The 115337-nt window shown below is 40.5% G+C and overlaps 1 protein-coding gene across 11 annotated transcripts; it reads left to right on the forward strand.

Annotated features, from left to right (window-relative positions):
• The first annotated feature begins 397 nt into the window (after positions 1 to 397).
• Scel (sciellin) lies at positions 398 to 96886 on the forward strand. 11 transcript variants are annotated; one of them, XM_087912294.1, is made up of 30 exons: positions 399 to 624; positions 15732 to 15793; positions 16473 to 16587; positions 19822 to 19881; positions 23226 to 23294; positions 27111 to 27149; positions 28713 to 28790; positions 30114 to 30179; positions 44883 to 44963; positions 47061 to 47126; positions 48851 to 48910; positions 52908 to 52952; positions 54408 to 54467; positions 54770 to 54829; positions 56505 to 56561; positions 59625 to 59681; positions 60051 to 60104; positions 61644 to 61703; positions 65611 to 65670; positions 66913 to 66972; positions 69433 to 69495; positions 73563 to 73622; positions 73759 to 73812; positions 73948 to 74004; positions 85620 to 85712; positions 86672 to 86743; positions 89600 to 89671; positions 92242 to 92350; positions 94441 to 94543; positions 95963 to 96886. In XM_087912294.1, the coding sequence occupies exons 2-30, from the start codon at positions 15751 to 15753 to the stop codon at positions 95977 to 95979; spliced, it is 1890 nt and encodes a 629-aa protein (XP_087768420.1). In that variant the 5' UTR covers positions 399 to 624; positions 15732 to 15750; the 3' UTR covers positions 95980 to 96886. The 11 variants fall into 11 exon arrangements, with proteins under 11 accessions (XP_087768424.1, XP_087768420.1, XP_087768427.1 ...); XM_087912291.1 differs by having other exon boundaries at positions 403 to 624; positions 89597 to 89671; XM_087912293.1 differs by lacking the exon at positions 399 to 624 and adding an exon at positions 3684 to 3705 and having other exon boundaries at positions 89597 to 89671.
• The last annotated feature ends 18451 nt before the right edge of the window (positions 96887 to 115337 follow it).

Genomic DNA, 115337 nt, shown 5'->3' on the forward strand with positions numbered 1-115337 from the left:
ACACATTGTGAAACAATATAAGGATGAGGAGTCTTATGTTCGGGGTGCGATAGTCCTCTGACGTCTCTATGAAATGTTCCGCATGTGGGATTTCTATAATGGATTCCTTCTGATCTGGTCCTAGAATTCGTGCAGATGTTCCCTTCCCAGTTGAGCAGTACAGATGTCTATGGCCCCACGTCCCAAATAGTATGGGGAGGGGTGGAGGGAGAGATTCCTTCTACCCGAGGTTTTATTTTGCTTCTAAAAGCACATTCGTAAGTGGCTGGCTGGGATCCCAGCTTGCCAGTGTCATGTGTTGTGGGTATTAGTTAAAAGAGGGCATCTGGGGCACAGCACCGAAGTTATATGAAGAACTCACCAACAGAGACAGTAGGCCTGTGAATGAGACTGTTTTTGTTGAGCTGGTATTTGTACAAGGCGACACCCTCTTTCACACCGCCTACCTCCTCCCTGCGTGACTCAGTGCTGAGAGAGAAGCCTGTAAGCTGTTCATTAACAGAGTCAAGAGGAGGTGGGAACGGCTCCTAGGAAGCTCCAGGTGCCCATTTGTTTCAGCCAGATCCTCTTGGGGAATCACTGCGGGCCAGTGAGCCAAGAGTCCTCGGTTTCTGCGCAAGAAAGGTAAGCTATGTTCTACTTGCAAAGATAAATACAGCTGCTTTACTTTTCGCGCGGAACTTTCTCTGCTTTCCCTCCAAACGATTCAGATCAGGGCTGTCTGCATTATCTTTGACTTGTTTCCAGTTAAAATTTGATGGCCTCTGAAGAGCATTCTGTGTGCCAGTAGCTCCGCACTTGCAGGTCCTGTGGCTTTTAACTTGGCCGTGGTACATACACATCACGGCATCCCAGAAACGGAGAGCCTGTGAGTTTCCCGTGGGAGCTGGCAGTTTGGGAATTCGGCTTCACATAAAGATAATGAAGCTCCCACTCAGCACTCACTGGTCTGTCTTCTCCAGTGACTATAAAATTGTTTTATAAAAGGATCTTCCCATTTTCATAGCTGATGTTTCTAGTGAAATTTTAAACTTTATTGATGTAAAAATAGCGTCATCTTTTTTTTTTTTCTCAACTGTGACAAACACTGCAAACCCATTCAATCTTATTTTCTTCAAATAAAAAAATGGGACGGACCCAGGAGCGGAGTCAGGATGGGATGGCGTGGAGATATGTGGTTCTTCACGGGTGTCTGTGAGGACTTCGCTGTTACAGTCTGAAGTTCTGAATTAGCCTGAGAATAAAGTATGCATAGGCAATTTTCAACCTCTCTGCCCATCTTACTCCTGGAAAAGCAGCTGGCTTGTCTGACTCATTTTTTTTTCCTTTTACCACTTCTGTTTATGATACAGAGTAGTGGGAATGAACTCCAGCATGTAGTAGCAGCCCTTTCTCCTGCAAACCCGGCTCTGTTTAAGAGCTAGAGCTTTCATTGCTTTCTTAAGTCTCGGGAGCTGGACGAGCCAGTGCTCAGTTCCCAGAGGTTTACTGACGAGTTTGATGGCTTGGTTTGTCTACATGTTTAGGACAGAAAGCCCCAGGATAGCATATGCGGCGTGCAGTTTTGTTTTTCATGAAGTTGAAAACTGTCTCCCTCTTCTGTACAGGATGACACAGATAAGCCTTCCTGATATTGCCTATGTTCTAGTACCTAAAATTTTGGGAAAGCTAACCATTTAAGAGTTTACCAAGACATTTGGATTCTAAATGTCAAGATATGCAGATAATGCATGGGAACAGGTCATAAGTTTACAGAAATTTAGGTATATGTAAATCTTAGCATCTTATTGGTATAAATTTTCAACTGGAAGGAAACTATGAATCTAGTCCAGTTTTTGCATTTTCTTTTAAGAACTTCCTTATTACCATTATTATTGTTAGTGTGTGTGCGTGTTTCTGTACGTTTGTGATACGTGTGTGAGTATGGGCGTGTGCATGCCACAGCACGTATGTGGAGATCAGAGGACAACTTTCGGGAGCCATTGCTCTCTCTCCACCTGATTATGGCAACATCTCTCTTCTGTTTCTGCTGTGCGGTATATGACAGTCTAGCTGGCCCCCGAGCTTGAGGGCAGTCCCCCTGCCTCTGCCTCTCAGTTCACTGCAGGGGAGCTTAGACTGCAGACATATGCTACCACACTGAGTGCTTTTAATTTGGTTTTCAGGGATCAAATCAGGTCTTTAGGCACTGAGCCACCTTTGAATTTTCAAGATGAAGAAAACAAAGACTAACTATTAGGCAACATCCCAGGCCTGGAGTAGCAGAACCAGAACGTGAAGTCAGATCTCTGTCAATCGTCTTATTAGATCGTCTCAATGACTTCTCAGATTTCTTTCACATAAAAGGTAGTAACGAAACGAACTATACACTATAGAAGGACCACAAGTGATCTGTAAATAAGAGTGTCCTTGCCCAGCAATATATGCCAAAGCTCTTATCATGTATGTGGTGTGATTTTGACACAGAAATACATTTTTATTTTGTGGCATTTGAACTTGGCCTGTTTATTTTCTAATATTTATAGGGTTAAACATTAAGTGCCAACAGCCCCTTGGCATGAAGCTGTCTGGTAGATACGTGCAGGTTATGATTTGACCCCCTCAGTCAGCATCATCTACACCCAAGCTGCCATTCCTTAGGCTCTGTTTCTTGACTGTCAGACTTCTGATTGCTCTTCTTGAGAGACTCCCATTCCTGGGAACTTCATAAATGCTTTGCATGATTGAGTACATACGGCGGAATGAACTACGTAGAGTCTCCCAGGCAGTCAGCTCAAGATAACGTGATTTCAGATAGCATCTGGTGTAGTGGATCCTTCAACCCCAAACATTCTTTAAAAGCAAGGAGGTGAGATTCTTCGCCCAGGAGTCTTAGGGAGAAATTGGCGTTGTTTCCTCCCAGCTTCCCTTCTGGCAGTAGCCTGCTTCTCAGCCACTTGTGGATATTTTTCTGTTTTCTCCTCTCAAGAACTTTGGAATGAATAAAGGTGGCAGATATTAGTTCCTATACACCCATCTGCAGCTGCCCGGTGTGCCCCGTTTGCTGTGGTGCAAATCTGTTATGGTTTCCAGATTTGGGCGTGGCTCTTCCTCAGGTGCGTGCTTTGCAGATGACAGCTTCATTGATGATGCTTGTGTTTTATGTCAGTTGTCAGATTCTTTAAAGAGTTGGATTGCCTTTTCATTGTGATCATTACTCAGGAGAGTGAATGCTGTAGCTGTGTGTTAAAGGCCAGTAGGTTTGTATCCAGACAAGAAAACCAATAGTCCTGACTAGTCTTTGTCACTGCACACTCAAGAACGCTAAGAATCAAAATAACTTATCCTTGTTCTCTTAACCCAATGTTCTTGGCTCTAAAATATTAGCAAATCTCTTCTGTGTGGATGTTACCCTAGAAGACAGTGAACTAGTTACCAAGTTCAATGCAGTGCACACATCCCAGGAGACTGCAGCAGGCTCCTCGACGGGACATAAGAATTACATGATAAGCTGGTATGAATACATAAAAAAACTAACTTCACTGAAGAGGTCTATGGAAAACTACCCGCATAAGCCTGTTTCCTTTCTGCTCATCATTAGGGATGCTGTGTGCAAAAGCTTAGAAGACATCTGTGTGCAAAAAGTTCAAAGGGGCTGTCCCCCAGTTGGCTTGGCCTTGAATCAACTGGAACTAGAAATGGTCCATGATAGGACTCAGATGAGAGGTAATTTTTGTATGATTGAACACTGTTAATGGGTATTAAACCAGGGTCTCTGTCGGATGAAATGGACAATTGTCCCAGTAATCAAGATATCACTTAGATGAAACATGAAGCTACCCAGCAACAAGGATCAGGAAAGTTTCATGTATTGGTTCAAGAACCATCAGAAAGTAAATTTTATGTGAGAGGGTTATAGAGATACAGAACATTGGAGGCATTCAGAGATCTAGATAGCAAAAGATTTTATTTGTGCAAAAATTTGAGTTCCTTTCATCACCAATAGGCAGATTCCCATTGTAAGCTTGGGCTCTCAGCCCGAGAGAAAACAAATGACCCATTCCTAACCCTCCTAGCAGGCAAGGTTGAGACCAGCTGAGAAGTTCACTGGGTGAGACTCAACAGAGATGTTTATTGTCGCAAACCCATTTTCAAATTAACCTATATCAAAATAGAAATAAATTGCTAAGACACCTATAAATATCTATTTGCCTTTCCCTTCCCTAAGATTTTGTGGTTTGGGGGGTGATAATAGCTCTTTAAGGATAGTTCTTCTCTTTACAAGTCTGTAATTATTGGCTCCCTCTTATTCTTCTTTTAAAAATAGTTTTACAGACGTCATTCTCTTCCTGTTTGTGGGATACTGCCTGTCACAGTAATTTCCAAAGAACAAAATACCCAGGGCTTCTTTCTAAACCAAGGAGCATACCACTCAGGCCAATGCCTTTACACCGGTTTCTAAAACACATCCGCCGCACTTTTTTCTACTTCCCATTCTACAGATATTTGTCCTAGGCAAGTGTTCGCTTTTCAAAATGTCAGCCATTCCCATAAATGCATGAGGAGTTCCCTAAATTAGAAAAGGATTCTGGAGTCGCTAACCTATCCAATTGCTCCTCTCTGCTGATCTCCTAATACTTTGGTGCCATTGGGCATGAACATCTGCTTTGCCTCATGCAGCTGTTGTCTCTTCCCAAGAGTTCGCTGCAAAGAGGCTGTTATTCTATTCGCCGTACCCAGTAACTGGTCACTCACTGCCCCCTTTAGTTTGCCATTTCTAAAACAGGAGCTTGGGTATTAGGTTGGTCTGAGTTTGAACCCCCACTGTGTAATTCACCAGCTGTGTAACCCCAGGCGAACCATTCATCCTGAGATAATGGTCTCTTAAAGCCTGTCCTAGCTTTCTGTAAAATGACTCTGATGTTACTTTAATCACAGCAATCACATTAACTGCTCTTTGTTGGCCGTGATAGGACACCATAGCCAAGTAACTTTAAAAAGATAGAGTTTATATTGGTTTAGAGTTCTGGGCGATAAGAGTTCCTGATGGCATAGTGGAGGCATGGCGCTGGGGTAGGAAGCAGAGAACTCACAACTTCGAAAATAACCATGAAGGAAAGAGAGCAAAGTGGAAGTGGGTCAGACTTTTTCAACTCAACGTCCACCCCAGGGATGTACCTCCTCCTGAAGACGGAACCAACCCAAGCATTTCTAAATAGCCCCATATCTAGGGACCAAGTCCTCAAGTACACGAGCTTGTGGGGAGCCTTTTCACTCAGACGATCACATTCTACTCCCCAGTTCTCAGTGTCATGGCATTTCATGTAGTTATGGAATCAGGATAATCACTGTGAACTACCGACCTAAAAATGTGTGAGTCTTAAATGAGATGATGTGCCCACCACAGAAACTGTTACCCGAGGACACAGGGTTATTTGCCTTGCCTTTTCCATTTCCTTCCTTTATCCTCTGTTGCGTTAATCTACTTTCAGCTTCACGTTTTTTCCTCTTCCGCTTCACCTTTCATTTGTTCCCTCTCTGTAACCCTTCATCCATCCAGTCTAAGTTTTTATTTTCACAATGCTAAGAGAAAGCTAGCAGAAAGAGAAAAAGATATTATTCCCCCAGTCAAGAGGCGTTGTATCTTTGGGTAAGATTTTTAAAGTCTGTTTTAGTGAGAAGGCCCAAAGATGAAAAAAGAAATGGTTGCTGAACTGGGAGGAGGCCTAGGGAATTCCAGACACCGAGGGAGTTCAAGATAGACAAGGGAAGCAGTTAACTGATGGACATTTAAGTTGTCCTGGGAAATGTCACTAGTAAAGACATAAAATTCCAGGTATGTAGCTCAGGGCTGCAATGCTTGCCTAGCATGCGTGAAGCCTTGGACTGAATTCCCACACAAATAACTGGAACAAAAAGAACGTGGACAGAGTGCAGATTTAAGGAGCAGGGAGATAGGGTGTCTAAAGCATCAAGAACTGAGAAGTTTGGATGGTTTCTTAATTCACAGATTAAGAGTGATTTCTTCTAAACCCCAAGGACAGATGTCTTTGGGCAGAGCGCACAAACAGTGGATGTGAAGGACCGCCTTCTGGTGTTGAGCCACAGAGAGGAAATAAAAGATTGGCTGGTGGCTGGCAGTTTTATATACTTGCTTTACTTTGACTTTGTTTTGTTCTGTTTATGTTATTGTCCTTGAGAATTTTGGCTTCATGGTTAGAATTCAAAACTTAGGCTTTGGAAGTTAAAGAAGATTTAACCTTGAATGTTAAACACTACATCTATGGCTCTCTAAACTATAAGTGACTATGGGTACGTGGGCACTGTGGCAAGAACACTAGATTTAAAATGAGAATTTCTAGTTCAGAACTCTGGTTGGCTATGAGATCCTGGATCCCGTCTCTGAGTTTTTGTCTCCTCAGTTGCAAACTGTAGTTCACAATACTGACAAACCACAATGTTCTTGCAAGGACTTTGGAAATTTCCACATTTAAATATAGTTGCTTTCCTGAGGTCCCAAAACCTGGGAACTGGAGGCAACTTCTGGGGTCCAGCGTGGGCTTCATGGTAAGACCTTGTCTCACAGAAACGGAAGTAAGACCCCGTCTCACAGAAACGGAAGTAAGACCCCGTCTCACAGAAACGGAAGTAAGACCCCGTCTCACAGAAATGGAAGCGGAGTCGCACAGCTGCTGACGGTGCCACTGCCCCACACAGACTCGGGCAGCAGCTATTTGAGGAGATTCATTATTCTCCCAGGAGACTATACACCTTGCTGCAATGAGACTGGAAGATGGCACTTAAGAAAAAGCCCACTTAGATGAACCAAGGCTACTAAAGTGGTCTGAGCTGGTTGGATGTCGAGTGACTTAATTTAACCTAGGCAATTCCAATCCTTAAAAAGTAATTCCATTAAAGAATTCCTTAAAAATACGATTTTGCTGCAGTTAATTTTTTTATTTCTATTTTATTTTTTAAACCTCTTTTTAACTTTACATACCAATCTCAGTTTCTCTTCCGCCTCTCCTTCCACCTTCTCCTCACTCTGCCGCCATTCACTCCTCAGAGAGGATAAGGTCTCCCATGGGGAATCAACCAAGTCTGCCACATCATGTTGAGGCAGGACCAAGACCCTACCCTCTGTATCTAGGCTGAGCAAGGTATCTCTCCATAGACAATGGGCTCCAAAAAGCCAGTTCATGTGCTAGGGATGAATCCTGGTCTCACGCTGCAGTTATTTTTTAACATTCAATTTGAGAGTCTTGTGATTTACAGAACATTCCCCAAACATCATTTTTTAACAAGCATATTCTTCACAATGTATGTTGTTGGAAAAACTGCTTAAGAACTATCTGTCCATTAAAAAGATGTCGCTTTCTATCCTGGGCAGAATAGAAGAGTTCCATTGCAGTCGAGTGCCTGAGGAGGTGGAACTGGAGGAGAGGGTCTTGCGTTACAGAGGCATTAGAAGCATCTAGAAATGGCTCTGGACCAGCAAATGGACTGATCAAAGAAGGAGGCAGGTTGATGAGGGCTAGCTGAGGAAAGTTATGTGGGACAGACAGCAAGACAGACAGAGAAAAGTCCACAGAGCAGACCTCTGCTCACTTTCAACCACTGAGCAGGCAACCATTATTTTAGTAACACTGAAACCAAAAAGGAAAACAATCATTTCTGCAGTATCATGTTGAATGAGCGATGGGCCGCTTCCCGCTGCCCGCCCTGCTAGCTTTACCCGAAATAATTACATGGAAACTGTATTCTTTTAAACACTGCTTGGCCCATTATATCTAGTCTCTTATTGGCTACTATTACATATTGATTCAACCCTTTTCTAATAATTAGTATGTCACCACGAGGTCATGGCTTACTGGCATAAGTCTAGCCAGCATTCATCTGGGGAAGGGGAATCATGGTGTCTGCCTCACTGCCTTCTACCTCCCAGCATTCTGTTCTGTCTACTCCACCCACCTATGTTCTGACCTATCAGGCCAAGCAGTTTCTTTATTAATTAACCAATGAAAGCAACACATAGAAACAAGGCCCACCTACATCAGTATCATTCATTTTTTCATTTCAGAGGAAAAACAGAATTCTTAATGAACTATTATGACCTGAACATAGCATGCAATGCATCCTCCTTTGTGATCTAGGTTGTATCCATGGCAGCATTAGTTTTGGAAATGCAAAGGAAGCATTGCTCAGCAGTCTGGCAGCAGGATGGCCCAAGGGGAGCAGCGTTATCATGACATCTTTGGCTTTATTGTGGTAGGTGCTGAGGCACTCCTGGCTGAGCTGTCTGAAGATGCTGGAGTTGCCTTTATTATTGTTGTTACCCCCAACCACCCTTCCACTGCTGCTCATCTTTCGCTGTACCAGAGTAGTTCCCTGCATGCATTATATTGGCCTTATCAGATAGCACTTTCGAGTTTATATAGAATCACTCACTGTGTTATCGTCATACACACTTAATTACAGCTCCGTTTCTCCACTCACTGTGATCTGTGCAGGTTACAACCTGGACTCCTATAATTAGAGATAATAGTACCCATCTGAGAAAACTAAATAAGATCGTGCACTTGATCGCAGGAACTGCCACATGGCACCAACTCACCAAGTGGCCCTTTTTGCTAAAAGCCTAGATCACAGATCTATATGCTGTTCACCAAGACAAGAATCATGACTCTCTACCGACCTCTGTCAGATGTTAAACCTATTGTGTTCCATACATCTTAGGAACATGGAAGGAGAGCACCAGGCTTGAGTAATAAACACAATTTAATTTCTAATAACAGGAGCTTTGCTGTTCTAGAAGGAAAAGTTTAAAGACAGGTAATCCGTGATACTCGTGGTAGCTTTATGACACTGTCAAGTCCAAGATGGGCACTCCTACCTTCAGAGCATCTGGGAGTGAAAAGGGACTTTCTTTCTACTTTGATAGCCTGAGCTATAAGTGTGTCCACCTGTAGCTTCAATAGAGGCTGAGAAGTGTGGTTTTGCCTGTAAGTAAGGGGGTTGAGGAAAATGGGTACTAGAGAGACCACCATTATGTGTCATGAGTCTCTGACAACATCCTGATTACCTGTGTCTGGGCTTTTCCTTTTCAACCCTCCCCATGTGCCCAGGGCTTCTCTGATGGCCCCTGAAATGCCAGAAGAATTGCACAGTTAAAAACATGTGAGCAGGGAGGGGGGAGGAGCTTGAACTACCCACAGGGCGGGAGACCCTGACTGCTCTTGGGAATGGAGAGGGAGTGGGGGGAGTGGGAAGGGGTTGGGAGGAGGGGCGGAAATGGAGACTTTTGTATTTTAATAAACTTTGAGAAAAAAAAAAAAACATGTGAGCAGTATTTTTAATTAAAAAAGAAGCAGCCATGGTATCCCGAGAGTGTTTCTTTTTCTTTTTCTTTCTGTGCAAGGACTCTACCACTGAACAGGGTCTGCAGTCTTCTTTTAATGTTTTGTTTCTTTAAAATTTGAGACACTCACTTCCAGGCTGGTTTTGTATACGCTCGACGGTCCAAGCAGGGTCTTGTTTTTTGACCATAAAAATTCATTTTAAAAATAAAGAAACATGATATGGTCTGACGTATGAGACCCATATACCGAGTGACTTACCAGCTGACAAAAGACATGATGGATATAGTACTTGACACGCGCCTAATAAAAGTGCGGACACTGAGCAGAGGCACATTTGTCAGCATCCTTTTTACAGGAGCTCGGGGCTTCCATCTTCCACAGCGCTGCATCCCCAGTTCATCAGGTTTGCAGCCAGGGTCGGGTACTATGCAGGGCTGGGTAAGATCCTGACCGAGCCACATCGTCAACTTTTTACAGAGTATTACATACACGACAAAACAAAAGACCAGGAATTGCCTCTTCCTTTCACATTTAGGACTAACTCCAACAAGACAAACCCAACATCCTCCTAGAAGGTGTGGCGTTCTCATACTTTCGTAGTGAGGTCTTCTTCAGAAGGCTGGAATAAAGGAGACAGGCGTCTGGTCCAGTTTTCAGTCCTTCATCTCTTCCTCTCTGTTAATGACTGAACTTGGATGTCATGTAAACATTCAAGGGCTCTACCGTAGAACCTCTGGAGTTGTCTAGGAGTAAGCAGTTAAGGGGGAGTCTTGCTCTCTTTTTCTGGATAGGTGGTTTCAGTCTGGTTGCACCTCCCATGGTGTGCAGCTCTCTGGCTCCAAATCCACATAAGCATTTTCTTTCGATTGTCCTTGGTCTCTCGCCTGTGCCCCGCTCAGTCTTCTTCTCAGCCCAGGCATCTGTAGCCTTTATGGCCTCTGGTGAGGAAAGGGGAGAGTTCAGACAATAAGAACAACTTAGATGATTTATAGTAATTTATAATTTATAGAGCACTTTCTTTGTTTTCACAATAACCCTCTAAGCCCAATCTAAGCCCCACTTTGCAGAGACAAAGTAATGACTTGGTCCACGTGGCTAATGAGTGCCCCAGCTGGGACTCAGTCTGAGTGTAAATCACAGCTTAATACTCTCCTCTGAGCCACCACTCAGACTTCATGTGATCCTTGCCCAGTCATCATTTACTATGCCAACTAGGAGTCAGAAAGATTGAAAGACATTGAGAGACAAGTAGGTTATGAGAGTTTGAGAAAAATAGAAAGCTCTGGGGGGGCCTAACAAGAAGCCCAAGATGGGATCCAATTGGGAGAAGAGACAATGACATAGAAATGGGAGGGAAGTATAAAGTACACAAAATTCAATATAAAGATATGTATGTATAAAGATCCAGTAGGCGTTATTAACATTCTAGCAGATGGTAAGACAAATTACAAGACGCAGAAGATTATTGTTCCGAAAGCTAGCATAAGTGGTATGGATAACATGGCACACATAATATGAGATTTATGTGTTTTAAATGAGCACAAGTATGTCCTCTATACATTGAATTTTAAGTTCAATGATATAGGAGTAGATATTTGCATTGTTTAATTGTTTTTAAATAAACTATACCTAGTAAATACTTACCATAATGCACTAAATATTCTACTTATCCAATTTTTACTATAAAAAGGATATATATGATATGTTGTTGTATAGCACACTAACTGAAATATCAGAAAACATAGTACCCAATAGTTACAAGTTTGTTCCCCATGGTAGAATGTTACATTTTCTCACTGTCACACAATCTGCTGAAGCACTTTGTTAATCCACACTTGAGTGGGAGTGGCATTTTTCTCTTGAGTCCCATTCATGTTTTCCTGTAAAATGGGTGACTCTGTTTCCAAACCAAAAGTAGACGTTGGGGTCTGGTCAGGAACCAGGAATCTTAAAGCAAGGATGTTTCTCAGTGGTTGGATGGATATAAGTCCTGATCGACCTGATGTAATTCGGTGAAATACAATCTTACTTCATTTTATGCTGGCGAAGCATGGGGGCAAAATCAGGCTTTCCCTTCATCTCTTATGTGTCTTGTGCCTGCTGACAGGTTTTAGTTTGGGGTTTTTCAGTTGAAAGTTTACTTATATAGCATAACATTTATCCAGTTGAAAGTATAATATTAATTACTTTCATTTACCACTTTGTAATCTAACACCACTGTCTAATTCTGGAAGACCTTTGCCCCAAACTTCCATTAGCAGCATCTTAATTTTCCTAGCTTCTAAAAAGCACAAGTTATTTTTTTTTTACCGAGAGCCTGTCTATTGCTCACATTTCATAGACTATTGCTCGCATTTTATAGACTACTATTCACACTTCATAGACTATTGCTCACACTTCATAGACTATTGTTCACACTTCAGACTATTGTTCACACTTCATAGACTATTGTTTACATTTCATAGACTATTGTTCACACTTCATAGACTATTGCTCACATTTCATAGACTATTGTTCACACTCACAGACTATTGTTCATACTTCATAGACTATTGCTTGCATTTTATAGACATTGTTCACACTTCATAGACTATTGCTCACACTTCATAGACTATTGTTCACACTTCAGACTATTGTTCACACTTCATAGACTATTGTTTACATTTCATAGACTATTGTTCACACTTCATAGACTATTGCTCACATTTCATAGACTACTGTTCACACTCACAGAACACTTCATAGACTATTGTTTACATTTCATAGACTATTGTTCATACTTCATAGACTATTGCTTATATTTCTTTAGTATCTGGTCAGGTTTTTGTGTTGACAGATGTATTATAACCCAGATATTGTTCAAGAAAACCCAGGAAAGGCTCTTCTGTGAAGGTTCGTCTGCAGCAATGATTCCTTGAAAGATTGCCTTGGTTATCCTGATGCATTGTGGGTAGAACTTGCTGGATGCATGAGATGTCACAGTCAGGCAGACCTCCAGCTAGCACTATGTCTCTTCTCTGTCACTCTATCTCCAGGGTACCCATCTAGTCTTTCAGTGACTCATGACCAGCATGATTGCTGGGTGCTCAGGTAAGAGTTGACTTTGCTTGAGAAGTCTGCCTCTGCTGCTGAGCACCTTGGACAAGTTATCCTGTCCCTGAACGTCACACACTTTATCTGAGTGTCGGCAATAATAACAGCTACCTCACAGAGTTCATCTGATGGTGAGAGATAACGCCCATGAGGTACATCCTGCTCTCAAAGCCAGGACTCAGCTAACATATGTTTATGGTATTAGTAATTGCTCTGTGCAGTATGACAGTTGAATACACTCAGGGCACAAATTAGGGGCAGTGTGGCACCGAGATCTTTAACAGACTTCGCTACTTTGGAAAAGCTTCACCATTCCTTTCACAGTCTCTGGGTTGGTTTTCTAGGGATGCCATAGCGAAACACCACACAGAGACGTGGTGAGCTTGACCGCAGAAACGTATTGTCTGGCAATTCTGGAGGCTGGGTGTCCAAAATCAAGGTGTCGGTGTGCTCAGGTTCGCTTGAGTCCTTTCTCCTTGGCTTGCAGGTGAATGGTCCTTGCTACCCCAAAGGCCTTATTTTAATTCCCCCCTCTTGAATGTCACTATCTCCAAATATCACCATAGTCTGATGCAAGGTTAGAGCTCAACACGTGGATTTGGGAGCAGGACTCAGTGTAGGAAATAGCTGGGCAGTGTCCGTGTTATCCTACAGTGGGAACAAAAGAGAAAGCCTGAGCCTTGCTTACTTCAGCCCAGCTTCTTAGAAGAGACAGCCCAGTAAAAAGATAATATATGTCTTTTCTCCACTTGCCCTGTTCCTGGCCTCACAATTGAACTTGTGATCTTCACACAAGTGTTATCAAATATGCATTAAATATGTTAACCATCACAGAATCTTAGTTCAGTCAGATGAGATGTTTCATGTCTTTGTCAGCTAAGAAGAAAAACTTACGAATTCTATTTGGAAACAGGAAATGTGTAAGCCAGGAATCCCAAGAAGTAGGACTAAAGTTGAGGTAAAATTAGTGAATAATTGAGATATGTGTGGTCTTATTTATTTGTGTGTGTGTGTGTATGTGTGTGCGTGTGCACAGGTGCCTGCCACACTTGTCACTGCATGCATGTGGAAGTCAGAGGACATTCCCTGGCAGTCAGGTCTCTCCTTCCACCATGTAGATCCTGAGGATTGAACTCAGATCATCAGGCATAGCGGCAAGCACCTTTGTCTTCTGAGCCATTTCAATAACCCTATGCTTGTTTTTAGGTTTCTCTCTACTCCATTTTCCTAACATAGTTTGTCAAGCTCCAATAGAGCCAGCCAGGGACTGTCCCACGCCCACTGAAGACGGATTTGCTCATGTTCAGACCTGTCCTACCCCTTCCTAACTCTCCATCCCTTTCCTGTTTTCGCTCTGTTTTCCAAAGCAAAACAATAAAGGCATAAAGAGTTATTAAGTACCAATAGAGTCTGGCAATGATTTAACACTGTACATGTGTCCTCATTTGGGTCTCACAACAGCTTGACTTTGCCTAATTTGTAGATGAGGAACCTGAGGTGTGAGGTCCCAAGGTGACTCCAAGCTTAGGAAGGCAGTGGCTGTGGTTGTTGCTGTAAGCCTGGTATATGGTTCCTTGGAAATAGTGTATGAGAGGAAAGTGGGTGTCTGTGACTTGTAGCAGGTGTAGCCTCAGGAGCAGGAAGTGAGGGATGGAGAGGCAGACAGAAGAAGCTGAACAAGGATATGGTTTGTGCCAACCGAGCTTCGGTGAGACCCCCTAGTAAACCCGCGCATGTTATCCTCACGGAATTGCCTCTGCCTTGAAGAGTGGGACTGACATTTTAGCCTGAGTCAGCTATTTCCAGGTTACACGGATGTGCCCTTATGGCTATGACAATACCAACGGATGCAGGTTTGACACCAAAAGATGGAGGCAGAGAACTTAAGAACCTCCAAGCTAATCTTTAACAGATAATAGTGCACTAAACAGCACTTAGAGTGTAACAAGGTATTTTTTCGGTGAACATTATTCATTTAATCATCATCACAATAACCTTATGAAGAAGGTGACAAATTTCCTTATCCCTGTTTGGTAGGGAAAGTTAAGGGTTCTGACTGTAGAATATGATACCATGGACCTTAAATTTACTTCTTGGTTAAGACTGGATGGTCCTCCGAGTTCAGTATGTTACCTGGTGGGATGAAAGTCACAAAGGAGACCCATCTAGTGTGACCAGTTGCCCACATTTGCCGAGGACTTTTGTGGATCTAGAGCTCTAAACCCCACTTTCAAGGTAACCTAGGACTACTAGGCCCAGCGCCTGAAGTCTGCAATGCTCAAAGATTCAAGGAAGGCTTCTCATTTTAACTTCTTTTAAGAACAGGAGAAAAATGCAACTGTAATAATGATGACCATAAACACTGCAGCTGCTCCTAACTGTGGTCAGGCTGACATAGTCACTAAGGACCTGTTTTCATTTATTTATTTCTTATGTGTGTCTGTGTACGCTTGTGCACATGCGTGGAGGCCAGAAGACAACTTTGGGAGTCAGTTCTCTCCTTCCGCCCATTTGACTGCAGATTATGGGGCTTGAATCCAGGTCATCTGGCTTGATGGCACTTGCTTTTACCTGCTGCGCAATTATGTTGACTCCCAGCAAAAATATTTTTTAATACATGTGTAAATATAAGAAGGAGCTTCTAGGGGACAGCTTCAGACATGGAAGAACTGAGATTGGGGTCATATTAAGCCCTTTACACAATAATGGTGGCTGGTCACGGCTAAGGAACTTGGAGATCTCCCCAGGGATGGTTGTTGAAAACCGCCAGTGTTTCCTAGATCTGGAACTTCTGTGCATCTTCCTGCTTCCCCTCTCATCAGTTGCCTGGGTTATTTTGATTTTGGAAGGAATTGGTAAGCCCGTCTGAAGGCCTTCCCCTGTGCCATGTGACTAGTCCAATGTCTCCTGTTCGTTCACCATGACCAGACCCTTGTCTGTCTCATTGCGCTTCCTCTGCTCCTAGCTCAGGGCCAGGCACAATGCAGATCCTCAGTGGGCATGCATGGACTGAGTAAATGAATCAATTAAAAACTGAATTTAATTATTTGCTTATTTTATAGCCCTGGGGATGTGAAACACTCTAAGCCTCATTTTTTCCATGTATAAAATATTAATAAAAAAAATCCTTGGAACAGATATACCCTCAAATTCTTGGAACGTACTTTATGTAACATTTGTTATACTTGTAGGCTTTGCCACTGTCATTGAAAAATGTATCTTAGCAATTAAATTGTTCCTTAAGGTTCTTAATATCATTACTTTTTTTCTTTCATCCCCATTTTTTTTTTTTAATTTTAGATCTTCACTGGAATCCAGCATGTCGAATTTTTCCTCGAGAAAAAAGTCTCCTACTGGAAACGGTAATACAGATAATGTTTACTAAAATATTATAAAACCCTTTAAATATAAGAAAAACAACTCATAGATCATAAGTTTTACTATAGATATCTGTTGTTTACAATGGCCTTACTATATTAGCTTTGCTTAAGTTAGGTATCCTTTTTTTTTTTAAGTAAGAATGAGGGATGGGGAGAGGAATGTGATGTAGATCTAGTACTCATATGTGAAATTCTTTAAAATATTGAAATACATTTTTAAAAATGTTGTAGTTTCCACTTATGCCATTATAATTTAAAAAGTTTTAAAGATGACCATAAACACCCTTTGGAGGGCGGTCTGTGCCCTGGTGTCTGTGAGATTCATGAACTAAGTCCTGTGTAATCAATTTACAGTGTGTTTCTAAGGCACATTAGTATTGAGCAGATTATGAGGCTGGGTTTGTCTCAGCATGGTGATCCTGCATTCTCTGGGCTCCAGATGGGGCCTCCTGAGGTGCATTGGCAGTTTCGGTTGGCACCCAAGCAGTTTTATTTGTTATCTTTGGTGCTGGGGTGTGGGATTTGTTCTTTCTTGCTGAGGCACCCTGCTGCTAGACTTGCCAGCCCAGATGAGGCCAATGAGATGCTCTCTCAAGACCTTCTGGTTAACGCCCCACACTCAGCTTCCCTCTACAGCAACTGTTCCTGTTTCTCTTGGTAGATGCGAAGAGCACCCAGGGGGCTGCACTGAGACAGCAGGGCTTTCATGATGTGAACAAAAGAAGGGCTTTCTTGCAGGATAACAGCTGGATAAAGAAACGTCCTGAGGAGGAAAAGTAAGTGTGCTGAGGGAAGGATGGATGGATGGATGAATAGCTGGGTGGATGGGTGGAAGATGGATGGACGGATGGTGGATGATGGATGGATGAATGGATGAATGTGTGGATGGATGATGGATGGATGGATAGATGATGGATGGATGATGATGGATGGATGGATAGATGATGGATGGATGATGATGGATGGATGGATAGATGATGGATGGATGATGATGGATGGATGATGATGGATGGATGGATAGATATATGTATGTGTGTATGTATGGATGGATGGATGGATGGATGGATGAGCGGTATCTCTGCTTGAAAGATATGATCATGTAAAAAGCAAACCTTTCCCACTAAAGTGCTTGACTACATAGTCTAATTTTTATAAGATTTAGTAAGCATAAATCAGTTGTACCACATTCTTAAGAAAATCTGCACTCTTAAAAACAAGCATTTACATACAAAAGAATGTGAGCTATTACAGAGGAGAGCATGATTGTCACCTAAAATAGGTGTAAACTGAAAGGAAGCAAAACGTCCCTGTTTCCCAAAAGGCAGCAGTTAATCTCCTCTATGTTGCATTGATCATGTCAGTAACTTATTTAATTTGCAAATATAAAATAATAATTCAAACTTCTACATGCATAAGTAAAATCAGCAAGCTCACTTCAGACCCATCTGACCATCTACCTCTAGGTGGCCGGGAGAGTGGACCTTATTTAAGGGCAAGCACTAGCAGAGTTTCAATGTCTTTGAGCATTGCTTCTGCAAGCTGTGTATTTAATATTTAAATCTTGTCATCATAGCTTTATGTAGCTTGTCTTTCTCTGTCCCACTAGCCAGCCCCCAAATCACTACATGGAGACTTCTTAACTAATTGCAAAAGCTCGGCAAATAGCTTATGGCTTATTTCTAACTGGCTCTTATAGCTTAAACTAAACCATTTTTATTTATTTACATTCTTCCATGTGACTCATGGCTTGCTACCGCACCTCCCACCTGTCATGCTTCCTCCACATCTCCTCATGACTCCATCCTTCTTCTTCCCAGCATTCTCTCTGCCCTGAAAATCCTACCTAGGATTTTATTGGTCATTCAGCTTTTTGTTAAACCAATCAGAATAACACATATTCATGGTGGACAAAACAATAATTACATAGCAGATTTACAATAGATATCCATATAACCCAGATCCATCTTTATCATTAATTAGTTATGAATTACAAATTATGCATATCTACAGATACATTTTCTGATTTTGTTACGTGTTAAACTTTGTGTTAGGTGTCTGGTACATGAAGTATCACTAAGCCTTATAAATGTATGAGATATGTTTTATAATCTCATTTTATAGGAGAGAAAGCTAGCTCTCAGAAGCTGTGTAATTTGGTCAAATGACACACAGCTGTTAAGTAGCACAACTGACATTTTAACAAGATCCATTGTCTTTCCATTATACCAGTGTCTTTTAAACAGAGGCAATTTTACCTCAGGCAATTTGGGAGATATTTTTGGTCATGGAATTGGGGAATATACCTGACACTTAGTAAGTAGAGGTTCAAAGTATTGACAAACATCCTGAAGTGTGCAGAATAGGCTCCGTAGCAAAGACTTTCAAACATACCATGTTAGCAGCCCTAAGTTGAGAAACTGCATTTTGGGGTACTTATTCTGACTTTTACACACTATCCAGACCTTATTGGAGGAACATACTTGTGACTGGCAATAAGTAGTAAAAGTGTCTGTTGCCTTCTGCTCTTGTATCTTATTCATTTAAGGACTCCAGTGGTGTGTAGAGATGTAACCACCCTTAGACTGAGCACAGTTGGACAACAAGCACTCCCTCCCACGGATATGCCCTTAGCTCTTCCGTGAGAGAACTTCTCTTTTTCTGTAGTGGCTGTGTGCTAACAAATGTCCATAATAAAATTTGGCTTCCAAATATTTGTGTAGATGGATGACGGTAGAGATGTCTCCGGTAAGTCACAGTTGATAGGAATGTTGATCCTATGCCAAGCAAGCCTCCCTAATCAGGCCCAGGGAAGTCAGGTTGGACAGCACGGTAGATGCTGAGTGATGGGAATATTGTGGCTCCCGTGCTTTGCAGGCTCCCGCTGGCTCAGTTCTGGGCTGTGCATTATGCTTTGTTCTCGGGGAAGAACGTGTCCGGTGCCTGCTGTGCTTTTTGAAGTTTCTCAGAAGGATGCCAGGGAAGAAGGGAACTTTCTCTTGGTAGCCTTCTGAGGGTGTATGCTTTGCTAGGTTTTTCAGTTTCTCTGCTCACCTTTCTTTTTAATTATCTGCTGTAGCTTCTTTTACAGCTTTATTTAGCATAGCTCCAGAATGTTGAGCAATATTGATGGAGCCCGACCAGAGAAAATGTGGTGTTTCAGGTTTGGGGGGTTGGCAGGAAGAAACTCAGGTACTTGTCCTCTGCTGGTGTCAAGGCCATTGCTAGGAAATGATGCCTGCTAGGTCATACCTACTCTGCGAAGTGAGAAGGGCATAGCTTTGGCAACTCGTGTGTAAAAGTCTATCACGGTGCTGACTGTAAAGAGAACAGAGGACAGGAAATTAAGACCAGGGTCCTTTGTCCCTTGATAATCATGTGATTTTAGAAAAGCCACAAAATCTCTGTTGAATGCCCTCATATGCTGACTAGCATAAACTCTCTTCCCCTCCTAATTTAATAGGTATCTTAGGTCACATAAAGCATTCTCACGGTTCAAAGATGGGCTTCCTCTCCTACAAACGATCAGTCTCCCTCACTTGAAGCTTTAGTTCTTGTTTCCCCACATTTTTCAAAGGCCAATGAATGATCAAATCTATGAAATGTGCCGGCATAATAGACTTAATTAAACCTGAAGGATGTTTACAGGAAACCTTTGTCTTCTCTCCTTGTGGGAAAGAACTGATAGACACAAAACCAATGGTCTTATGCTCCCATACTCAGGTTAAAAAGAAAACAAAACCAATCACAACAAGCAAGGCACTGACTCATTGTTGGGCCATGTGGAGATCTCATGGGACAAGGGGCCTTTGTGCTGTCAAACTTTCTGCATTCCACTCTCCTCCTGCAATCTGTGGCTGGCTAATTTAGATTTATGGCTCTGCTTTTAGGCACGGAGTAACACAAATTAACCTTGCCTGAAGTTGGAAACTCGCTCCCCGCCTCTCTCATGTAGTGCTTAGCAAACATTATGGTCATGTTTGATGTAACTTAATTTGGGTCTTTCTCTGCAGAGATGAGAATTATGGCAGGGTGGTGCTCAACCGGCATAACTCCCACGACGCCTTGGACAGGTGAGTGCTTCCAACAGTTACATCAGTTAACACAAAGTTGGAGGTGTAGAGAGAAAACTTGTTCAAGTCAGGTGAACAGTTGTAGCTACCCTTGGGCTTCCGTCAACACACACACAAGGAAAGGAGAATCTGGAGTACCGTCAGGGCCTTCTTCCAGAAAACTGTCCTGTGTCAGCTCTCAGAACTGTGGCTGGGAGAAGACTCACAAACTTTCTCATCCCACTCCACCGACAGGGAGAGAAAGGGCTCTCATACATCATGAGAAGACATCATGATACTTAGAGAAAAGAAGGCTAAAAGTAGCTTCCAAGTGCATGTGCTATGTGGGACATTGCTTTTATAAAAGCCATGGGCTTGTGGAAAAACCTTGACTTATCTGTGTTATTGAGTGGACTAACAAGTTCAAGTCAACAGGGGAATTCAGATAAAACGAGGAATCTCAATGTGAACATTCTCAGATCCATCGGACAGATAATACTCTCATTGGCACAGTCTTGTGCTCACAGGCTTAGGGACAGCCACACCTTAGAAGAACCTAAATATTTATCACTGTCAAGTTTCATCTGGTGCAGTGGTTTGTATCTGTGTACCAGTTAGAAGCTTTTGGTAAAGGAGTGTGAATTAAAAATAAAATAATCAAGTGTATACCATGAAACATATCTACTTTTGAATCTTGTACTTGTGAATTTATCTTAACCATTTTAAACCTTTACATAAATTTGACATGTTCTAAAGGTGTCTAACTTACCATTTTGTGTTCCTAATGGCAGCTTTTAGCTCTACAGAGTAACCATTGGTTTTAATTCTTTTTAAAGTTCGTACAGAAATAATGGGCTTCCAGGTGGCAGTTCATACATATGTGCCACATTCTTTGTTCTAGTTTGTCCCATGCCCCCTTCTGATTCACTGTCTTTGAAAGCACTTTAAAACAATTCTATTTTATAAAATAAAATATTGGCCCATTGATATGATAACCAATTTTTCAATGGAGATTTTTTTTTTTTCTGAAGAAATTTCAATTCGCTGTCCTGGGGTCTAGGGATTCACTGTTTGCCACTTCACCTTACTCTTCATTGTTTTGGAGAGTGGCTCCCGGTTTACAGTGGGCCTGAATTTCACAAAACAAAGGAACACTGACTGAGTCCAGCAACCAATGAAAATTGTTCTGTACCAACAACCAATGAAAATTGCTCTGTGCATTTAAATAGACTTCCTCCAGAACACTGGAGAACACTACTCCCGGTTTAAACTGTGGTAGTGAGAACTAAGCTTCATCTTCTCAGCTTACCCACAGTGCACCTTAGCATAACAGGATCTTGGTACCATCTATGCTGGCCTTACATTTAAAACCATATTGGTTTCCTGAACTCTCCCTCTTGGTGGACAGCATTTTGGCTAAAGTAGTACACCAAGCTTTTATCATCAGTATCAGAGCTCTCTGAATCTGGAGATGACCAATAATTAATATCACAGAATGAGTCTCCTCAAGGGGTATGGCAGATTCTCCTGGTACTGACTCAAATGATGCTACTCAACCCAGCCTCAAGTGCTTCCTGTGGTGGTCACACAGCCACCTTGGAGCATCTGCTGGATTCTGGGAGCACAGAGAAGCACAAGCAACCTCAGAGAATATGAAGCTCTTACATTCATGGAAAAGACCATGAGCCATAATACTGTGGTTTACCGTTAAGTAGAAGCTATGGAACGGATGTGTGACAGTGTTGTGGAAACAGAGAAAAAGGAGATATTGGTATGGCTTGTATAATTCCAAATCCCACCATGGAAGTGATCTTTGTTGGACGCCACTGCCTGAAGAATGAGGAGGAGCGTTGAAGAGAGGCTTCTTCAAGTTGGTACCAGATATAGGGGAGGGTTTCCAGAAGAGGTAACAATGTGTGAAGAGAGCTGGCAGGGCAGAGACTGAGCTAACACATCCCTCTATCTTAGATAACAGCATCATATTATCTGAATCTAGAAAATCTTACTGTGCAGTTCTTTGGACAGATCATTTAATGTCAATCCAGTTAATATCATCTATAGAATATTCTTGGAGCCAGACTCTGAACTTAGAACTAGATGTAAGACAGCCCCAGAGTCCACTGATTATGCATCCCAGTTGAAGGTGGGGAAGAGGAGAAAATGAAAATAAATAATAACAAATAATGCTATAATTCCCCACAGAGTTTGTTCTCCATGGGCCATGGGACTTACGAAAGCATTACTTTTGTGTTAAGAGCTAGGGAGAAAAAAGTCAACCAAAATCTAAAGTGATGGTGTTTGTGGATGGGCTGATTCTTGTTGCTGTTGTTGTGAAATTATTTATGCTTTTGCTCTGTGAATTTGTATATTTATTTCGAGACGTTGAGAGTAGAATCCAGAACTTTTCACCCAGTAGACAGCACTCTGCCATTTTGCTACAAACAACTCAAAGAGGGCCTTTTTATGGCTTCATGACTTCACTTAGAAGTTGCCTTCAAACCTTGGGAAATGTAGCAGAATTTTCTTTCCTTCGTTTTTTCCTTCACTGTGCTGTTCCATCAGCGGTCTGTAAATGTTCTTGTCTCTTTGTCTTCCTGCACTTTATCAGGAAGTTTTTACGTTTAAAATAAGTTTCCTCAGCATATAACTTCCTTGAATTTTCCTGAACTTCTTTCATCACACAAATCACCTTTTGCCTTTGGATATACAAAGTTAAGCTGCCTCTCTTTTTTTCTCTTCTCTTCCTCCATTTTTCTTGTTTTTCTTTCTTCTTGTTCCTCTCCCAATTACTGCTATCATTACTCTTCCCTTTTCACATCTATTGTTTCGTCGTTCACTCTTGCCTTTCCACTTCTCTGTGAATTTTCTGTTCTTCCTCTGCTTTCTCTGTCACAAGCCTTTTGCTTTTGTGCCTGTCCATGGTGCTGAATGTTAAATAAAGCATTTTAGGAGCAGGCCCTCTGAGAGGGCTCACAGCCTCTGATAAAATAAGCTTACATGACGGTAAGATATTCCTATTCTGTAGACACCCGCAACACTGAAAGAGCATACACTAGTTATTAACCATTATTAGCACAAGTGTCATACATCCTTAACCTCAGTGTGAGTGTGTTACATTACAGTGTTTTATGAAAATGTGTAAAAACCATCAGAACCAGTGAAGTATCATTTATTAGCAGTAGGAATTGAGTTTGCCTTAATTTATCTTATCCAAGTCAACATTTGGAAGATGTGCATGCCAACTTTGTCTTTCCTTGTTAATATGTACCTCTCCTAGCTAAACAGGTCAACACTTTGTCAAATTTATTATAGGTTTTATGAGATAATTTTGTAATTTTGTCTCTTGATAACTGTGTTTGCTATAGGAAAATGGCTGAGAGAGATGAGCCAAAAGCCACAATTAGCCGGTACAGATCTGATGACGCTCTGGACAGGTGAGGTGCTTATGAACCATGCCAGTGCATCAGATCCACTATGTGTAACCTCAAGTCCCATTCTTGTCATGCAGGGAGGGGCTGGAGCATTTACTGAGGCATTTTTTGCACTGGTGCCATTTTCTTTCAAGAAGAAGCCTCTGAAGTCCAAATTGTCTCCTCACCTCACAGAGTCTTAGCTAGATATATGATTTCCCCAGAGGAAGCAGTAGATTAATTGAGAAGATGGTGATTTGAGTATGAGTATTGAGTATGAGTACAAGACACCCTGCCTGGAATCTGTTGGCTAAATTTAAATGGAGGGACATCAGTCTTTATTCTGCAGCTTTGGGTTCTTCAACTGCGATGGTGGAGAGACAGCAGCTTCTGAAAAATCACTTGTAATTATACACATTGTTGTTAGAAACGTGAACTGTGCTGAGGAAGTTTAAATAATGTGCGGCATGAAAAATAAAGACCCTGAAGTTAGTTTGGAGAATCATTTTAATAGGCTAGGTCAGGGCGCTCCTAGTGTTCTATCGTGAAAATAAATCTTTTCCTTGGATCTTATTTTTTAAAAAATGTTTCTTTGAGGCCAGGCAGTGGTGGTGCATGCCTTTAACCCCAGTACTTGGAGAGACAGAGGCAGGCGAATCTCTGTGAGTTTGAGCCAGCCTGATCTACAAAGAAAGTTGCCGTACAGGCCCCAAAGCTATACAGAGAAAGCCTGTCTTGAAAAGAAAGTGTTTCTTTGAAATAAATACTAGATACAGCCTGTTTTGATGATTTTCTCCCCCACTCCACACCCAGATCCACCCCATCCCACACCCACTGTCTTAGTTACTTTTTTTTTTTTGGCTTTGATGAAACTTTGTGACCATGGCAACTTACAAAAGAAAGCATTTAATTAGTTTCTGGTTTCAGAGGTTTAGAGTCCACGATGGCAGGTGAAGGAACACCCGAGAGCTCACATTTTGGTCACCACCATGAGGCAGAAGAACATAGAGCACATTGGGAGTGGTGTTCATGCTTTGAAATCTCAAATCCTACCCCTGGTGACATGCCTCCTTTAACAAGGCCACACCTCCTAATCCTTCCCAAACAGGTCCACCAACTGGGGACCAATTATTCAAACATATGAACCAATGGAGATAGTGCTCAATCAAACCACCACAACCACTCAACTTTATGTCCCTTTTTTCTTCACCAAGACTAATTTGTGATGATATGGGGTCTTCCGCCAGAGTATGGTCAACTTATCAGGGGATATGGTTTTATAGAAAACTCTGTCTTCATGAAGCCAACAATTGCGAATTGCTCCATGGCTAGGTGTGAGGCTTCCTGCCCAATTCTCTTCTTCAGAAGCTGGGATTTGGTCTGGCATGTGCTTGCACAATTTCTGTGTACACTATCACAACTGTTGTCAGTGTATATGTGCACCTGCCCTGCTGGGTCCAGACACTGTTCGTTTGTAGCCATCAACTGCTTCTGTATCTTACACTCTTTCTGCTCCTTCTGCAATGAGATCCCTGAGCCTTGGAAGGAGGGACTATGGTGTGTGCGTGTGTGCACACACATACACACACACATACACACACAACATTACATTACATTTGGGGTTGGATATTTTCCAGTGACTTATTCTCTGCACGTCGGCCAGTTGTGGGTCTCTATGTTAATCATCATCTACTACAGTCGTGAGTCACTGTGTCAGTAACCATCTTCTGAAAATAGAAGCTTCTCAGTTGCATTAATGTATAGATATAATGAAAAGGAGTTAATCTAATAATAAGTTTTTGTAACTAAATAATGACAGTAGGCTCTCTTCTAGGGCCTAACCCAAGTAGATTCATTTGTCAATTGTCAAGATAGGGTGTTTTTAGTCCATCTTTCCTTCTACCAAAATCTAAACGGGTTAACACATCGATCATTGCTTGACTCATGACAGCCTAGTATCCAGGGAGTGACTCAGGCAGCTGAGTTCTTCCCCTGTTTTAATGCTGCCATCTTCAACCAGGGGCACCAAAGTTGTAGTGGAAGAGGAAGAAAGAGCATAAAAGGTATGCAGGAAGTTTTACAGTGGGGCCGGACGTGGTAACAATGTTTCTATCCACAATCTTTAAAACTCAATCAAGTGCGTCCCAACCTAATGACACATTGTTTCTGTCCACAGTCTGTAAAACTCAGTCAAGTGGGTCCCAACCTAATGACACAATGTTCCTGTCCACAGTCTTTAAAACTCAGTCAAGTGGGTCCCAACCTAAGGACATTTAAGTTGATAAACGTGACTTCTGTATGCTCCAAAGGAAAAGAAATGAGTGTGGCAAAGACAAAGCATTATCTATGCCGCAGAACTTCAAAAGAGTCTTGTGTTTTATCGATGCCTTTTGCCAGCATAGGAAGTTTTACCATTGACACACAGCAGCTGAGTTAAGATCTCGGTGAGTCAGGAGGTGAGCAGTACGTGTTGCCGTACACCCAGAATTCAGGTGCTGTCGAGATAGCCCATCAGCCCTCTTTCCCTTTCAGGTATTGTAAAATGTAACACGAGAAGTTCTTTTTACAAAAAAAAACCAAAGGATTAAATATAAAAATGTTGAGGCATGTAAGAGACCAGGAAGAAGTTTGACAAGCTAAATGCTGGTACAAACTTCTGTGTTGTGTGTGAGGGTCAGGCAGAAGAGGGGATGCTGGAACCGTTAAGGCCCAGAGCTCGGATAACCAGCTAACCAACAGGGGACAGCACTCACTACCTTGGGAAATAGAATTCAGATAGAATCCTTTGAAAGTGTTACTTATTTTTACCTAACAACTTACAACCATCCTTAATGCCTTTTTGCAAAATTTTACCCTCTGTCTATTAAAAAAATATATAATTAATTCTTTGAAAATTTCTTTCACAGAGTCATACAATCTATTTTGATCTTATTCACCACCATGTAGGCCTCTAACTCCTCCTAGATCCACCTCTGACCCCCAATGTCTTTTTTTTTAAGTTTATTTATTTTATAATCGTGGTTGTTTGGCCTGCATGTTTATCTGTAAACCAGGTGCAGGCCTTAGGGCTGGAGGAGGCCAGAAGAGGGTTTGAGTTGCCGTGTGGATCCTGGGAATTGAATCTAGCTCCTTTGGAAGAACAACCAGCGCTTTTAACTGCTGAACCATCTCTCTAGCCATCCCACTCCTCACCTCTTTATTGTTTTTATGTATAGTCCAAGTCAAATTTGTGCTACCCACGTGCTTATGGGTGTGGCGCCATCTGCTGGAGCATTGTCAACCCAGCAGGAGCAGCACTCTTAAAGAAAACTGATTTAGTAGAAGCTGTTAAATGTTAATACCTCTTCAGTTAGGGGTGGGTGCTTGGATCTCCTATTTGCTGCATTCTAGAGTGTTAAATGGTTGATACCCTCTGTATTTTTAGAACTACCTTTCTCAAGTAAAACCCTTGGATTTTGCTCACAGGAGAATAAGATGTTGCCTGGCTTACAAACCCAGAGGCTCCACTGTTGTGGATCCTTAGCTTCCACCCATTTTGTCTCCATTAAGGTGTTCTGGTGGTAAAATTATAAATTTTACATTTGAAATTATCAAATCTAGCATCTTAAGGCTTAGCTAACAATGACTTTTCAGAAGAAAAAGAGCATCTTGGGATTTAGCACAGGATTTTAAACACCGTACCTCACCAAATTCATTCAGGCAGTGATGCTTTTTCTCTCTTTTCAGTAGCCTCTAGTTTTTCCTCATAACTTTAAATTCTTGGACAAGCACAGATAAAGGAAGAATTAACTAGGTTTTCACTGTTGCTGAAACTATGCCATTGTTTCTTTCTTCTTCCAGAACACTCTCCACACTTAGGACACCAGAAACAACTAAGATGTAAGTATTCTCCTAACTGACATGTGCCTCCTTGTATGCATTTAAAAACAATCAAGGCTTACAACCCTCAGGCCAAAGTGTCACTGGACTACAACACGGCCCTGTGGTGCTGGCAGAGTTAGTCTCAGAGAAGACGCAAAACAGGCTTCACAGCATCTGTCTGTCTGAATGAGACCTGAAAAAGCTTACCTCCCACCACTCTCAAAGAATCACAAGTTTAGATCGATGCCTTTTGTCTTATAAAATGAACTCAGGGCTGGAGGGCTGGCCCAATGGTTAAGAGCCCTGGTTGTTCTTTCAGAGGATCCAGTTTTGGTTCCTAGCACACACATGGCAGCTCACAACCCTCTGTACCTCCAGTTCTAGGGGGTCAAATGTCATCTGGCCTCCTCTTGCACCACACAGGCAAGTGGCACACAGAAATGCATGTAGGCCAAACACCTGATGCATGATTAATAAAATCTCAGAGCGAGAGATTGGGGTTCAAGCTGAAGGTCCAAAAAACCAAAACAGCCAGCCACTGGCTCTTACCTAAGTCTCAAAATGCTGATCCTGCCTCAGAATGAGACTGTGACTGAGAGCTGTCTCCTCCCATTTTATAATCCTCTCTAGTTCTGGGATTAAGGGCATGCACCACTACCGCCTGGTTTCCATGGCAAGCTAGTGTGTCTACTGGGATTAAAGGTGTGTGTCATTTCTGCCTGGTCTATATGTCTGGCCAGTGTGGCTGTTTTACCTTTCTGATCCTCAGGTAAATTTTATTTATTAAAATACAAGTGAAATGTCACTACACACCCACACACATAATAACCAAACAAAGTAAGACAGAGAACTCTGTTTCTCCCCATTTCTTAGACAACCAACTCCTTCTCATTCAGCACCTCACCTTCTTCCCTGACGCCCCTCACATCGATGCTTCATCCCTCAGAGCAAACTCAGTGAATCACGAAGCCATGAAAGACATTTTCCCTGGCACACACTAATACTACTCAGAAGCAACACAAATTGGATGAACTTTAACATAATTACCTTTAAAAACTGCATTTATGGATAGAGTATTTTTCATGTTGGATCCCAATCTTTGTGTGTAAAATAGACCCTGGGTCGTTGTCATTTTTTGAGGAGCCGAATATGTGCCAAAATGGAGACTAAATGGCAAATGTAGATTACTAATGTGTGTTTCTCAATTTTTTCTTAAGATCCTATTTCTAATGCAAAAAATTATGGCATAATTCCGTCAATCACAACAAAATAAGATTAAGAGAGCGCAGATCAGTAGCATGTCACAACTGGTTAGCTTGAACTTCACACAATTAATACCAGTATTAATGACTTTCTCAGCCTTCATCGCTCAACCAGCTCTGTAAGAGCCTGCCAGTGTACAGGACAGGTAAACTAATGAGGAGGATTGTTTCCTTCCCGCTTTTCGATCCTTAAGTGAGATGTTCTATTATAGATAGACAGTAGGCTGACATATGAGTAGGTTATAAGATGTTTCAAAGGTGGTGGGGGGAGGGGAGAGGAAGCTGGAGGAAGGTAATGATTGTTCTGCTCATTGAACAGGCCAGCTGGTAGCTCCTTTCAGGCAAACCCCACCACCACGGCTTCCACACCTGCGACCACCCCTGTGAAGAAAAAGAGGTAAGCTGGGCACCCTGTGTCTGTCTCTCACTGAGCTCTGCTCCAAGGGCCTCTAGATGATGCTGGTGGTGAGCTTAGGTGTGAAGACCTTTGCTACTTCAAGTAACCTTCCGCAGAGCTGCACTCTAGGACGCAGCTTGGCTTGAGATGGTGATTGGTGAGTAACCACACATCACCACGTCCCCATAGTGTCCTCCTTTGCTCTGGACTGAAGACTAATTCTACTTTAAAGCAGAGTGAAGGCTCTTTTCAGGGACTGTTTTCTTTGTTCTTTGAGACAATTTCATTTCTATTTTTATAACATATGTGTGTGTGTGTATGTGTGTGTGTGTGTGTGTTTAAGTCACTCAAAACTTAAAAATAAATCTATGTGAATAAACAGAGGGTAGTAGGGTGCAGGGAGAAGTCTTCTCAATGGACAATATGTAGCTGTGTGAAAATACTTAGAAATTAGTTTGTTAAAGCTGAAGTAAACACAATCAAATACCCCAGTGTTTACTCCAGCACTGCTCGCGAGAACTGAACTGTGGAAACCAATCTAGGTATCCAACAATGGAGGGATGGAAGAAGAAAATGTAGTGTGTCACACAATGGGATTTTTTTTTTAGCATAAAGTTATGCCTAGGTTGAAGCTATGTCAACTGGAGATTCTTGTCTTAAGCAAATCAAGCGATTTTATTTCAGGATGTTGGCCAGGGCTCCAGGCCTCCTTAGCCTCACCAGACCTTCCCCAGCCCATGTTACTTTTTCCATTCCTCTCATTTTGCTGTTCTTAGCTTAGCCTTCTCGGCAGAGATCTTGGCTACAGCTCTAGCTATATGAAATCGTAGCCTTGCCCTGTAAGGTGTTCTTTCTAACAGTTGCTGAGGCTGAGGGTAGGATTGCTGTGGAGCTCATTGCTGTCTGAGCATCCTGGTCAGAGTGTTCTATCTCACAGTTTAGACATTATATTTTAGTTAGAGAATAAAGTTGTTATTTCCATTATGGGCTTAATTGGGAAGGTAAAGCAAGAGAAAGACTAACATGAACACACAGAAACCCACCATCTAGATTTGATGGTTGCTGTTCTTTCCTGTTTTTTTTTTTTTCCCCACATTGTTTAGTGGTTTAGTGTCAAAGAAAATGAAAAACGTGGTTCACTTGGCAGGGGTCAGGATTAGAGCTTGAAGTATAGGATCCTTTCTTATTACTCCCTCTATGAAATAGTGTTCATTTTATTTCCAAGGCTTCCTGTAAAAATTATCCCATTGCCTTTTTAGCTATCAACTGCCCTCCCACCCCCATTCAAATGCTATGATTATGACTGGTGTCATTTCTTAACAGACAGTCCTGGTTCCCACCACCCCCTCCTGGTCACAGCGCCTCTCCAAGCCCAGGAGCGATCGGAAGGTAAGGGAAGGTGTCAGGCGTAATTGCTATGCTGTGATGGAAGGATACATTAGCCCTTGACAGCATATAATTGGGGATGTTTCCCAATAAGCTAATGACAATTTTGTGAACTCTGAAGAAGACAGTGCCCAGTGGGAGCAGGGTTAGGCTTTTCAGTGTTCTTGGTGAGCCAACTGACAGGCCGTGAGAACGGAGGAGTCGCCCATATTGATTTTCAATGTTTTCCATGACAAAGTGCTGCAATTGTAGTGGAATACACAGTGGGAATTTATTGCCTCTCTGGGAAAGAGCACGGTATAAGCAGGATATTTTTCTTTGATAAGGCCACACATGGTAATTTTATTCGAAGAATTTGCTAGGCATTTCCAAACTTATTTTTTTAAAATTTTGATTCATTCTTCTTGCTTCTGGTATTAATATAAATTATTATTACAATGAACAAGTGATTCTTTAACTTTGTGAAACTGTGCAAGGGTTGGTCGTGAGTCAAGGTCTCACACATGCAAAGCCTGTTGAGATTGTGGGTATGCTTTGTTTTGAGATGGCAGTCCTGGCTATCAGCCTGAGCAATTCAGCAACTTGCTGGTTGTGTTTTACATGGAAGATGAATAATAATGCTCTGTAGGTAAAAAAAAAAAAAAAATCTAGCTCAGATCCACAACCCTAGAAGGAAGGAAATGAGGAGGTTGTTAGGTTTTGTTAATCAATGCCTCTCTCATGGGTTGTTTACACACTGCCTAACCTGAAGGGCTTCTCTCTGAACTTTCAGGGAGGGAGGTGTGAATGGCAGAGTAGCGAAGACTTGAGTCCAAAGAGCTTTTACATGGAGTAGGACTGGAGTGTCTGCTTCTCATCTTTATGTACCTGTCCCAGCGTTGATAGGCAGACTTTGTAATAAATACTGAAAAAATAGAAGTGATTATTAATGACAAAAAAGACAGAATGCTACAAAAACAGATCTCTGATGTCAGAAGATCCAAAGCAAATGAAAACAGGTCCTAGACAGATAAAACTGGGGGACTATGGTCTTTAACACCTTTTGAGCCTAATGCCGAATTTATTTCTCTTTATCTCTGGCTGGTGCACGGGGATCCTCTCCCCTTTCTCCTCCCTCCCCTCTTCTCCTGCCCCCTTACTGCCCTGCCACTGTTTTCTGTTCAGTGCCCAGGTTTGCTTCCACTGTACAGTCTGTCCTTGAAATGCTCTTTTATCTCCGACCCCCATCCAATGCATAAACAGATCTCCAGACAACACCACCATTCCAAGAGACAACCCCTCTCCAACCTGTTTTCCTAGACCTCTCTGCCGATCATTCCCTTCCTGGTAACGTGCTAGCAAAGAAGTCAAAACCAGTTGTGTTTGAATTGAAGATTTGCGTTAATGCAGCACAATCTGGAACAAAGGGTCTCAGTTTGTTTGATTAACGAAAGCCATGATTTCATATTTTTATATGTCTATCTTTACACATGGAAGCTTATGCCTGTGACTGTAACTCTGTGTGTGTAAATCTAACTGTACTAACCCTTATAGCTACATCTCAAACTATATACATATTTAAGTAAGCAAGACTGGCAAGGTCAACTATATTTTAAACCATTGTGTACCAGTCTGCAAGGACATTTAAAATAAAGTTTGTTTTGTCTCAAATCACATTTAGCCCAGGTGAATGTCTTTGAGCCCAGCACTTGGGAGGCAGAGGAAGGTGAAGCCCTACGAGTTTAAGGCCAGCCTGGTCTATGTGGAGAGTTCTAGGCTAGCCAGGGCTACATAATGAGATCCCATCTCAAACAAAACAAACTAACCCTCCCTGCCAAAATCACGTTAATAGCTAAATAAAAAGCTTACATATCTCAAAAAAGTAAAACAAAACAACAAACAAACAATAAAAACAGAACAAACCCCCTCGTATGTTCGGAGTATTTCACGGCCCTGTAACTTAAATGTTCCCCATAGCTAAATCTGAACTCCTTTTCTGAACATATGCAAACCCCTGAGAACCAATTATACTTAACAAAATTATGCGCAATAAAGCAAATTTTTTTTGAGGAAGAAAATGTGAATGACACAGAGACCAATTTTAATTTTTGAAACCTTAAGGAAATTTTAAGGCTCAAGAATAGACTTGGGTAAAAGATTTAATTTTGTATGGTTTTACTTTTATTAAGGAAAAGAAATCAACAATTCTCACATTTGAAAAGAAATTGTGATAAATTAGATATTTGAATAATGTAGATGTTGCTCATGACTTTGCTTTAGTTTCGATAATTTCCAAACTAAAATTTCCAAGACTATATGAAATACAATAAAATATTCTAAAAATAATAATTTTTTGTTTCATATACATTGGTCTTGAAATGAAGGGTTCAGACATGAATGGCCAAACAAAGTAGAGGGCAAAATTGACAAATCTGAAGGTTTTTCACTCTGTTTGGGTTGAATATTAAACAGACAAATTTAATACCTGACAGCAGGATTCAGCACCTAAAGTTTGCCCAAACAAACCCATTTCCATCTTCCCACTGATTTCCGAGGTTGCTCTTATGATCTGTGTAATACTTACTGGCTTGTACATGTTTTAAAATATAAATAACCAACACAATGTTTTGGATTATCAAAACATGTCAGCAGGTTTATAGTCTCTGAAGTTTTATCTGATGCTATCAGCTCAGATAATTTCCTTTCATTTTTATGAAGACTTGAATACAAATTGTAACTTTACTTTTTCCTTAGTACAACTCTCCTGTCTGTTCTCCTGCCGCAGGATCAAGCCCTTGCTATACTCTTTTCCCTTTATTCAAATCTTTCATCCTAAAAATATCATCTTTGACATTTTCTGGGCAGATCCTTCAAATCCCTTCAAGCTAGCATTCTCTCTCTTTCTCACCCTGCCAATGATTTCCATCTGCATTTTGCTGGTTTCTGTTCTGTTCTTCACCTCCTGGGAACAGCTCTCCCTAAGGTCCCTGATGGCCTTGGGTACAATTCCCTGATGACCCAGCAGGTCCTGCGAAGACTTACCCTTCACACCACACAACTTCCTGGTCATACCACGCCTCCCAACACCCTTTCCTAGATTTTCTTCTAAGCGATTCTCCTTGAGTCTTCTTCTTCACAATCCTTTACCGAATCGTTACATTCTGATGTTCCCAAACCTCAAAGCCATCTTCTCTCTCCTGATGGCGTGTTCTGACCTTAATTAGCGGTGTCAGTGTGAGGATACCTAAAGCCACTTGTTGCTCCAGACTTCTCTTCTGGTTATCAGGTTGTATAGTCACTTGCTTCCTTGACACTTAAATCTCTCAAAATAATTGGCAACTCCGGCATGTTCATGATATTTGCCGTTTACCAAAGCCTGATCTTTTACCTTAGTCAACACCACCAAACTTTCCAGCCTTCTGACACCTTGAAATACGTTCCAGTTTCTTTCCATTGCCATGATCAAATGCCCTGCGAAAAATCAACTTAGGGGAAGGGAGATTTATTTCATCTCCAGCTCCAGGTTATATTTCATCATGGTGGAGAAGCCAGTGCAGGAACTTCGGCTAGTTCTATCACGTCTACAGTACCAAGCAGAGAGAAGTGGATGTAGACGTGCTTACTAGCTTGCTTGAGCTCTTGATTTCTCCACTTTTATACAGTTCAGGATCCCTTACCTAGAGAATGGTGCCGCCCACACTGGGCTGGGTCTTCTTTCATTGATTAACTTAAGACAGTTTCCCACAGATACACTATCATATCAATTCAGTGTAGGAGATCCCTCATTGAGATTTCTTCTCCAGTGTTTGTAGCTTGTGTTAACAGTTAAAGTTGACCATCACAAAAGTCGAGGGTATTTTTCCACCTTTTCCTACTTAACCACAGGTGTTTACTGCATAAGCAGGGCTGACATCCTGCCTTCTAAATGCGTTTTGAATCTACATGTCTTCTTGTATTCCTATCCCCTTGAATCATTTCTCTCCTGTATTATGACAATGGATGTCTCCTTACCCTCACTCTTATATCTACTCTTCACTCCTCTATATGGGTGACAAAGTTATATTTATTTTAATAAAGTAGGAATCAGATCATCTGATCTTCCCAAGTAACAGATAAAATGGTTTTGCATTATCTTAGGAAAGTGAGCTAGGTCCTTAGCAGGGCTCCTGGCCCTTGTTTGTCTTCCATTCATGATGAATCCCCCTTGTTGTTTGGGTTCAGTTACTTAATCTGTTTTATCTTGCTAAATCTAGTCTCCACATTCTAGCGACCCTCAGAATCTCCAGCCTTTCTGTCTTGAACTCTATCTTCTCCCATATCTGAGGCACGGGAGTACTCAGGCTGTCTTTGGATCTGATTTCCCTTCACAGTTGTTATTTCTGATTTACACCATTCTGTTCTCTTAGTTCCCCATTAGGTAAGAAAGTTTTCTTAGATTATTAAAATGCTTCCCATGTAAGGTTTGAGTAGAGATGTGAAGTTGTGGACTGGTGGTACTCCAGGGAAGAAGCTCAGGTCAAATCACATATCAAGAATCAGAAATCTCTGTGACTTCTTTGGTCACACCCTTGCCAGACATTTCTCATTGACTGGCATTTCCTACAGGTCCTCCCCAGAAGAGGTCATCCTCACATTCAGTTGAGGATCTGTAGTGGCATTTGAATTGTATTTTAATAAATAAAACTTGCCCGAGGAAAAGAAAAGTAAAACAGCCACACTGGCCAGGCTTTACTGACCAGGAAGCAATAACATACAACTTTAACCCCAGTGGTCATACTGGTTGTCATAGAAACCAGGTGATGCCTGCCTTTAATCCCAGTGGTGCAGGCATTTAATCCCAGCTTCAGAGAGAGGTGTAAAATGGGAGGAGACAGCTCTCAGACACAGTATCATTCTGAGATTCCTGGAGGCAGGATCGCCATTTTCAGACTCAGGTGGAGCTATTTTGTTTTTCGGACCTTCAGGTTGAACCCCCCCAATTTCTCTGTGAGTTTTTATTAATTGCGCTTCAAGGATCCATTGACCCTTGGAGGGGCGTTCTGTTTTCACTCTTGGAGGAGGGCTCAATGCTACCTTTTACAACAAAACTATTCTTTCAAGTCATAATCACACAAACGTTTAGTGCGACCCACAGGACAACTTGTTTCATTGACCTGCATGCCTTACTCTCTTATCCCATCCCACTGCGCCAGATTAGTGCTGACCAAGGAAAAATCGTCACTAGGTGGCAGTAGCACACTGAACTTCTTGTGGCCGGTACTTTAACAGGTACGCCTGTTCAGAGCAGTCTCCAAAGGAGGCTCTCCATGGAGCATATCCACAGGGGGAAAGTGGGAGGAGCTCCTAGGAGGCGAAGAATCATAAAGGGGAGCTTATGTGTCCAGGTGATGTCATTTGGGAGTGCGGGCGGGGGGGGGGGGGAGGATTCATGTGACAGAACTCCGAGGGGCCACAGCAACTTTATGCTGTGTTCTTCATGGTAGCTACAGAAATAAATAACCAGTCTAGTAGCAACATAAGATCCAGTATGGGGGTCAAACAAAGAGTATCAGCGTCTTATGGGGAATCTGTGGACCTGAGCAATGGATCCTGGGAGAAAAGGAGAGAGATTACATAAGAAGGGCTTTCAGACCTGAAGTGATTTTAATCACGGTGCTGTAAGGTCAGCTGAAATGATGGCCCAGGGCTGGCACAGTGGGACGGAAGATGCCGCCATTACGCTTTGCTTTGTGCAGTAGATTCTGGGACGCTGGAGGGATGTTTCTGTGGAGGTGATGCTTGGTAGTGGGGTGGGGTCGGGGAAGCACCCAGGTAAGAGGCTAAGGGGTCCTAACTTAGGGACGGCGCATTTTAAGTTACATGTGGAGAAAATATCAAATAAAGGAATGAGTGCGGAATGCTGACCAAGGGATTTTTAAAAAAAAATCTGGACTCAGAAAAATTATTGATAATAATTTTATCAATAAAATTATTGATAATTATTGATTATAATCACTTGACAACTAATAGTGCATTACCTTAAACAACCACTGCAGTATATTCACCAAACAACTGGGGTCATCTTGTAATCCTTTGCAGCACTAAGTAAATGCAGCCATAGTAATTTATCAATAACCATATATTCATCTACTGATTCTAATTCCCGATGTGTAGGAAACAATGCATTTCTCACAGCGTGTTACCCCGTCTGTGTCTTTGTCATTAGCTGGGCCTTGTCCCGTGTGTTTGTTTTGGTGACTGACTAAATACTTCTCTACTGCTCTCCGTTTCTTCCACTCCCTCCATCTTTGCAAATGTAAGTGGTGATCTCTGCCTATGTGTAAGAAAGCGCCTGGAGAGGCACCAGAGGTGCAGAGAAGAGTTAGACCCAACCTTACTTCAGGAGGCTCAAAAGCTTCCACGGGGTTGCTAAACATGGTGGCCAACACAAGCGGTCCTTGGGAATCTGACGAGCACAAAGTTGGAGACACATAAAAGCAGGCAATAGAGGATACGAAAGGCAATAGAGGACTCGAAAGGCGTAGTGTCAGAGGTGTCAGCCAAATAATGAGTAAGGGTAGGGAGTGGCAAGGTGGGCGGGGAGATAAAGGAGGAAGAATCAGACTCTGATGGCAGAATGTGGAGTGTGTGTAAATCCGCACACATGTGAGTGTTACGGCTGCTTCGGTGTGCATGGAGCATTCAGTGGGGAGTTCTGGGTAGCCCTCCTTTGTCAGGTACCTTCACTGAACCTGGCATCTTGTGGGGAAAGGGCTGCTGGCACAGGGTGTTAGACATTCAGATCTTGTGGTAAGTTCCCGCACCTTTTCAGAGTTGCAGCTTTCTGTTTAAGAATCAGCACTGCGCCTTTACGTCATCTCAACCCTGATATGTGCTCGTGTGAAGCACATGTGGGAGAAGTGCACCCATCAATACCAGAAACCACCGGAAGGTCAGAGGCGCTGGCCGGTTCTCCATCACGGCTTTTGTTTAAAACAGAACTACTTGTTGGCAATCACTAATTCATATCGTTATATTTTTATTCAATACTTAATTCCCCTTTTGGTCAAGTGTGCTCCCTTTGAAAGAATGTTTTCCAGGCTAGAGTCCATGACAGAACAGACAAGAGGTGCCATGCAGACGGTGTAGAACATGGATGTAACAGGGACGGAGCGCGGCCTTCTGTTTTCTGAGCCAAACCCTATATCTTAATGAATTCAAATGCTTCCATGCATTTCGAGGATTTCGAGGTTTAGTGGTTAGATGTCGTATAAGATTCATTTAAGAACCTTGCTAGCCAGGTACGATGGTACAATCTCAACATGGAAGTGGATGCAGGAGACTCTTGAGTTCAAGGCCAGTCCGCGGCACACAGTGAGGCTGTGTCTGAAAGCAAAGCAAGCAATTGGTTAAGCCATACTAAAGTACTTGCCTACCAGACAGTGTAAATATTCATAAATGCTATCTAGAACGCCGAGTGAGGAAGAACAATGAAGCCATTGTCTCTATTCCCAGGACTGATAAAGCCAGTATGTTTTCTTCTGGAATCATTTTTAAACGCAGGAAGAAAATAAACACTGAATTAAAAAAAAGACAGTGGACACGTACCCGGTGAAATGAGAATATAACTATTTCCTACACACCACCATTACATCTCCTTCTTACTTTATAACAGCCTCTTCTTTCATGGTTTTGACTTACAGTTAACGGGCTGGTAGAATTAGAGGAGAAAAAAAAATCCTGATTGCGAAGCAAGTTGCCATAGCAACCTTGCACTGTAGTTATATTTTTCTGTCTGTAACTATAAATGGCAAAATGTAACCTTTCTAATTATTCTGCTGCATTTTTAACTCTATTGGTGCCAATTCCTCTACAGAGTTTGATGATATCTCTCTCTCTCTCTCTCTCTCTCTCTCTCTCCCTCTCTCTCCCTCACACACACACGCACACACACGCACGCATGCGTGTGCACACATGCATGCACACACCAGATTTTGTTTTCATCTCAATAAAATCTTTACATCAACTAGAATCTTTTATAAGTATTAATATTGCCTGACACTCAGTAACATGCCTTAAAAAATCATGTCCATGTGCCCAGATTACATATTCCAAATATCTAAAATAAAACATTAACCTGGGTAAAGGTTTGTCATTTCTTTGAGGTGGCGTTTGTGGCCGATGAGAAAGTAGAGGCCTTGACCTTGAACAAAGACTTGTTTTCTCTTCAGTTGTACAGGGACAACTCGGGCAGCCCTGGGCCTCTCCACATCAGCTTTAAGAAAATCTTACACTCAGACAACAAATGAAAACCAATACTTTGCCCAATCCAGTTTCCCATGGCTCCCTCCTCCCTTTTGTTCCTCTGTCTGCCAAAGACCAGTCGAGGATTCTGAAGCAAAGATGTTCCAGGTCCAAAGCAGAAATGAGGAAAATTCTGGGAGAGTCGGGATATGTGGATTTGTCATTTACCAAAGCATCACCTAGCTCCAACCCCAATGGCCAGACAAGCTGAACAGGAATAAAATGGCTTCAGTATTCAGTACCATTGCCTGAATCTCTATCAGAGACTATATAGTTCACCTTAAAGTAAAAACACCCTGGCCCATCTAAATGGCTGTCTCTGGTCATTTAGTGAGAATTACTTAAATCAGGCTTCTTCCCTCCTGATCATGGCAGAGGCAGAGCTCAGTGAGGCAAGGGAGGTTTACCTTGTGTAGTAAGCAGGGAACGGGGGTTTTGGAGGAAGAGTTGTGGGCAGCGAGCCCTGAGTGGGGTGTCCTGTGGTTGATGGGGGGAAATTCATCACAGTGCCTGACAAGGATATCAGGACTAGGAGAAGTATGTAAAGACTCGTTTTTTTTTTTTTTTTTTTTAAAGAATGCCTTTTACTTGGGAAATGGGGAAATATACTCTTTTGTCTTCCCATTGCTCAGCTGTTAAAAAAATCCCACAATGATTCAGATGGTGTACAGTCTTTTGAATGTGTACGATGCATGCACAATGCATCCATGTTCTTGTGTGCATCAGTGGCTTCTCTCTTTTTTTATCACTAGTAGTGTTCTAATGTAGAGATGAACTTTATTTCCCTCATCACTGAAACAAAGTTATCACACGGTTTGCATGAACACACATAACTGATTCTCTCAAGCAAACGCCAAAGAGCAGGGCTGCTAGGTAACGCGATAAGCACATGATTAACTTTGTAAACATCTCACAGGTTTTGTCATAGTGTCTGTCCTTTTCCATGCGCACCAGCAAAGGATGAGAGCTCTACTTGCTCTGTTCCCTTAATGAGGTTTCATATTTCCAGTGAAAAAGTCCTTTAGCCATTCTAAGATGCAGTTGTCTCAATGTGGTTTGGATTCCTGCTTTTCTAGGGACCAGTGGCATCACGTGTCCTTTGCTCTGTTTGCCGAAGGAACAAACAAATCATGAAGTATACGAAACCTCTTGTGACATATACATTCGAACGTTTTTCCTTTGTGTGTTTTGTTTGCTTACTGTTGAGTTTTGAGAGTTTTAAAAACAGCATCTTTCTACCACATAGGTGGTTTATAATTTTCTCCAAGGTGTCGCCGATATTTTCAATCTTTTGACCATGTGTTTGTTAAAACAAAAACATGTTGAAATCTGATATGTCAGGTATTGTTAATGAATTCTGTCTTTGCTATCATGTTTAGCAACTCTTTGTCTAATTAATGGTCACAGAGGGTTTCTTCTAAATATCTTTTAGTTTCGTGTTTTATGTAGCTGTCTACAATCCATCCATTTTGAGTAGGTATCTCTTTAGTGCTGATGTGTTTCTCTGCCTCAGCTGATAATGGTTGGGCTATTATTACTACCTCTTTGCAAAAGCTAAGGCCTAAAAACTAGTATGGCCAAACCACTATTTTGAAAATTGTGTCTATTGATTGAACAGGTTCCTGTTGTGCTGATAATGGCTGCTTCTATGGCTTTGAACTCCAGATCCTTCCGGGTTAGCCTCCCAAGGGCTGGGAGTATGGGGATATACCACCATGCCTGACTTAGTGGCCTTTGAAAACTCAATGTGCATTTGAAATACTGGGTTAGATGTAGTCTGGTAAAGAGAAAAGAAGCATGTGACATCAAACGGACTGCACCCAAACCTCGGCTGAGATATTACCAGCAACGGGGTATAAGGAGAATTCCACAGTTAGCCCTCAGTGAGAAGAAACGTCTGCATGTTATGCTTATAAAATGAATAAAATTATGTATGTGAGAGCCTGACAAATTATTTTTCTAGAATTGTATTTCAGTTTTGAACTTTCAGGCATGTAGACATTAGCAATTTTGAGATTTGAAGGCTGCAGTATTTGGAATTGTGTTTGAGGGGGACCGGCCCCTCAGCCACTGTTAAAATTTATGAACGGATAAAGTGACTGTATTAACAACCTTCCTTTTGCTATGATGAAACACCGTGACCCAGGCAACTATGGAAGTAAGAGCTTATGGTTTCAGAGAAATCAGAGTCCTGCCTGGCAGGGAAGCAATAGTAGCAGGCAGCCTTCATGTTGGCGGGAACAGCTGAGAGATTACCTCTTGGTCGACGCATGCTCCTTTGCTGTTGCTGGCATGGAAATTCTGTTTGTGTGACAGAAGTAGAAACACAATGAGATATGAGAGAGAAGTTCAAAATTAAACATAAGAGTCGGTTGTCGTTAGTGGAAACCAGGCTTGTGCTGCAGTAGGAGAAATGACCACAAACTCTGGAATTCTGGGTCCTGAGCCAAGCGTGCTGCCCCACTGCAACACTAATAACCCTGGAACCAAGTACATTACCCCACAGCAACACGGGGACCAGACGCGGTCTGCCGGGGCTTGTGAAAAACAGCCCACATGAACAGCCCTCTTTACGGGAGGATTTTATTTGTTTAGCTCTGGTCTTTGTGCTACCATCTGAAAGTTTTCATGTGTTTCTCTTGAAAAACGCCTTTTTATTCCGTGAAGCAACCCTTTACAAATGCATCCACTAACGTGGCAGTGGAGATCCCGTGAAAGCTCGTAGGAAGCTCGTAGGGTGCCAGGAAGGACCCAGGAGAGAGCGGGGGTTTCTAAGCTCAGACATCATGTCTCAAAGAAGAAGGATTCAATTAAGATCACTCCAATAAATGTCCTTTGTTTCTTTCTCCTCGCGACACTCCAGGCCACAGCTTCCTGCCTGCCTTTCATTTTCAATCCCCCTGCTTGGATCACATAATGTTCCTGGCACAGTGTGAATGACTTTTCTCATCCTCGCCTCACACCAGGCTTGGGTTCTGTCATCTGCGGCTGTCAATGCGAAGATGCAAATGGAAGCTCCTCGGAGGGAGGTGAAGTGAAGCCTGCAGGGCATTGCCCTGCTGCTGCCCCAGCAGGGTGTGAGCCTGCCATCCAGGGAACTCGCATGTCTCACTGTCCTTGGCTTTCTTGAACTCATACCCACCTTCCGCCCTGTGCCCCCCGCACCTCGAACTACCCCAATCACCAACCACCTCAGATCTATTTTTTTCCCCACTGCCAATATCTCCCTCCCAGACTTGCTCAACAGCTATTCACTCACCTCTTCGAAAGTCTTAGCCATGCTAAAACAGAAGAACTCTCATGTTCCATTGATGTGGATCTGGTATAAGCAAAGCCAGACACAGACCCACTGCCTGTTTATAACTCTCCTTTCCATGTGGTTACTACCCTCCTGCCTGTCTGCCTGTCCAGTGCCCTGTCCAGTCCTAGTATTATCTGGATTGATTATTCTCCGTCTTCCCTCTGCTGCTGGAAGGAAAGCATTTGATCAGCAAACAGAATTTGATATCTGTGTATCACATAGATACATTACTGGCTATCAGTTTGTGTATGGGCCCATCGCAGGCCGAGATAGGGAGAGTATTTCCATACAAATTGTTCTAGTGTCCCCTGCCTACTGGTTTTGAAGCAAGAGCCAGGAAACCCTGTGCCCTGTGTCCCCCACGAGTCTCAGAACAAAATCAAACATGTCCTCTCGGCAGGTGTCCATTGACACCATAAGAAATCCAGTCATTTCCAGCCACTTGAATCATCAGTGCATAGTCTTAGATCCCTGGTATCAGCACCATTGGTATCCTGCATCAAATCCTTCCGCCCTGGCTAGCATCTATTATCATCAAACTCCACAGCTCCTCAGCCTTGCTTAGTCATTGCTCATCCTGCGAGTGTGCTGTCTCCACGGTTCCTTCAGCAAGGGCCTTCCCCATGCCTGCACACCACAGGGCTGGAGGAAAGGAAAGGGTTCTTGTTTGGTCCTGCTTCTACTCCCCTTTGCTTTTAACTCCTCCCACCTTAAAGTCTCCCTCTCCTTGGAAGTCGCTTTTCTTCTTCACTGGCTTCCTCTGAAGGCGCCACTCAGCTTCAATCTTCAAAGACTTCAACTTCAGACCCTTTGTTTCTCATAAACACCTCCAACCCGTTATAATATCTGATGAGTTTCTCGTTGATGTTGAGGACACCACCTCTGGGATTTTACATTCTTGGCCTCCTTTCCAAAGATCTTCCTCACTCTCTCTTAACTGATCACAGGCCAGGCCCTTGTGAATGGTCACAAAATATCACCTTCTAAGCTTTATTTTTACTGCTGTGTCGTCTCTTTGGAGCTCTCTCCCCCAGTCCTGAGTCCGGTGATTCCTCAGCCTCACCTTAAACACCACCCCAGCTCATGGATTCTGCCTTCTTTTCCACAGGGTCACAGTCTCCAAACCCCATTTCTGTTCCAGTTCCATCATAGACTCTGCAACGACTTGTGGAATCCCCGGCTTTCACACCCATCCCTGTCCTGGATCACCACGTTATGCTGTGCTCTTGGCTGGATTTATTTATCACTTTGAAAACTATTTACCTCTAAGCCTCTGCTCATTCTGTTTCCAAATAGCTGAATATGGCAAGAGAAAACTATGTTAAAGAGCTGTCTTTAGCTCTCTAAGTGGTAACATACTCAGGTTGCATACGCAGGTGTGAGGATCGCTTGCCAGGCAGTGGAACACGAAGGATGTGGCACCAAACCTCCTGGCTCAGCTTCCCTATTCTGCTACTTACAAGCTGTATATTTATGAAATATTTATTCTCACTGTTCCTGGCTCAGTCTTTTCATCTGTAAAATGGGAAGAAAAAATAATATTTAGCTCTGGAATTATAGTGATCTTGGACCCTACTGTAAAACAACTACTTCATTTCTTCTTTCTTCTTTCATTTTTTCTCCTAAATCGACTCCCGAAGTGTGTCCAGCTCCACCCCCAAATACACATTGGTCTCTCGGAAGGGCTTCTATCAGGGTTATCGGTGACCTGACCATTCTGCTGAAGTCGTGCTAATTTCACCGTCCTCGTCTTCCTGGGTCAGACCAGGCAGGGCTGTGCTCAGCTGGAAGCTATTCCCTGCTCGCTTTCTCTTCTTTTCTCTTGACCACTGTACCTTGGATTCCTTTGTGATAACGTCTCATTTTTCAATCACCAAATAACATGGGATGTGAGGCAGGAGTCCTTGGCTACCAGTTTGTCTCTCTTTCCATGGATTCCTTTCATTATCTCCTACAGTTTCAAGTGTCAAATGCCATCTCTACGCTGATGTTGCAACTGTCCTCAGGGAATTTGTCACTTTCTGCAAGTGTCAGCTTTAATTTTTGCTCTGTACAAGGTTTCCCAAGGCTATGCTAATAAAATAAGAATCCCTACCCCATGGCTCTATGTCTTTCCACGACTCTTATTACTCTATGTCTTTCCTCTGATTTTTTTTTTACAATAGCACTTATTTGTAGATTAAAAGTCTTGTGAAAATAGGAATGTATTGCACACAGAAAGCTGCCTAGCGCTGCTCACTGACTGAAACCATGATCTCATTCAGCCTCAGAAATCCTCCAACAATCCTGTTAGAGAGCTTATTACAGATGAAGAAGCAGACTAAGGTTAACCCGTTGCCTCAGAGCTGGCAATGCAGGTAGCTTAGTATTCGAGTTCACATCACTCAACAGCCATAAAGGACCAGGGGATCAGACCATGTGGCACTTTTCCCTAGGTACAGAGCCTAGCGTTGGGGCAACAGAGAAGCCCTGAGGTGACCACGATGGGAGGTGGGAAGCTGAGAGTGGCCTGGCTTTGGAGCTGACTTCGTCCAAAGTTAAACAGACCTTCCCATTTCCAGTTCCCTTGTCACTCAACCCTGTGAACTTTTTGGGTCTACTTTGGTGTCTCATTGAAAGTTGACTAATGGCATATCTCAAGTTTCTTTTGCTATCATTTGAAGTATCATGACAAAAGTTGAGTCAAGAATTAGTTCAATTCTCCAAACCAAGTTTTCTTTGAGATCCACAACATAAGAAGCCTTCTTGCTGTTTCCATAGCAGCCTGTGAGTCGACATAATCCCTAAAGAAGCTTATACACTAATACTAGAGAACATTTTACTGGGCTCATGTGATGGCTCGAAACACCATGGCTTGCTAAGTATGCTAGCAAAATGCTGAGCTAACTGCAGGGCATGGTATAGTTCCAGATGTAGTTACAGAAGCTTTCTAAAAGCCCAGTTGAATGGACCATTAAAATGACCATATTTAAAATAATTGACTTTAGATTATGCACTCTGTGAATTCTGACCTTTCGGTTTCTCCATACATGGGGTCATGAGTTTAAGAGACATTTCCCTGCACATGGCAGATGTTGTGAGTTGATAGATAAAAATGGATACTATTTCCATGGTGTAATGGACTGCTGTTTTCTGTTTCAAAGGGATCCAGCCGTTCACCCTCCAATACCTCCAAAACCCCGCTCTCCCATTGCATCTCCTAAACAACTGAGACAGAATAATAGGTAAGAACCGCCCTTCTGAGCGTCTTGCCAGGATGTTGACGGGAAATGATAGTTAAGGAATTGTGAATGGCTTTGTGTAAATCATGGTCATGCTCTCTGTGGGCATTCACTAATGCAAGACTCACAGAACTTCTATCAGTCGACATGTGTAATTACTTTTGCTTTGGAATAGTGCAGGCTATTGTCTGTTTTAGGGAACTATTTCCTTGAAATAGCCATGGACCAGTAGACATGAAGTGTTTGGATGAAAGTTTCTTACATATTAGTACTTGATAAAAGTGAATATATATATTGGGCATATATCTCATGCCTATTAAATGTAAACCACATTAAATGTCATATGTGAATCTATTTCATTTCTATTTTCCTGCAATTAAGATTCTCATTAAGAGCTATATATTGTGATGTGGGAAATTCTTACAGGTTTCGGTTACTACCCAAGTCCTCAATTATGCTTGAGATACCTTTAGTCTGTTGCATGATTTCTTTAAACAAAAGCAGTTTTGATTTATTTCAGAACTATCATAAGTATTGAAGAATATTCCAAATAATTTATCTCCAAGTCAGGAAAACCACACTTTCTTTTCTACTTTGAACACTTGTCACTCTATAATTAATATTTAGAAGCAAATTCATAGGCTTGACAGTCTTCCCATGTGTCCCTGCCACATGGTTTATAATCTTGAACCATTTTTCAAGAGGAATGTTCCTTCCTTTCATTAGTACTGTCAGGTTAGATCTCAGCGTCTCAGTGGGGATTGAGCGTGTTGGAAACCTCCCTGAATGCCCGTTTTTATTTCTCTTGTAATTTTGGCTTCTTGAGGGGGAGTTTTGATGCCATGTAAGACACAGTTATAGAACCATTCTTCATTAGTCACATTTATAGAGGCATTTTTTAAATAAGAGCATGACCTGCTAGAAAGTGTTGACCAAAGAATAGGGGTGTGTGGTACCATGTGCTCATCCGTAGGGGGTACCACTCCAGAGCTGAACTTCTACCCATAAAATCCCTCCGGAGGGCGGAGAAATTTCCTCCTTAGGTTATTGCTTTAATGAGTCAAGAGAGTAGTTTTTCACTGAACTAATTAATAATATGGATTAGTTTTATAACTTTTCATTTCTGCAATGATTATAATTATCTCATAAGAGCAATGTCTCAAGCTTCCTGTCTTACATGATTGGTCCTCTTAGTCTTATAGTATTAAGCAATTAAGTCATAATTAGAATAGATTTTTTTCGAGGAACTGAAATAAGATGTCCCTGAACCACCTAAATTCTAATCTTAAACCATTGACACTAGAGGGCTGCACATGTTTATATTTGGAAAAGGCTTAATTCCATAGGAATTGGTCAAATCCATTTTACTACGCTCATTTCTTCCAGTAATGATCCCCCCCAAAATAAAATTAGGACAACATGCATGTTTAAAAAACCCTTATTACTTTAATCACAGCATGGTGACTTTAACGAACGAATATGAAAGGGAAGTAATTAACACAGGTCCTCAGGAGAGCAAAAAAATAGTTGAATATAGCTTCTCAAGAATAAGCAAGAATGTATAAGTAGGTCAGCCACAGTCTAAGGAAAAGAAAGAAGTCTTATAAATTCTGACAACCTAGCATTGTACAATCTACTGCTGTCGGTTCAGGGTGGACCTTCTTGGTGGGGTAGACATTTTTGAAATATAGACTTATTTCTTTCTTGAGCAAATACATTTCTTGGTAGTAGTTACATGGGATAAGTCTTTAAGGAAAAGTATGATTTGAGTGTCTAACAACAAAAGGGATTCTTAATATTTAAGATGTTATATAATTATCTAGTGGAGATAAAGACAAAACACTTTGATGAATGGACACGAGTGAAGGTACCTAGTGCTCTAAGGCAAATGAAGAGACATTGATGTTGTAAAGTTAGCACCTTGTACTTTTTAGGCTTTCCAAAAGGGGATGATTGAATTCTAGCCAATACAAAGAACTAAGGTAAAAATTTTTGTTAATCATATAATATTTATATTTCTGAACAGAGATGTATTCTTATGCGTATAATTTAACATGGAAGAGTTTTCTTACCTAACAGGCATTATTTTTAAAAATCTAGGCAGATACATGCAGCTACATCAGGTGCATATGGAGAAGTCAATAAACATCTTGAAAGAAATATCAGGTATAAAACTCTCTGCTGTCTCTATGTGTGTAATTGTACCAGTGGTAAAGCATGCTTTGTTGGAGTACTTAAAAAAAAATAAGTTAAACAAAATCAGTTTTCTTGTCAGCTTTAGCTATAATGAGTAAACTCTTTTTGAGAAGGGTTGTACTACATAGCCTTTGCTGCCCTGGACTTTGCTATGAACACAAGGTCAGCCTCAATTTTACAGAGGTCCATCTGCTCCTGCATCTACTGTGCTGGTTTTAAAGTGTGGCACCATGCCTGGCTAGGTAACACATGCTTTTATAGGTTCTTGTTCTTAAATTTGTCTGAAGATTTACATTGCAAATTCCGAATTGTCTGAGCATAAGGACAGGATGGGATGAAAGTGCTTGAGGGAAGGGGGCTTGCTCGTCTCGTAGTTCCTGACTTGCTTCAAGATATAGGACTCTGTTGCTGGGTAGGTGTGAATGAACAATGGGAAATAGTTTTGCTCAGTTTAACTTGTACTGCCAAAGCTTTCCCTTGGTCTTGGCTGTAGCAGTTGTTCTCAGCCTGTCCTGCAGCATTGGGACAGGCTCACCCTTCATGTGGATTAATTTGGTAAGGAAGCATTTCCCCACCACAGTCCAGATTTACACCTGTTTTACACATCCTAGGTTAGCATTCATTCTGGATATGTTTTGTTTGTATTTCTTCTTCTTTATTATTTAGGAAAAATAATAGCTTTGATAACTTTGGAAAATCCTTCTTCTTCTTCTTCTTCTTCTTCTTCTTCTTCTTCTTCTTCTTCTTCTTCTTCCTCCTCCTCCTCCTCCTCCTCCTTCTCCTCCTCCTCCTCCTTCTCCTCCTCCTTCTTCTTTTGTAAGCCAGGCACGGTGGCACATGAGGCAGGAGCAAGAGGATTCTTGAAGTTTGAGACCATTATGGTAAAGACAGTGAGTTTTAGGACAATCAGGCTGCATATGGAAGGCTGAATATGGGAGAGATGGTCTTCCTTAGGGAAGTACACACAATACCGAACAGTCAGTCAGCTTTAGAATTGTGTTGCACACAAATTCATACACAGGCTGAGTAGTTTGTACTTACATACCATTAGTGAAAAAAAGAGCCTTTGAATCTGAAAAATAACCAAGGGGTATATGGAATAGTTTGGAGGGAGAAAAGGGAGGGGGAAATAATGTCATTACATTATAATCTCCAAAAAGGAACTTTGGGGGTTGGTGAGCCTTGTCTTTAACAGATGAGCCATCTCTCCAGCCAAGAAATTTTTTCAGCTAAAAAAAAAAACAAACTGGAAGATAATAACCTTGCTATTTTATAGCTTCATAGTTCCATCAGTATAATAACGCAAAAAAAATGGCTAAGATACTTTCCAAAGTAAAACGTCTTTTGCATTATCCCTTTGGCTCTCAGAAGAGCCCCAGTTTGAAGTACAGACGACACAGATACCTTAGACTCGGGAAGAATCTGACCTCCCTGCCCTGAGAAGTTTTTGTGAAACTCTCATCACCTCCCACATTGCACTGTGTATGTCGTGTGATGCCGGCGCATCTTCTGTGGGGGTTTAATGGTCCCCTGACTCAGGGGAGTCAGTGTCTGTGTGCGCCGTGAGTGGAGAAGATGGAGCTCGGCACTCCTGACTGTGGCCTACCCTTCCCTTCCGCAGACAGTCTAGGGAGTGTAGTTCCAACAGTCTAGCTCCTTCCCTGCTGACCTGCTGCTCTTTCGGTTCTTTGAAGGACTGAGGATCTCGATGACATCATCAGGGTGGCTCCTTCGCTCCAGAAAACTGACAAGGGGTGAGGTCCCAAAGCTCTCAAACTTGTGTTCCCCCTCGTGTTTGCGATCTAAAAGCTAACCACTGCCCCTGTAATCCCTAACTATGAACCAATCCCCATGCTGCTTGTTGTATATAATTAAGAAGAAAAATACCTCCCATTGTCTCTCTGTAAGTATCTGTGCATGGTGGGCATGCTGACATTTATAAATGCTCATCTTGATCATTCATTTTTGTCTTCTCTTCCTAGAGACCTCAGGTCTCAGTCAGATCTCCAGTCCCATATTTGTGTTGCTAGCCCAGGTATCCACTTACTTTTGCCCTTAGTGCCTCCATTCCAAATATCCTTGGACCATGATCAACTTTCTTGACAGATACACTGTTTTCTCTTTGTATACTTCCATCCCCGCAGGCTTGACTTTCCACAGTCATTCTCAGTTCGTCCATCCCTTCACACTCTGTGAAGTATAGGTTTGTATAACCTAAACGTCTACACTGTCTCTTGTACATACATGGATACAGCTCAGGCCTTCACTGTGTCCAGGATAAGAGGCTAGCATGGCTATTCAAATTCTTTTAAACTCCTCTAGCTTCTCTTCCTTCTGCCCCATTACTGGCCCTGAATGCCAGATATTTCTCTGTACATATCTGCCATGACTCTCCACTGCCCATTGAGTCATGGCATATAGCTACGTTTGCTAAACTGGATTGAGAAGAATTTAGTTTCAGAATCACTTTTGACTTCACCCACGTATTTAGCCCAATTTGATACCAGCTTAGACCCCTGACTTTCTAGTTCCCGGACACACTTGTTTCTGCCATCCCCTCCCCGTGGTCACCTCTATCAGTCTCAATGCCACCATGTCTATCTAGTTAAAGCCTACCATTTTTCAGGGTTCAGGTCGCAAATTAGCTGCCCTGTGAAGTCTTCCTTGTGTGACCCAGTGGAGCATGACTCTTGTCTGTCTCAGGGATTATAGAACTGGTATTTCTGGTGCACAGAGCCTGTTTGCTTTGGACCTTTGCTATCTGCACAAGTGTGTAGTCTTCTCTTAATCTGTCACCCCTCTCGCCTTCGTCTTCAGGGACATTACTTTGTCACCAAAGATCATTTCCATGATAACACGCAGCCTTGTCCAGAGGTGGACTAAATGAAAACCCCAGATGCAAATATCTCATTGCTTTAATCCTTAATGCAAAAATATGAAAACCCTGGATGCAAATATCTCATTGCTTTAGTCCCTAATGCAAGAAGTTTTTCCCCATTTAATGTAATTAAGCAATGACAAGGATTTACTGGAGTGTATCTCACTAAAAATCAAACCTGTCAACCACCCCCACCCATCGCAAAGGCTGGATGTGCTGGCACACACCTGGGCAGCCTGGGCTACAAAGTGAGACCCTCTGGCAACAGCCACCGTTACCTGACCAGAGGGGACAGTGACTCTTGGTTCTCTGTGCAGCTGATAGGACCTCTGTGTTAGATCTTGGTTCTCTGTGCAGCTGATAGGACCTCTGTGTTAGATCTTGGTTCTCTGTGCAGCTGATAGGACCTCTGTATTAGATGGAGACTATACAAAGTGTCATGTTTGATGTTCAAGTCTCATCCTTCTCTCATTTAAGCGCCTACATTTCTAATATTATTAATTCACTTCAAAGTAAACTCTTCAGGACTGGGGCCTTAAACATGGCAGGAAAGTAATCTGTCTCAGATTGTCTCAGATTGCCTCAGCTTTTTTTCCATTTTTTTAAAATTTGAAATCAAGATCTCTTTAGGTTTCCCAGCTGCGCCTTGTGCTCTCTCTGTGGCCCAAGCAAGTCTTGAACTTGTGATCCTTTTGCCTCACCTTTCTGAGTATCTAGGGTTACAGGTCTGACCAAGCCACACCCAGGTTAATATTTTGTTCTTGTTAACAATGGGACAAGTTTTCAGCTGGAGACTGAGGGCAGGACAGGTGAGTGACCCTGAGGAGCAGTGCCAGTGTGGCCTAAGTCACGTCACACAGTGGGAGCAGCAGTCACTGGGCTCCCCTGTCCCTGACCCCAGCCACAGGCACAAATCTCGCAGAGACATACATTAACCACAGAGAGAGAGCGCAGACTTCACAGGGTCCAGGGAAATCTCTCTAAAGGGAGCAGAAAGAGCGCCATTTTCCCAGCTGCTCTTTGTGGACCAGAGAGCTTTGCTATCTGATGAAGGGCATTTAATTTGTGGCAAAGACAATGGCGAAACTTAATATCTAAAGCTTTTTATCAATTTACCGTCATTTTGAAAGCTTCGGTTCTTCATCCAGAATGCTGTCTCCACGGTGTTTAATTTACCACCGAGTGTCTTCTCATGATTTATGCTAATTTGTTTGTGATACACACCAGAGACCTTGAATCCTGAAAAATCTTATCATTGTGGCTCACGCCAGCCACAAGGGTCTGGGGCTAAAATGTACAGGATTCTGTTGCTCTTTCCCTTGGGATGGAAACAAATTTTCAGCTAGTCTTTGCTTATCAGGTAGCATTTCAAGAAAGACACAATAACAGAACACCGTGTTTGGGCGCTAGGCAGTTTGTTTCCCATGAGGGTAAAATATTACTCCTTTCTGTCAGGGCCAATAGCTGTTTTCCAAACCTTTCAGTATCTGTTCTCAGCTTTCAGTCTTATCATTAAATGGGCAAAGTCACTTTCAGTGAATCACCTACATATTGGTGATGGATTGAGCATGGCGAAGAAGGGCTTGCAGAGGACTGTCCTGGACAGTTCTGGCAATAGTGAGTTACTTAACATTACACAGAACAGGCCCATCCACTCTTGTCTTGCTGAAGCTGAGACAGTATCTTCCTGTCTACAAATTTAATTGAAATATAATTGTAAATATAACGAGCATGAAAAATAATGACAAAGTCCTATTTATTATAATGGCTAAGATTAGGTGAGAATCTTTTTAAAGATGAACATGATTAGTATTATTACTTTTCCTATGGGGAAATTGTCTCAACATGAGCTGAAGCAATTCATCAGGGTCACCGATGAAGCATGATATCCTTTAGATGGCAGTGTAGCTGTCTCTGGCACAGAAGCTTGAAGGGATAAATCCTGGTCTCCTGGTCTACACCAGAGAGGACTCAAGCAGAAAAAAGGATCTTGAGAAAGCTGGGGACATGTGTGACTTTATAGCAGCCAGAAGAGAGAACAAAAATGCGGGCATAAACACATTAAATGAGGAAGGCAAGAGGAGTGGGGATGAGTGTCGATGGAAGAAGGAAAGAAAATGAGTGGAGAACGCACACAGGAGGAAGGGATAACGAACACTCCTGGGAAGCCTTGTAGACCAGCTCCCTGCTGGGGGAGGAGCGCTGAGCCCATGGTTTAAGGGAACTTCTTCAATGCAGAACCTTAGCTTGAAGAGTTTACCCTGGGAAAAGACTGCCAGAAAGGGACTTTTCAGTTCTCAAAGATGGAAACATTCTTGCGAGTTTAGTTGGCCTAGAATGAACTTGTAGTAGAGTTCAGGAAGTAAGGCAGTGTCTTTTGAGCAGCGACTTTCTGCGCAGCTACATTGTGTGAGAACAGAATCTATAGTTGGAAACAAGTATTAAACATCTACCTAAAGGTAATTATTAAAGACTGAAGGATGCATTGTAAAATGCAGTCCTGAATTCTAAGCGGTGCACCTGGGAAGGGACGTTAACATGCAACAAAAGCAGAATTGCTATTGCTAGAATACATAATGCCATGAAGTCCCCTAAAGTAGATACAAAACCCCTACATGCTGTAAGAATTCCACACATAGAGGAGACTCTAGCTAGTGAGCCAGGAAAGGCCTCTTTGGCAGCTTGGCATTTGGGGGACACCTTGAAGGATAAATAGAGCTTTACAGATAATTAACATGGGGGCTCGTGTTCCGTTTCTGAGTACTCAGAGTTAGTTTAAGGCTAATCTGCCCTTTGACTCTAAGAGGGGTTTGTTGTTGTTGTTGTTGTTTTGTTTTTAAACTAATATTAGATTATATTTTCTCTTCCCAAAGTGAAGAATTGGACAATCTCATCAGAATGAACAAAAGCTTGAACAGGTGAGATTTAAAAAGGTGCATTTTCATGTTATTGTTGAACTGAACATTGTGATTTCTTTGATCATCCTTCCAAAATTAAAAACAATGCTCTGTTTTAGAGTAGGATCAACATATCTGAGTAGTCAGTAATGCCTCACAAATCTTGGATTAAGAGTTTGGAGAAATAATCAAACAGTTATTAAATCACTAATATTTATGTATCTTTGATTGTCATGTTCCATGAAATTTAAAATAACTGTATGTTTATACATATACCAAAGTTTCTGATATTTTTAACACATTTATATGCATACAGTTTCACTTGATTGCTGAATATTTTGAGTTGAACCACTAATATCTCTGTTACAATTATCCCCAAGTTTTGATTCACTTGTAATCGTAAAATAAAATTTTCTCAGAGAGACAAATTAATGATGGAGGCAGAAAGGATTAGCAGATACCGAAAGGAAGAAAGCAATAAAAAAATGTCCACTGATTTCATTGATTTAAAGCTATGAAATATGGTTTTCACAAGCTGTTTTGAAAATAGTGATCTGTGGGCTGAATGCCAACAAGTCACCTAGCTTTGCTGCTCTTTGGTTTTCTCATCTTCCCAGACAGGAGATGTTAGATCAGGAGCTGTAAATGCAGGTGTGAATGAGTGGGTGTGACTGACCTCATGAGGTACAGGCAGTGGAGGAACCAGGGCAAGAGGAAGAGAAAATAGCATCTCGGCACCAATTGTGGAAGCTGCATGGGAACTGGGTGCTGCAGGGCTGAAAGGGATACTCTGAAACGTCATGTCTTACATCATGGATAGCTCTATAAATACTGGTTTATGTTAAAATGAAATATGTACATCAGTAATTAAAGAAAAAGATGCCAGAGGCCATGAATCTGAGAAAGCAGTGTACATTGGAGGGGTGGCAGAAAGGAAAGGGAGAATAATGTAATTATATTTTAATTTCAAAAATAAAAAGAAAGACAACAGGGGATGGAGAATGGCTCAGAGGTTAAGAGTACTTGATGTTCTTTCAAAGGACCTGGGTTTGGTTCCCAGCACCCACACAGTGGCTCACAGCTCTCTGCTCTAGTTCCGGGGGATCTGATGCCCTCTTCTGACCTCTGCAGAAACCAAGGATAGAACATCATGCACAGACAGGCTGGAAGAGCATCCACACACATACTTTTTTTTTCAGAAAAGAATAAAAGATAAATAAAAAGGAAACATTTCATGGACATGAACAACATTTCTATAGGTTTATCATGGTCTGCATAACCCTAATTTATCTCTTTGGTTTCACTGTCATTTAAATTGGGAGTTTGGGAAAACACCTGTGTAGAATAAAGCAATTTCCAGGACCATAGCTCATCTTTCCCTGCCAGCTTCTATTTTACATGTCAACTGGTATAAGCTTTTTATAGCTAAGCATCTGCCATTATTACTGATGAGATTTTTAATCAATATATTTAAAGAAATCAAGGTCTTGACGGCCTCTTCCGAGCAAACCTGAAGGCACAGCAGATAGACAAAAGGTAAGTGTGTCTCGCTGCTCTACAAGTCCCGGGTCTCAGACTGTTTGCCTTGCTCCTTCAGATGGTGGAGGTGGTGGGAAGGGAGCTGCATCCTCTGGCAGACAAACACACCAGCAGATGGGCTAGCTCTCCCGGCATTGTACGTTTAGTTCAGACATAATTGCCCGGAAGGGTCTCTGCTCCTCCATTCAATGAGAGTAAAGGAGCAATTCATAGAAAATGTTTATTATATCTGACCTTTCAAGATACCACACAATTTCAGTTCAACATGCAGCTTTTATTGCAATTCTTTTTGTTTCCAGAGCTCAGAGTCTTGAAAGTCTCATCTATATGAACACCCAGACGGAGAGAGATGCCAAAGGGTAAGAGTCTGTCAAGGCAGCCACTTTAGGTGACCCTTTGATTGCCTTGTGTTCTCCTGCCAGGGTCAGGCGGTCTGCTGGCACAGACTCTGGGTAAGGGTCAGCGAAAGCTGGGTGCCACAATAGAGGCTCTGCCATCATTGTGAATCTTAGTGACCTTGTCAGGTCTCTTAATTTCCTCATCTCATAAGGAGAAGAGTGTGGCCTAAGTGATCGCCACACGCCCTTTCATATTAAAAATTAAGGAAACCCAACTGGTTACTATAAGCAGCTTATGGACTGAATATATTGACCACATGCACTTTGGTTCTGGGAATGGAGCTACTCAAAACTGAAGTCCTTAAAATGTAGAAGGCACTTCTTAGATGGAATCTTAGTCACACTTCTTATGTTTAGTTTTTTTCGTAAGTATTTGTAAATATCTTGATGTTGAAAGACAATGAAAAATTTTGAAGCAGGTTAATTGGTGATTAAAAACTGGACTAGTAGTTTTTGAGAGGTGCATTTGCAATTTTAAACTGACAGTGACAAACTAGAAATTTGGCTTTTCATTACTGATATCGTTTTTCACATTGAAAGAAATACAGTTTCTGACAGTCTAATTAAGTAACATTTTCTGAGCTGTCAGGAATGGCAAAGGTTAAGGATTTCTGAGATTTCTCGCGCTCCTTGCCAGAATGGCCATTTAGTGTTTGGTTAGACATTAAATTTGCTTTTATAAGATGACAGTGATTTCTGTTGTCACATTTATTGTTCAAAGCTATTGACCTGTGTCAGCGTGAGCATGGAATGATACCCTAGTCTTCCAAGTCAGTCCTCTCAAATGCCCTCTCAGCTTTCTGACCCGGAGCACACAGCAAAGTGTCTGTGACGGGCGGCGCTCTTAACAACAGTCACAGTGGCGTGCTGGTGTACTATAGGTGACCTCATGTGCCCATAATTTCGTCACAATGAAGTCAGCCAGAGATGAAAATGTTGAATGTCAATGTGCGGCGCTTGGTTGTGTAGTGCTAGGTGATTGCTTAGCCTTCAGTTCTTTCTTGTTCTAGGAGAAGGTCTTGTCATGGAGCCTCAGTCAGCCTCAAACACACAATCCTCCTGCCTCAGCATTCCAGGTGCTTGGATTATAGTAATGGACAACCAGTAGCCTGTTATAATTATTAGATTTTTGTATACGAAAGTTCATTCTATGTGATAAGTTTGCCTAAGGTACTAAAGTCAGTGATGTTGACCCATCAGGACACCCTGGAAACTTTTATGGGGAATAATTTCTTTAAATCCTCAAAATATTTACATTTAAAATGTTGATCAATTATTGATTTTTACCTAGCAGGAATGAATTTTTGTGCTTAAAGAGGATAAAACTCTCCAAGCATATATTAAACTTAACCTCCCTCTAATCTATGCCTAATCTAAAGAAAAGACTGCGGTTGGGAAATAAGGTTAACTTTTAAACTGATTAAGTTGTACTGAGTATTGGTTGATATCTTGATATTGAGGTGTCTCTCGGACATTTTATACTGCTTGAATTATGCATTTCTAAGACTCTCCAGAGCATTAGGCCCTGTTGCATCTCATTCCTGCTGTGAGGAATCTTCAGCTGTCCTAAGAGACGCTGAACATGCCACTGAGTTTTTCTCACATACTTTCTTTCCCCAACTCCAAAACTCTAAAGGAATCAAGCTTTTGGAAGTCTTAAGAAAATCCATCAAAGGACGGACAAAGAGAAGGGGTATGTAAAACACATCCATTGGCAGGGGTATTTCCTTCAGTTAGCCTTTTAAATCTTGTCAGCCTGGGCGTGTTACACTATATTGTCTGCTACAGAAGAACTCTTTAGATTTATCAGAAATAGTGGGTTAAAGGAGTACAACTCCTGCCATGTCTAAAAGGCGGCCATTCAAATTCTCTACCGAATCTCTCACTCTGTATTTTCTTAAATGATAAAAACACTTATCAATTTTTAATGTGAATCAAGAAATGTAAAGGAAAAAATTGCAAAATGAGAAACATGATGAAGGTTGGTTTAACTCAAGTACCACTGTAAAAATCAATTAAGATAGGAAGCTAGAAAATGGGGTAGGGAAATAGATGGCTCAGTTGGTAAAATACCTGCCATGCAAACACATGGACATAAGTTCAGATCCCCAACACTGGTAAGTGGGGGGCATCAGAAGCCCTAGGACTTAAGGAATAGGAGACAGGGGGATGCCTGGACCTTGCTGAGTAACCACTATAACTGAATCTGTGACCTCCAGGTTCAACAAGAGATGTAAGGTAGAAAGTAATAGAGTAGGAAATTTAATGCTGACCTCTGGGATTCACAAGCACATAATCATACTCTTGTACACATATGTTCACATGCACACATGGCATGTACATGAATTCATACACACATGCACACACCACATAGATGAACCCTCAAAGGTAAGCCAAGGGTAATTAAAGCAAAGGCCTTTCTGGTCAGTTGTTTCTAGAAACATCAGACACCACATTCAGGCACATTCTCATTTACACAGTTAGGGTTATTATTGATGAGATGAAACAGCATGGCCCAAGCAATTTGGGGAGAAGAGGGTTCATTTAGCTGACATTTCCACAGGACCACTCATCATTGAAAGAAGTCAAAACAGGAACTCAAGCAGGGCAGGAACCTTGAAGCAGGAACTGATGCAGAGTCCATGGGGGGTGCTGCTTGCCGGCTTGCTCCCCATGATTTGCTCAGCCTGCTTTCTTACAGAAAGTAGGACCTCCAACCCAGGGATGGCACCACCCACCATGGATAGGACCCTCCCCCATCAATCACTAAGAAAATTCTCATTAGGCCTGTATACAATCCCATCTTATAGAGGCATTTTTCCCATTGAGGTTCCCTCCTCTCAGGTGACTTTAGATTGTGTCAAGTTGACACAAAACTAGCCAGCACAATGGTTTTCAGAGAATATTGCAAATATTGCAGGCAATTTGACGTAAGTTGTTTTAATTGAAAATTCATATAATATATTCTGATCACGGTTTCCTCTCCCCCACTTTCTCCAGATTCTCTCCACCTCCTTAATAAATTCAACAGCTTTTTCCTTCCTTCCTTCCTTCCTTCCTTTTTTCTTTAGAAAAACAGAACAAAACATACAAATAAAAAACAATGAATCAGAAAAAACCCAACAATGAAAAAGCACAGGAAACCACAAACACACACACATACACATGCACACACACACCTATAAAAATCACAAAATCAAAAATCATAACATACAAAAGACTAGTAAGATAAAAACTTTTAGAGAGTTTTAAAAGTTCTTGCCTTTAAAACTCCCTTTCAGAGTTCAATTAATGTTATCAACATGATGAATAGCTAAAGGGGAGCTAGAAATCTGAGGGTAAAGACCCGAGGAGTAAGAAATCTACTCACAACAGGAATCACCTGTCTATGTTTATTCTTCTCTCCCCGGTCCGTCATTTCTCATTCTTCTTTCTTGTTCTCCCTCGTTCTACACTGGTCTTAGTTCTACATTGTCCTTCCTTATCCTACCCATTACAAATGTTTTCAGTCAAATATACCCTTAAAACCCAGCAATTCCCCAGCCCTAGCAGGTTCCAGGATCAGATTTCTTTGGCCCCATAGAAAATCAGATAAAAGTTTTCACATACACACACAGATTCATGGGAGTGGCCAGTACACATCCAGTGAACTCCTTGATGGAGAAAGTTAGTTAAGAAGGGAAGAATCCTCAGGGGATTCTTTGTGTGGAGGTTAGTGCACTACATTAGTAGGTGATTAGTAAAGGACTAAAAGGTTTATTTTCAGTAAAATTATGAATAGGGCATAGATTGTTTAAATCAGCACGCCACTACTTTTTCCTAGCAAGCATAGAGGTTACCAGGTAACCAGGCAACCTACGTAAACAGTTAGGGGGAAGCTGATGGCTCTTGATCAGATAGCACATACACCAGACACTGCAGTTCCTATGTGCCTAGGTCTGGAGTTCTGCTTTAAGTGAAGAAGAGACCCAGGCTTCTAAATTGTCAGTTTCAGGCTATGCTGTTATCAACTGTTCTGATCGTGGGTGATGTGGGGTAGAACCAGAGCAGCCGCTTTGGGCAGGTAGTGATTCTACATCCTTGGAGATCTGTGAATATTTTAGATATGTTCTATGTCTGGACCCTAAGTATTGACTAATACCTGCTGACAGAGATAATTGCAGGAAAGCAGATCTCTGCTCTTACCTAGGAGAGAGAAACACGACCTGGCAGTGGGAAACTGTTTTCACTGAACAGTTCTAAACTGTGAGAATTCATCCCCAAATATGTAACAGAAAGGGAGGTAGCTATAGTGAAAAATCTACAGGAAAGGACAGCCACTTATTCACAAAGAGAGCCTTGCTTTTTTGTTTAGCCTTTACCAGATCCCTTCGGCTGAGTAATTGCTGTATAATATTGCAGCTTGTAGCAAAAAAATAATGTCAAATATAAAACAAACAAATTCTAAAACACCATTGAGTTCATTTTGCATTGGCCATCTACTGCTAGGCAAGGAACCTTCTTAAGTGAGGTTTATATACTCGATTGGAGAGAACCTTTCCTTTGCAATCGGTTGTCAACTAAGGAAAGTTTCTTGGATAGAGATGGGAGAGAGATGACCACTTCTGGGCTCCCATCTGGCTTGACCCTGTGCAGGCTCTGTGCACTCGATCCTAGTCTGCACTCGGCCATAGTCTGTGTGTCAGTGCTCCTGTGTGGAAGACACTGTTTCCTTGGTGTTGACGTAAGTTCTGATGACTTTTTCTCCCCAATAAAGCCAAGGCCTCGGACCAGTTCCCAGAATGAGTGTCACAGCAGACAAAGGCAGCAGACGGTGAGAACTGCCTGGTGTCTCTGTGTCTCAGGCTCTGCTCGGCTTACCTGGCGACCTTCTCAGTGGTGCGCAGGGAATCTCAGCTTTGAATATGTCTCCTCTCTTTTGTGTCCTCCTTCTGCAGCCCTGTTATCCACTTTAAAGAATGTATTGTTATTACATCGAAATTTACATTTACACTTAGCATGATGAAATCTTGGAGATTTATTTAGCTCTATTATTTGATAAATTTTATACTAAAATACATTTGATATCAGGATAATAATTTTCTCCAAAAGCTTGAATTCATCACTAAAGATATAGAAAGGGTGATTTATTTCTAATTCTATGGAAATGCCACAAAACTAATCCAAACATTCTTTTCATAAGAGGTAGAGAGCTTGATAATGTTATGAAGCCCAAAGGACATGAAAGCACCTCTGGGTAAGTCTCACTAATGTCTCCAATTCTGATTTCTACCTGATAATCCGAAGGCAAATGATTTGACATTTTAGCTTCATGACCATAATTTAAAGTATGGAATTAGTCAAGAAGGATAGGAGAGGTGGTCATTCATCTTTGTCTTCTGTGAATATATTTATTTTAAAATAATTGTCTCAATATTTAATACTGAGTTACTTTTCTCTTTGATTTGGGGCATTGATTTCTTTTTAAGGGTTGATGAGAGAGTAGAATTCTTTATCTAAAGAATGCAGTCTTCATATAGTTTCCAAAGTACATTTCCAGAAAGACACAGACAGCCAAGCCTGTTGTATGAGGCTGCTTGTTTATTCCAGGCTGCTCAGCCCCGAAATAACCACACAGAAACTGTATTAATTAAATCAAACTGCTTGACCCATTAGCTCTAGCTTCTTATTGGCTTCCTCTTACATCTTAATTTAACCCATTTCTATTAATCTGTGTATCATCACATGACTGTGGTTTTCTGGCAAGGTTCTGTCCTGGTGGGGCTATGTGACTTCTCCCTGACTCCACCTTCTTTTCCCCAGCTTTCAGTTTAGTTACCTCCCCCCTACCAGGCTAGCTCTACTCTACCCTATCACAGGCCAAGGCAGCTTCTTTATTCATTAACTAATAAAAGCAACATATATACAGAAGGGCTCCCCACACCACAAGCCAGCTTGACTAAGATTCCTACAGTCACCTCTTCTGGTGGTTTCAGCTGCAGCCCAGGGCGAGGCTGGGCTGGTACCTTAATGGGAGGAAGGACTCACTGCTGCATCACCTGGCCAGAATTATGATGCCTTTGGTATCCACTCCCCATTTCTACCACCCCCCATTGTCCACTTCTTGAGAGTTTATACTTCTCTTGATTTTTGATGGGCCAGCATGTAGATCCAGTAAGAAGTGGGTCATTATGTTTCCTACTATGTAATGATATTTTATATTTCTAAATCTGGCTCTCTGTTTCCTAAAATAACTTAACTTTGAAGCAAAAGATATTTAAAAGGTTTCAACATGGGCATTATATGGGTTTATATGAGGGCATGTTTTCTTAGTATTTTCAATTTTGTTAAATCACTATGTTGCTATCATTATTTTATTATTATTAAAGAAACAAACAAGAAAGATTGTATCAATTAGTAATTTGTCTTCAGTCTGATTCCAGTAACTAACTTCATCCAACTTACCTTGCTTAACCATAGCCTGTTAGACACGATCTAACTAGACGGATCTGCAGACAATGCTGACTTTGTTCAGGCCCAAGTGGTGCGTGTCCCTGTGTTCTGAGAACCGAACCGAACAGACAGTACATGTGTATGCACATTGTTAGCAAATGCACACCTTGAAATGGCCTTCATCGTGAGGTGTGAGACAATTGCCGTTTTCATTTAGAACTTTAAATGTCCACACTGGTGCAGAGAACCTTACATTTATCACTTCTTAATATCTGAGCTACTGTTCATTTGATTACTGTTTTATTTTAATGACATTCATTGGAACTCATTTCTTTTTCCAAAGGAAACAAGACCTTGATGGACTGATTAAAGTGAATCCTGAAACACATACAAATATTAAGAGGTAATGTGTCTAGAGCATCTCTCGGTCAGGCATTATATGCATTAGAAGGCCAGTGTTCATGTTTGGGACAGTGAATAGAACTTCCAGCCCAAACACCTTTCTTATTTTCTCCAACACAGAAGCTTGAAAGAAGAAATGCACAGGCTCGTTTGCATTGCTTTGCTCGTTGTGCTTTGGTGGCATTTATTACCTGGTGGTTTTGAGAAATTACAAGACAGTTTTGAATAAGCTTCTCAGCTATGACATCTCACTTTGCATGAGTGTATAGGTGCATGGATAAATGGTGTGTGAAGTGTTTGTGTGAGAATTATATCTATAAAAGTGTGTGAGTCTATTAGTAGAGGTCTACATAAGAGCATATGCGTATGTAAGAGTAGAGTATATATACATGCTTCTGTATGTATATGTGTATGTGTGTATACAGGACTGTGTGCATGTGTGTATGTACATTTGAACTGTACTTTGCAACTGAACCTGTTGCCGTGTAGCTGAAAATGGTATATCAAATAATGCCGTAAACTCTTTTCCACTTTGTTAACTCAGTGTATATTATTTGTTCATTCTGAAATGTGTCACCACCGCCCCAGAGGCAAAGGCTCATCTAGCTAATAGCTTTTGCACACAGTGCCAAGCTGCCCAGCTTTTGCCTATGTGGTACGATCAGAGGCACAACTACCCATTGAATTTGGCAAAACAACTAAGTCTTGCATCCTTGCTGAGTAACAAAACAAAACATTGGTGTCTTTGACTCCTTAAGTGGTTCAGGATGATAACTGAGATGTTGATGCAAACAGGGACTCTGAAAGCCCTGGTTCAAGGTCAGCTTCTGACTGTCACTGGCCCTGTTTACTCAATGCCTTAAGTTACTTTTACACCGCCATGCTAAAGACCACGGTCAAGAGCAACTTGGGGAGGAAGGGGTTTATTTTACCTCACAGTTTATATCAGAGCCAATCTCTAGAGGAAGTCTGGGCAGGAGAACGCAGGGCAGGAACCCCGAGGCAGGAACTGGTGCAGAGGCCACAAGGAAGTGATGCTTACTGACTTGCTCCTCACGGCGTGCTCACTATGGCTATTTATACCATCCTGGACCACGCTACCCAGGGGTGGCATCACTTGCCTATGTGGTAGGGGCACCCACATCAAATATCAATAAAATGCACTAAAGTTTTGATCAAAGGCAAATCTTGTAGGGGCATTTTCTCAGTTGAGGTTCCCTCTTCCAAAATGACTCTAGCATGTGAGAAGTTGACATAAAACCAGCCGTCGTACTCACCTACTAAAGAGGAATCATGCTACTCTTGTGTTCAACACATACTAGTTATAAAAAATGAATCAGAAGTTAGTGTTAAAAATATCTAGATTAATTATATTTTATAATGGTTACACAGTCTATATACATTTAGTTCATCTTGACATCTAAAATTATTTTCCTACTTAATATTCATTAAAAAAACTTTGAACTGTGGGCTATCATTCTTTATATTAAAATGGGTATGTGCTAACGTGCATATCTTTCAAATACTTGCTTGCATGTGTGCATTCCTATATAAGCTCATATGTATGCTTACAAGTGGAGATGTGTGCCTGTGTATGTGTGCATGTGACATGTACACGAATGTGTGCGTTACATTTTGTACAAGTGAATTATTGTATATATAAAAATAGTGTTTGAGTGTTCTTTTGTGTACATATATGTGAGTATATGTCTATATCTGTGTACATATGTGTAAGAGTACATATGAAATGTGTCTCTGTATTTGTATGTATGTGCTTTCTATGAACTTTTAAAGATAGTACTTTTAATTGACTTTTTACATCCTCTTATTTTAAATATATTTTGTTACTCTGTCAGTAACAAAGCGTGAGAACCTGTATCCAATTCTCAGCATCCTTGAAAAAGTCAGGCATTGCTGCATGGTCCTGCAATCTCAGCCCTAGGAAGGTAGAAGACAGGAGGCTCCCTGGGCATAACTGTCTGGCTAGTCTTACCAAATTAGTGAGCGCTTTATTAAGTAAGAAGCTCTTTTCTTTCTTTTTTTTTTTTTAAAAAAAATAACAATGAAGAATGATACAGGAAAATACAAGAGATCAACCTCTGGCATGTATGCACGCGTGCATATGCACACACACACACACACACACACACACACACACACAGAGAGAGAGAGAGAGAGAGAGAGAGAGAGAGAGAGAGAGAGAGAGGAAGAGAGAGAGTTTCCCTCTTTACTAGAAAGCTTTTACTGTTTTTCCATCTCTGGTGAAATAAAATTCTAACACTTAGAGGTAGCCTTTTACTTTCTCAATAAAGTCCTATCAAATAAACCTTTTGCATTTCAGGTTTATTCCTGCCTTAAGGCATTTATACATGTTGTGCCCATTTTCTGGAATACTGCCCCCATATGGCCTTCCTTTTAAACAGGTCACGTTTGGTGACTGTGATTAAATCACACCCTCACTTGTCCTCAGTATTGCAAACACCAAATACCTTTAAAGTACAGCATGTACAGTTAGCTGATGGTTGTACCATCCACTTAGCTGTTTGTCTGTGTTCTGCTTTTTCCCAGCCCAGAAGTCTGTTTGGATCACATCTACCCCACCACTTTCCAGAGTCCAGATCATTGGTCTTTGCTATTTGTGGATGGCAAGAACGTATAAATACTGATGATACATACACCATGAGGCAATGATTCGCCCAGTTAAACTTCAAATAGTATATCATTATAATAATGAGATTACCACATTAATTAGTTTTTTCTTATTGACTTATGCAACAGGATTTTAAATAGCCCTATACAGTTTTTAGGGCTCATTTAATGTCTAAAGAGACTGAAGTCTACACAATATAATGAAAGCAAACTCCTCAACTGACACTCTCTAAGGAAGGGTTTTTGGCACTTGCTAATCTATTATTTATTTGAACACTAAAATCTTCCACTTGTAACCTGGGATTTTTTTTCTAGGACCATGTGATTCAAATCCCATAGGCTTCATTTAGGTGAAAAACATCAAAGGCTAATCTAGAATACAGCAATTGTTTCTGTGGGGTTAATTGTTTCATTATTGTCATAACGAGAGTCCACATATTTTCTCTGTTGTCTTTAGCCTGAGTATCACATCTTGAGACATCTGGATCAAAACTTGGGTTTACATCTGGTTGCTTCTAAATACTGTATCTTTGATGTTGTGTAAATGAAACCTCAGAGGCATCTTTGTGAGGTCATCGGGTGTGGGGAGAGTGATGAGGCTTGCTTCTGAGGAGGCTCTTCTCCCCATGTGGCCCCCTCTGTAGATCAGAGGCAAGTTTGCTGGTGAGACGTATATAAAAGCACATGCATATGCAATAGGAGAGGCATCGTTACAGGAAGATCAGACACAGGCGTGTAGTTAAGGCCAACAGTCAAGCGCTCAAGTGTTTCCAGCAACTGTGGAGTTCATAGTTTAGCCAATATGGCTTGCATCTTGGGCCATTTCAGAAGTCAATAGACTTTAGCTTTTTTGCCATTTGTTTCTAAAACAATCAGTTGAAATGTGTCATTACCAGAAGTACATACCAGGTGCATTTTAAACAAATTAGTATATTTATCTTAATGCAGTTTTTTAATAGAAAACTTGCTAAAAATATCAACAAAATGTAGATTTTAAAAAGTTTCTTTTACACGTGTTGAAGGTTGCTACCAAGAGAGAATGATTTCTGGAATGTTCGATGGGACAAGTATATGGTCTAATTAAAAAATGTTTTATATACTTGGAAGTGGTTGACAAATATCTGCAAGATTAAAATATTGTCTCACTCCTCGGCTTGGTTTCAATGAGTGTTGATACTGTTTCTGAGACTTAATTAATAGTTTCATTCTACTAGTTGAAAATCTACCATTAACCTCTTCATTTCTTCAATGTTTTAAAGGGGCCAGAGCCTTGACAATCTGATCAAAGTCACCCCAGAAGTAAACAAGAGTAACCACGGGTGAGAGAATTATGTCTTATCTCTCTTCGTTCCTGTATCAGTAGGTAGTAACACTTATGAATAGAAAAGTTGGGGTACGTGGACCCAGAAAGTCAAAAGCTCATTTTTTAGTAGATGGGGTTCTGAGCAAGTCCCACGGACACTGAGCAGCAGCTGGTCAGTCACAGCATGAGGGGCAGGGGCTGATTCTATCATTGGCAGCAGGGAGCAAGAAGGATCAAGCGGAATAATGGTTATAAGATCCCTTTAAAACAAAAGTGCTGTAGACATAAATTATTATCAAAACACCATTTAGTTGTGGCTGCAGGCTCAGTATGCCTGCTTCTTGAGACAGGATAAGTTTTCGGGTAAACCATTGCTTTGTTCCAAAATGAGCTCATGAAAAACAGTCTCCTTCATGTCCTAATGTTAGGGTTTGTTTTGAGAATGAGTGGGAAATGAAGCCAGTATATCACTGATTTGTTTGCAGACTGAAACTTTACTCCTGTAAGCTGAAGATTTAGACCAGTATTGATTTCTACTGAAACTTAATAGTAAAATTTATTTTGAGGACATATAGGTTCATAAGATTCAAGTGAAATAACCAGTTGATTTAATTCCATTTTTATTGAGTGGATTTTTTTTTTGTCTGTTTAAAGTTGCAAAGGTGTTAATCAGTTTTCAAGGGTAAGATTTAATACGCTTCTCCTTCTGGCTTCATGCCCATCAGTGCTTATAAGTAACGGTAATGAAGTCATCGGTGCTTATAAGTAACGGTAATGAAGTCTTCAGTTAAGTTGACCGATCCCGACTGAAGTGACAACTCTGACCCCTCATGTCTGAGACATTAGAGGTTTTGCTCAGGTGATTTCCAGTACAGGGAAGGTACCTTTGATTATTTAGGTTCAAGTTGTTTTTCAATAATTACAGAAAACATTGTTATTGGTTCGCTCCTTTTAGCAGAAGGACAGTGTAGAAGAGGGAAGAGTCCCGTAGGCTAGAACCCACAGACGTGAGGCTAGGTGTCATTTTGGACTAGTCAGGACTGGCCAGTTGGTTTGGACTTTGGCTTTGTTATTAACAAAGACCCGGAGTTGTCTGTTCACTGGATACTTCCAGAACCAATTCCATCACTAAATTTCAACAAAATGGCTGGTGTCAAGGTTTTAGTAAATCTTTTATAATAAAATATCAGTTTTAGTAAATAATTTCAATCATTTTATGTAAGTTAATTAATAAGGTTCTTTCTTCTTTATTTTTAAGGAGTCAAAATCTTGACAATTTCATTAAAGCTGCGCCCACAACCAACAGAGCTGACCAAGGGTAAAAAACTTTTCTCTCTCCTTTGCTCCATTTCACTCTCAAAAATCCGAGAAACACTTTGTGCTGTCCTAGAGACATCCCTCAGAGGGGATGCAAAAATAGAAGCAGGAATGTCACCAACCCGCAGGCTGGTCCAGAGTCTGGTACTACACAGGCTTCCCTGGCTGTGGACTGTGCTGGGAATCAGGAGTTTCTTGGAATGCAGAGGTGAACTCATTCCAATGTAGCATTTGTATTCCATGCTTGGTACTTAAAGTGAATCGGAATTTCCACGGGATAAGGCAGCATCCTAATAGGATTTCTTAATACAAAGCAGCTGAAATAAAGGTTGATTGTGGCAAAAGGTTCTCCCATCTTCTTCTTCTTTTCCGTTTATTTCTTTTTTTCTTTTTGTGTAAAACCCAACCAGCTCTAAAGCTAGGAAGTTAGTGTGTGTGTGTGTGCGTGCATGCACACGCGCGGTGCGCACATATGCATTTGTCTTCTCATGTTTGTGAATCTATGTGTAGGTCTGATTCATGTACTGTGTGTATGTCGAGGTCAAAGGCTGACACAGTGTGTCCTCCCCAGCTACTTTCACCTTCTGTTCCTAAGCCCATAATCTCACTTGAAAGCACAGCTCACGGGTTAGGCTGGTCCAGCTAGAATTTAGCTTCTCTAGGTAGCCAGTGTGCTCTGTGCTCTGGCGAATCTGTTGGTTCTCTTGCTACCCGTCTTCCTGCCTAGCATCTCACATGGGTCCTAGGAGTTCAAATTACAGTCTTTATGCTTGTGTACCAAGTGTTTCCCATTGTGTTCTAGTAAATCTTTATTATAAAACCAGTAAGCAAGAGGAATGTGTCCTGGGTGGCCTTAGTCAGATGACCCTTGGCCTAGATAGTTTGTATTCGGAAGGGAGAGGTTCAATTCATAGTGTAGTCGAAACAATGTCTTACACACAGCCGGCTGCCCTGCCTTGTGAAAGTGATTTCATCACAGTAAGGCTGAACTGAAGACGTTGTCATCCGGTGTCTGAATCTTTAGTGCTAAGTTGTCCTGAGATTTTCATAACCCAAATAAGAATAAGACCTCTTGTAGGGCCCTGAATTTAGAGACCAATAAACACTTTACAGTCAAAGTGTAAAGTTCAGAGCAGAGCGCCTTGGCTTCAGTTCTGAGTGGCCATCCTAACCACAGAGGATCCATGGTGATGATGCATAGACTTTGTGTCTGGTTCATTTCAGTGTGATTTTTTTATCTGTAAATTGTATATAATAAAGTTTATTTAAGAAGAGGGTCCAAGTCCTGATGGAGTTTCAAATACTAAATATGAATTTGATTTGATATTGAGGCTGAGAAGTATATAATGATTGTTTTTAGTTGACCTTGTCAGATATTGCAATGTATTACTTTCAGGAGCCAAGACTTGGACCTTTTGACCAAGGCGACCCCCTCAGCAAACAAACAAATAAACAAAGAAACAAAAATTTCCTCCAATTTGTGTAGAAGGAGTAGGCTTATTTGGTTAAAGATATTTAAAAGGCGGGAATAAAAAATGAGAACCTGATTTGCGGATCTGTAAAATACCAGACAGGGTTTTCTTTTATTATTACTTCCATTTATTTCACTATACTTTTGTTTAAGATGATGATACTGATGCTGATTCTGTATAATTACTATTTGAGAAATTCCTTGCAGCACAGTAATCACATAAGTGGTCTAATACTGCAAATTATTAGTTAATAAGTTATTTGTATAAAACGAATAAACTGAAGAATATCCGTTTGCGGCTCTCATAATCACAAGGATTAATATTTAAATGACTTGTGAGAAAACTGGCACTGTAACGAGTTTATAGTTAATTAGAATATTTTTGCATGACATTGAACTTACTTCTATTGTTGAGAAATCGAGACCATTAATATATTGGAGCAATAGTTAACAAAAGCATGGCAGAGAAACTCCAAGCTGTCACTCATAAAGCGGCTGTGAGGATAATGTTGGTATGGACCATGTGGATGGAAGGAGCTACTGCAAACTTGGTGGGGAAGAAGGATGCTCAGGGAAAAAGCCCAGACTTCACCTGAGTTCCATCTGAAGGATGGCCAGGGAAGGAGGGAGCATGCATGATACATGTTCAGGGTTCAAATTTGATTTGCCTTCAGCATTTCCTGGGTGTTTGGCCCCAGGAAGTGTTTTAATCCTTGTGAAATTCTTTCTAAGCATTGGTAATAGCCATCCCATGTACTATCAGAACTCAAGGGAAAGGTAGGAGAAGTTGGAGTTCAAGACCAGCCTGTTGCTCTACAAGGGGCGTAGGGAGACCCTGTCTGAAAGCAAAACAAAATGCAGAAGCAATTAGTGATCTGAGATAGACACTTTGTAACATGTTATACTTATTCTATATTTCCATTGCATGTGTATGTGTGTACACACACAAATTTCTTATTGACTTCGACTCTTCCTTTTACTTTGTCTTAGCTATGAGCATGGCCTTGATGAACGTATTACTACACGATCCAAAGCTACCAAAACTACTGCTGGGTAAGAGAAAATATTATCATTTGTTTCTCTTTCTTCTCAACTCAACACATTATGAATATACATACCATACTCATTTTATCGAAAAATCGAATGAAATTCCTAAAATATCGCTATTTTCATATGTACCTGAAAACTTCCATGTTAATTTCAGTATTTAGACATAGAAAAACAGACAGCTGAGCATTGTACACAGTGGGGCCTTCTCCTAGTCTTAAGCAAAATGAAGATGGGGCCACCCGAGAAGGGGCGGTAGGAACATAGCTGGCGCAGAAGCTGGCACATTCTGGTTGCTTTGTCAAGCATTAATGTTAGGCTTTTGTTTCTGAAGTTAAAAAGTATTAACAATAACTATGGAATAAACCAAGATGCTTCCCCATTTGTTGTATCATGGTATGTATGATGGTAGTGCATTCACCTCTTTGTAGAGGAGCATTTTGGGGGGACAGTGGCTTGTTGGTCATTGTAGGGCTTGGGCTTACAAAACAAATATGAACTTAAATTTAATAAGCCTTGAAGTAGTTTCTCTAAGACAATTAAATTCCCTTTTTGTTTCTGACTATAAACAGTTCAAATTATCTATATAGTTATTTTTGTATAGAGTCTTAGGAATGGTTACATAATTTCCATTTTTAAGTCTGTTGACTCCTATAAAATTCATAAGGCCTTACCAATGGGAAGGGGGAAATGTGTAAAATCGTAGCCCGGTTGATGGGAACATCTCGAATACCACCATTCCAGCTGAATCCGTTTTGAAAAGAGAGAATAAGGACCCAGAGAGGTTAAGCGATTTGTCCCGGGTCCCGGAGAAAGTTAAGGAAAGACTGGTAGTAGTTCTGCGGTCGCTGAGGCACCTACAGGGTTCACAGCCATCACTGGGTGTCATTTGCTCTCATGTTAGGGATAATTACAGGCCTGGACACCAAAAAGAGAATCCGGTCGTCATACTCAATCTTATTAACAGCAGGCAATTAGCATAGATTAAAGCTAATTATGTACCAGGGCAGAGAGATGTTACGCTAAGACAATAATAGGTTGTCAGTTTAATATATTGCATTTCAGAGCCCCGTGTACTGCTGACTGAATATAGAATGTATTGTCAGTGAGTTGCATTTAGAAAGAAAAATGAAATGAAAGACTGTTGTAATAAACATTACATGCAGTAAGATTTGTATTCCTGCGGTTGATGTTAGGGAAGACAGAGCGGTAGGCAGTGTCCGGGGTCCCAGCTCCTCATTTATACATGACAATACTAAGTAATGCCTGAGCGCAAAAATAAATAAGTAAATAAATAAGTAAAAAAATAATAATTCTGTCTTCAAAGAGGTCCTGTGGTTTCCAGCTGAATTCTGTTTTTTACTTCACAGCACACAGACTTCAGTCTTCAAATAAATAAAGATTCATTAGGTATCTCAGAAAACCCAGAAGGCTACAGGATAGGATTGGGGCGTCTGTTGTGAGAAAGCTGGGAAGTGTCCTTTAGCTGTCTGACGGGGTCGCTTGAAGGATCACACATGGCTGACATTGGCACACGGGTTCAGGTTACTACAATACATGCTAGAGTCCTAACCTCCATGGAAATAATACCGAAATATCTGGTACCTTCTCTAACCCACTGGAAACACAACGTCAAATCAGAAACGTGCGTAGGAAAGAGATTATGTTTCCTCTGGATAAAATTTAAACATTGAATTTCTGTGTTCCTAGGACCCAGGGCCTGGAAATACTGTTTCCAGTTCATTGAGATAAGATGCATTTGTCGCCCGTTGAGGGAATTAAGAGCATTGCTTAGATCCTTGCTGTGGTGACTCACAGCGTTGCTCCCTTTTTAAGTAGTGCCAGCACATAGCATGTGTTTATGACTGCTGGCTTTTGTTTCTCAAACTTTGGGTATGCCCCTTATTAAAGGTTTTTATAACTAATTCGGTGAGCAGCAATCAGCACATACAAGAGCGAGTCAAATAGAAAATATTAAAGTTCTGGTGATATCAGATTGTTTCTTGCAATCTCTCTCTCTCTCTCTCTCTCTCTCTCTGTGTGTGTGTATGTGTGTGTGTGTGCATGTGTATGTTTGTGTGTGTGTGTGTGCACGTGTATGTTTGTGTGTGTGTGCACGTGTATGTCTGTGTGTGTGTGTGCACGTGTATGTTTGTGTGTGTGTGCACGTGTATGTTTGTGTGTGTGTGCGCACGTGTATGTCTGTGTGTGTGTGTGTGCACACGTGTATGTCTGTGTGTGTGTGTGTGCTCACGAGGTTACTGGTCTTTATGTAGTACTGTCAAATATCTCTGTTTTAGACTTCCAGATGCCCACTCTTGTTTGATGCTCATAGAAGAAGAAGACTTGGACACTTGTTTTAGCATCCTTCATCTCTATTCTAAATGAACCCTATGGAGAGCATATACACTCACACCGAAATCCACTGTGATTGATCTTAAATGTAAACAAGCTGTGACTTTTAAACACACCTCTCCTTCTCCAGGGCTTTTATTCCTGGTTATTCCTTTTTCCTTTTAATATGTTAAGTTAACTTCATTTGAAATGCTCTCATTTTGTCATCAGCTAGTTTCTAACAGACTTTCCAGCCTCTGTTGTCTCATTTCATCTTCATTTGTAACAAAATGTTTTCAAGTAATTTATTCTGAGAAATTATGGTTTTAGTAGAGTTCATTTGCCAATCACTCTTTCTGTTATATTTATAGAACTTTAAAATTGAAAATGTTATTCTTGAGGATAACTCAACACAGTGGAAATTCAGGTTGAGATGCTCCATCTATCAGGGAGCTCTGAGAACTCTGAGAAGTGCTGGAAGCCGTGATGGTCACACATCCCGTGGAAAGGCTAGGGAGGGGGAGCTGTGTTTGCTCAGACTTTGCTGCTGCCTCCCTGCTAAACGGCTTCCTCTCTGTTGAACTCTGCAAAAATCTTCTTGATTAGTAAAATATGTCTTTACATTTATCAGTGCAAAAGGGAGTGCTAAAAGGAAGGGGACCCAGGCAAGCTACTGCTCCAGGTGGTACTGAAAAAGATACGGTCATTCTTGCGGTCTTTTGCCATAGCAAGTGCCATGTCTTTCTGAGTCTATATTTATAAAATGTTAAAAAAAAACAAAAAAACAAACGATCCTACCCAAGTAGGCAAATGAGCTGAATAGGCATTTCTTAAAAAGTTTGAATACCCAGTACCACAACAGAAAGAGAGCTGTGTTTTCTCTTATATGAAACAAAACCTCCCTAAACAAAACACAAAGACACTGACAACAGAAACAGACTATTTAAGACAATGAAAGGGAACTGGGGGAAGAAGGGAGACCCAGAAGGTTAAGAGCAGGTAGAGGAAAGGGTGATGTGGTCAGATCATGGTAAAAGTAGATACAAAGAAGTCAGAATAACATTCGCTAATTTACATGGTCAGTGTGTGCTAATAATTATAATGTGAGAGGCTTAGAGGGATCCTTTAAATGCCCACTCCTTTGGCCACAAGACTGGAGTTATGTAAAAGAGCTTAATGATATGAGTCCAGGTTGGGAAATGCTGCTTTGCAGTTGAGAAAGGAAAAAGGAAACAACACAAAAGAGCGGATCATCAAGAGGAGAGGGGGCAGTCTATAGAGTATTCATCTAATTTAACAGTGAACAACTGAGTTCCGTTCAGTTCTTCAGTCATTGTCAAGTCATGATTTTGATGGCTTGCTGGAAATCTGTTTGCTAGGTTGGTGTGTAGGGCATCTCAGCTTTTGAGCTCCTATTTTCTATATTAAGATCTTTCAAATGGCAAAGGCTTGAGAATAAGTTTGCCTTCATAATGGTGAAAGACTGAAGAGTGTTGTTTCTTAGACATGCCTTGTGGAATGCTGAAGAGGCATACCCTGGCCGTTGACAGGAAATACAGTGTGGGATCAGCAAGTTCTCCTGAGCATGAGTCTTGCAGCCTGTGTTGGGTGGGAAAGAGTCTGTTGCCGTTTTCCACAATGGATCACATAATAGACTCCTTCCCTCCCACAGAGGTTTTCTGATGTGGCTGAACCCTATCGTCTCTAACCTTAATACTTTTGTCTTTTTCTCCTTAAAGACACCAAGATCTTGATAAGTTCATCAAAGTGAATCCTGATGTTCTTGAAAACAATCAAAGGTAATAAGCTGATTTTCAATGAGTTTGGGTCAGGAAGAATATTCTGTTTTATTATTCCAGGTAGAGTGAAAAAGCACTGTTCAAACTAAAATAACTTTATTATTAACTCATTTTCTTTCTGTTATTTTGCTGGAAGAAACCATGATCTGGATGGCATCATCAGAGGGAATCCTACGGTGACCAGACAAAGGTAATAAGAGGAAACCAGCTAATTCATGGTTTCACCTGTTTTCCTTGTATGAAATGGGTTTTTTACTATTGCCATATTGATCTTGCATAACCAAATTACCATTACTTATCCATCCCCTTTCACTATTTCAAACAGCCAAGACTTGGACAACCTTATTAAAGTGAAGTCTCCTGCTCTTAGAAACACAAATCAGTAGGTGCCTTTACTTGACTGATTTTGAAGGATTCCCAAGGTCCTGGGGTAGGAATTTTCAGTGTTTGTGTGTGTGTGTGTGTGTGTGTGTGTGTGTGTGTGTGTGTGTGTGTGTTTAAGAAGGTTTCTAGTTTTCTGTAGTTTTCAAAGAACTCATTTATAAGCTGTGTTTATTTTGTCAACACAAAGACATATTGAACACTTCTTAAATCAATTGCTTGGCTTTGGAGTGAGTTCTGAGCTTCTTATTTGTACTAAGACACCCCAGTGTTTGTTCCCTAAAGATAAAGGAATTTTGAAATGAAAAATGAATAAAACTAAACAAGAAGAAAAATATTTTGAGGAAGCTAAACCAACTTGGAAAGGTTATTTAAATTCATCAAAATCCCAGATCCTCAGCTTGTCTGGGCTCAAAAAGTATTCCAGCACATTTTAATCTCGGGCTTACACCTTGAGGTTGAAGCTATTCTCCAGTTTGCTATTTTTAAATTAAAGTAGGATTACATCCTTCCCCCCTTCTCTTTTCTCATCTACCCCTCCAAGATAGCCTTACTGCACCTCTCTTATGCCCTGACTCTCAAATTAATAGTCTCTTTTAATTATTATTGTTATACATTGTTTATATATATATATGTGTATTGTGTACATGTATGTATATATACACATACAACCTACACATATATAAATATAACCTACAAATATATATATATGTATATATAAATACAACCTACAAGAGTCTACTGTTGCTTGTGTGTAGATAGTATCAGGGATGATTCTTTGGTTAAACAGTTAGGTAGCTCATTCCTGGGAGAGGCTAATTCTCCCTGTCTCCCCAGTCACTGATTTTCTATTCTTTTGACCCAAGGGTGGGATCCTGTGATATTTCTCCTGCTCACATCAGCATATCTGTTAATATTGTCAGTGTTCTAGTCTTGTTGACGTAGTCCTTCCTAGGAGAGACCACTTCATAGCAGACTTCCTGTCCTTCTGGCTCTCACAGTTTTTCTGTAGCGTCTCTCATGCTACTCCATAAGCTACAGCTACAGGAACTGTGATAAAGACGGATCCTTTGGGACGGGGCTCCCCACTGCCTGTTGATCTCTGTATTGTGTCTAGTTGTGATTTTATGTGAAGATCTCCATTTGCTATAAAGAGAAGCATCTTTGATGAGGGGGAGGTTGCTCCATTTTATTTATGGGTATAAGGATACGATTTAGAATGTAGGAAGAAATTATGTGGGTCTTAGCAAAGTGATGGCAATAGATTATTTTCTAAAGTCCACGATCACACTAGCCCCAGGAAGATATCTAGGTTTTTAGTACCTTGCGTTGAGTGGGCCCTAAGTCCAATTATTCGGGTGGATTTTGTTTTTTGTCATGGGTGGCAGTTTTGGGAGATTGCCAGCCATATTGGTAACAGGTCTAATAGCCAAGTTAAAATAACTGATAGGTGAACTTGGCAGTAATGCACATTTATATCAGTGAATTAAAGTTCCCATTGTCTTACTAACTTGAAATTTTATCATAATAATTATATAACTGGTACTCATGGCCTAATATTTTGAGATGGAGACAACAAATTCTTTATAAAAAGTACTATGAATCCATAACGAGAGAAAGGAAACAATGTATTGTTTCCTACATCAATAACTTAATTTTCTCTTGTTTCTTTTTATCATTGGGGTACCGGGGTCTTGAAATTATGGCATCCTGAAAATAATTAAAGAGCAACGGCTACTCAGAGGATACTTACTGAGCCCCTGGGCAGTCAGACTAAAAATTACATATGATTTATCACCACTATACCCTATGCGATCTATCTATCTCTCTCTCCCTCCCTCCCTCCCCCCTCCATATTCCTATGCCTTATTTTGTAGAAGAAAGTATAGCTCGAAGATACTAAATGCCCTCCAAAGGAAAAATAATATGGTAGATATGAACTCAGATTTTGACATTATGACCTTGAGGAGGACCAACAAATATATGTAATTAAGTGATCCTAGGCTCTCTGATAAGACCTATTTACTCTGGAGAATTAGAATTAAATAAGATAATTTCTTCACAGTGGTAATTATTGGGGTGGACTTTTTGTCATCTGTAGAGTTTGGGGAGATTACCAGTTGTGTTGGTAACAGGTATAAAAGCCATTATGTGCAATAATCAATAAAGGAACCTGTCCTCCAACTCCTGCCTCTTGGTCTAATAGCCATTATGTGCAATAACCAATATGGGAACATGCCTCCAACTCCTGCCTCTTACCTATCACCGTTGGCATTGGCAGTTCTTACAAGAATCTTGCCTCTGGCTTTACCACAAGAGGAGGTAAACTTTATAAAAGGTAGTTTGTGTTCCAGCAACTCCTTTTCTAGAATTCCATAGAAAGAGGACATTTTTTCTTAAGTAAATATATTGCTATTAAAAATATTTTAAGCAAAATATTCATCAGTATGGTTATGGGCCAAGGCCGGTTCAGGCACCCTCTCCTCTGTCCAGAGAACAATCTGGGGATCTCTCCTTGGACCTGGGATCCCATATATAATCAAGTCTCCTGTAATCCCAAAAATGACTCCCTTAGTTGAACTATATTCTTCCCTGATCCCATATTCATCCTTCCTTCCTCCCCCACATCCCGGTCCACCGAGCTTTCCCCATTCCTCCCCTACTCCCTTCTTTCTAACCGTCTCCCCTTCCAACAACCCCCCCCCCCATGCACCCGAGGTTACCTGGGACTCTTGTCTATTTCCTACCTCCTGGCGGATAGCTAAATAATCTTCATCAGGTTCCAGTTTGTTTGGATTCTCACCTTCCCGGACCTGGAGGGAGGGGGAGGAGCTTGAACTTCCCACAGGGCAGGAAACCCTGTCTGCCCTTAGGACTGGAGAGGGAGGAGGAGAGGGAGTAGGGGGAGTGGGAGGGTGTTGGGAGGTGGGGCGGGAATGGAAACTTTTATAATTTAATAAAATTACTTTAAAAAAATAAATAAATAAAATATTTTAAAATATTCTAGGTATCACAGAATTCTATGATGGCAGCTTGGTCAGCTAAGCTAAGCTGTCTGACTATTCTTTAGTAGTGTACTAGACTGGATGGTGAGCAGCCAAGGATTATCACACAGCAGACAAATAGAAAAGGCTGAGCTATTTGAGAAGAGTGTCTTTATGGATTGATTCAGCCACCTGTATCTACCGTGTAACCATGCTGCCCTCTTGATTTCAGCACAGGTAAAGAGGAAGGGATTTTAAAGCTCACAAAGCCCTTTTCCATCAGGGCAATGCGACACAGACACCCATCATTCAGTAGCAAAGCAGCCGTGAATCCGGTCTTTTGTGTGACTTTGCTGACATTTCCCGCAGCTGCATATTTAATTCACAGTTAGAGACTGAATAAACTTCACTCATCCCTCAGAAATATATGCAAGCATCCTTGAAATCCCAGAAACACAGCAACCAGAGCAAATGCAGATGTGCCCAGAATGTCCATTCGTTCCAGGAGAAATAGCACAGCTTTTAGTAGCGATGTGAACCAGCCCTAAGGAGCGATCCCATTATCTGTCGTCAGTAAGCAGACGTCAGATTAATTATTAATATTCTCAACTTCTGCTTTCAAATAGGTATTGAAAAGCACTTCAAACTGCTAGTGACATTAAAGATTTTTCGATATTAAAATGGGCATCATTCACATAAAGGAAAAAAATCATTTCTATTTGTGGTTATAGTTCCACTTGTCAATATTTTTCCTGTTTGCTAACATGTACCTTCCGAGATTTCAGTTTCTGTCTCCTTGCTGCCTGTCTCTCATAGTTCTTCTCAAGTTGTAAACATGGGGTAAGCGACTCTTGCTCCACTTCCCGTAACCAAGCCATCTTTCTGCCAGTCATCACTGTCAGATGCTTCTCCCAACAATCTCCAGAGTGGTTCTGCGTCTTCCACAGCACTGCTGCAGCCATGGTTACCTTCCAGTCTTCTGACCACTTCTGCTGCTAGTCATGACTTCCAACTTTCAATCTGTCCACAGGGACGAACAGTCATCTTCCTAAAACAGGAATCTGACTAGGTCATTCTTTCGAGTATAATCCTCCAGTGGCTTCCCGTTACCATTGAGTTATGGCCATACTCCTTAACCTTGTCTTCAAAGACCACCATGGTCTGTGATTTGTGTGGTCCACCCCCCACAAGTTCTCTCATCCCCGTCATTCCCATCCCCACCATCTCTGACTTGGGCTCTTTGTTTTCCTCTCACTGCTGTGTCAGAGATGCTACTGTGTATCCTTTGTGTACCAGCCCCCGTGTTTCTCACCCAGACTCGGGGAAGCCCCTTTCAACCTCTATTTGTACAGCACTCCATATATGCATTTTTGAGTGAATTATTATTTAATACTCTTTCTATCTATAGGGTCTTTAAAGATATATAGATGGAATTACTTTGTTTCTTTCCTTATGTATTGCAGTAGCATAATGACACTATGCTGATACATATTAGATATTTAACAAATATAATGTGAAGTAAAGACTAAATATCAGGATAACCAATGTTTTATGATATGCTACATAGGTAAAAATCTATTGCATTCAGTCTCCAATATTTTAAGTACCCATCACTGCAACTAAATAAATCTATTTTTTATGACTGATTTCTTCACTTGAGCCAATACTGTTTTCTGCTTATGACAATATCAAGGAATCACAATGACTCAAGAACACTAAAATTATTAATTATGTGTTATCTTTAAAATATTTAAATAATATGCAGATATATTAATTTCTTGAATATAAAAATCCTTAGGAATATAAAATACTGAGGAGATTCATAAAAATATGTAAATATCATCTCATTTTGCTATGTCAGTGAGTTAGGCAATTATGTGAATGGTTTCACTAAATGCAATGTTCTTCTCAAGAAGACTCGTTTTGAGCTAAAAATCTAATGCCTAATATCAAATCCTGACATAAAAGAAAAACATAGTTAAATTTTGTGTGAAAACTTCTTAATTTTGTAAATGTGCTGGACACTTTACAGAAGCAGATTAAGTTAGCATTGTAAAGAGAAGCATATTGTGCCCTATTAATAAACCTCTCCAACATGCACACAGGAGAGGAAGAGTGATTAGAACTGAGCTAACAACTTTCTCACACTGGAATATATCCTAGGAAAGCTAACGAGTAACAGTGTCCACATTTCCCCTTGATCTGCCCTGTAAGGGAGTGCCACACCCCCTCACACAATATGGGGAATACATTACATTGTTACGACATGGAGAAGTCTTAAACTGGAAAGTACCTATGTGGCTTTATACCTTAGATAACTCACAGTCTGCTCCACATGTATTGAAATCTATATTTTAAAATAATTCTTAGACCTATGGATGTATCTTAGAAGAAGTCATGTCTAGAACATGCAAGACCTTGGGCTTGATTCCTACCACCAAAATAAAAACGAAAGACACGCAAAGACTTTTGAATCAAGCATTTGCTCAACCTGGCAACATTTGGCTTGGACTTCTATAAAAAAAAAAACATCTATTTTCCACACTTTGACTCACAGCTTTTCATCTTTTGCCGCAGCGTGAAAGACACCATGCAGTTCATGTGATCTTAATTAAAGAGTGTTTATTTTTGCATCTGTAAATTTGGATAGTTTACACTTCCTTTACTGGATCTAGCCATCTCCCTCTTGCCAACCATCAGTGTTCATACTCCAAGCAAATGCACACTCTGTGATTTCCATCACTTAGTTTGCTTTAAATATTGGTATAGATTATTCAAACTAAGGCCTTATAGCTTACACAAGCAAACTTGATGTGTGCTGTTATCCAATCAAATAAGAAAATCCTATGAAAACTCCAATAATATGGTTTCTTTGGTGACTCACCTTACTTTGGGAGTATCTTCTTTGAATGCATGTATAGGCTCAGCTTTTGAGTTACCTGTTGTGGTTGTTGAATCTGCAAGAATCTGGCTTCCTCTGTCTCCTCAGGTGGAGCCATTCTTTTCTCTGAAGCCATGGCCCAAAGAGCAAGTGTGAAGTGTGTAGGCAGAGAAATATTCAGCATCTGTAGCACTTAGAAGTGTCCTGTTATTTTAACTGAAGATGTCCACCCTCAGGCTGAGAAACTCAATACAGACTTTATAGAGATACCTTAACAAAACCCATATACTAAATCGCCTAAACACATGAAGAACACTCTCTCATACAGTTCTTGAGGTGAGAAATCGGAGATCAGGTCATCCTGGCAGCGTTGGTTTCTTCTTGGGCTAAGAGGGGGAAATCTCTTCCAGACTTTTCTCCTTAACTTGTATCTTCACATAGTTACGTAACACATGTTCTGTTCAAGTCCGTATTAGACTTTACTCCCAAGCTGTAAAAAGCCACAGATTCCTTAAGTGCAGTACCTGGAGAGAGAATAACTTCCTGGCACAGAAGACTGATTTCCCAATATTCACATATCCTATGATCTTTTACCAACTACTTCTTCCAGTCTAAATGCAAATATGATAGTCCATGTCTCAAGCTTTCAGCCATTTACTTAGTGAAGGCTGCTAAGGTAATAAAGCAGCCTCTGGTACCACAATGGTGACTTCTGTAATTTTTAGTGAAAGCCATCATTTAGGCGAATTCAAACCCTTCTATCTGCATTATAAATTTGAGGGGTTGACCTCATGCAACTTCGTCTGATGGTGTGGAGAAATTCGGTTTTGAATTTTATATCATTATTCAGATTACAATGTCAGCTAATATTCCTGAAATATTGTACCTTTACATAGTTTCACTGGAATACTTAAACTCACATTAAAGATATTTAAACTAATCTCTACATTTTTAAAAGCACACAAGTAGTTTTTCCTTAAGTGTGAGTTTTAGAAGCTAAAGTATGCTGACTAATTTCCATAATTTATCAATTATTAATGGCCTGGATACTATTAAATCTCTCTCCACATAAACATGAGGATACTGCATTGTATTTTGCATCTCCAACAATTTTAATTTTGTAAGTGAGAATCTACATGTTGATTTTTTATACAGTAACCTTACTTGAATCCAACGTTTTAGATCCTGAGAAGGAAGAATTTTAGCAACAGGGGTGAATTCCAGAGATGTGAACATTTAAGACTGAAATGAAAATGAAGAAGCCCCTTAAGACTGAGGAGTCAAGAACTCACTTTGACTTTACCGAATTCTCCTGTTTATTCCCAACTGCTCACCACTAACCCAGTGCTACCTCCCCACAGCATATCAACCATTGCTCTTCCTTTACTTGGTTTATTCACACCTGAATCATATAACCAGGACTTGTGTTTTTCTGACCAAAGCCATGTTGTATTGGATATTAGGAGCCTCATTTAAAAAATGAAGCCTAAGGAATTACGTACTGAAGGAAGTAGGGGAGGAAATGGGCCTCACAATTATTCTGAAGTGGTTCTCCTCCTCTGTAGGCTTCACGACAAAGGCTTTTCCAAACTTATGAAAACAGCAAACAGGATCTTTCAATATTATATTCATATGCAAATGACTAATCTGTGCTAACAGGCCAGCGGGCCCTGTCCGTCATAGAAGATGTAAAATCACTGAGACAGCCTAAGATTTGAGAACACTGCCACCACATTTAGCCTCTACCTTGTTTGAATACCTTTCTTATTCAACTGCTTGTCTGAGGTTTCATATTTATGTAACTCAATTGCATGAATGAAGTCTGCAGCTAAAAATATCCAAGCATTGGGCTTTTTGTAGGCAGGTACTATGAGTTTAGTTCTTCAGTCTCCTGCAAATTGGCTCACGGGCTTTGGGAGACTCACTCAGCGTTTCTGAGTTCCAAATGCCAGTCCTGCAAGATCTCATGAGATCTGAATGAGATACTTCATGTGAACATGTGATTAATGCTTCAGGACACAAACCTAGCGCTCATTCAGTCTGAGTTGGACACTTCAGATTGGATTTCCCAAGCTTTTCCAAAAAGTGTATAAAACCCACACCCATTTAAATGGTGCTAGAATCAAACCCATGACCTTCTGTATACTAGGCAAGCCTGATGTCTGCTTTTCAGGGCTAATCCAGCCATACTTGCATATTTACCTACAAGTCAATAGATTAAATAGCTCAATATCCAATTTCCAGTCTTCTAAACACTTAAAAGCCAAAAGTGACTATGTCTAAGATGATGTACTGATTTTTATTGAATTTTTTTAATTTCCTGGGATTGTGTTATAAATAAATCATGCACACACACTATGTTTTTGTTTATATTTATTTTTATAATTTTTAGAGACTGGGGCCTAGAAAATTTGACTGAAGTAGATTCTCATATATCTGAAAATAAGAATGGAAGATAAGATTGATTGCACTTGACTTTATTTCTTTTTTTTAAGTAATTTTATTAAATTATAAAAGTTTCCATTTCTGCCCCTCCTCCGACCACCCTCCCACTCCCCCCACTCCCTCTCCTCCTCCCTCTCCATCCCTAAGAGCAGTCAGGGTTTCCTGCCCTGTGGGAAGTTCAAGTTCCTCCCCCCTCCCTCCAGGTCCAGGAAGGTGAGTGTCCAGACAGACTGGATCCGCAAAATCCAGTATATGCAGTAGAAACAAGTCCCATTAGGAATTCCTTTTTTACCCGAGTGATTGTTTAGAACATTTTCTGGGGGAGTTGAATTGCATTATAGCATTTAAATATATGCACTATCCAAGTCAGAAAAGTTATGGCACCATATGCTTAATTTCTAACACAGAAAAATTAACAAAGTTCTAATTGTGCTAGAGTTTCTCAATTCTGTTGCTCCATCCTATTACTTGGTATAAAAGGTGTTATGAAAATTCAAAGCCCTTTATTTGGGTTGTGAGTATTTATTTTTACCCACTGTTACTTGGTAGGTTTTCAAAAGGGAAGGAAGCACCCTGCAATTCTCTTTTTGGAAATCTCATGTTCAAAAGCACACACAAATTTCTCATAGCTACAAAGAAGACTTTCATTTTGAAATTTCCTTGTACGACAGAGTATAAGGGCTTTCAAATCATCGGCGTCTGTTAATATCCTGTCTGTCAATAAGAGGTGTACTGGGATAGATGCTCTACCTCAATGTTACACACAGCTTAAGTTAGGAAGGGATTGATAGTTTCTTCATGTGTAATAGTGCTTCTATTTGTGTTTGAAGGACTCTAAAATATTCATTTTCTTTTTAACCTTCCCAAGGTGCCTCTATTTTCCCTAAGCTTCTGTAATTGCATGGGAAATAACATTGTTGATATCATTTTGCAACGAGTGGAATGGCTATGGAAAGAGGAGCTGATTGTCTTTCCTCGTACTTGGATCTGACAGAGTTCATGTTGCTCTGTTTCTCCGGATCATCTGTGCCTTCTTTCTGTGGCCCCAACAGAGTCTCGGAGTGAATGAGAGACAAGAAGTGTTCAGTGGGATCTGCAGCTCATAGAAACACACCCGCTGAACACATCCACTGAACAACACATCCCCTGAACACATCCACTGAACAACACATCCCCTGAACACATCCACTGAACACATCCACTGAACAACACATCCCCTGAACACATCCACTGAACAACACATCCACTGAACAACATATCCACTGAACAACACATCCCCTGAACACATCCACTGAACAACATATCCACTGAACAACACATCCACTGAACAACATATCCACTGAACACATCCACTGAGCAACACATCCACTGAACTCATCCACTGAACAACACATCCACGGAACAGTGCACCCACTGAACAACACATCCCCTGAACACATCCACTGAACAACACATCCACTGAACAGCGAATCCACTAAACAACACATCCACTGTATACATCCCCTGAACACATTCACTGAACACATCCACTGAATACACCCCCTGAACACATTTACTGAACAACACATTCACTGAACACATTTACTGAACAACACATCCACAGAACAGATTCATGAACACATTCACTGTGGGAACTGCCTAGGACTGACAATCAACCTCATCCAAACATTATTTGGAAGTGATCAATGCTACAAACAGTCTGAGTGGTTAAATGCAGTTAAGGAACTTTTCTTTTAAGTTGATTTAAAAGCTGCTCTGTTTTCTGTTCATGAAATAAGGTTTTAAAGGAAGGATTGGTGGGGAAACCTTATCTGGAAGATTGGAGCTTTGGTGTATGAATTTTTAGGGAACTTAATTCAGTTGAGAGCTGCAGTGATTACTGATTATTGCCCACTTTGGTTTGTGCATTTTATAAATGGGTGATGTTTTAAGTTTGCACCACCAAAGGCAATGTAAATTCATTACAATGTCACTCATCACCTTCTTGGAAGCTATACATATCTTAAATTTTATAGTGTGTATCATGTGATTCAAATATAATTTATATATATATATATATATATATATATATATATATATATATATATATATATAGTGGGAGTGGAGTTTGAAACCAGTGTCTTATGAAATCTAGGAAAGCACTAAATTTGAATATTCTTCAACAATTCAGAACCAAGTTTATTATTTTTGGAATAATGTAGCATAATAATTACAAGTGAAAAAACCCATGACTGTATTGATCTCACATTCTTATTACTTTGCATTTTTTTTATCAAAACAGAGAGAAAACTTACATCCTAGCTTCACTCCATACCTTCATACTTGGAAATTTTAGTGTCTCTTTAGCCAAGACTAATTTTTTATAGTTTAAAAACTAAGACAGTTCCAGGTACCTTCTTCTAACATTTTCATTTCTTTTATTAGTTTTAATTTCTGTGTGTCAGAGATGATCAAGTAATACATTTTCTCCTTTAAAAGTTATATAGGACAAGGTTAGAGAGAAGACTCAGAGTGAGTAGCATGCACTGCTCTTGCAGAGGGACCAGAGTTCAAATCCCAGCACCCGTGTTGGGTAGCTCACACAGAACTGTTATTCTAGCTCCAGAAGGATTGCTGTCTCTGGCTTCTGTGGGCACCGGCCCGAGGAAGTTCACAAACCCACCCACAGACAGTCTGTTTGATAATACGGCTTAATGAAAATCTGAACTCTTCTGTAGGTTTTCATGTCTTTGTTCACAAAACTTACCGGCACAGAAGAGGAAAAATTGCTATAATTTTTACTTTTTTTCATGGGAATTTCCTCTGTTGCATGGGAGAAGCTGAACGCGTTTATGCTCTGTTAAACATAGTGACATTTTTAGATCAGCAGAAATCTAGGTCAGACTTCTGTAGTCTTCAAAGTATTACCTTTCATTAGAAGCAAAATGGGAACTCAAGTGTCTCAAAGCAACCCCTGGATCGTTCATTAAGTTGATGAATTCTTAGATATGTGGTACAAAGGAAAGTATCTGAAGGGTTCTGCTATTATGAAAATGATCGAGGAACCAATTTTCAGTGGATTTTATCCTTGGTGAAAATACATTCCTTTGTAGCATTAGATAACATGGCCTTTGTTTGTGCGTTATTATGAAAGGCAAGACAGAGATTTCTGTGGAGCCAGAGTAACCAGTAAAGTGGTCTATATTTTACTATATGGCTCTGTGCAGAAACCAGTCAGTAGAAATGCTGACTACTTAGTGAAATCTTGATAAAACAAAAATGCTTGACCTTGATTTTGATGACAAACACATATGTTTCGTCTTGCAGGCTCGATGGCCAAGTCAATGGATTCACCAAAAATCTACTCAAGGAGTCCACGAGAACCTCTGTCTATTCTTATGCGGCCAGAAACAGCCTCAGGTACTAAAACCAATGACAAAGCCAATGACAGGACCATCCTTCTGTTTATTTGTTCACATGCAAGCTAGCCATTATTTTTAAAGCCTGGAACTTCTATATGCAAATATACCCTTACATGAAATTGTTGAATCAGCAGGTCGATTATTGCTGGGATGCTCATAGAAGAATATAAAATGTGATGGTTGCTTTAAAGTCTACAATTATATAAAACATGATTGTGACATCAATATTGACATTCTTTTAGAGATTTATTGATTCTATTTTATGTGCATATGTACATACATGAGTCTATGTATGTGAATCACACATGTGCTGGTTCCCATAGAGTCCAGAAAGTATCATATCCCTGGAACTGGTATTACAGATGATTGGGAGCCGCCCAATGTGGGGACTGGGAACCAAACCTGTGTTCCCTGCAACAAATGCTCTTACCTACTGAGCCATCTCTCCAACCTGGGAATTCACATTCTTGAACGAGATCTGTCAGACTATATTACTAAATCCGAGGTTTGAAGAATCAATTAAAGTCCACTTTTAACTCAAGGTTTATGGGAGAAATTTATGGCTTAGAAATGAACGGTGCATCAGGGAAACAGACACTAAAGTACAGTGCGTGAATAGATAAATCTGTCTTCATGCTCTAAGACAAATTTACTGAATTATAAGTTCTCACAATAGTAATAACAATGTAGAACAAGACAGTGGATGGTAAGAATGGGAGAGGTGGCAAAATTCTGCAGGAGTTGATTAATAACACTTGAACATTTTCATTTAAACATTTGGTTTCTATTTCTTCTAAGGTGTGTACATATATGTATACACACATACACACCTTAGAAGAAATATATATATATATTATATATATATATTTTACCTTTTGCATTGAATTGGAAAATAGTTTTGTTTTTATCTTCCTCACAAGTGATATTTTAACATGAAACTAAATGGTTTTATTGTAGCCCCAATGCTGGTACCAGGAATGTTGGCCCTAAGGACACCGTTGTCTACACAAGGACGTATGTGGAGAATAGGTAACGGAAAAGTGCTTCAGACATTTCACTTCTTTTTATAGCTGTGTAATGATCTGTGCTGTGTAAGAGGTGCTACTATTTCAGGGTGTGAGCTTTCATAGAGAAGAGAGTTTAAGAATATTGTTAAGTTCTGCGCATGCAATATTTATGTTGTTGCCAATGTTAAACAGTTGATAAGTAACTTATTGTCATTGTATATACTCAAAAGTATTTCAAATATGTTGATGAAAGCTTCTGTCCTGCCTAGTCCTGCAGTCATTCAGTTCCAAAGAAACTCACAGAGGCTTATATTAATTATAAACTGTCTGGCCTACTACCTTAGGCTTATTACTAACTACCTCTTGCAATTTAAATTAACCCATAATTCTTGTCTATGTTTAGCCACGTGACCTGGTACCCCTTCTCAGTGCAGCTTTCTCATCTTGCTTTCTCTGAGTCTGGTTGGTGACTGACTCTTTACTTTTCTTCTTCCTAGAATTCTCATAGTCTGTTCATCCCACCTATACTTCCTGCCTGGCTACTGACCAATCAGCATTTTATTAAGCCAATACAAGTGACAAATCTTTACAGTGTACAAGAGTATTATCCCACAGCACAAATAACTAATAAGGAAATAATAGGACAGGTACTCAAATGTTATTGCATAAATGTATATTACCATTTGGTTATAACAACCTTTTAATTTGAATCACCTTAATTCAAAGACTCTAGCTACTATTTGCACCCAATCTAATATAGAAAAGAAGCTGCATCTTTAGGTCAGCTTATCATGGACTAAATGGCAGGAATCCGTTTCCTATAAAACTGTCTGCTTGGAATGATGAATGTTGACAAAGGTGACAATGGGGGTCATGGATTCACACACATTTTATTTTCAAGGAGTATTAAAAAATGAGAATTAGCCTAATTATAGGGTAATATAATGGCAAAGCGCACAAATGGAGACACATGTGACATGTGTAAATTTACTTCAGAGAAGCCCAAGACAACAGTTCAGGGGAATCTCCATGTGTGTGGGAGCTCCCAGGGTCAACACAGTGCCTTTCTGGGTCAAACCCATGTGTAACTTACACATACAGTTTCCAAAGTAATTAAATTCTGAATTCAAATCTTGCTCTATTGTGACTTCAGTAATTCCTACTAACTTTTAATTAAATTAAGTGATAAAAAATGTAACGGAAAAATTAAATAGGTTAGAACATGAAAGAAATAGGCATAGATAGATAGATAGATAGATGATAGATAGATAGATAGATAGATGACAGATAGATAGACAGACAGACAGACAGACAGACAGCATGAGGATGATATATAGTAAAGACAAGACACAAAATATTGGCAAGTAGGATAAAAGTAATAGGCATTTATTCTACACTTACATGGCACTGTTTTCACACATTAGTAACCCTAGGGATAGCACATTAATACATTTTAATTTCTAAAGAAGTGTCTCACTGAAACTAAGGCCAACAACTGTGGTATCTATTTTTAAGAAACAGTAAATCTCTAGAATTAGGAATAGTCTACTAACTACTATTTTCCAGCTTATTTTTACTTATTAAATAGTTGATTGAAAATATTGACTTGATTTGTACAAGTACAGAAACTAAACCATGTTTGAACAATTCAGCCCTGTTGGCTATGGTTCGCTTTTGTAAACTACTGTGCATATGTTATTGGAATATCTCTGTGTGTGTGTGTACAGACAGCAATTTTCAAATGCAGTTTCTGGGCTGGATTCAACAGTATCACTTCAGACTTGTTGCAAGCAAACAAAAATTACTTGGCCCCATCTCAGACCTGAAGAATCAGAAACTCTGCCACTATGGTCCCAGCTGTGTTTTTAACAAATTCAACATGCTTTGACGCAAATGCAGATTCGAGAAGTGTAGCTATAAAAGATAATATTGTGTTGTGTCAGACCAGGAAAGTGTAGGGTAGAATAATCTGAAACGATGGATTTGCTACTGTTTGTTACCCTAACATGACCATGATGTACCACAAATACCTCTAACTTTCTTAAACTCTGCTCTACCAGATGGCACAGTATACTGTGATGTCTCTAGAGTTAGGTTCAGGATTGAGCTATTATTTGTCATTTACATACCCAATAGCCTTGGTAAAAGTGCTGTGTGCATATGTGTGTGTGTGTGTGTGTGTGTGTGTGTGTGTGTGTGTGTGTGCTGGTATTTTAATTTATATTATACTATTTTACTTACATAAATTACTTAATTGGTTAATTTCCACAGTGCTAAGAATTGAATTTAAGGCTTTACACATACCAAGAAATTTTTCTTAACCCCTAAACTGTTCTCCAGCTCCCTATTTAGTTTTAAACTGTCTCTCCAGGCCCTAGTTAATTTGTTTTGAGACAGGATCTTGCTAGTTTGCCTAAGCTGACCTTGAGTACACTCCACAGTCTAGGCGAGTCTTGAACTTGTGGTCTTCCTTCCTCACCTTCCACAACAGATGGGGTTACAAGCCTGTGCCTTTAGGCTAGTGAGCTTTATTTTAATAAATAAATGGGATACAAGTATATGTTCTATGAAACACAGTGATGTCATTATTGCTTATACTTAAATTTAGACTGTCTCAGCCTGTTCTGGTTTTTGTTTTTTGTTTCATTTGTTGTTTCTTTGTTTGGTAATGTGTTGACTAGCTGGGGCTTTTGCATCATTACGTCTACAAATTAAAAAATGAAATTGGAAAGACATTATCTGGGTTCGCAATACTACAAATATAATAATAATAGTAATAATAATGTTTGAAGGGAGACATGTTTTCTTACCTATGTGGGGGCAATGCTCGGGAAAACGTCCTGATTTTCACATGTCCCTATATGTTTGTTTTTAGTAGATCACCAAAGGACGGATATCAGGAAAATATCTCAGGAAAATATATACAAACTGTTTATTCAACTTCAGATAGGTAAGTATGCTTTTATTTCCATTTCAACATAAAGTGTATATATGTACATACATGCATACAAACATATGCACACTTTCATGTGCATATACACATGTGTATTTCTCTTTGTCTGCTTTTCTCGGATGGTTTTGATTGGAGACAGGTAGGAAACGGTTAGGAATATGCATGAAGAGACTACAGTACCTTTCTGCATGCAGGAACCTGCTTCCTGGCTGTTGGCTTTCACGTACCTTATTCTAGAAGACCTTTTCATGCCTTCCAAACTTCTTCTCTGCTGGTGATTTCCGAGTTCCCTGCCTGCAACTGTGGCAGCCCCTAGGTTTTATTGCTTCTCTAGACTGCCCCCAGTCCTTATTTCTGTTCCACACATGGATTCAACTCAGTTCCTAGAAGGATTAGGATGAGTATAATGCTGGATAGAGAACTGGCCCCCACTCCAGGCTTTTTCTTCTGGTGACTCCCCTTACTATTTCACATTCCATGGGGGCCTCTAGGTGATACTCAGGGGAGAGTGACTTGCAGGTCTCCTGGGATGTAAGTGAAAATCACTAGTATTTCAGCTCAACTTCTAGGAGCAGCTGTTACACAAGAACCCATTCTTTCATTGTTAGGGTTTCTCTAGCAGGGGCTGGAAACGTGACAGTCTGGAGTGAGGACATAGCTTATTTTTAGGTGTAGATTTAGCTTTTAATGCAGTGTTAGTACCTAGCTTGCACACAGTAGGTGATTCTTAAAAACATGAACTTCCACTTACCACGGGAAATAATAGCCATCCTTTCTCTGATGGCATTCCACGTCCACGGCCTCCCCAGTGCAAAGAGCATCTCATCTGAAGAGGCCATTTCTTCTTTCTTTGTATTTCTGGATCTTGATCAGTACTGGCAGAACGAGATGATAATGTGGAGACACAATTTTCTCCTTTTGATGTGCTTGTAGTCTTGAATGGGAAGCTTTGTTATGTACATATATGTGTGAACATATGAACAATTCATAGGAAAATATTTGCCAGGCATGTGTATGCAAGTAATGGTAGAATAAATTAAGAGTTGTAAATATTTATAAATAAACTATCATGTAATTTGCACGTACATATGGATCATTGTATACTTTACATACATGTAAATCTTTTTACATCTCTCTATATGTATCTAGTGATTAGGATGATGCAATTAGAATGACTGGACGTATAAGACCAGACAAGGTTTAACTACTTTTCACACCTTTCCACTCACGCTCTCTTCCCCTCAATTCCCCTTTTCTCTGCTCGCTCTCTTGGGCTCCTGGGCATGACATCACTTCAACTCAGGAGGTTAGAAGGCCTCACAGTCAGGCTAATAACTCTCTGGGTCGCGGTCCTTCCGTGCAGATCGCCTCACTGGCTGCACGAGAGCAGCCATTCCCTTGCTGTTCTTTGTCCCTGCTTTCGTTTCTTTAGAGTGTCACAGATGATAACAACCTGGCTTCTCTCAGGATGAACTGAGTTTGCAAAGTAAAGCACATGGGAAGATGTGCTGGACACAACATAGACTATATCATATACAGTATAAAACACACCATATACTATATATAGTATATAGTACATCATATGCTATATGAGTAGTGTGCTTTACATAGATTATTACATCCATGTATAGTCAGTGTCATCAGAACAGGTCTCTTGGTAGCATAGTAAGAGTTAGGGTACAGGGATGCAGATCATGACAAAATTATTTTATGTGTGCAATATACAAGTATTGGCTATTTTTATTTCATTATCTCTTCCTGTATGGTACTCTTGAAGCTTTGGACCTACTTGCTAACAATGCCTCAAGCTGGACAAGACTACTGGAAGCTGTTTAAGACAATTTTATGATCTTTCAAAAGAAAAAGGGCCTCTAGTTAAGGTTCTGGCATAACTTAAGATTTTTTTTTTTTACTGTGTGGATCATATCTATAGTTCATTTGTTGTTGAATATTAAGTTTCTAAAATAAGTAAGAAAAACTACTTTTCTCTCATATAATTGGTGGCGGGTCCTACCTACCTTCCTTCAGAGAACAAATTAATCCTGTCATCATCTATAGCCCTGCATCCTACTTCTCGCCGTGGTACCAAGAGCAGTGTTAGGATGACAAATAGCGTCATCATTTGTGAGTTCATAAACACATTCCTGAACGGGTTTCTAATTTGGGCCGATTGAATGCTTTCAGAATTAAAATCTTACATTAATCTGCTGCAAAATTTCCCTATGCAGTGTGTAAAGTAATATATGTAAATTAGTTAAACAGTTCTTCTAGCTTCAAGGACTGCTTTTGTTCCAGTTCAACTGGGAAACTGAGCATCCTTTCCTGCCCAGACGTACTCTTGATCGCTACTAAATTAATAACCTGAGACTTTTCCCTTGTGCTGCTTCCTTGACACTGTTATAGAATTAATCCTATCATGAAAATAAGTACACAGCCTGCTTTTGGATGTTAGTGGGATTCCTAAAGCTCCACCAGGATCAACACGTTCCCACGTGATTTTACAGGAAATATGCCTGTCCTTACATGAGGGCAATTTTGAATGGTTTTTAATTCTTATGTCACTACAGGTCTGTCATTGAAAGAGATATGTGCACTTACTGCCGCAAGCCCTTGGGGGTAGAAACCAAAATGATTTTAGATGAGTTGCAGATCTGCTGCCATTCCACCTGCTTTAAGGTAAACATGTGCTTTCTTCATGTTACTAAGAGTAAGGTTGCACCATGACGAGAAAGTACATTTCTTTATTGAGATGCTTAGAACGAAGTTAAAACTTTAAACGCTGTCTAATCTACATTAATAGTATGCGACTTAAGTATTTCTTCATGTTCTACAGTTTCAGCCTCAAAGGTCTATAATTACTACCTTAGCTTTAGGCTTAGAATTCGTTCCTTTCACATCCCTTGGCCAGGAAACTTAAGTCTCTGGAAAAGATGAATACTCGTGCATTAACATTTTAATAAACAATGTATTGCAGCAGATATATAACAGAATCAGTCCTGGAAAACAGATCATTGAGAATAAGCCTAGCAGCTCTCTAGTCATGAGCTCAGGACTCAGGCCTCACAGTGGTTTAAGCTTAGTTTGCTGTTGAGACCGTGGTTAATTGCGGCTTAACGAGGAACAGAAATATTCGATAGCAAATGCATCCAAGTTTGGTTCAAATTAGCTCATTGTTCTCCCCTCCAACAGTGGTGTTGTGCCGGTCACATATCTCTCAGGGTATTTGCATGGGCACTGCACTTGGAATCTGAAAACCTCAGTCTGCCTCTGCCCTTCAGTATGGTCCATGTGACTTTGGGCAATCATGGAAATGACAACAGCTTTGGTTTCCTTACCTGTAAAATAGACCATTGAGTAGGCTGTGGTTCTCAATGCCAATTGAGAGTTATAGTCATAGGTATTGATTAAGGAAAAAAATATCTTAGAACACCCAGACTTAAAATTTAAGATTTCAGAGGTTAGTTTTGGATACTGGGGGTCTTCAAAGCTTTTTAGGTTTGTCTAATATGAATTCAAATTGAAAAAATCACTTGTCTGAGTCTGGGTCCTTTCTAGTTATGGACCTGTGATGACCCATCTACTGATGAAAAATATTTACTTTAGCCAATGAGAGGTACTCCTTTGCCCATTGATTGTTTGTCCACCAATTACCTAGCCATCAGAAACATGGGGCACTATTTGAATCAACAGTTGGCAGGAGAGCTTAGCATGTGTGCTACATTGCAGCCAATCTGAAGACCTGAGTTTGATTCTTAGAACCCACATTCTGTAAAGAAAAAATTATGTCCCACAAGTTGTCCTCTGGTCTCTCCTCCTGAGCCTCATAGCACATTATGCGTCCAGTAAATAAATATTAAAAAAACAAACTAAATCACAGCCTAACGTAGCATTATAAAATATAATCTGAAAATGAAAACTAATATTTGATTATAACATGAAGGTTTTCTAATTTCAAGATATATTCCCTTAAATAAAAGCATATACCTTAAAAATTTTAAATCAGTATGCCCAGAATCTTTTAAATAGGAAAATTTCCTGGTTATTTAAATAGGAATAAATTTCATTTATTATATTTTAAGTGATTCATTTCCATTTTAGGCATTAGGGCCTAGGAGAGAACAAAAATGTTCCTCATGCTCATAGAAAAAGACAAATTGTTCTCCAGCCATGGTAACAGAGAACCGCTTAAGCTAGTTTAAATGTTTAATAAACCAATCAAAGGCAATTTGCTCTGGTGAATTCATCTTGAAAGCCAACCAGCAACTCACATTTGGAAGTTGGCCAATCAGCAGCAGACGGGTCTGAAAAAGAATAGAGTCCAACCCTTTCCATAACACCCCACCCCGTCCCTGTGTCATCAGCAATTTGTTTGGTTGGGCACCTTGTGGCCGAATCGCACAGCTCTCCCTAGTGGAAGGAAATGATAAATGCACCGCTGCCTTTTTGTTTGAGACATCGATGGTTACCCTGTCCTTGTCATAGTCAATTTGTGAAAAATTCTGTCTGCTCCTCGGCGAGCTCTGCAGAAAGCCTCGGGGGTAAAGATTCCCTGAACTGTACCTGCGTGTGGAAGGATGCTATCTGAGAAATTTGGTGTGTGGTGATCGGAAAACACACCGAGTTTCCCTGTGGCCTCTCTTCGGGGCTGTCTGTGAGGTCTTTCTCGGGAGGGTGGTCTCAGAAGAACCGAAGGGTTTTTCTATCCCCGCTCCCTTGAGGATACATTCTCTGTCTGCAGTATAACCCTGATATATTGTTTTCTTTAGTGTGAAATATGCAAACGGCCTTTGGAAAACCTGCAAGCCGGCGACAGTATCTGGATTTATAGGCAGACTATACATTGTGAGCCCTGCTACTCTAACGTGATGGGTAAGTGTCCACTCTGCCAGCAGCAATCATTCCTAACTAACGCGGGCAACTATTTCGTATTGATGAGTAGGAAATATTCCAGTAAATTTCAACATCTTACTAAATATAGCTATTGAAAAAGTAAGTGGCAGATAGTTAAACCATGACAGCATTTGGTTTAATGACATCAATCAGTCAATACTGATACTAATTTTTTGTTTTTTGGTATTGGTCGGGATACGGTGTAAACAAGGAAGCCATTTATTTTAGGAAACTTTCCAGGTTGTGAAGCAGAAATGATTTTTGCTGACTAAATGACTGTTGAAGTTGAATCATTTCTGTGGATGCCCGTTTGTGCTTGGACTTGGAAGTACATTTAAAGGTAGTCTGGTAATTACAACCAATGCCTTTTAATGTGACTTTTGCCTGAAACAGTTAATTTTATATAATTCTATGTTAAATATAACATGTAAAGCTTTGTGGGTTTTTTTTGACAATGCAGGACCAAATGTTATTATAATTTGGACTTTTAATTAGCATCAGTAAGGAGAAAACAAGATGTTATGGGCATGCATTTTTAACTAAGCATGAGAAATTTAAGGGCTGATCTAAAACACATGCAGAATGTGTCTGAAAAAAAATAATGTCCTATAGGATTTAATTGATTGTTACAAGAAAGTACATTCAATTTATTTTTAGATTCAATAGTAAGTGGAACAAAATAAAAACCCAAAATGCTATTGAGGAGGAGGCTCATAATGTTCCTAGTAACAATGTTTAAAGGGCCCTTGTTCCTTCCAACTTTGCTCTGGTGGAGGAGACTCCTTGGGATTCCTCGATGGGATCAGAAGCACAGAAGTTAATGACGAATGAGTGATCTTAGTGAGCTACCCAGTGGCAGCACCTGGAACAATGTCCCGTGCCCCCATCCCATCAGGCTTCCGAACCAATGAACGGAACAAGCCTGGTTCTATTTGTACTCTGCCTTCCATGTCCTGTTTCTCAGACTCACTTTCCCTCCTAATTGTGCAGTCCTAATCAGTCCAATATTCTATGCTAATTCTTGGTGTGCAGGGGGCAACTCCAAAGCATTTTAGTCTCTTGAGAGTCCCTGACATGATGTAGGCGGTTTGTTGAGCAAGGACTCAGAAGCTACCCTGTCTTCCTCTCTTTCTATGCAAGCTCCATAGCAATGTTTTCTCTAAGAGAAATTGTACTCATAGCTCTGGCTCTCTCTTGCTTCTTAAATCTACACACCTGTTGTGTGGTACTTCATGTTTGACCAAACCCAGAGTGAAGAGCTCAGGGCTAGAAGGAGTGATAGAACGCTTGATCCAATGTAATCCCCTGGGAGAATGACTGGTTTTTTTTTTTCAAGTTTTAATAGTGGTTTTATTCTCGTATTGATTTGTGTATCTAATTTTGTTTTTGAATTTTCAGCCAAGTGGATTCAGTAACACTGAGAAGTGGAAATGAAGATGAAAAGCCTTCGCTGAGGAATTTAAAGCTACATTTTTAAGAATATATAATCTAGAAAGGGATTCACATTGAGGATTATCTCTTGTATCAACAATTTTGTTATTGCACAAATAATGTAATTACTTTGAATAAGATCGCATACATGAGAAGAGCCATGTGGTATTTGACAAGATCTAGTGATAAAACCTCACATAGTTCTTGCTACCGAAGTCAATGGCAGAGAGTATTGTCACCCCTGCACAGGCCAGCACTGCTCCATATTTAGCTGCCCATCATGATTTTCAATAACCAAGTTTCCCATCTTCTCACCTATATTCCCTTAATAGTTTGTTTTAGCGCTTTATTGATACCCTGACAAATAGGCTGATATAAGCAAGATATACTTCTTCTTTTTCCCACAAATGAAAATGCACGTAGAAATTTTCTTACAAAATTTTTCAAGAAGAGCAATGTAACAAGTTGTTTGAAACTTTGAAAGTCACCTAAAGTTCCCAGACTTCTGTGATGTTCTCTATGACACCACAGACATTAGACAAAGTAATTTCTAAAGTCCTTTTTTACCTTTCCAGTTGTCTGATTATAAAAGAAATTGGAATTTCTGCTTAGAAACATATTTGTAAACAGTATTGAGATATACAAATAATTTCACCTAAGCATCATCCTTTAGTTTACGACAGGCTTATCTTTTATAGACTATTCTTAAAACTGAAATTAAGAGTTTTGTGGGTGATAGGTAAAGCCATATGATGTGTAATTTGTTAAACTTTCTTTGCATGCATTTCAAAATCTGAGAAATAATAGATATGGATTGCAAACATGTTATATGTGTTCATGTTACAGTTTATGTTTACAGAAGGCTCATGACAATAAAATGATTTTCTCTAATGTTTGAATATCATTCATTAACATTGATTCTTTTCAGTTATACTGATCACAAGTTATATTTCATACTATGAGAGTTAGCTTATTTTTAACTGCTTAAAATATAGCTTTTATTTTGAAAGAATTCTTTCGTTTTGGAGTCGAAAATTCAGTGATCATACAGGAAATCATTGTTATTGTTAACATAGAAAAATTAAGCATAGTAAGTAATTTATAGGCACATAGCAACTGTTTCTTGAAGGAAGAGTGACTGGGTTGTGGTGGGACCTGGAATTCTAAGGCACTGCTAGGCAGTTGGGAGAAAACAAGCTGGGGCAGTTAAAAGATGGCTGCACGGTTTGCAAACAGTGTTAGATTCAAATAATTATTCTCCTGTGTAATAATTTTATGCATCTGTTCCTCTTAGACACTGGTCAACAAAGTGTTAAATGCAAAATGCTTATCAAAATCAGCCATGTATAATTGTCCTATGGGGAGGGAGCCAGAAAAAACAATTAATAATAATTTGATATTCATTAATTCATGCTTGATGAGAAGCAGTGGTAATTGAGCCATATGTTTTATTGTTCCTTTATTACATGCTATCAGAGTGGATCAAAAGAAATAATTTTCTTAGAGTTGAAATTGACTGCAGAAAGCAAGGATTAAATTGCCCCCGTCTGTTTTGTAAAGTACATTAACATCTCAATGCCTCTGTAGTAATTAAAAATCATCCAAATATCATTTACAAACATAAAATCTGAAGAGAACACATTTCTCACTTTTCTATAGCGGGTTTATGGACACTTTCTTGTACAATAATGTACTAGACCAAGTCAAAGGCTGTTGAAAAAACAGAATATACACATATCAGAGAGACAAAGATTTCTGATTCATTAAGACTGCTCCATTATGTCTGAGGATTGTCTCACTATTGAAATGACAGATCCTTTAGACAATTTGGAAGATTCCTTTTTTGTCATCCATTATTCATAATACAATTGGTATATTACCCCTAGACAAGATTATCAAATCACCAACACCAGGTCCTGAATTCTGATATAAATGCTTAAAAAGTCTCCATGAGAGAAGTAATAGTTCTGTCAAGACAGCTTCCTTTGTGTGTGCATGTATGATGTATGTGCAATAACATATGTGTGTGCATATGTGTGAAGGTCAGAGGTGGTTGACTTTGGATGTGGGGTTCCAGTGACCTCCTTCCACTTTTTTGAGTCATGATCTTTCATTGGACCTGAAGCTCACTGATTCTTCTTAGCTACTCAGCCACCCTCAGATGTTCCCATCTCTGCTTCCCCACCACTGGTATTACAGGCATACAACACCATGCCTAGATTTTATATGAAGTGCTGAGAATCAGACTTGCAGCCCCATTCCCGTGTAGCAAACACTACCATCACCCATTCATTCCATCACTAAACACCTCAAACTGACAGAGTCCTCTCCTCAAACCCACAACAATATATAAAAGCAAAATAAAAGAAATACCATGATTTCAGAAACAGAATTTATTAAAGTAGCATGCACTTCTGAAGGAAGGCCAAAAGGATGAACTGAATCAAGAATGAACATATCCTGCATTATTTGACTGCAGTGGTTCAGCTAATTGATACGAGGGTCAAGATGGTCCAGCTCCCACTGCTGGTGACTTGCTGATTGGCTTGCTATGATGGGAAGCTGTTTAGAACAATGTCCTGCTGGACTGGATTCAGAGCTCTGGCAAAACAAGTGATTTACCTGCATCATGACAAGCTAATAATGAGAGTGACTTGTCAGTTGCCAGTGGAATGATCTGGGTACAATATAAATAAACGGATTTGTAGAGTTCTACCTATTTCATAGTAGTCAGCGGTGTCCCCAGAGGAATCCACAAACATCCTTCTTAAATCAGATAGGCTACTTTCTCTCTGTCTTGATGCCTTCCTGTGTGACAAGTGACTTTAGAATATTGGCTCTCTAATGTACCATGAGCTCAAACATTGCAGAGATTACAAGTCAGTTTCTACTGCTCACTTTATGTGCATATGATCCATTTTGTTACATACATATTGAAGCTTTGAAGGGAAGTACAGGGGGAAGGGACGTGAAGGAGCAGTTTCAAGGGAGAGAGAAGAGAGAGAGAGAGAGAGAGAGAGAGAGAGAGAGAGAGAGAGAGAGAGCACAATAATAAATCCATGCAGGAAATGAAGCGTGATGACTATGTGAATGGTACAGTTTGGGGCATAATATGACAAGGGAGGAGGAGTTATTTCAAATAAAACCTTGATTATAGACAGGAACCTTCATGGGAAAAGCTAGGGTGAGGAGCTGTCTTGGATTTGGCAATAATCAGATCACATTCTAGGTTAGTCTAACTTCACTTCTTTTTAACATAATGAGATGGAAATTTAAATGCAAAGAGACAGGCAGGTCAAAAGATTCTGAAGCTTCCTTTAGTCCCCATATAAAACGATATTCAGACAGGACTCAGACCAGCTTTCTATTCTCTGCTAAGAACAACTAGTCCTGAGCCCCAGGATGAGATTTCTCACTAGAAAAAGGAGCCCACAAGCAAGTGTGAGGGGCTGTCAGGTGACTGGCAAGTGTGACCTGGACAGAGGAGCCCACAAGCTAGTGTGAGGGGCTGTCAGGTGACTGGCAAGTGGCCTGGGTCCCACCTGAAATGGAAACAAAGAATGATGTGGTGTGGGACCTTTCATCTCCTTTGAGGCGGGAGATGTTTTATCTCTTATGTTTTCCCAAGTGAAAATGTTAAACAGAAAAGCACCATTCTTTCTAATGGAGGAGAGACATTCTGCTGGAATTTTATCAACGACACATGTTCATTTTCCTTGTTGCAATATGAAATTCTATCTGCTAAGAAGAAACATTCAGAACTTGATGTACTTCTCTTGACAATCAGTTTGTTAATTTTGCCGTTTTTCCCAAGAGAAATGGAAAAATCTCTAGTGTCAGGGTCTTTCATGCCCTGTTTGATAGGATAAAGTATTGACAGTGCCCACAGTCACAAATAATGTTAATAAAGATCCCTAAATTTGTGGTAACTTTGTTTTGACACGTGTGTTCACACATTTTACAAAGACTCAGAGAATGACTCATAGACCTAGATGTGAAAATTGAAAACTATAAAATTTGTAGGAGAAAACCCAAATACTCTTAGGCTTCATAAAGTTTTAGCTAGAACACTAGGAGTCATTATTTATAGAACAAAAATTAATGAACTGGAACAAATTTTTAAAAAACCTGCTGCATAAAAAAAAAGCTGATAAGAGAATGAAAAGAAAAGCCACAGACAGTGAGAAAATATTTTCAAAACACTTGTCTGTTAAGGAACGTGTCCCCAATATGTCCAAATAATTCTCAAAACACAACAACAAAAATTAAAATAAAATCTTCATTAAAAAGAGACAAAAGTTCTATCCGGACAGTTCACGAAAGAAGATACATAAAATTCATATGGAAGGTTCTTGGCGGCATTTGTTCCTTAGAGAAGAGCAGCTCAAATAGCAGTGAGCTGCCGCCACCCCTAAGAGGAACCCTGAAGTGTGCAACTCAGACAGCGGTGAGCTGCCGCCACATTTGAGAGGAGCGCTGATGTATGTACGCTGTTACCAGCACATCAGCGTGATGCACTTGCTATAGCTAGTGATCCTGTGGTCAACTCACGTCCGTATCTTTTAAATTTCCTCCTGTCTTCTCTCTGCCATAGCACCCCAACTGTTGACTGCAACGCTCATCCTTTGGTTCCTCTTGCTTGCAATGGTTCCTTTGGCTGTGCTGGTTTTGATGACCTTGCTACGCAAAGATTTTTTTTTTCCCCTCAATGCTTTTTTCATGAGGTTGTGGGTACTGAAAAGGAAGACTGCATAATCCCATTATGAGGATATCATATTGAGAGTAACCTTAATTATCTGGCTAAGGTAGTGTCAGTTCTTTCCTCTTGTCAAGTTTTTCCTCTCTCTTTCCCCATAATGCATCTTTAATTTTAGATTTTTATTACATTTTATTTTATTTTTATTACATTTCACTTGTGTGTATGAGTGCATGTACGTGCATGTGTGCGCACACGTGTGCCATGGTGCACTTTGGGAGGTCAGAAGACAGCCTGCAGTACTTTGTTTTCCTTACACCGTGACCTCTGTGTACATCATTGTCTGTGCACACCCCCATGTGCCTGAGTAGTTTTCAATTTTTATGGCATTGTGAGATGCTTCCAGCCACTGTAACATGCAATTTATTGCATTCCAAGAGAGAAAAATAAAACTTGTCTTCAAATGTTGATTTCCTGGTGTATTAGATTTCTAGCCTTTAATTTTTATTTCCCCTTTCTCTACCATATGACCAGTTAGCCAACACTCTCTTTTATGTTTTTTTTTTTGAAAGTCCCTGGCTTCTAGCATCTGTTTTTATATAAATATGAACCTTTAATTTTTATGGCATGACTAAGTATCTATCACAAAGAATACCTATATGCAGTACTTCAAACAGGGAGGTTTTTCTCATTGTTTCTCACAGCAAAGCAGTTGATTTTGTACACGAAACTGTCCAGAGCATGTTGTGACTCTGTCCTGCTCCAATGCCTTATGATCAGCATTGACTTAACAACTTCCCACTGGCCAATGACTGAGAAAGAGAAAGACTATGAAGAGTTATCGCCTTCCTTTCATTTACAGCCAGCGGTCACTCACATTGACCACATTTCCCTGCTCAAGCGAAGGCTTTTGTTCCAGTCCCACTGCCGTGAGGAACCATGGCTAAGGCAACATATAAAATAAAGCATTTAATCGGAGGCTTGCTGACTGTTTCAGAGGACCAGCCTGTGAATTTCATGGTGGGGAACCAGCAGCAGATGGCTAGTCAGGGCCCTGTAAGAAGAAAGAGAGAAACAGAGAGAGACAGAGAGACAGACGGGGGTGGGGAGAGAGAGAGAGAGAGAGAGAGAGAGAGAGAGAGAGAGAGAGAGAGAAGGAGGAGGAGGAGGAGGAGGAGGAGGAGGAGGAGGAGGAGGAGCGGCTTGGGGCAAGGAAAGGGAGAGGGGCTGATGCTGGCATGGGCTTTTGAAACCTCAAAGCATATCCCCTACACCCCGCAGTGACACACTTACTCCAAGGCCACACTTCTGAAATCATTCCTGAACAGTCCATCCACCAACTGGGAGCCAAGCATTCAAACAGATTAGTCTATAGCGAGCATTCTCATTCAAAACGCCACACATGTGTGGCATCTTTCACTACTGAAATCAAATAGAGACACAGGTTCTGGGAGCCACAGATCCCTCTAAGACAGTGTCACTGGCCTGTTCTATGACTCACCAGTGGCTGTCTAGCTGAACACGGTCCTTATAGACAGACACTGTGGTTACATTATCCCCAGAGCATTTGAAACTGATTTCCCAGGGTTAAAGAAAATGTTTTAGGTCCATGTGGTTATTGATGATTTTGACCTGATACCTCCAATTTTTGTCAGATTTAAAGATGAAGAGAGTTGTGGGCCTCTGATCATGACCAATACCATGACACAGTCCAGTTTCCACCGGTAAAGATGATTGGCACTCAACAAGTTAACATCTCTTTTGTTATATGTGGAGTTTTAAAATAATTCTAACAACCTAAAAATGACCTCACTAGAATGGAAGAGAGCGACAGATTAAGCCTTTCATGCTGTTCTTTTATTTGGAAGCTGCAGTATTTTAGTAACTTTCAGATTTATGGGCACCCACTGCTGACTCCTACTTAGCTCGTGGTTTTCATTTTTCTAGATGAGATTCTTATCGTCATATATTTGCAAAAAAAAAAGTTCTACTCTACCTTGCATTTTTTTAGATTTCTTCTTTCATGGGTTGTTTATAGGTTTGCTATAGTACCCTGTAGTCTCACTATTGAATTAGTTAAAATTGAAATCATTTAGAGCCCATTTACCATGAAATGCTTTACAGCATCAAACCCTGGAAGCTAATATGGAGAATATACATTCTAGTCCTCCAAAACATTATGTCAATCATTACTGATAGACCCACATTGGTAGATTTACTCTAGAAAAAAATGATTTGAGTATTCTAATATTTTCTCTGAAAGTACAGCTTATTTCTTAGTCTGTAAGTTTGTGGAGCCAAAGCAGACCCTGAACTTGGGATCCTCCTGCCTCAGGCATACAAACCTTAGTATTATAGACTTTAGTGTATCACAATCAACTGAATTATAATTCTGTTCTAAGATAGCTCCCCCTTTCACTTGAAATTTCCACCCTTAAATTGTGTGTAAAAAGATAGCTATCGGTGCATTTCAGCAAAAGTTTGTTGGTCTTTAAAGCCGTCTTCACTTTTAATGGATCCACACTAGTTTGGAGAGCTTAAATCTACCATTTACTTCTGACATAGCTACAAGTCAGAGAGGTCTCCCCCCCCCAAAAAAAAATGTAGGAGAAAATAATGTATGACCTGGCAACCAGCCTACCTGGCACACTGTGCTTCTAAATAAGAAACATGACACGCTGTGACCCAGAAGTCAGAACACTGAATTCTGAAGTAGCCTGGACATCTGGTGACTGACCTGAAGACAGGTCTGCGTACATTGGGTCTCCTTCAATGTGCTTCTTCCTGCTGGTGTGAGTGTTCACTGTCCAAGCCGAGGTAACGTGCTAACCAATCACAGTCCACAGGCTTCCACTCTGTAAGTGGTTGCTATGTGCAACAAGGTAGACACTGTGCCCTGAAACCAACTCTGGAGTTGTTTGTTTCCAAGAACTTTACAGATCCACAGGCATTGCCTTCTCACAGGGGGACTCCCGGGTAACGGTAGTGACGACCCCAAACCACGGTTAATTATAACTCACTAGAGAAGTTCACAAAGCTTGGGAAACGTTTTATATTCATCGTTACAAAGAGAAGATGTAGTGGGCCAAGAGAATAGGAGGACAGGAAAGCGTCGACAATCAGAGTCGCTCCCCCGACTTTGGGATCTAGGATTTTTATTGAAATTTCATCATGGCGGCATGCTGACCTGCATACCCGACTTTAATTTCCAGCCCATCTGGGGGTAGAGTGATTTGGAGTTGTTTAAAAATTCCTCTCATAAATAACTTGGATAGCGTACAGTATCTATCTAGCATGACTTGTGATCCTAGGGAAACCTAGACACACTTAGAATGGTGAAGACTCCAAAGGCTTAGAAGTTACTTCCCAGGAGCCTATGAAAAAAACTCAAATTGCTTGCTGGGCAAGGCTAATCCTTTGTCACACAGCTGTGAAGCCAACAAAGAAGCCTTGTAAATCCATATGTGCTTTCAGTCCCGTAACAGTACTGCGCTAAGAAGGGAGCTCAACTCTCGGCTCATAATTAAACAGGATTCCGTCTATGCCTAGTGCCATTCAGAGGCCTCTCAAGGGGATACAAATATATACTACAATCTGCTTTGATTTGCTTCCCCATTTCTCTTCTTTTTGTCCTCAATATAAACTACCCCAAAGAAATCTAAAATTCCAGCTTTCCTTGACCTAGGCTTGTAGGAGCTCAGAGACTTTGGGCCAACAGTTAGGGAGCCTACATGGAACCGACCTAGGCTCTTTTCGTGTGTGTGTGACAGTTGTGGAGCTTGATCTGTTTGTGGGGTTTGTAGCAGTGAGATCAGACCTGTCCCTGGCACTTCAGCTGGTTTTTTGGAAATCTATTCCTTATGCTAGGTTGACTAGACCAGCCTTGATGCAGAAGAGGAGGTTGGTCCTACCTCAACTTGATAGGATTTGTTTTGTTGATTGCCATGGGAAGCCTGCCCCTTTCTGAAGGGAGGGGATGGATGGTGAGGAGGGTAGATGGGAGACAAAGGGGGGAGGTGACGTGAGGAGACCAGGGATGGGAAACTGCGATCGGTATATAAAACAAAAGAAAAAAATATATTAATTAATTTTTTTTTAAACCCAGCTTTCCTAATGTTACTCCCTTCTCTTCTTGTTCTAATCACACTACTTAGGAGATTCATGTAAGATGAAATTCAACAAAAAATTACCTTTGTCTTTTAGGACATAAGAGGTGGAAAACTGGATGTGTGTATTTTCTTTAGTAGTTAGAAATGGCAGGGAGAATCCAAGTCTATGTCCATATTCACATTTTGACACAATAACTTCCCTCGCTGACAGCAGCTGTGCTCCAGGCACTTTATACAGTGTGCTTTGGGATCTAATAGCTTGCTTTTTCAGAAATGCCATAATCTGTTGAGTTTGCAGCCATGGAGTAGAGGGAGTATCATTTATGAATCACCGTAGGGATATATTGTTAATGTGTTTAATTCCATACTTTGACACGGCAACAAGAGGACACACAAACATGAAAATATCCAGTCTCAAAGGTGTCTATTTCTTCCTGTTTATCTCTCCAACAACTCCTCCTCCTCTTCCTCCAACTCCTTCCCCTCCCTCCTCTTTACCCCTCTCTCCCCCTCTTCATCCTATTCCTCAAACTCCTCCTCCTCTTTCAACAACTCCTCCTTCTTCCTTTCTTTTTTCCTCCTCTCCTCCTTCTCTGCTCCTTCTCTTCCTCCTCTTTTTCTCCTTTCCTATAACTCAATCTTGAATAGTCATTCCATCCTAAAGGAAGTTAAAAATTCTGCCACATTTTAACAAATACTAATGTAGGCACAGGTATTTATATTTCATTTTTTCATGAGATAGGGCTGTACACGGAGGTGCATCCTGATATGATGGCATTCATAATGGGGAGGCAAGAAGAACACAAGTTCTAGGATACTTAGTCAAACTCTACCAGTATCAATAACTTCTGTCAACACTAACGTTGGCGGAGATGCAATCCATTGTGAAATGCCTATGGCCTCTTTAGTAGAGCGAAATGACGTAGAAAGAAGGATTCTCCTCCACTCCAGTCCTCTAACTGTTCACCAATTCATTAAGTTGCTCGAGCACACAATCCCAGGGAAATTACAACCAAACCTGAAAACACTCCATAGGTTAATCTTCCAGCAAAAGGAGTAAAAGAAGCCCGTTCCTTTCTACTCCATCACCCTACTCCATCCCTACACCTTCCCACTTCATTTCTATCTCAGGAGACTGATGGAATGAGAGTCAATATGATACCTGTAGAGAACTATAATTACTGTGTTAAGATTTTTTGAATATAATGCATCTGATCATACAGATCAAATTAGGCAGAATTTTCTAGTCTCCTGAATATCCCTATAATGTTCACAGTTCCCAAAATATTCCATAAACTTCTTTCTACTTACATTTGAATTATGACTCAAGTAATCTTTAGATGCTGCCTTTTATTAACACATGCTTGTCCCTTTTGATGCATGACAGTAAAGTTTGGATCTAGAATGTCCCCAAAGGGCCTTGTATCCACAGCTTGATGCCTCCAGCTTGGGCCTTTGGGACTTAGTGAAACTTTGAGGGGTGGAGCTTAATGGGAGGTCTCCTGGTCACTGCAAAGCATCCCCTTGAAGGGGAAGTAGAATCGCAGCCCCTTTGTTGACCTCTTACTCTCTTGTTGGCAATGAGATGAGGGATTTCCCTCTGCCATTTGTTTCCACCATAATGAAACAACGTGGATACAAAGACAAAGGGACATACTGATCATGAACTGGAATTTCTAAACTGCCAAGCCAAATAAGCTTATTCTCCTCTAGGCTGGCTGTCTCAGGTATGTATTGTAACGACGGGAAGCTGGCTAACATGTGTGGATTCTTCCTTTACTTGCTCCCCCTTAGCAGATTAGCTGTTGGAGAAGGCCACCACCAGCAGCAGCTGGGTCTTTGTTCCTACAGTTCACAGCTCTATTTTCTGAGGGTGGAGGTTGCATAGGAGAATCTATAAGAATCCTTCCACTCCTTCTAGTGTGTGGGACCCTGGGATCACATTCAGGATGTCAGGACTGGTGACAAGCACGTTTATACACTGAGACACCTTGCTGGCTCCTGTGCTTTTGATTTATATGTTTTCTCACTCTTATGTTTCTGTGATGGTGGTGGTAGAGGTGGTGATGAAGTGTGGGAAAGCTCTCTTTCTCTCAATCTTTATCTATATCTATATCACCGATATCTATATCTATATCATATCTATATCTATATCACCTATATCTATATCATCTATATCTATACCTATATCATCCTCCTCTCTCCAACCCCCCCCCTCTCTCCATGCATATCTGTACGAGTGCATGTGGAGGGCAGAGAGCAATGTTTGGAATCAGAACTCAACAAGGAGGTGAGGCTGGCTGGACAGCCATCTCTGGGGATTCACCTGTCTATGCTTCCTTGTCCCTGGAATTACACGTGCATTGCATCTTGCCTGGTTCTCTCTCTAACTTCTCTCTTTCTCTCCCCAGTACCCACCCCCATGCCTTTTGGGTTCTAGGGATAAAACTCAGGTCCTCATGATTGCAAAGCAAGCATTTACCGACAGCTCCCCCCATCTTCTTAGTAAGTGACATTGAGTGTGTCTCCCATCAGACACATATAATTCCACTCCTCTCATTTATGAGGATACCGACTTCTTAGGAATTTTAAAACGTAGTCCCCCCCACCTTTTTTCCAATTACTAATCAGTGGGTGCCAGAGGAAAGAACCTTTTACATTGTCATCAGTTTGGCTATTATAAATTTGAATGAAAATTCTGTAGAGTGAGCGTTTTATACTTTATTAGGTTTCTGAATCCTAAGTCAAATCTGATATTCCCTAAAAGTCAAATGGTCATTTTGGCCTAATAGACGTAGATACTTTTGATGTATTTCAGATGAAAGTTGCTAATATTTTGGTTCATACTGAAGTGGTTCTGTCTTTGGATGGTTAAAGTAATACAAATTGTCTCTCAAGTCTTTTTTTTTTTTTTACACAATATAACTAGTGTTCGGTAAGATTTTGGGTCCGGGCATCCAGGAAGCAAACAAGCAGCCTCCACCTATAACCCACTACCATCCCTAGGGTGCTTTCTTCAACCCACAAGTATCTCTAAGTAAGTGACAGAGTCTGAAATCTAGTCATGGTCTGTCTGTCTGTCTGTCTGTCTGTCTGTCTGTATTTTCCTAGGTCTGTTTTATTTTCTTTCATTTGTTTTGAGACAGAGTCTCATGTAGCCCAGACTAACTTCAAACTTACTACATAGCTAAGGGTCAGCCTTGAACCTCTGATCCTCCTGCCTCCCACTCCATGTGGCGGGATTAAAGTTTGTGCTGATGTACCTCACAGATGATCGTTCATTCCTGAACAAAGACTAGTTGCATGGTTTAAGCATCTTGTCTTTATGTTATTTAAGTTCTGAATAAATTTGTTGGAATGTTGTTTTATGTTAGAAGTCCAGCTCAGGAGGAGGATGGGGGATTTTGGTCTCAGAATTAACAGCTTTTAATTCAAGTAGCTTACACAAATGTCGATAGCCAGTTCTTATCTCTGCCATGCATTAGCTGGAATTTGAGTCTATATTTGCAGAGAAACACTCTCTAAATGTGACAAGACTTACAATGAACCGATCTCCCTCCACGAGAAAGGCACAGGAGGGGTCAAGCCATACCCGATTATGCCATGGTGCTCTCTGGTCTCCCCCGGCAGTTACCATAGCCACTTTGAAGTACTGAAGTAACAGATGGGAAATTTAAAAGAACAGCTTTTAAAAATGTAAAACAAGTCCAAATGTAAACCTCCCTCATCTTCTCCATTCCTTTCTGTGCCAAGAAGAGAAAACATCACAAGCATGATTCCGAGTTGCTTATTTTAAAAATATCATTTACCCTAAGTTTTAAAATCCATTACAGCTCATATTAAACAGTTTTTTTCTTTTAAAAAAAACAACTCTTCATTAAAATATGTGTGTTTGTTTCTAGCTGATGACCAGGATATAGAGGCAAGAGTCACGAATCTAGGACTTCTTGGAGGCAGGGGCAAGGCTACAAGCCGCAACCCCTGCCTACTTCGGTCTACTACACGTGAGTCAGCACATCAACACATGTGGAACTTGTTTTTAGGAGAAAAATATGACATGTAAGTTACTTCTTTTGTCAAGGGGAGAATTACAAAGCCTTGGCTGTGTTCTTTTCTCTGAGTGGGAGGAGGCAGGCTGCGAAGTAGCAGCCACTGTGTAGGACACCAGAGGCTTATCTTCAGTCGTATCTGAGAGGAAAGGAAGCACACAGTGAACTGTTGACTGCCCTGGAGAGCTACGGTACACCATTTTTTTTTAAAAAGTAAATGATACAAGAACATAGACTTATTAAAAATGGCATTCAAAGTTCATATTCTGAAGCACTCATAAACCTTATGTCCAAGCACAAAAACTATAGGAGAAGGAGGAAATAAAATAATAAACTAGCTGGGATGATCTTTCTGGGCATGAGCATGTGCGGGGATTCTGACGCTGGAGGTCCCAGGATGATTTGTTCAGTAGCAGCAGCAGAGGCAGTGAGAATACCAGTTTTAGGGCCAGAGAGAAGTGAGAGTCACTTCACAGAGTCACTCTCCCCTCTCCTTCCTTCTGCTTCACTCCAGGAAGAGCAGCTGAAAGAACAGGAAGGATGCTGACATTTGCTACCCAGAGTTACAGCCTGGGAGACTGAGTGACTGAGAAGAAAGACACCATGAAAGACATAGTCACCATGACCAAACCTACCAAATATTTTATTTATTTGTTTGTTTGTTTGTTTGTTTATTTATTTATTTATTCTTTCATTCATTCATTTTTGGTCGTTCGAGGCTGGGTTTCTCAGTAGCTTTGGAGCTTGTCCTGGAACTAGCTCCTGTAGACCAGGCTGACCTCGAACTCACAGAGATCTGCCTGCCTCTGACTCCCGAGTGCTGGGATTAAAGGCATGTGCTACCATTGTCCAGTCCATATTCCTGAAGTCATAGTGGAGTGAGATCTATCATTCTATCAGTTCCGTTCCTCTAGAAAATTCTGACTAATACTGATTGTGGTACCAGGGTTGCTTCTCACTCAATCCAGTAGCTGCACCTTAAGCAACTGCTGCCCAAATCTGCAACTGTAACGCTCAACCTACCAGCAACATTTGGCCACAAGGGCCACAGCCAGTGGAAATCCTGTTCCCTCACATGTGGGCTCTCTCAAAGACACTAAGGGAAACTTTACCTACATCTCTACCCCTCTACAGAACTCAGGATTCAAAGGTTGAGGTAAAATTCTCCTTGCTCAGAGACGCTGAATTGCAAGTAGCTAGCCTTCTCCCCTTGCTTATGTCTCCTGAAAACCCAGGAGACCTTGCGAAGTGTCCCATTGAAGAACACTAGACAAAGAACACTAGACAAAGAATCAATGAAACAGAGTTAGTTCTTCAAGAAAATCAACAAGAAACCCTTACCCAAGCTAACCAAAAGGCAGAGAAAGGATATGCAAATTAACAAAATCAGAAATGAAAATGGGGACACAACAACAGACACTGAGGAAATCCAGAGAATCATTAGGTCATTCTTCAAAAACTTATACTTCTTCACAATTGGAAAATCTAAAAGAAACAGACAACTTTCTGGATAGGTACACATACCAAAATTAAATCAAGACCAGATTAAAATTTAAATAGACTTATTACCCCTAAGGAAATGGAAACAGTTATTAAAAGTCTCCCAAGGTGGGGGGACCCAAAAAACCAGAAAAACAAAACCAAAAACCCAGGGCTAGATTTCAGCCCATAATTCTATCAGAATTTCAAAGAAGAGTCAATGCCAATATTAGCATTTGTTCCACAAAATAGAAACAGAATGAATATTGTCAAATTTTTATGAGGCCACAGTTACCCTGATACCCAAACCAGAGGTGCACAAAAGAAATAGAATTACAGACCAATCTCCCTTATTAACATTGATGCAAAAATACTCAATGAAATACTGGCAAACAGAATCCAAGAACACATGAAAAAAAACTGGCTGGCTTCAAACTCTCAATATAGACCAAGATCACCTTGAATTTCCAGAGATCTATCTGCTTATATATATATGCTTCCTAATATGAGATTGAAAGACTCTTAACATTAAGGGATCTTTTCCTTTATATGCATGTATATATATATATATATATATATATGTGTGTGTGTGTGTGTGTGTGTGTGTGTGTGTGTGTGTGTGTGTGAGTGTGTATATATGTGTATGTGTGTATGTATGTATGTATCAAGCATGCAGTGGCCACAGAGGCCAGAGTGGACATTAGATTCCCTGGGACCGTAATTATAGATTTTTTGAGTCACCATACAGCTGATAGAAATCAAACCCAGGTTCCCAAGAAGAGCAGCATTACTCTTAACTGCTGATCTGTCTCTCCAGTACCATGAACTGTTCTTTTAAAGCATTGTACTGGGCAGTTTTATGTCAACTTGACACAAGCTAGGGTCACCAGAGAGGAGGAAGCCTTGATCAAGAAAATATTTCCATAAGATCATGCTGTAGTTAAACCTGTAGGGTATTTTCTTAATTAGTAGTGGTTCATGGGGGAATGGTGCAGCCCATGGTGAGTAGGGCCAACCCTGAGGCTGTGGTCCTGGTTTCTATAAGAAAGCAGACTGAACAAGGCACAGAAAGCAAGCCAGTAAGGAACACCCTTCCATGACCTCTGCATCAGCTCCTGCTTCCAGGTTTCTGCCCCGTTTGAGATTCTGTTCTGACTTCCTTCTATTATAAACAGTGCTGTGGAAGCATAAGCCAAATAAACCCTTTCCTCCCCAATTTGTTTTTTGGTCCTGGTGTTTCATCACAGCCATGGAAACCCAAGTAAAATAAGTTAGTATCAGGAGTGGGCTATTTTTGTGCCAGACATGACTATGTTTGGAGGGAGGATTGTGGAAGGATTTTGGAACTTTAGGATAGAAAAGCTGTTGAGTATTGAGAGCTCAGAGGAATGTTCTGGAGGAATCTGGAAGATAAGAATGTTGAGAGCAGTGCAGAAGTTGGGAGACTTGGCTTGTGAAGTTTCAGAGAGAAGGTTAAAGACTCTTTATCAGAGCCATCTGCTATTTTGAATGAAGATTCTGTCATTCTGGCCACCTGTGACTAAAGAGTCCATCACGATTAACAAGAGACCAGCACCATTGAAGGAAATTCTTTACATCAGTGGGACAACCAATGAGTGTTGAATTAGTAGTGATTAGGAAGAGACCAGCATCACTGAGACAAAATCTTCTGGGAAATGTTTCCTCAAGATTAGCACACAGAAGCTGTGTTCAATAAATGGCTGAGGTTGTTCTTCATGATGGTAGTTGAATTTGATAGTGTAAGTCACCCAAGTGGTACTGGTTTGAAGGCATGAAAAGGTCACTGAAAGCAGCTGAGTCTTGGCACCATAGTAGGGCTCGAGTCCCTGAAAAGAGTTCAAGAGAAGCTACCAGTGAAAGTGCAGTCCAGTTGCAGCAAGAGATCCCAGCAATTTGAAAATGCCATTGCCATTGAATAAAAACCAAAAATTTCAGTGTAGTCTAGACTACTTCCTGATGTCTGGGGTGATGGCATCTTTGGGGACCCTAATAAAATTAGGATAATGGTCAAGTCTGGGAAGAACTAAATGTATTATTATTATTATTTTTGTCTCTGTGTGATGGGAAAGTGTAGAGCTTATCTGAAATCCTGGCTGGATAGTCTATGAGAATGGACAATCTCAGCCATCAGCTTTGAAGTTGTTCTGGATGCAGAATTTTGAGGAAACTACAACAGAGGCATTCTGAAAGGCTGGATCACCTGGGCTACTTGTCTTTATTGATGTACTTTTTTTTGAAAACACAAACTTTTAAAGGTAACATATATATCTGCATTAACACTATATCTGCATTAACACAAGTATGAAATATGCAGTGTGCACAAGTCAGTTAAAGATGATTTTTTGTTCTATGATTGAACAGGTAAAAGGTATCTGTTAACTTTATAAGTTTCTTTGGACTGTATAACCAAACCTCTATTCATGTCATACGAAAGGATGCCATGTAATAATAAGTCATGAGGACTCTGGCGCCAACAAGATTTATCATGTCTTATTCAGTCTCCCATCTCTTCCCATAGTAGAGAGTAGAGGGGTCAGCATACACATCATTTGTCCTGTAGTCTTTCTTGGTTTCTTTCTTTATGCTTGTAGCCAAGATTTTCAGGAGACCTCCCCCAATTAAATCGGAAGGGAACCATAACTTTCCGTTTCCTGTAGAAGCAAAGACATAACCTCTCCTCCAACACAAAATTATTTTCTGACTTCCATTTTGAAGTTAAGACATTTTAAAACTATATAGGTTGGTTTAATTTTAGCAGTTTCCATAATCCAATGTCTTCCATCAGCTATTCTTTTATTTTTTTGTACACTAGCATTTAAAAAATTCAAAGTCAACAAAGTACCATACAGGATCCAGACACCCTATGTATTTCCCATCTTTACATGGCTTATTCTTTTTATATTACTTTATTCTTTCTTTAAAGAATTTACTTTTTATTTTTAAACTCTTTTTTTCTATGACCATCTCTACCCACATTGTACCTTTTTAGAGATTTTCTGTATCTGTATCTGACTTCACTAAACACCTGCAGCATTCTCTGACCATGTGAGACAAATCTTAAACTGTCATGTCTGCTGCTGAATGGCTCAATTTACCACATGGTGCTGACCTATGGCGCTGGCTACAGGCAGTGGTCATAAGCAGTTGTCCGTCGCTGCACCTCTGGACGATGAGCACAGGTCTACCTGAGAGACTGCAGGACTAGGAAGCTGTGTCTTGCTCCCTGTTTGCATGTTTGGAACTTTTTAAAAATCTTTCTCTGGTCCTATGAGGAAATCCGTACCCCATGTTGTATGCCATATGTAGTTAGACTTTTCTTTGGGCCACCAGGTCACGAATAATGTCACAGAGACTTCTTATTAATTATGAAAACTTGGCCTTTAGCTTTGGCTTGCCCCCAACTAGCTCTAATAACTTACATTAATCTGCTTCTTTTAATCTATGTTTTATGATGTGGCTTTTTAGCCTCTTTTTCATTTCTATAGATCCGACTTATTCTGGGTCTCCTGTCATCTCCCTTGTCATTCGCACTCCCAGACTCCTCCTCCTCTTTCTTCTTCTCCTTGAAAATCCCTCCTATCCCCCTGCCTAGCTATTGGCCATTCAGCTCTTTGTTACCCCAATCACAGCAACACATCTTCTCACAGTGGACAAATATCTCACAACACATCAGAGGTGGAGGGGAGCCAGCCAGAGCCAAGGAACAAACTGGAGAGTGACTCAAGCTCCCTGGAGGAACCCAGAAGATTGTTATTGAATCCCAGATAATTGGACATTGAGTTATTTACATTGTTGTTTGTGACTGTGCCTTGGTTCTTCCCTCTTGACGAATGCATTTAATTCAATTTCGAGTTTCACAGAAGCCCACAACTGAAAGACTTTTAAAAAAGATTTTTGATTTTTAAAAAGATTGAATATTTTAAAGAGACCACATTTCTAATGTTTTTGAATTAGTAAAGATGGCAGGACTTTCAAAAATATTTATGTTTTATATTGTGATGTTAATATTAGTGTGTCATCTTGGGGACAAAGGAGACAGGAAGGATTTTGATTGAAATGTGGTGTGTTTGTGTGTCAAGTTGACAGGGGTCAGTTTTATTAGCTAGTTTTATGTCAACACAAGCTATGGCCATCAGAGAAAAGGGGGCATCAACTGAGAAAATGTCTCCAAAATATCATGCTATGGGTAAACCTGTAGTGCATTTTCTTAATTAGTGGTTCATGGCAGAGGGCCCAGCCCATTGCGGGGGGGGGCTTACCCCTGGGCTGGTGGTCCTGGATTCTATATGAAAGCAGGCTGAGCAAGTCATGGAAAGCAAGACAGTAAGCAGCCCTCTTCTGTGGTGTCTGCATCAACTCCTACCTTCAGGTTCTGCTCTGTTTGAGCTCCTGTCCTGACGTCCTCCAATGATGGATGACGATGTGGGAGTGTAAGCCAAATAAACCCTTTCCTCCCTTTCCATGATTTTGGCCCATGGTGTTTTGTTGCAACAATAGAAACCCCAACTAAAACAAGTATGAATTGTTTGTTTTTTCCTCTGTCTTCTGTTTTCTAATAGCATCTTTCTATTCTAATAGGAACTTTCATATATTTTTTTCCTTGTACTAGTAAAATTGCCTCTAAGTATCACCAAATTAAGTCCAGAGTCTAATGACAGAAGCTTAAAGCTGTAAAACTCTCCTGTTAAGAATTCTCCCCTGTCATCTGATTAGCTCTTCTCTATTTCCCAGAGCCAATAATCTTCGAGCTTTAAATCTGGTTTGGTAACAGTGATCACATTTTTCATAAACCATCCCATAGCAATCAATACATATCCTTCTTTCTGATGAGAAGCTATTTCTGGAAATAAGAAGCAAGGATATACTGTCATACACTGCTTTGTAATAGGGATTTGTCTTGAGAAATATATTTTGCGATGGTTTCATCATTGGGAGAGGATTAAAGATACACTTATAGAAATTATGATGGCAATGTCACTGGATGTTAT

Source organism: Myodes glareolus, chromosome 12, assembly GCF_982192425.1.
Source record: "Myodes glareolus chromosome 12, mMyoGla1.1, whole genome shotgun sequence".
Lineage (NCBI taxonomy): Eukaryota > Metazoa > Chordata > Mammalia > Rodentia > Cricetidae > Myodes > Myodes glareolus.

Bases quoted from the DNA above. Each gene is read 5' to 3' on its own strand.
- Scel (XM_087912291.1), top strand. From the start codon at position 15,751: ATGTCGAATTTTTCCTCGAGAAAAAAGTCTCCTACTGGAAACG. The intron at 66,973-69,432 runs GTAAAAAACTTT...ACTTTGTCTTAG, and splicing joins ACCAACAGAGCTGACCAAGG to CTATGAGCATGGCCTTGATG. The intron at 74,005-85,619 runs GTAGGTGCCTTT...TTCGTCTTGCAG, and splicing joins GCTCTTAGAAACACAAATCA to GCTCGATGGCCAAGTCAATG.